Genomic DNA, 144,179 nt, shown 5'->3' on the forward strand with positions numbered 1-144,179 from the left:
TTCATGTGTAACCAGACTGCTCATTCTGTTGTTACTTCTATTTTTCCTGGATATAACTGACATTCTAGAAAAAGGATGAACTTTAGCTAAGAGTTGAGTTCTGATCTTGACTGTGCAACTTATTAGATGTGTGATCTTGGGCAAGCTACTTATCTCTCTGGGATCCCATCTTTACCTGTGAAATTGAACTATGTTCAATTCAGTTATTTCTTCTGATATTAGCAAATAAGGCATGTTACTGCCTAACTCAGGGGCTGGCATTTAGTAGGTGATCCACAAATTCTAATTATCCCTGTTTTCATGCCAGATCATATTTATCATCTTTTAGTTCATTAAAATTAATGTATTTAGCTACCTGCTTACACTTACTGGAGTAATTACAGATTGTATATAGGCCTCTCTACTTAGATAAAGATATATGTTAATACATCATGGATATAAATTCCAGTGTTTTAGCTTCCACTATGGGGTCTTTCTTATTTACTATCCATAGTAAATACTCTTTTTTTGTTGGTCTTTCAGGAAGATTAAAAACTTTGGATTAGGAATCTTATATTATTTTAGATTTTACGGCCATCTCATATCAAAATTCTATTTTTTGTATTTTAGTTATATAATTTTTAAGTGAAATTTGAGTCTCTTTTTTATTAAATTGTACCCTAAATTCTGCTTTCTATGTATGGTTTTAATAATTACAGTTTTTACTGTGATTGATTTTAAGCAGGTTGCTGCTCTCTGCAAATGATACTTGAGCTTTTTGGTCCATTTCTATATAATTGGTCTCCTGTAATTGGTATTTGCAGCTTGTTTTTCTTCCTCTTTTGGACTAATTTACACTTGACCTCACTTTGCTTGCACTTTACTCTTGTTTGTGTTTGGCTGTCTTCAGTTTGCCAAGGTCATTGTAACTTCTGAATCAGCTCTCTCAGGCATTGTCCACTCTGTTCTTCTCCTCCCACAAATACATAACAAGCTTGGTTAGCTGACTGACTAATTCATTATGTCCTCTTATATTCATATATATTTTTAGCAAATGTGTATGTACCTAGTAATAATCGAGGCTTATAAATGCAATGCCCATGAATTAAAATGTATGGCATCTAACACTTCCATTTAGTCTAGAAGTGATGTCTCTTTTTTAAAGGCAGAAATTATATGACAAGATTTATTTTTTTATAAATACATGCTGCTTATACTGACTGGCCTGTTTGCTTTAAGGTGTTTTCAAGGCGGCAGGGGGTGGGCGGGGGGTGTCTTCTAAATGATAGCTTTTTTTATTGCCCTAGCATATAAGTCACATATACCTTGGATTTTTAGATGTGAAACCAAAAACATTTTTGCAAAATGTTTTTTCCAGCTTCATTTTTCACCTTCCTTTGTATCACTTCCTAACATTATCAATGTTAGAGTTATAAGCCCATTCATGAAAATTCGTTCCTCACTTTCTAGCCCACAAAATATCAATTGAATCTTAATCTATGTGTCTCACTTGATTGGGTTTACAAGACATTTGTTTTTTTAATCCCCCCTCCCCTGCCCCCCCCTGCCCACCATCATCCCACAACCTAACATCTGTCTGTTGTCATTTTTGGTGTATCTTTTACTGGTCAAACTTTATTTGAGGTATTCATCTACCAGTTTGTTCTAGTTTCTTCTGTGATGGGAGAAAGTATATGCTTCCTATATGGTAAAGCTCCACATCCTTCAAAAGGTAGCCTTTTTGTCTATGCCTTTACTTGTGACAGTGTTCCTTGTTATGTTACTTACTAAAATACAAAAATAAGAGTTGAATTATAATAATCATTTCTAATTTATGTATTTTATTTTCAAGCATTCTTTTTCAAGCAAAATAGAACTTTCTTTTTTGGTGGACTTTTATTCTAAATTTACTTGCTCTCTATACATATATTTCTTATTTTAAACTTATCTCTTTAAAATAGCCTTTTGTAGAATTCTTAATTGACAGTTCTTTTTCTATTACTAACCATCTTTATTTCCTCTTATATTAATCTAACACGGTTTTGTTTCTTTCTACTTAAATAAGCATCAATGATCAGTCAGGAAAGTCAGGAATACATTCATTCATTCAATTATTTCCAGAAACATCTTTTGCACTAAAGGTTAAAGACTTTGTGATAGACACATCACTTTCTTAGAGTTGACTCTGATTCATCATATAGCAAGAAACACTTCAAAGAGGCAGTGGGCACTTTCTGTACATTTTAAGAAGGAATCACTAGCACCATTATTTTCTCTTTTATTTCTAAACTCAAGACCTGTGTATTCCAGGATGAGCTGGTTTCATTTTTCTCATTTTGTTGCAGGTTTCCCCTTGCTTGTGCCAATGTTTCATCCAAATGAAGAGCATACTTTAAATGGAGACAAATACAGACTGTCATCTGTGTTGCTTTATGTTTAGTCTTCCATCCAAGTACTAGCCAGGCCTAATCCTACATAGCTTCTGAAATAAGATGTGATCCAGCATGTACCGGGTGATTGGGCCATAGACACTTTATGTTTATTCTTAAGAGGTTTTCTTTGTTATAGTATGAAATAAGCATTAATGGGAACAAAAAGATGTAAAAGAAGAAAATAGTACTAATTAAGTGGTTTAGGAGGCATAATTTGACCTCACTACTACTTTAAAATTTAAATGAAAACAAAATACCATTTTCTGTGTCAAATAATAAAATATGATACCTAGTGTTGCTTGGTGAGCATGTATTGAAAGTATATCTATATTAAAATTAGTGTGAGATGGGTTCAATCTCTTTGAAAAGAAGTTTGTCAATATCAATCAAAAATGGTGATACTGGCAATCATTAGAAGCAATGAAAATGGGAATATTTTGTAACCATTACAAGTAAAGTTTTAAATAAACATGTAATAACAGCAAACATACTTTTAATATACTATTATCTCATGAAGATGTAATGAAAGTCGATTAGTTTTTCAAACTATGATCTATGCCTAGAAATAGATGCTACAAAAATACACTAAAATATTAGCAAAGTTTATGTTGGGGAGGTATACTATTATCTATTTTTCTGTATTTTCCAAATTTCTCTTAAGTATCAAATAAAAATAAATACTACTTATTACATGATATAGTACCATTTTTAATATCAAAAATTCCAAAAATAAATTTATCAAATTAATTGTTCTTAGGGGTTTAAAAGACCGAATAATGCTCGCATTCTCTTAAGAAATGATAAATATGGGCCTCCTCGGTGGCGCAGCTGTTGAGCGCTGGGTTGCGAAGCTGCCCGCAGCCTCTGCAGTGCCGGTTCGATCCCCAGCTGCTCCCCGGCCACCAGAGGAGGGTCCCACATGGCGCCCTGCCGCCCGCTGCTCCCCTCAGCAGTGTATTTCGGTCCATCTGCCTGCTCTGCTCCCCGCTCTGGCTCTGGTGAATTCTCTCACCCTCCTGCGCTTCTGACTGTACCCAGTGCTTGTATAAATAAAAATAAATAAATCTTTAAAAAAAAATAAAAAAAAGATAAATGTTTATATTAGTTAAGGATACAAGAATACTTCACTTTCTTACTCTATATTTATATGTATATATAGTCAATCTCTATGTATATACACACTTATAATATATATTCATGTATGTATCTATATATTCAAGGCATTTTCCAATTTATGGGAGAAATAAGATAATTCCTCAGCAAAATTAAAAAGTATTAGTTGTTATTTAATAAAAATTGACAAGTGTTTAGTTTTAATTCCCACATGAACAGATACAGAGGAAAGTATCCCAGTGCTGTGAATAGTATAAATATATAAATAGAAAGGTAAATTCATATAAATATTTGGCTTTAAGAGTGAGTGACTTATAAGATTAGACTAAGGACCTCTTGTGACATATCAAATACATTTCAAATGCACAGACTCCCCCATTTTCCTGTACATGCCAACATCCATGCCTGCCATCCTGTTTAGCTGTGTGCAGACAACCATGTGAAGTAGGAATCCTGTAAATCAGACAAAAAGAATAATTCAAACCAAGAACACTTTTTGTTAAAATATTTTGAAAAAAATGTCTGTCATGAAAGTATAGTATTTCCACTAAAATTTTCATATCTCATTTTAATATTTGTTACCAATCAAAATTTATCACTTCAACCCTTTGATCTGTTCTGAGTAAACATCTCACTAATATAAGAATATTTTTCCAGCATGACTATAGATTTTAATTTATCTTGAATGCTCAAACCTGAAGCAACTCATTATTTTTTTTAATGGCTTTTCTAAGTCCCAAGATGATTGTGGTATCAATACAGATGAATTTTATAGGTCTCTAATTCAGAACATTCAACCAGATGTTCCAAATCTTCTGCCCTTCTCATTTTGTTCTAGTGACTAGAAATCACAGCCTATATCTAGGACCTTTTACTGGCAAAAATAAAAGTCCATTACAACCCTCAGGCTTACATTTCTCTTTAGGTTCTAAAATCATAAAATCACGTTCTAGAGTATTGATATCTCTCCAGATAGCCACACATCTTCCTCCCTTGCTTCCCTGCTCTCTTCATTCCTTCTTTCCCATTTTCTTATTTATTTTCATTTTTTGTATTTGAGCCCACTGTAACATTACTTATTTTATTAATTACTTGCACACACTAGATTGAGAATGTTTTCTAGTTTTCTGTAGGCTAGCTGAGTTCATGTATTTATGCATGAATATTAAGAAGAAGATTGAACTTAAACTTTGTTCCTTTCTTGCTAAATTTCCAACATCTATACTTCCTCTTTCCTACCCCTACCCTCTTACTTCCCAATTCTAACATTCATCTTAGGTCAACAAAGTTTACAATCTCTGTGCTATTCTATATGATTTTTTCTTTAATGGAAAGTCCTAGGAGGGAGTCTTTATTTCGTGGTCCCTTTTCCAAGGATACCAAGGGATAATGCTGTGTGCTTCCCATCTACATAGACACATGACTTCAGTGAGTGTTTCCACCAGCCAATGACACCCTTTGCCTGCCTGAAGGCATGGGGTTGAAAGGCTAAGTGAATCATGGGATTGAAAGGCTCAGTGAATCAATTTTAAGTCTGGTTGAAAACGAATGCTCAAGTTTTAAGAATTTTCTATGTAATCTTTTGATGAATAAAATAATAGTAGTTGACTTAATAATAGTAGTTGTAATAAAACCTGTGCTTGCCATTGTTTTATATGCTTGTCACAAATATAATGCATAAGAGAGATAGAAATAAGGCTATTTTACTCCAGTTGTTTTACTTATTATTAATTGCTTTAAAATTTGGAACATAGAACAATGCAACAAAAAGAATGTAATACACTGCTTTATTAAGGGAAAAAAGCCAATGAAAAATAGATTTACTCTATATTTGTGGAAAAATGTTTATTCTTATGTCCTTTTCAGTACATGTAGCTTCTATTACCTTTGCCCAAGCAGAAAATGACAAGTTTTCAGGTTTCTTTAGGAATCCAAAATATCAGATATTAAATCTAACATGATAAAAAGGCTTTGATCTTTAACATCATTAGGAAGTTACTACTCTAAAGTAAATTATATCCCTAAAATTGTCGTCTGTGTCTAGGTCATTCTATTCAGCTGCATAAGCAATTCCTTTGATGGATGACTAGTTTTCTACAACACTAGCATTATTTCAGCAGAGAAAGGTAGTGTTTGATGTGTTGCAATTTGTATTACATGTCCATGGAACATCTATGGACATTACCTTAGGAGGAGGGGTTAAGGGAAGGAGGAGCTGTGGCTGAAGCCATTTAATGACTGAATGGAAATTCAAAGATCGCTGTGCAGTCAGTCTTAAACATCGACTGCACCCCCGCAGCTTTCTTTCACCTTAATTATAAATTCTTACAACAAAATTCTCACAAAATATATGTAATTTCATTTAACTGTAGTCACAAGTCAACATCTACAAAATGACGAGGATTTTGACAGCTTGCAAAGTGGTGAAGACCCTGAAGACTGGCCTTGGCTTTACCAATGTGACTGCCCAGCATCAATGGAAAATCTCAAAACCTGGCATCAGGCTCCTGTCTGTCAAGGTAACATTCCTTCATTTGCTGTCTCTGATAACATTGTCTGGAGTGTGGTATAGCATGGAGCGAAGGTGTCACAAAGCAAATATAGATGTGAATGTAGTTCTGAGGTGCTAATTTATAAATATTTGTTTTACTCTAGGGCATACTGATTTAGCAAATGGTCATTTTTTTCTGTTCTAAGTAAAATTACACCAATTTTCACCCAACATAAAGAATAATCACAATTCCTGTGAACATGTAAATGTTCTGTTTAGAATACAAAAATTTAAAAAGTCATCTGGGTGTTGGGCCTACATAGTATTGGTCTCAGTTTGGGTTCAGAAATGGAGTGTGTGTGAGGCACATCACAAGAGGTAGTGTGTAAAGCACTGACTTTGTGCTGGTCCACTGTAAAACTTTCTCTTTTGAGATATCACTTTTTTTTTGGTTGGGGGAAGATCTTTGGAAGAAAAATATCTAAATAACTGGTGTTTGTAGATTTTCATGTAGACACTGTCCTTGCATGTTAGCCTTAGCCCTTTTTTAGAAAGCCAAATTTAGTATTTTTATTTTGCATATTATAATACTGAGGCAATTATCACCTGATAATTCTGTACCTCCAAGTGTTTACAACTGAGGAGCAGGTCCAGAAGGAGACATTAAGAAATCATCCTTCAGCCCCTACCATTGAATTATAAAATTCCAGTAGGAACTTCTGTTCTTTTCTATAATTTTATGAAGACATTTATTACCAGCAAAGTTTGAAATTACTCAATGGGAACTTTGCCAATGAAAATCATCTTTAGTGAATATAAAGTTTAAGTAATCACAGTAGCTTTAAATACATTACTTCTGTAGTGGCAAGAGCTATAAAAAGTGAAGTGGAAAAAACTCCCAAACAACCTCTGTCTGTTGATATGAAAATAGACTGAGGGTTTTGAGTATTCTGCTTCTACTTTGCATGCTCACTAAATCTCTTCCAAATGTTTCTACAGCTTCCATGGCTAATGTTGCTCATATCACGATTCAGTGTGATTTTAGCACTGAGTGATGTTGGCAGGCTAAGCAATGTCCGTAGATTCTCGTGGCTTTCACTGGTGGGGGAGGGGAAGAAATAGGAGTATAAGGAGAGAGGGAGACTGAAAGGATGAGGGATGAGGGGTGTGTTTGTTTGTGTGTGGGTGGGGAGAGAGAGAGCAAGCAGGAGCTCAAGTTCCAAGAATCAAAGACCTCAGTAAGAAACAACCAAACTACCATTTTAAATTAAGAAACCCAGGAACAACCATTTTCTTAGATTCAATTTATTGTAATAAAAGAACTGGCAAGGAGATGTTCTAAACAGCCATCGAAGACAGTGACTAGGTTTAAGTCATGAGAGTGTGAGGGTCAATATTTGGGTACAGTTTAATGTTAGTAATACTTCAAGGGTACCCATATATATCCTCAGAGAGAATAAATACTAATGAAAATAATATTACCTAGAGCTTGATATGTTTTCTAAGAATTCAGTGTTGGGTCCCTTGGAAATAACTTCTTGCAAAAATGGGTGCATAGGGAAAAGTGTTATCTCCATCAGACACCGGAAACTGAGAAATTGAGTGATTATTTAAAGTGGCTTAAATGTGAATGAAATTAAGAGCCAGTTCTCCAGGATCTTAATATGTGCTCTGTACAACCACAATAAGTTTAATTAGTAGATGGACTACTGTGAAAACACTTCTAGCTCCTGGTGGAAGATCTATTTTAAGGATCTGCCAAAGTTCACAGCTAAGAATGACAAATTTGTAGGAGGAATAAGCCATCATTTTATGGTGTAAAAGCCATTACTCACACTCAATCATTGCTGGCCAAAGTTTTGGAGGAATGCCAGGCATGAAAAATAGAAGTTCTTGAACTTCACAATAGTGAATTAAAATCTGTACAGCAATCCAAGGGGACTAGTGTTATTACTCACTCATTTTGAAATGGTTCTCTACCTATTTTTCTTTCCACCTTCACTTTTAAAATTCAACTCTCTTAGACAAATATATCCGAATTTACTCCTCTTATATGGGCATCACATTTTAAAGATAGTTAAAAAAATCATTAGGATATAGTTTTATAATAGTGAGAATAAATGAATCATGGAAGATACTCTACAATCAGATCTACATATACTTTCCTTTCCCTGTAAGCCTCTTACCTTTGCAGTCTTTGGAGATCACTTTTGACTTCTCTTGGTGTCAGGGTTAGAGTGGGTTTGACGACAGCAGTGACGTACTTGTACTTTTGTGTGTCCCTTCCTTGTGTATTTGTTTGTGGCTAATATTTGTAGCATGTACCTGGCCAATAGACACAGCTGTATTTTACTTACAGAGATGAAGAAAGAATTTCAAAGTACTCTGCATTTTAAGGGAACTTTATATGCAGGGTATACATGATCAACAACCACATTATTTTTTTTATCATATTGAAAATATTTTTTATCATATTGAAAAATTTCAATGTTTATTATTACATTCAGCCAGTTGTGGTTGTGTAGCAGACAACACACTTAACAGGGAATAAATATTTCTGATTTCTGATATCATATGCATTTACTAATGTTCTGAACTTAATGTAAGTCACATGTTCTCTCTGAACCTAAATTTTGTCGTCTGTCATATTGAAATGATTATTGATTTACTCAAAGGAGTGTGTGAATAATACACAAGATTGATGCTCAAAATCTATAGAATCTATGAATCTATAAAATACTTTAAAAGCAAAAACTAGATAATTAAAAAAATTTGGGACTTAGTAAAGAGAGCAGTTCTTTTTTGTTTTTTGAGGGACTACAAATTAGTACAATGACAAGATGTTTGAGAAAAATTCTCAAATATTTTTAATGATTTTTTTCACTTTTGCCTTCACATAAAGCCTGTCTTTATGAAGATATTGCTTATAATGATTTAAGACTCAAGGACAATGTAGCAAATAATCTTTTTTTCCACTGTAGTGAATTCAATTCTGAAAGTCAGGGTGTACATCTTAAAATCCTCATAAATTAATTAATTAGCAAATAGTTAATTAGTAAATAAACATAAAACTTCTGCCTCAGGGAGATTAATACATGGAAATACATAGATAATAAGTGGATAGTTTTGGACTTCATGAAACTTACAATTAAAAGCTGAGTTCACAAGTCTTGGAAAGTCATTAAAACTAAATAGTTTTATTTTTACTTGCAATTGGGTTTGGAAATCAAAGATATTAAATTGAAAAGGTTAACTTCCTTATGAATGAGACAAGATTCACTAAGAACTGCCTATAACATTAATTCACTTATATTTAAACATAGTGACTCATCCTACAATTAAGCCTGGAATCTAACAGTCTTAGTGTCCTTCTCTCTGTTACTTTAGATATAAATAAGCCTCAGGAATCATTATTCCCTTTGAAAGGTTTTCATTTTGCAAGATATTATATTCTGATTCCCACACTGAATCATCTATTTAGCTCAATGGTGAGGAGTTATTGTCATTTGATAAGAAATTGGCAACTGCAAAATATCCTACAATTAAGATCATTTAGTTATATTATAGTAGCTTTAAAGATTTTCACTGGAAATTGAGTTCATTATTATATTGGAGTCTCCTCATATATATGAGTGGTAGAAGTAGGAATAGGGTTATCACACATTTTCAAGAATAACTTTTATAGTAGACTTTTACTACAAATAGATAAGTTTTTTTTTTAATTTTTTTTTTCTATAGAGGCATGTTATTTATTTATTTATTTATTTATTTATTTATTTATTTATTTTATTTGTTTGTTTTGTCTATACATGCACGGGGTACAGTCAGAAGCGTGGGAGGGTGAGAGAATTCACCAGAGCCAGAGTGGGGAGCAGAGCAGGCAGAAGGACTGAAGTACACTGCTGAGGGGAGCAGCGGGTGGCAGGAGAGTTCTGCGCGCCATGTGGGACCCTCCTCCTCCGGTGGCCGGGGAGCAGCCGGGGATCGAACTGGCGCTGCAGAGGCCGCGGGTAGCTTCGCAACCCAACGCTCAACTGCTGCGCCACCGGGGAGGCCCTACAAATAGATAAGTTTTAAGACTGAGTTTCATCCCTGATAATCCAAATTTTTTAAATACACTATATTCAAATTCCAAATGAGAGGGGATAGTATTAGTTTTGAGTGATTAGCAGCATTATGTAACGTTGGTGGACACTATTTCTTTAATTGGGTGGTAGACTCTCTTTTGAACATTTTTGCTCATATAGTTCCCTTTTTATGTCCCATCCTTCTAAATAATAGATTCATTTATTTGTCATTAACAGCCCCTTGCCAGAAATCTAGAACAGGGTCTAGACTGAGGTTAGGCACTTCGACAGGAAAAATAGGTCTTAGACCAGACAGACACCTACAGTGAAGGATTGAAGGAGGTTGTCATTAATAGGACCATTGTGTGCCTCCTTCAGTGTGTCTTAGACAATTCACTCCCTCAACTTTGCCCCAGTCCTGCATCTGGCTGGAAAAATGCCCAAGTACTGACACAAGTATTGACCTCAGGCTCCCCCTATGATGGTACCTTGAGTTTCTATTTGACTATGCTTAGCCTAGATTACTGATGCTGGGAGGGTGAAATTAGGTCCTATTGCTGCATAAATACAGAGCACTCTTCTGCCCTCACATCTTTCTTAGAACTTTATATTTTCAACTTGTACCAAAAGTTGGAAGTGTAGTGGTATCTCTTAGGCAATGGTCATGTCAAAGCTCACTTCAACACTGCAGGAGTTTGCTGTGCAGGCTCAATACTCTTGATGTGACCAGTATTCTTGAGGGTCTTTATAAGGGCTGTGGGCTGAAGAAAGTTACATGGGTCAGGATCAGACTTGGTGCTTGACTCAGTCTCAGTAAGCTCTAGTTTACACTTGACTTCCTCTGCACTAAATGATGTTGACGCATAGAAATCTTTTTATTGTCCCTCTAGTCTTTTCCTTTTTTCCAGCTTAATAAATGCCATATTTTGATCTTTTAAGTTTCATAGGGAGATGGTGGCTATTGTGAAATTCTTTTAAAAAATCAGTAGGGTTGTTGTATCACTAAGAATTTTGCTGTTAAGTTTCTTCTAGAATATATCGATAAATATAAGACCACATTAATTTATTACCATAAAGTAAAAATTAGCTTATGTGTTGGAGAGCACACCCAGATTAAGAACAATTTGCCACATAGCAGATACTCACTCAGTGCTTGTTCATCAACCTACATTTTATGAACATGCTTTGTAATGGAATTTTTCTAAATGCTATATTTATTTATAATGAGAAACATAACTGGAGTAAAAATTACTTAGGAATCTGACTAATTTATTTATAAATGTCCAGAACATAAAAGTATTTAAGTAAATTAAAATTGTAATTTCCCCTTCTCCCCCTATATTGGCTTATGTTTAACCAAAGGCAGATGACTTAATATTACCCTAGGATGTTGTAAGGCTATTAACTTGGGATGTTGTAAGGTTTAATTGATTACTGCTGTTACAGTACTTTGAAATCCTGAAGTATTAGGCATTTTAACTGCAATGAAGTCTCATTAAATATTCTAGACATTGTACAGTAATTCTGAATTTTAAATATTCATATTTTATAGTATAACTCCAAGGATGGAAAATAAGATTTCATTTACCAATAAAGAATACTTCAAGATTTTAACTTTTTACCATATTATCTATGCAATAATAAACTGAAATAAATTCTGACTTTAAGCTTCTTACTGTTCAAAGCTTGGTTCAGATTTATTTTATTTCTTAGGAGGATGAGTACTGATGTGAACTAATAGCTAAGAAACATCAGGTAAGCCAGAAAATAAATATGTGATGTAGCTTTAGGCCTTGGTGAGAATAAAAATAAACACATGGGACTTCTGCTTTTTCCAATATGCAAATAATTTACATAGACAAATGATTTTACACCAATACAGTCATATTCCCAGAGTAATTTTCATTTCCAGTACTAGCTTAAGGGGATTATTGTAGATATAATATTTTATATTCAAATCTTTTATGGAATTTATTGCTAAGTTAGTTTTAGCTTTTACATCCAGAATATTTATGGGAGAATTCTCACAGCCAGGGAAGAAAGAATGCTGTTTTTCCCATTTCACAGATGTGTAAGTGCTATAGTGAAGACAAGGACAGAGGGGTGTCTATTTTTGTTCATAAAAGTGAAAATATATGTGGCAAATTTGGTTTTAAAATGAATTAATCCCCAAACACCACACAATCTTTTCCCTTTGTCACTTCGTTTCTCTATCTGAGGGTTGTTATTTCTAGGATTGAAGAAAACAACATAGGCCAGGGTCAAATGTGGCATCAGAATGCTCCAAATCCTTTCTCCAGCTGTAATTTTATTGCTTACTCAAGAGCCCATTTATTTACTGAATAAATATAAAACAAATTAGATTTTTTCTTTTCCTTCCCTTCTTTTTTGCTGTATTTTGAAAACAGCCTAAAAGCATCAGCAAAGGTTTTTGCTTTTTATGACTGCTAGTAATTCTGTAAGTAGCAGACTTCAGGACAATGCCATTTATACCTGACAAATTTCTTCTACTTTAACCAAAATATTGTCATGTGTTAGTAATAAAATATGCCGTGTTTCAATTTTCTATTTGTTTCTTTCTCCTATGGCCTTGTAAGCTCTGTGAATGCAAAAGCCTAGTGTAGATGTTTTAGACTAAGGAAAAGATTCAAAGAAAACAGGTTTAGAAGATCATCATCATCAAAGTTAGCCCAGAATGATGCTAAAATGTGGAATAATAAATGCACAACAAATGGATGATTTTTAAAACATAATAATGAATGGCAAGGAAAAACTAACAGCAATAATAAACAGTTGGCTGGCTATCTCAGAACTTTCATAATTTATAAATTATGTTTGAATTTTGACTGTTACTTCCTAAACCCAAGCCTTCTAGATTAGCTGATAGTAATAACACCAGGGACAATTTTTGAGCTTTTGGAAGGAGAATTTAACTGTATGACTTCCATTATTAGTTGTTGCATTGTTCTCACCTTGGTGAATGCTTTGAAACATCTACCCTTTTAAACTTGATTTCAAACGTTCCAAACTGAAAGCATTAAAGTCCTGGTCATTTATTTGTGGTCTAATGAAGCTGATCAATCATCTTACTAGGAAATTAAATTAGACCCATGAATATAGGGTTACAATGAATTTTAAGGAAAAATAAAAAGTGTTTATAGTATCACATTTTTATAGTTTATAGTATCACTTACAGTATCACATTTTTGCATGTCATTAAAAAGATAAAATATTATATAATATGGTAAACAACAAAATCAATACCCATAGCAAACCAGCCAACAGAGAGAGAATTTATTTGAATTTCTGTTTACATGAAACCTTCCTCACAAAATGTATTTTCAACAAAAATTACTTACAGTTTATGAAAGAATCCTCAGGTTTTACAAATATTAGAAAGTACAGCAATCCCTCCCCTACATTTCCACCTGAAGAATCAAAAAACACTAATTCAAAAGGATATATGTACATATATGCTCACTGCATCCCTGTTTATAATAGCTAAATTGTGGAAATAGCTAACGTGCCCAAGAAGAGAAAATCAGGAAAATGTGGTACATAGACTGGAATACTACTCAGTTGTAAAAAAGGATGAACTCTTACCATTTGCAACAATGTGACTGGAACTGGATAGGATAATACTAAGCAAAATAAGTCAGAAAGAGACCAATATCAGATAGCCTCACTTACATGTGGAATATAGAGAAACATAACAAAGGGTCAAAAATCAAACCAATAATAAACTTTGAACATATGACTACAAAATTGAGGCAACCAGAGGAAGAAAGTGGTTTGATCAGAGTATGGGAGAAGAGGGTCCAGTGGAACATGGTGGCAGATTGTTGGGGCACTGTTGATAGACAGATTGTGACATTGTACTTTGTAGAGGTTTGAGTATAACCTCTGGAGCAGGTATAGTGATATAAATCTACTTTACCTCAATAAACATAATTTGGAAAAAAAGTACAGCATCTAAAGATTGCTCAGTTTAATAAAATGCCCATTTAAAAACTAATATAAGAATCAAGATTTTTTAAAGATTTATTTATTTATACAAGACCTGGGGTACAGGCCAGAGGTGCGGGAGGGTGAGAGAATTCACCAGAGTCAGAGCAGGGAGCAGAACAGGTAGATGGACCAAAACACTGCTGAGGGGAGCAGTGGGCGAGACAGGAGAGGTCTGCTGTGCCATGTGGTTATCTCCCCGGCCGGCTAGGAATCCAACCGGTGCTGCAGAGGCTGCGGACAGCTTCACGGCCCTGTGCTCAACCTGCTACACCACCGGGGAGGCCCAAGAATTGAGATCTTATAGAAATATATGTAATTCAGTTTAATTTAGAGAAAAATAAAATTGTAAAATGAAATATTAAAAATGGGTTAATTATACGGCTATCCCCTACTTTTAAAAGTTTATACTAAGTTTTATGAAAGACGTACATTAATATGCATATTCACTAATGTGAAAGACATCCGAAGGGGATGTTTGCATTTATGACCAAAGGGCAACAGTGAAAGTAGAGGTCAGCAAGCATCAAGAGCAGCCACTTTGTAAAGATGTGTGTTTACCGAATCATTCCTGCTTTTACTATATGTTAGTGTTATTTTAGGTTTTATGTGTAATTTGGTATATTATTTTTAGATTTAAGAATGCTTAGGTATTTTCTAACATAAATTAATTCTAATTGCCTCTCTGTTTTATGCTATTTTGGTTTATGAAAGATTTCCTAGAAACACTCTCTGATAGCTGTGGAAACCTGTATGCAGGAAATTTTCACTTTATCCCATTCAAATATATGTGTGAAAAAAATTTATAATCGTGGACATATCCTCCTCCTACAAAATTGCAGATTAGTGTAACATTTAGTATTAGCTAGACATGGAAACTATTAATTTAAATATTTAATCCTTAAAAATCATCTCAACGTGGGGACCTCCCTGGTGGTCAAGGAGTTAAGTCTCAGCACTATGAAGCAATCGACAGCCACTGCAGTATGAGTTCTATCCCAAGCCAGGGAGCTAGCTCACACAGAGTGCAGCAGACCTCTCCTGTCTCACCCGTAGCTCTCCTCAGTAGTGTATTTCAGACAGTGTGCCTGTTTTGGTCCCCACTCTGTCTCTGGTGAATCCTCACATCCTCCTCCCCTGCACCTCTGGCCTACACCCCAGCTCTTGTATGCATAAATAAATAAATATTGAAAAAGTCATTGCAACTCATAAGAAATTACACTTTTGACCATTTTGAAATTTAACTGGCTACCAGATCTACACATCTGCATGCTCCAGGGTTAAAGGAAGCAAACTATGAGCTAAACTAGTTTTATTGTATTTTCTTTATTATCTTTATTTTTTTTAAAATAAATTTTATTTTTATATTCCCCATACAATTGCAACCCCCTTATTTTGACCCCAATCCCTCCCCTCCCCGCCCCCCACCCCCCATAGAGTGTCTCTGGTTCATAGTTTTTTGTTGATTTTGATTTTCACTTTCTTATAGTTATTCATTTTCCTGGTCCCTTATTTAAGTTTTCTAGACTCCTGCTATGAGTGAGACCATCCGGTATTTTTCTTTTTCTGTCTGGCTTATTTCGCTGAGCATGATCCCTTCCATCGCCATCCATGTTGCTGCAAATTGCATGTGTTTAACTTTTTTGAATGCTGAGTAATATTCCATGGTGTATATGTACCACATCTTCTTGATCCAGTCATTTATTTTTGGGCATTTGGGTTGTTTCCAAAGCTTAGCTATTGTAAACAGTGCTGCTATAAACATAGGGGTGCAGGTGCTCTTTGGAATTGAGGTTTCTGTGTCCTTTGGGTAAATACCTAGGAGTGGAATTGCTGGATCATATGGAAGCTCCAGAAATCTCCACACAGCTCTCCATAGTGGTTGGACCAGTTTGCACTCCCGCCAACAGTGCAGGAAAGTTCCTTTTTCTCCACATCCTCACCAACATTTGTTGTTGCTAGTTTTTTTAATATGTGCCATCCTCACTGGTGTAAGATGGTACCTCATGGTAGTTTTGATTTGCATTTCCCTGATTACAGGTGATGTTGAACATTTTTTCATATGCCTGTTGGCCATTTGCATTTCCTCTTCAGAGAAGTTTCTTTTTAGCTCTTCTGCCCATTTTTTGACTGGATTATTTTCTTTGTTTTTAATGGTTACAAACCCTTGGATTGTTTTTTTAATTTTTTTTTTTTTTTTTGGTGGGGAGGCAGAGAGCAAACAGGGTTGTTTGTGTGCTTTGTAAACATCATTACATGGATGAGAGAAAAATATAAATCCTGAAGAGGTGGAGATAATGTTATTAAATACAGATACAAGTTAAACACTTGCTTAAGCTGAATTTTTTAGAAGGTAAAGTGAAATCTCTCTCTCTCTCTGAATTTTATTTTGTTCTGTTGCCTGCTGAAATTGTGCTTACTAGTCTCCTCAAATTCAAAGTCCCTCTGTGGCCTTCAGTACTAACACTGACTTTGATTCAGGCACCTAAGTGTCTCTCATGAGTTAGCTTCCATGGAAGCAAACACTGAGTTGCATTTGGGGAGCTAGATATCTATTAGGAGTCAACTTAGATGAAGGGAAGCTTCTGGATGCAGGTTTGGGTAGAGAAGAAGTAAATTGTGATGCAAGTTGACAAAACCTTAGTTAACCTGTTGTAAACTCTTGCTCATCTTGCTCCCACGAGGACACTTGTACCCCAGAGCTGTATAGCATGGGTCTTTATGTCCCTGGATGGCTTGGTCACCAGGGTGGGCGTGGGACACTGCAGAAAAGGTATGGGGCAAGACAGTTCTCTGCAGCCAAGGTGGACCCTAAAGGAGTCTGACAGCTAGGGATGGTGCCATGACCTCCCTTCTTACAGCGGGTAGCATCCTTCCTTGAGGGAGACAGAGGGGCGTCTCCATGTCTGCAGCATCTATTAACAGTCTTCAGAAATTGGAACTTGGAATTAGTATGCTTAGTTTACGAAGCCAACTGCTTCTTCTCAGACTATAGGATATTATTAATGACTCGACATTTCACTCTAACAAATTACAGATTTACAGAAAGGTAATTCTTGATTCACCTAGGCATTGTAGTTTACCCACGATAGTTTTGAATTAAAGTTCTTTATAAATAAATTTAAGCAGAGTTCATGATTGAATTGCCTTTTATCTCCTATTTAAAAATTGGAAAGCAAAAACAGATGTACATTTAGAAAAAAGAAAAGGGATAAAACATAGCCCAAATTAGGCTGAAATTTTCTACCTGTTTGCTCTAAAGGAAGTGGAAGGTTGTACTTGCCAAGTCACACTAATTGCTACTCCTCCATTTCCTAGTGTAATGACCTTGCCTTTCCTAAGCTTCACTGTAAAATGGATGGCTTAATATTACCTACCTCTGTTTTTTTTTTTTTTTTTTGGTGAGGAGTAGATGAGAAAATGATGTCTTAAGGAGGGGAGCAGGGTGAAGTTCTCAATGAGGGCAATGTGCTCCCAAATTATATATTTACAGCATAGTTTCATAATTCTATTTGAAATCAGATACCTTTCTTATAACAATAGAAATTTATCATTGTGTAATTGTATATGGACTATGATAAGCATAGATAACTACATATGCAATCTGGTTTATGTCTTCATGGATCTCATTAAAACAATGCCAAAGGGTAGAAATAAAACAATGACAGGTCAGTCTACTTCTCTAAGGCATGCTTAAGAAATGGTGACATTTATTTTGTTTCAAATAAAATATTATTCCAGAATTTAAACAATGAAACAAATTGGGAGGTTATTTAATAGGTGGATTAAAATGAAACAAAATTTGAAGTATGCGTGTTATCTTTAGTTACTATTTTCAAAATTAATTATATGAATATTCATTGAGTGCCAAGCATGCATAGTATTAGCACTATGTGCTGCCTCAGCAATAGTAACAGCCTTAATTATTTTGGAGGGGGATAAAAATGAAATAAGTACTAAATCTGTCTTTTAGGAAAGAGTTCAACTGAAAATAAGATAAGTCAGGAACTTGAAAAGAATTTGAAATATGAACAAAATTAAAAATTCTGTTTAGTTTAAAATAAAAATGTATAATTTTTTAAAATATTAAAATAGATAATGGGAAAGGTGAGTGTCAGGATGAGAGCATGTACGCTTATACTCTTTTCTCTTGTAGCTTTTTCTCTTTCATTGAATTCATTATTTAATCATTATTTAATCATTAGTGGGATTTTGCTAAACACTTAGCAGATTATCAGACTAAGGTAATTTTACCAAAGTGTGAATAAAGCTTAATTATGATGTAATGACTTTAAAAGGAATTGCAGCACCACTTACATCTTTATTTAGAAGAATACTTTTAGAAATAGGGGTTCTTTATTTCCTTACTTAGTTCTCTCAGGAAATAAATCACACGGAGTTAAATACAACTATAAATTGCTTCTCACTTTTGTGAGCAGGGCCTAAAAAGAAATAGTCAAAATATGATTAGAGCAAATCAGGAGTGCAAATTGCAAGGTAGTTTGTATCTCAGAAAAATGAAGGTATAATTATGTAGTTACTTTGAAGCCCAATGGTCATTCATTCATTTTTTTCAACCAATCAGTGTTTGTTAGGTATTACTAATGGCAGAATTTTAGGGTTGATAATGAGTCACACCTTCTCCTCAACCTCTAAGTTTGGAATCAATTGAGAAATAAGGAAATGGTATTCAAAGAGATCTAAATACCAATTTCTTAATCCCACCATGCAGGCATCAGATTAAACTCATCTTCCTTAGAATTTGTTGCTTGTTTGTGTCACTCTGTAATAATTGACAAAAAGACAGGCAGCAGCAAGTTAAACCCAAATTTCAAACTGAGCAAGGTGAAAAATAATACGTTGTTTTTCCCACTGTGCTCAGTGATTCAAAACTGAATAGCTCTCAGTGTTCAAATAACTTTTGATATCTGAATTTGACTTAGTTGTTTCACTTGAATTGGATAAGGCAAAAATACATAAGGATAATGTAAAAAATACAAAATAATTACTCGTCAAGATTCTTTTGTATAAATTATTCCAAAACAAAATAGAAGAATATAGGAATTTCTTCCTATACCCCTATATATTTTAGAAAATATTCGATAAGGCGAGTCTCCTCTTTCATTCTCCATTAGCAGAATGAATTAGGGAATTAAACATACCTAATTAAATGAATTAGGTAAATTATGTTATGTAATTTAAGCATGTCAGCCTCTTTCACATAAAATAACTATTCAGTTGATATAAATGATATTTTTGTTTTGAATTATGACAATTGTCTTAACTCTACACAATATGTATACAGTGTGCACTCACACACACAACACATTCAGTATTTGCATCCTGGGGTAGCCATCCACTGGCCTTTCCCTTCTACATCCCTTTCTCCTTCGATGTCACTCACATCTCTTTCCCACCATAATATCTCCAAATTATGAGACTACATTTAAGATAGTATAGAGGCACTGCTATTTACATACAATGAAAAAGCAAATCAAAAAACAAGTGTTGGGGCCTCCCTGATGGCGCAGCGGGTTGAGTGCCGCACTGTGGAGCTGTCTGCAGCCTCTGTAGTGCTGGTTCAATCCCACCGGCTGGGGAGAATCCCACATAGCGCAGCAGACCTCTCCTGTTGCACCCGCTGCTCCCCTCAGCAGTGTATTTCGTCAGTCTGCCTGTTCTGCGCCTTGCTCTGTCTTTGGTGAATCCTGCGCCTGGGCAATACCCCAGTTCTTGTATAAAAATAAATAAAAAATAAAAAGAATGAATTTTAATATTAAAAAAAACCCAGGTGTTGGCTTATTTTCAGATTCTTCTCTAGGACAAAGTAAACACTGAATATACCATTTTTTTTTCAGTATTTTTATCCTTTTTTTTTCCAGATTGATACTCAATGGTTCTTTATTCAGCCAACAAAATTGAATGATTATTTGCTCTGTGTCAGGCACTAATGTAGGTGGAAACAAAGCAGACCCAACACTCTGTTTATGTGAAGTTTACTTTAATAGTGGGATGATAGGATAATAAGTAAGACATTGGTTGACATATCAAGAGGCACTGGATGCTATGAAGAACGAGAAGAATAAGGAGATAGAGTCCTAGGCAGGCATATTGTTGTCATCCTAAATAAGGTCAAGGTAGATCTCACCATGGAGGTAGATTGCATTTGAGCAAAGACTTGAAGGAAATATTTAACTTTTGAAATTTAGATTAAAAATTCCACTTGTTTGCTTCTGAAAACTTTATTTTTTATTATTTAAAGTATAGATGGAAAAGAAAAGGTAAATTATTTTATGAAAGAGAACTCTCCCAAAGAAAAGTATGGTATTATATTTATCTTTGTATCTCTGGGTTAGATACTCCTTTTGAGATTTTTTTCTGGGTTATTATTCATGCAGATAGCCCTTTTGCTAAATATAGGAGCAATCATCCCTATATTACCAGAGCTGAGCATGGCACTTGGCACATAGTACCAAGGGAGCCTAATGATATTTTGATTTAAATGTTTAAACTGTTTTATTGTATATACACATAGAGAGCAGGTTATGAGAGAAGTGATTGTTTGTAGAACTCAAAATTACGTATCCTTTGGTTATTTTCCATAGCATTTTATGAGTGTACAGATTTCTCTTTCTTAAGGTTTCTTTGGTTCTTTCAGCTTTCAAAGTACTAAAGTGCTTTGGCAATAGCAATTTAAATTATAACTTAATTTTACAGTCTAATTCCTAGGCCACAGACATCTTTCTACTTGGACTGAGGCCACTAAAATATCTTACTATGGTCATAAGGTGATTTCTTTTGGACTTGTTGGGATGAAATAGTGTTTGGGGAATGGTTAGCTAGAAGAGGGGATTCCAAATAATAGCTCTTTGTTCAGAGTTGCTCCATCAATTCATAGATAAGTCAATTGGCACTCATCATTTTAAACTCATTGGAGGCCAATGTTGTTAAGTGGAATATAACAGGAACTATAAGCAATAAACAGAAGTCTTGGAACAATATAATGTGTAGTGGGAAATAGGATTGGAGGATCTATAAAAGCTGCCAAGAAGAACAAAAAATATCATTAAAGGAACAAAAAGACATATTGAACACAATCTCAGGGACTATTTCAGGCAACAGTAAATGTCTCTTCAAATATATCTTTAAAAGACGGAAAGCAAAGTAGGAAACTGGTCCCATGGAGAAAGGAATAAAAATACCAAATAGAATTGTAGGGACAGAATAACAAGAGTTGGATTTGCTTACGTTAATTTTTACCTTTCTCTGATATAATTAGTGTCTCATCCAGGGATAAGATAATTTGAAATTCTTAGAAGAGGATAGAGTGGCTACGCTGGTATATAGAAAACAATTAAAATTTGGAGTTCACACCTAATTTTTTGCCAAATGAAATAAAGTTATTTTAGGTTTTATCAAAGTTATGTATTATTTAGAAAAGTATTCCCTTCCTTCCTTCCATTTTGTGAAAGCATGTAGGTTACACATTACTTCCTCAAGAACAGAAAATAATACATTTGGTAGAAAATATTTTTTGACGATGAATTTCTATTATTTGGGCCAAAGAATTTCACCAGGTGAAACATGTCAGAGTTATCTGGGGACTTTTCCCAGATAACTCTTGTCTTGTCATTACTCAGATTGCATCCCTTAATTATTGTGGTTTCCTTTGTGCTGAGTAATTCCAAAATTTTTTGCTTTAGTTTAGTGGTTGAGATGATAAACTGTAACTATTTAAAGATAAAGTTTAATCTTGAGATCTCAGACTGTTTCCATGGTTATAGTTGAAAGTTTACCTTGAAGATAAACTATGTTAGAAAGAGCAATTTTTTTTTTTGCCCATGGACACACACATACACACTCATACATACAGCACATATAAAATGTGGGGTGCAGCACTTGTCCAATATATCACAGAAATGTAAACTTGAATTCCATGCATTATACCTTTGATTAAAAAGCAATAAACTTCTCTGTTGAGAGGAATATTTAAAATGTCATTTTTTTTTAAATAGAGGCATGTTTTATTTATTTGTTTGTTTGTTTTGTTTTGTTTATACATGCACTGGGTACAGTCAGAAGCATGGGAGGGTGAGAGAATTCACCAGAGCCAGAGCGGGGAGCAGAGCAGGCAGAAGGACCGAAGTACACTGCTGAGGGGAGCAGCGGGCGGCAGGAGAGGTCTGCGTGCCATGTGGGACCCTCCTCAGGTGGCCGGGGAGCAGCCGGGGATAGAACTGGCGCCGCAGAGGCCGCGTGCAGCTTCGCAACCCAGTGCTCAACCGCTGTGCCACCAGGGAGGCCCTAAAATGTCATTTTTAATGGGAAATACTAATGTAGATTTTTGTTTAAGTAAGTTTAAGTTAATGTATATACACACTCACATATAAACCATATTTAGGAACAGTGTGTGTTACTTTAAAGATAATAATAAAATACTACTTTACATTGAAAAGCAAACTTTTCAATGTTAACAGAATTTTGTACTTTGGACCTTAAAGTCACATCATATTTTATAGAGAAGGTAATTATCAAAAAATAATAAGGTTTTTCTGTTTCAACATGTGAAAATCTGACTACATGTTATAAAGCTTGAGAAGCATAGAAACAAAGGTCTAGAAATCTTTCCTTTAATTAATTCCTGTTGCATACCAAGGTGTGTGTGTGTGTGTGTGTGGTGTGTGTCTAGGGTGGCAGGATACAAAAGCATTAGATACCATGTGTCCAATTTTAACAATGTAAAAGAAGGAAAATAGAGAATTAGTATGTTTCTATCTTTTATGGTCACATTTAACCCTTGCACAATAATCTCTCTTATTTCAACAATTCATCTCATGGTCAAGCTGTTTCATCTATTTTCCTATTCCTTTCTGTCTAGTTCCTGATAATTTGAAGCAAATCTCAAATATCTTATTATAGTGTTCTTAAGTATTTCAGTAGATAGCTTTAAAAGAAAGACTCAAAATTATAACCACAGTACCATCTTCAATTCTAAAAAAAAAATGTTGAATATATAAATCACGTATTATTTAAATGCCCTTCATTGTTGCAGACTTTTTTTTTTTATAGTTTATCCTTTTAAACCATGTTCTCATTATTTGGTGTTTGAGATTGTCTTATGGCATGGAGAATTTGCATCCCCCAAACAGTGGTTTAACATTTCTCTCCCCTGAATTTTATGGAAATTGAGAGTTAGATCTAAATTGTTTCAATGATAGACTTTATTTTTGAGAAGTGGATGATGCCTACCTTTTAGATAAGTTTCTCTTTTTGTCAAGAATTTTATAGAAGCTGGCTCAAAGATTAGTATGGTGAAGTAATCAAATCAGGATGCCTTGTAGTCTGGCGGAGAACTAGAGATGGTGTATTAACTCTAATAAAAGAAAATATAATATATTTTTAGATGCTTCATAGTGCTTGCTTTTGTATAAGTACTAATAGAGTGGTAAAATTTCAGCTTCTTTATGACCATAAAGCTGGAGGAGAAGGGCAGCCCTTGGGACAGCTCCATCAAACACAAGAGCTCTGTGGAACACAATTTGATAGATAGGCTTGGCGATTCCTTCTAGCTCTAAACCTCAGAGTGATGATGAGCTATCTGGTACAATTCACAATGTTTTTGCAAACTCATGAACTTCCCTTCAAGCTATACTTGAGCAAAGCTAGAGAATATTAGGAGGAAAAAGATAGACACATAGCATTTCAGCTAAATTGAAGTATTTCTGGATTGTCAATAACTCTACAAGTAGACTTCAAATAGACAATGTACTGACATGCTTCAGTTCCTCTTTCAAGCAAAACAAAATAAAACACCTGACAAGAATGATTCATTTGAAAAAGTGACACCAGGAAGGCAACTCCAAATGTAGGCAGTGAGGTTTCACTAAATATACTGTGCATGTATTTAATAAATTTGTGTTTTGTGCTTTTGGATTTTTCAATTGTCTGTGCTTCTGATTTTGTATTCTGCTAAGATCCATGCATCTATTTCTCTAGGCACAGACAGCACACATTGTCCTGGAAGATGGAACTAGGATGAAAGGCTACTCCTTTGGTCATCCATCCTCTGTTGCTGGTGAAGTGGTCTTTAATACTGGTCTGGGAGGGTGAGTAATAGTTTGATCCTTTTATGTAGAGGAAAAACTGGATGATCTTATTCACAGTGGATGCTTGAAATCATTGCATCATGTGAAGACGACATACTGTTCAAAAACTGCATTGAGCATGTACAAGGCCTGCTGCAGCCACCTCTGAAAAGAGACAGAGACACAAATTCTTGTCACTCTAAATCATGGAGTAAGCACAGTGGTGATCCCTTGAAAAAAAATTAATTTTAGAAACCTAAGGTGCCAGGACACAGGTTATATGAGACTGCCAAATAGTTTCTCTAAGGAGAGGTATGGATCCAATTAAGGTGAAAATTTTAGGAGGGAAAAGGATGAATAACATGCTCTAGTGCCATCCATTAATGAAGTTAGGAATAGATTTTGCACATATAATATGAACTACAATAGGAGTTAAGATGGCTTGGGGTGTTTTGCATAATTTTTGATTACAATATGAAAAATGACAATAGCAGATGCATTTACTGTCTTAACATACTCAGTAGAGGAACAGATGCATAGAAATTATATTTTGAAAAAAATATCAATTGATACCCAACTTAGTAATTAACACCTGCTAATAGGAAGGTGTGGTCCATGTATATGGCTCAGCATAAGAAAAGATGAAATCTTGCCATTTGCTAGAACATTGGGAACTAGAGGTGGTTATACTAAGCAAAACATCAGAAGGAGAAAGGCAAATACCAGATGATCCCACTCACGTGGAAAAAAAGAGAAACAAAGGAATAGATAAAAGAAAATTAAAACAAATCCTAGAAATCTGACAGAATTGAGGCTACTGAAAGGAGAGGGTGGGGGGGGGGGAGCAATGGAGGAGGGACCCAGTGAACAAAGATGAAGGATTATTGGTGCTTTGGGTGTGGTGTGGTAACACACACCTGGAGAGGTGTGAACCTGTATCTCTGAATCATATTACAGTGTTGTAAACCAGTGTTAAGCCAATAAAAAAGTAATGCAATAAAAAATCTGTTAATAGATATATATCAACAGAGATAAGTGATACTACAGAGATCACATAACTTTTCTTAACCCGCCAACAAATGTTTGTTCATCTGGGAGTCAGGAAGCTGCAGTTCTGGTCTCAGTTTTATTGATAACAGATTATGTGATATTAAGAAAATCACTTTAAATTTCTGAATCCTAGTCTTCACATATACAAAGTGAGGGCACTAGATTAGAAATTTACTGCTGGGGATTTGAAAAATATATGAACCTTCAAGAAAATGGTTTCAAGAGGTTTTATATGATAGACTAAATGTCTGTACAATATTTGATAAATTCTTTGGGAAAATTCAGTTGGCATTGTAAAAATAAGGAAACATTGGGTTAACTGATATTGAAAGTATTGATTGATCAAAGGACTATTACATTATTAATTCACATTCTTCTCTAAACTCTTGGCTCTCTGTTTGAAATGAGACTATTAGATGGTTTTTAAAACAGTTCCAGCGGTGAGAACATTAAATTACAGTGTATGAAACCTGTTTGTAAAGTTTTGCTTCACCAGGCAATTATTTAAGCTTTTCGACAGCACTAATTACTAGCTATGTTAATATACCTGCCAACAAACAACTGTTTAATATAGATCAGAATGATGGAGGGCACCAGAGTTTTCTTTTCTGTGATAGATTACGGGTAATAAATCTTGTCACATCACAAAAGTCAAGCAGGACCTGATGGATTAATTTGCTTCCAACACCCAGTTATCCAGGACAAACTGTATTTATTCATTTACTGGTGAGAATACTGTAAGTGTATGTTTAAAGGGAATGACCAGTTCTTTTATGGAGAGAAAAGAGAAAGGGAAGTAAAATTAAATTAAAGATTTTTTTGATGTAGAAAAAGACATTCATTAATAGATTAATCTATAAACCCTATTTTCCAATCCAAAAATTGCTATTCTGCATTACATGACTCCATCAGTAAGGTGACTGATAATTAAAGAGGTTATTTTGTTTTTCATCTTCAAGAAATGCATTTATATTGTGTGGAAACCTTGGTTAAAAAATTATCAGTTCCTGACAGGTGGGAAGGCAGCTAAGAAATTAGCTGATGGAGGTGTGGATAAATATTACAGCACTTTCCTCACCTTGGGTGTTGTGGAACTGAAAGACTAAGTGTTCTGTTGACAAAGGTAGTTCTGGTAGGAGTGAGTCTAGATGGGATTGAAGAATTTATGTTGACTACTGCGGGAGCTGAATTTTATTGGTTTCAAGTTTGTCAGTTCTAGTTCCTCTCAGCACCTAAATCCGCTTTCAGTAGTAAGCCACAAGAAAGATTTGGTTTAACATTTTCTTCAGAATGAAGAAAGAAAGAATGTTCTTTGGAATGAAAATAGAAGAGGGGAAAAATTCTCAGCTGTAGTGAATTCCAATACATGGAATAGCTATAGATGGGTCCTGCTGTTATGGGACTAATATTTCTTATTAAAAATAGAGTAATAAATATATATGTATCTATATATATAAATATGGAGTGATATATATGTGTGTATATATATCTATATACAAATATGGAGCAATATGTATCAGTATAACTTTATGTGTATATATTTATGAAGAATATATATATCTGCATTTTTCTCTTCTTTAACCCAAACTTTCAAAAACAAAAAAACTCTCTCACATTCCTCCCTAATTCTATATTAGTATTTTAAAGTAGTTATTTGGAATCTTTTTTTTAAATTTTTAAAAAATATTTACTCATTTATGAATACAAGAATGGGGGGCATAGGCCAGAGGTGCGGAGGTGAGAGGATTCACCAGAGACAGAGGGGACCAGAACAGGCAGACTGACTGAAATACACTGCTGAGGGGAGCAGCGGGCAAGTCAGAAGAGGTCTGCTTCACCATGTGGGTTGATCCCTGGCCAAGGATTGAACTAGTGCTGCAGTGGCTGTGGTCAGCTCCATAGGTTGTGTCTTAACCCCTTGCACCACCAGGGAGGCCCCAGTTATTTGGAATTTTTTAATTTAGAATTCAGAAATACTTTGAATTAATTTTTGTGGGACTGATTTTTTTCTAATTTGATAAAAACTCAAATTTATATACCTCATTCTAAAGCTAAGCTTTGAAAAATCACCTTTATTGAGCATTCTTGCATAGAAATTACCTCAGTTGTTTCGAATGTTCAGTGAATGCAGTGAATGTTAATATATACATACACCCCTATGCATCTATTGCTGGAACATTCAGGATTCTCTTTGGCATCATAAAAGACTTTAAAACATCTTTTCAATTTTTCACAGTTAATGCTTTGGTGAATCTGGCAGCCCTCGAATATCAGTTTGGATTTGCTTCTTGTCTGGTAGGCTAGGGGACTCTTCAGGATATCTGCAAACTTTCCTTTTTATCTTTACCAGTTATAAAGGATGCAAATGAACAGCCAGGTGGAGAGGGGCACAAGGAGAGGTAGGGAAGAACCCCATGGACAAGAACTTTTCTGCTTTCATCAAGTTGGGGTGAAGCCCTCCCAGCACTGGTTTGTGTTTGCCAACTCCAAAAACTCTGCTGCACACTTCAATAGAGCAATATATAACAAATTAAGAGCCAGTTAAAGAATTGTTTTTAGGAGTTAAAAATTTAGAAGTGGAGGGAATGAAAATTGTCTTAGAATATGCCTTAGTATATAGGAGCCAGTTTTTCATATCAGTCAATCATGGAACAAATATGCCATCATAAAATTTCCCTACCTGTGCTAAAATTTGAAGACAGACTTGTAGGATTTTAATACCATGTTTTCTCATTTTCAATGGTTCAATAATTAAGAGCATGTATGTAGATTATATATTTTTTACATTATTTCTTGTGTACTTTTTGTGACTATTTTTTTGTCATCTTTACCCAGATACCCAGAAGCTATTACTGACCCTGCTTATAAGGGGCAGATTCTTACCATGGTTAATCCTATTGTTGGGAATGGTGGAGGCCCTGACACTGCAGCCCTGGATGAACTTGGACTGAAAAAAAATATGGAGTCTGATGGAATTAAGGTAGTACTGGGATGGCTGTTTAGAAAAGTCTCAAATTGAAAGGATTATAATTGGCTTATTTTAAAGACTCTAGAATGGGTGAAGTTTCTCCCTCATTTCTGTGATACAAACTATAAAATTCATGTTATCAGCCTTATTCCTAGGTCTGTAGAACAAATTTTAATATGATATTATTTTGAGTTTTGTTACTCAGGGAGGGCACTTTGGATTTGTTCTTAATGCCTTGAATGAAACTTTACTTGGAAAAAAATGTGTTATAAGTTCTTCTAATACAGAATTAGTAGTGAGTCTCCTTTTAAAAGGATTTTGGTAATCAAGTCCATATTAACTTTTTGTCTTGTAATCTTATATTCTTTAGATGAATAAAAGATAGCCTACAGATCAGTCTAAAAGTAAACACATTAAAATTTCCTAGTCAAGGTAAATCTGAATATCTGGAATGTGGGCTATAAAAACAAAAAACATACAATTCAAATTCATCACTCTATTTTTGAATGAGTTGGACTGATCATTTCAGTTAGCTTTGTTTCTCATAATTTTCTCTGTATTTCTCAATTTCTTTTAAATGACAATTAAAAATTATTTTATTCTTTATATACATTAAATATATAATTATTGATTAGATTATTGATAAATGCCGTGGGAGATAAATACAGAGAGTTGGAAAGGTAGACCTAGCTTAGTCTCAGGATTTGGCAAGCCGGGTAAGAATCTTTCCCAAACACAATAATTAAGGCAACAATTTTATGTTTAAGAGAAAAATCATCTTTCTTTTTGTTCCAGTCTCCAAAATTTTAAGCTTCATGTCAGAAAATAATGCTTTCTCTTTGAAAAGATAATATCAGCTGACTCATGAGACAAGTCACAAGAGTTGGATAGTATTTTGTGATTATTTCTGAGAAATGACTGCCTCTCTTTCTAGGTTTCAGGTTTGCTGGTGCTGAGTTACAGCAATGAGTACCACCACTGGGGTGCTACCAAGAGTCTTGGGCAGTGGCTTCAGGAAGAAAAGGTGAAGAATATGAGTAGACAGCACAAACTTAAGGATGTTTGGTGGGGTCCATAGAAAATTGGAAAAGGGATGTCACTGAAAAGGCCAAAGTGGCAAACTGGATCTTGGGATCTTTTTATTTTAGAGTATAGTTCCTTCTGCTACTATATGCCCAAATGTACTATTCTCTTCTAAACACTGAGGACACTGTATTTTCAGTTTATCCACTAGGTGGCACTCATACACGCTGGTTGCATTTCATCCACAAAAGGCTAGATAAAATTTTTAGAATTTCCTATTCTCTGGAGCAACTGAACCATCCTCTCTCCTTTAATTCAGTATCTAGATATGTAACTTGCTTCATGGGATCTAGTACCAGCTCTTCTATGAACTAATTCACTTTGTTTAGGTCACTCAGCCATCCTTTTTCTTTTTAAATTGTACTACTCTTTGTTAATATAATGTTGGTATACAACACATATGATTCAGAGAAATAAGTTCACACTTCTTCAGATGTAATTATATTATGCTTTCTTCAATTTATGTTTTATGAGTATAAACAGATTGACATTGTCTTTGGGGCTAAAACTATGACATCATTATATATCTCATTTGAAGTAATAAATGATGAAAGGTATAAAGCTTATTTTATTCATTTCCTACTTTAATTATTATTTTCTAATCAAATACAGATGGTTTTTTGGGTCTGGATGTCAGACACACTTAAAGATAATGGGTCTTCTACATTTAGCTTCTCTAGTGTTGTAGCTACTTTGTCTTGAGTTGTTGCTGGACCTATAATTGACAAAATGTTATCTTAAGAAACCTCGGCTTTTCCAAAATCTACCTATTTTGGCTAAATGCTTCCTCTTTCTGAAAAATGAAAAAATCTTGATCTTGGCGTCCTGGGTCTCCTTTCTAAATTTTAATAGGGGGATGAAAGTATTTATATCATCTCCAGAGTTGTTAATATTTTCTTCTCAGCTATTATCTGAATTTATTTCTTTTATCCAGACAGCTAATTTTTATAATGGTCATTCACTAACCTACTTCCTCTGCCACCTTTTAATGTGTTATTTAAGACACCCGCTATTTAGAGCACAGCTTCTCTATGCACAGCTAAGAGTCTTAGTGTAAGTCTAATCCACCGCTTGTTATTTTATTTTTAAAAAATGTCCTTTGAGTTTTCTTCCATAATCACAGACACATAGAGGGGAATAATATAATAACTTGTTCATCTCCTTCTATGTACAGGTACAGAAAAACACTTTGCTTAGACATCACTCCGATCATTGGTGGCAGAAAAGAAATCAGAACTTGTTTTCTTGTTCCTAATTCTCTTGCTGCCCTTTTATTATTCCACATCTGTCTATATCCAACATAGTGAAAAACAAAACAAATTGTGGGGTTACTTGACTTACTAACAGGGTGGGCAAATTTTATTGTAGCATGAAAACTTAACAAGGATCTTTAGATAAATGTGTAAAGTGCCTGCTATGTACCCAAGGACAGTTAGCTCAAAAATGGTTTTGCATATTATTCATGTATCGTAACTTATGAATTTTGCAAATTCTGTTATAAACACACACACACATACACACCAACACATGACATTACTTATTTAAAATCCTGGGTTAAACACAACAACACTGTAGCAGAAGATTGATGTTCAGAATTTTTCATTTTTTATTCTGAGGAAGAGCCTGCGTTTTAAGAGTCCTGTGCCCAACTGGAACAGCAATTTACCGTGTTCTGACAACACGGTCACCCTGGGTCAGAGAAAAGAAGGAGTAGGGAAATTATTTACTGCTCAAGAAGATAGATGATGTTAAGTTTGTAACCTGAAAACAATATGCTGGATCTAATTTCCTCCAATTTCACTGTCACTACAATTTTTCTTACAGGTTCCTGCAATTTATGGAGTGGATACAAGAATGCTGACTAAAATAATTCGGGATAAGGTATGACCAACATCTTTAGCCAAATCTACACACACACACGCGCACACACACTCTCTCACACACACTCATTTTTTTTCTTCATGTCCAAGAAATCCATTAGTATGCAAAAGAATGAATCTTGCAATGTTCTGTCATATGGAGCTTTGTCATCTTGTTTTACTACTTCTGATACAATTTTCAAGGCTTAATACTTAACTGGGATATTCATTACTGAATGGACTTGAGATTAATTCACTTGAAAGGAACTTACTGAGTATTCACTGTCTTCGCTACCCCTGTGAGTCAAGGTCTTTATAATTCAAGTCACACGACAGGACTAGTGAAACAAATGGAGAATGTTACTTACAAGTGCATAAAATTTTTGCCTAAATCGAATGTCTACATGCCAGAAAATGCAAAGCAGGAAGTATAGAGCATTGGTGCTGATATTTCTTTAGCCTTCTTGGAGAAGTTTCCAATGAAATTAAGGTGCTATATTTCCTGAGTGTACCAAATTAGCCCTGTATGCATTATCTCAATTATCTAGTCTCTGCTGGAACTAAACCAATGACCAAGGTGATAAAAGGCATCTGCCGAAATATCTGACCTGTTCTCTGAGAATATTTCTTCACCATCTGCTTATTTCTTCTTGTTATAAAAGGTGAACACCATTTTATTTTCTACATGAACTCTTATACCCCAGACTGGATGCAAACTTTACATCACTGTAATGTTAACAGTGATGTTAACAAATACCACTAATGATTTTTCATTGAATTATATTACATAAAAAAGGGAAAAAGGTAAATGGCACAATTTCAGAATGAAATGAGTTTTTCAAAAAAATCTCTTAAATTTTCTTTGTTACATGATATAATATATTGGTAAAGGATCCCTATTAGCAGAAAGGAAAAAACAGCTTTGGAAATAAGAATATGGCTCTGTACCCATGACCCGAAGGATGACAAAGTTTATGTAATCCTCTGATTCTATTTCCCTCTTCCCTGATTTTCCTGAGAATAGATTTTAGATTATATATCCCAAGTAGATTCATATGTTTTCTTAGCCCATCATTATCTTGTGAGAGCAGTAAACAGTGATGAGGTTATAAGTAACAGTGAGGAGGATGAGAATAAAATTGGGAAATCCAACTTGGGCTGCAGAATTGGCAGGTTGAATACAACAAATTCAGACTTAATAACTTGGGAAAACACGTTCCAAGCTTATACTGTGTTCTTCATGTGACTAGGTTTTAGAGGAACCCTCTTTTTTTATCAAAGGCAGTTAGTCTTTCAAAATTTGGCTGAATAGTTATAACACATTAGTATGCAACAGAATGAATCTTGCAGTGTTTTGTCATTTGGATCTTTGTCATCTTGTTTTACTACTTCTGATACAATGTTGAAAGTAAGGTTGTATTTCATTCAGCACACTTTAAGAACTGAAAACCAAATTTTAAGATTAGGTATCCATAAATGTATTAAGGAATTCTGTGATTTGGATTATAAAAGTAAGTAGAGACTAGCATGAAATTTAATCATTCGGTGTAGAAGTAAAAGGTGTTTTTATTTATTTTTCCCGGAGGGTGAAGTAGCACTCCAGTTTTAATAATGGCACTGAAATGAGCATCATATCTGAGTGGTATGCTGGCCCTTTCTACCCTCACCTCATCCCAGGTGACTTCTTCCCAAATGTTCAAAGGGAAATAAAAGCTTCCTTCTATTTTCTTTAAGCAATCACTTCCTTGAAGAAAGGCAAATTAATGAATTGTTTTAACTATTCACCCCTCAATAAAGTCTTGGTTGCTATATAAAACATGCCATTTTTTCTAAGTAGTTCAAACTAGAATTACTAACAAATTAGTAAATCTCAAGGCACAGCTAATAATAAGAAGAAATAATTTTGCCACATTCAACCTAGCAAGATTAGTTTGTGAGAACTTCACAGAGGGTTAAACTTTCTTAAAGCCAGGCCCTTAGGGACATCTGGACATTAGCATGTCTAAAGCAGTGAATATTTTCATTGACATTTCTCAGAGTTTATGACTCATACTCTATTTTCCTTTTCTACCATCTGATATTATCATAAATTCTCATTCTTTTCAATTTTCTGCAGTTTTTGTATCTTTTTTTCTTCTCCATAGATTGTTTTGTCCCTTTTCCCATGAAATGTCTTTAGATAACATAAATTAATAGGTACCCTTAATACTCCAATTTTACCAGCCTAGAATCTGGAGAGCTGGATTCTGTCACCTTTTGACTTTTGTCCCCTGGGTGACTGTCTCAGCCTTAATGAACTAATTGTTCTTCCAAAGTGTTTCCAAAATGTACTGTGCAAATTGTTTCATCTTTCCACTTTGAGAAGATGAAGATCTTCTGCTGATGGTTATGAGTAGTTACAAAGACATCTAAATCTTGGAGCAGCTGTTTAAGTCCCTGGAATTTATTCTGCCAGCACCTTAATTGTTGCTCCCTTTTAACTGTCTGTTTCTTAATTTGATAGGGTACCATGCTTGGGAAGATTGAATTTGACGGTCAGCCTGTGGATTTTGTGGACCCCAACAAGCAGAATTTGATTGCTGAAGTTTCAACCAAGGTGAGATTTTACCTTCGTAGTTTGTAACTTTATTTTATTTCCTTTAGACCTTTCTTGAAATATCAAAATCTTCATTTAGGCAGAGGGCATATTCCAGAAGTACCAGAGGTGAGAGGGAAAAAGGGTCTCACAGTAGCTAAAATATATATTACAAAGTTTACTTACAGGAAAGCATTCATGTGCTGACTTAGATCCTGTTTTAGTGCTTTGAATGAAAGGCTTCCATACAGCTGCATATCTAGGATCTTGCTATATAAATTTAAGATGTTTGCTCAAGTCTTCCCGTGAACTTACTTTCTTCTTGACCCATATTTTACAGGGTCAGAATATATTTGCAAATTCTTTTCCTCTGCCTAGGGTCCCTCTTTAGCCTCCCCTCTTGGCTTTCTGGAAGTCACTTTCAAAAGTCAGATCATTGTTCCCCCATGAAGTTTCTCCTTCATTGTTCCCCTATGAAGTTTGTATTTCATGTCATTTTATAAAGTTCCATCCATCCATCCATCCATTTTCAAAGTGTATTTAACTCTTAGAAGGATTGTCTGTCTCACATGCCAGTGACTAATTCTTTGAGAGGAACAGTCATGATTTACTTCCCTCAATCCCCACCACTAGCCAGAGTGATGCTCAATGATAAATACTGAATGAATGAATAAGAACATGGGCAAAGCCAGTAAATAGCACTCAAAGTTGGTGGTAAAGATGTAACGCATTTTGTTTCTCTTCAAGTCCTGATTGCTTTAGTCAGTGCTTCTGATGGTTTGATTTATCTCCAGTACTATTATAAAATTATTATTACTCTTAACTATTATGGCTTTCATTAATAAATTGATAATAGACAAGATTGTATTGAGTACCTATTATATATCAGGCTTTCTTTAGACACTTTACACTAACCAATTTATTCAATCATCAGAGCAATCTAGAATCTTATTAGAATCTAATTTACCAAAGAAGAAATTGGGATATAGAGATTTAATTCCATTCTCAGGGTAAGCAGCTACTGCTAGGTAAGATTTACCCCTAGAAAGGCTTGCTTCAACATCACTCACTTAAACATTATATCATATGCCTCTAATATTTTATAAATAGTAAGCATTAGTAACTATGATTATGCTATCATATAATAATATTCAAATAAGCTTAGATAGTTTTATTCAGATCCGTTTACATTTGGAGAGATAGAGGGAAAATGCATTAGAAATCCCCCTCTGGTTGTAAGCAGCACTCAACCCCCTACTGTGACAAAATACCTGTTCATTTGTGGAATGATTCATGTGACCTAGCACCGATCAGGTGAGTATGAGAATATTTCTGAGGAAGAGCTGCAGCTGTAAGAATATTGTTGCCTCAGAGGTTTTTTTTTTTTTAAATTAATTTATTTATTTATACAAGCACTGGGTACAGTCAGAAGTGCGGGAGGGTGAGAGAATTCACCAGAGCCAGAGCGGGAACAGAACAGGCAGAAGGACCGAAGTACACTGCTAAGGGGAGCAGTGGCAGGAGAGATCTGTCGCGCCATGTGGTACCCTCGCCGGTGGTGGGGGATCAAACCCGTGCTGCAGAGGCTGCAGGCAGCTTCGCAGCCCTGCACTCAACTGCTGCGCCAACAGGGGAGGCCCACCTCAGAGAATTTTTAACAGAAAGGTTTATTAAACATGTAAAAAGCCTGGCTAGCGGTATGCCAGACGTAGAGAAAAAACATGTTCATCTGACAAGTATTGCTATACTTGTCACATGGAAATGGGGGACGAGGTTTTGGGGTTCCCTGAAATCAGTAGTGAGTCTTGAAGTACTTATCAGTCCTGGGCATGCATTTTACATTATGCTGAATTGTAATGAAAAGGAGTTGTTAAAGAAAGTGAATTTTAACTAAATATGTAATTGCTAATGTATTTGGAATTTAATCATTCTATATGTGATGTTCCCATGTTCTAATTCAAACAATTGTCTATTGAAATAACATGGAACTGTTTTCTCCCTGCTTGTTGCCTTACATTTCTCATTGAAGTGATTGTCATTTGAGACACAGCATGCATGAGGCTGTTTTTCCTTTTTGAAAGATAGAATTTTAGGATTGAGAATGACTGTGGATCTAGTCTGGTTCTTACCAAATATGAGGAATATTGGTCTGAAGATATTCACCCTAAAATAATTCTGTGGTCAAATTATGCTGAAAAGCACTGCATAACATAGTCCTCTCTGGGAGAGACCTAATGCATGTCTGTAGTCTTGTATTTGTGAGTCTTGCTTATCTTCTCTGATTCTGCTGGAGAGTATATCGTGTCTTTGTGCAGAGGCCAGCAAAAAGGGACCTATTTCTGTTTTTACCTCTGTCAAATCAAGAGAGAGATCGCAATGATCAAAGCTGTCTCTGTTTCTTAATTCAAGCTCAACTAAATCATTTTATTATAGCTATGATGAAGTGTATATTTGTATCAGGAGATTCTATTTATTCTGTGAGTTTTGTTTGGATGTGGCTGATAATTTAATTCATTGTATTGTGATTGCAATTTAATGTAGCAACCAGTTTGTAATATTCCCTTATTTTGTAACAGAAACCTAACGTTAGGAATAAATCTATACTTTTCAGACTATCTCATTAGAAAGACGATCTGTAGCAGTCATGGATGAATTCAGTAATAATCCCCCCAGATCATGGAAGGACTGGTGTTTTGTTTTTTTCTAGAATGGTTAGCAGGAGAAAAAGTAAAATCCTTTTTATATTTTTCCCTGAACTAAGTCTAAGGAAAGACTTCACATTAAATAGACCTGTGGAGAAGTAGACATCTCAGTTAAAGTAAAATACTCTTTCAAACACCCAGTTTGCAGCTTTTATCTAAAACCTTTTGCAAATGTAGAAATCATTCTAAATTCAGAATTTGCTAGCTAACTCTCAAGGCTGGAACCAGATTGGGGACTCAGCCCTCTAGGCTTCTCTGTCTATATTTCTATTATTTCTCTTTTTATGACTTTGGGGAACTGCTTCTTTGGTAAATGCCTGTGAAAATGGATCTAACTCCAAGCAGTGTTTAAGACGTAGGTAGTGGTTATGATATGCTCCGGGATTCTTTTATGAAGTGTACCATTTAATGCAAACAATTACACAGTAACCTAAAGGGACCAGTGGTCTATAAGACTTATCAATTCCTCCGACTCTTATTAATTTTATCCATTAGCCCCATTGCATAAACCTAGCCCCAATAATAATCCTACTCCAACCAGAGCTTTACTGTAAGTTGAGGCTCAAGTGGTATTTAAAGCATGATGTATCTATAACCACATCTGTGTATAGCTGAATCAGGCAAAGATACTTGAAAATTCCAGTGCAACTGGTTGTTACTGAGGCAAAACATGGGAAAGATGGTTGTTAACCATGGAAGCAATCAATTTGTTAGGAATCATTGTTATTCTTGTAATTAACACTTTATATAAAACAGCAAAGTACTTTTTATCTCATAAAAAAAGATACCGCCTATGATGCTCATTTGTGCCTATCTTACAAATTGATTAACTGCCAGTCACTCCCTAGTAGTTGCCAATCAATCTGTTACCAGCCTAAGTACAAAGCACACTCAGATGTTTTTAAGAAACTGGTGTATTGCTTATAACTAGAACTTTCCTCTCATGCTCTGGTTTTTCAAATGGCAGGATGTCAAGGTGTTCGGCAAAGGAAATCCCACAAAAGTGGTAGCTGTGGACTGTGGCATAAAAAACAATGTAATCCGTCTTCTAGTAAAGGTAAGTAATTTGTTCCATCTTTCCGGTGAGGGTTTGTAATATTGATCGTTAGTGTTACGCTGATTTCCTCTATCTGTTTCAGAGAAAGCTTGTGCATTTTCTCAGAATGTCAGGGGATCTACTTTCTTCTTGTTGCCTTTGATCTACAAAATAACACATTTATCCCTGTTCAAATTAGAGATATAGGCTACTATGTTAAAAGAAAAAAAGGTGCAAAGGCCACAAAAACACAGAAGAAAATAATGACTTTTCTTATTGCTTACTGACTGACATTCTGAGACATGCCATATTCACTTTCTTGGGGTTTTGAGATGATCAGAAAGTTTGTTAGTCAGAGAGTTCCTCCACTGAGATACCTTTATTATGTACCACATGTTTTCAGGGGTGATGCCTAACACAGTACAAACTTTCCCATTGCTTTATACCCACTCTTAGACAACAAGTTAAAATTAACTGTTAAAAATGGGTAAGGAGCATTTAGCAATTATGATAATGTTTTCTTAAATGTTGTTTTGTCTGTATTTGTCCTGTTCCCCCCTTTTCTTGTAACCTGGTCTAAGTCTCTCTCTCTCCTTCCCTCCCTCTCTCTGTGATATTTGCACAACACCAAATTAGCATGGTTATAAGAGAAATATTCAATTTACCTTTTCTTTTTTAGAAAATAGCAGCAATATCCAAATCATGATTACAAATCCTTATCAGTTTCATTAACAAAAATTTGAAAGGACTTTTCAGTAGCAGATACTGTGGATGGTCTTTCCACATCTATGTCTTTTTTGTTGTTGGTTTTTTTAAAGGCTATTTTAAGGCATTTTGCTTTTCTTATAATTGCAAGCATCTGCATCTCATTGCCTGAGGGCTCATTTTGGTTGGCTGGAACCTACTGGCAGGCAGGAAATGCCATAAAATTAAAGGTTCTTGGAACAGCCCCAAACGAAGGTTAGGAAAGGCTTAGTACATAAATATCCCAGCTCCTTTGCCCCATGACTGACTGTCCTTAAGGTGGATATTCTGCATTGGGTCACAGACTTCCCCAATGGCTTTAACTCCAGTTGGCCATGGAGGTAACTGCTTCATAATGCATTTATTGAGGTGTCTTAGGGTGTCCTTTCCATTCATATTTCTGGGAAACCCTTCCAAGTAAACTTCTATTTCAAATACTTCCTCTCAAATACTTTTTTCAAGAAATGCTTCTAAAGAAACTATCAAAGATATTTTCCTGTGCACGTTTCTATAGAAAATTCTAGTTTTTTTTTTTTTAAATTAGAATTTCATTATAGATGATGTGAGAAAGCACTGGAAAGAAGGCTGATTGAAATTTAGTTGACAAAAAAGATAAAATTGAAAAGGTGAAAGGTAAACCAACTGAAATCTTGTAGAAGATGGATTCATCTCCTTCTGCAGCTCTTTATCGCACAATGAAGTTAACCTGTATTCCTGGGACCCTAGTCACAAGCCCTTAGGCTCTGAAACCTCCTAAAATACAGGAAACACATTGCCTGTTTTTTCAGGATCAAAGTTTTAATGACTTTTTTTTATCCACTTTCTGTTGACCATTGCTCCATATGCCCCACACAAAATACAATGAGCCACCAAAGAATTTTTTGATCAACATTATGTTTTCTGAATCATGTGCTGTTTACTCCTTTCCTTTAGGGAGTAGTTAGTCAAGAAAAGGTCTAGAAAAACTACACTTTGGCACAGAAAACTGTTATTAAGTTGATCATTCTTGTGTTCTTTTCCAGCGAGGAGCTGAAGTGCATTTAGTTCCCTGGAATCATGATTTCACCAAGATGGAGTATGATGGGCTTTTAATTGCCGGAGGACCTGGGAACCCAGCCCTTGCACAACCACTAATTCAGAATGTCAAAAAGGTGCAGTGAACATGGGGCTAGTGTGTATATCTGTGTGTGAGGTAGAGGGGAGGCTGCTCTGCTCTGTACTATTGAAAAGACTGCAATACATTTTATTTACTCAGGAATGTTTTAGTGCTCCCATTTGTGACCTCTGAGGCTATGTCAGCAAGATATTATATAAAGAAATAAGAGAAGAGAGAGGCAGAGGACAAAGAACCTTCCTTCAGACAAAGGAATGGGGACTGTGTCCTCTGGGCACACACACACTGGAGTGTAATCTCCAGAGGTGTCTTTCCATACAATTGTGAAACGATACTTGCATTCCTCACGAGGACCTTGGGACCTAAAAGAGCTCCATGTTCTTAAAGGCCATTAGATTTAAATTAGATTTAGGTTCACCTGAATGTTAAGCGCATTTCTTGAATTCTAATGCTTCCTATTTATCAGTCATGTCTTATTTATATTCCAACTTTTAATTCAATAACTAGTCTCTTTTCCTTGTTAACTAAGGAAAAAAAAAAGTAAGTTTTATTTTATCCTTTCTGAGGCAGCATTTTTGGGAACTGTACTTCTGGCTTAAAAAACATTCTCCCTGATTTAGATTTTGGAAAGTGATCGCAAGGAACCATTGTTTGGAATCAGCACAGGAAATTTAATAACAGGACTGGCAGCTGGTGCCAAGACCTACAAAATGCCCATGGCCAACAGGTAAGGCAGAAATGGTTTTATTTACAGGTTCTGAACCAACTCTTCGATACTGTTAGTAACTAAACCCTAAAAGACTTGGAGAACTTACATACCTTTTCCTTCAGAAAAATTGATAGCCAGACTGCTCTGTGGTTCACTGTTGTCTGAGTACCTGATACCACTTTTATAGAATTCTTGGAAGGAAGCCTTCTGTCGGGATAACTATAATAGTTTAAGCTACTTTCCTTACCTTGGCATAAATTGAGGTTATAATAATCAAATGACATTCCAAGGGAAATTGTTCAGATATCAAGCTTGATTTCAGAGCATAGATAACATCATGAGACTCTACAGTGACTTGGTAACTGAGAAATCTTCAGGTTCTCTGCATTTTACTTTTATCTCCCAAAGGATTTTAACTTGTCCATCTTGGAACTCTCTGCTCCCCCTTTACCCCCCAACTCCCCCCTCTGTTGCCACACACACACCATGGCCCAACCTCCAACCTCCACATAAAGTAGAATTAAAAATGATTCAGGACTGAGCAGTCATATCTTTCCTCTAGCTTTAAAAATGCTGTTGCTCCCTTGAAATAAGTTGCTTATATGTCTGTCTCTGTTAAAGCTAGTGGGCAACTCTTTATTTGTTATGAGTGCAGTTCCCCTTTTTCTAAAACTGATTATAGAAGTTTAATAGACCTGATATTTAACACACAACAAAGCTTCCTGAATTGATTCTTGTTGCTAAAATTATGGGTTTAACAATCTGTGACTTTTCTCACAGAGTAATTTTCACTAAGCAATTGAAACTTTTGAATTTTAATAGGCTTTTCTTATTCACTGTTTTACCTCAAACATGCTTATATTCTTCTCTTGACTTTTCCTTTTTCCTATTCTTTTTCTCCTTTTCTCTCCAGAGGGCAGAATCAGCCTGTTTTGAATGTCACAAACAGACAGGCTTTCATTACTGCTCAGAACCATGGCTATGCCTTGGACAACACCCTCCCTGCTGGCTGGAAACCACTTTTTGTGAATGTCAATGATCAGACAAATGAGGTAAGTGCTCTCAGTAAACTTGTTTAGTCTGTGATAAAAAATGCAGGGTTTTTAATACTCTGTTATACAGACACCTTTCCCTTTATTACGAGGGCTTCTTTGGTGAGTGTGTATGGAAGGAATCTTTTTGTAGGTTATTTTGTAGATTATTTCTGCTTTTAAAAAGTCTTTTCTGTCTGTTTTATTCTCTCATCAGTTGACTCACTAAAATCCATTCTTTTTTTTTTTTTTCAAAGATTGATTTATTTATGCATACAAGAACTGGGATACAGGCAGATGTGTGAGGGGTGGGGTGAGAGGATTCACCAGAGACAGAGTGGGGAACAGAACAGGCAGACTGACTGAAATACACTGCTGAGGGGAGCAGCAGGTGAGACGGGAGAGGTCTGCTGCACCATGTGGGTAGCTCCCTGGCCAGTCGGGGATTACACTCATGCTGCAGTGGCTGCAGATAGCTTCACAGTGCTGTGCTTAACCCCTTGTGCAACCAAGAAGGCCTGAAATAACCTTTAAGAATACCATGGGAGGGCCTCCCCAGTGGTGCAGTGGTTTAGTGCTGGGTTGCAAAGCTGCCCACAGCCTCTACAGCGCCAGTTCATCCCCGGCTGCCGGGCGAGGGTCCCACATGGTGTGCAGACCTCTCCTGCCACCCGCTGCTCCCCTCAGCAGTGTACTTCGTTGGTCTGCCTGTTCTGCTCTCTGCTCTGCTCTGCTCTGGTGAATTCTCTCACCCTCCCACGCTTCTGACTATACCCAGTGCTTGTATAAATAAATAAATAAATCTTAAAAAAAAAAAAAGAATACCATGGGAGAAGCAATTTAGAAGTCAGATTAAAGAAGTGGATTTGAATCTGTTTTCAACAGAGCCTAAAGGGTTCCACAGGCTTTTGTCCATATCAGTTGTTTTTATTGAGGGAACCATATTAGGTTGAGTCTTTGTTGATCTATTCTTATTAGTACTGTTAGTTTTTAGAATACTCTTAAGGTTTTAATAATTTTTTTACTTGAATTTTATTGTCCCCTGACTTGTACATAGAATTTGACACTCATTGTTACAGACGGACTTTCTTCTTTCTTACTCCTTTAGGGGATCATGCATGAGAGCAAACCTTTCTTTGGGGTGCAGTTCCACCCAGAGGTCAGCCCAGGACCAACAGACACTGAGGTATGTCAGAAAGAGGAAGCCTATTATCCACTTCATTTTTGTTTTAATCAGAAATGTGCTTAGGTGAAAATTCAAGAAATCAAAATAATTACCATAGATGATGTTGGTGAGGGACATCCTCAACACAAGTGTTTTGAAAACACATATTTTTGTGTTAAAATTTCTCCATGAATATCATGAAGGAAAAGTCTATCTTTATAAAAAATGAAAGTAGGAAAGCCCTTAAGAAACCCAATGTGATGCTATTTTTATTTAAATCATTGTAATATATTTAGTTCTGAAATTTACAATTGTTGTATTATGCAAATGAATTCCCTCTTGCTCTCCGGTTCTCATAATGGAAATGAAATTTTAATCCCCCATCTGTGACTTCACAAAAATCCCTATGGCAACTGGTTGTGTAGTCATGAAGGGAGAGTAAACAGTAGCAAGAGATAGAAGAGGGCAGGTTGTGGGGGAGGGGACAGGGCATGCTTGCACATACATATGAGTCGGTGGCTTCAGAAAAGAATGATGAGGAGTGCTTAGAAGAATTTTGTTCTTAACTTAAACATTTTTACTTTTTTAAGTGAGTTATTGGTTCAGTATTTAAGGCTATCCTTCCAAACAAGTCTGACACAGAACAATCTGGGAGGTGTGGAGTGACTTCCTTTTCCCACCCTAGGGCCTCCAGTAGTAATGCTGACAATTCTTCCTTGTCAGGGGAGACTCAGAAAAGCTACCTACATATAATAGGGAGGAAATAAGAAATTTCCTCTGTGAAGTCTGCTTCCTCATCCTTGAGTTGCCTTTTCAGATATTTGTATTTGGTCCTTATTTTAATATTATTAGGAAATAATGGTTTTAAATAAAGTCAGTATAACATTACTGACCTAAAATGAAAATCATAAATAACATTTAGCTTCATACGTATATCATTTAATGAATGCTGAATACTTTTTATAAATTTAAAATCTAAATTATTTGCCTCTATCAATTCTTCAGAATAGGAATGTGGAAATTAAGATACACAATGGAGTGAATGTCACTTAACCCTTTTCTTGTTCAGTCAAATAGTTACAAGACAAAAAATGTGTATCTTTGTTGATATGTATCGTGTTTAGTGTGACAATGAAAGTAAAATCATTGGTAAAGCTTAAGGATACTCTTTAGCAATATTTTTAGAGTTGATAGAATTTTTTTTAATGCCACTCTATACTTAGAATGCCTAAGTGGCATAGACTGAACATTTTTTGAATAATTTGAATTTTATTTAGAAGAAGAAAAAGATTGATAATTATAAGGCCAAAAATATGACTCTCAAAATGCTTATCTTAAATGTTCATTGCCTGCTGAAAGCTTTCTTTTGGTAGTTTTGAAGTGAGTAGTTAGAAGTATTTATTTCATCTAATAATCATATAAAACATAAGTAAATGTGTAGTCTTGCCAGATTTGGCAAAAAAGAAAAACAAATATTGCAGAGGAATACCTATGCGAAGAAATCATATGTTGTTTAGTTTCAAATTTAACTGACATATTGTATCAGACGAACTAATGGATTTTGAAGTTTCTAGTTAATTGTTTATAATTTTTTTCCTAGTACCTGTTTGATTCCTTTTTGTCATTAATAAAAAAAGGAAAAGGCACCACCGTTACATCAGTTCTACCAAAGCCAGCGCTAGTTGCATCTCGAATTGAGGTCAGTATAGGTGGTTTGATTTTATCTATTTTGGATTTTCTCTATAGTGTGATGGGTTTTTTAAAGGGAATGATTTAAGTCATTTTAATGTCTGTGAAAAATGATTTTTAATATTGTAATTATCTTAGCAGCTACTTATGTTCTGTTCTTGATGATATTCATTGGAGTCTTCATGTTTTGATTTAAAGTTATACATGTCAAAGTTTACTTTTTCTAGAATATTTGTAATTAGTTTAGTAAAGACTAATGTTTAGTTTAGAATTTGATATAATTTAGAATTTGCAACATCTTCCATTACTTAATACACTCTAGCCCTATATATGCTTGAGATAAAGCTCAGACTATGTAAGATTGGATTTTTTTGTTTCAACTACAAGAGTTATTATTGGCTGTCATGTGTCAAATAATACTATTTTACCTCTCAAGAGCAAATGGATGAGGATTAATATAGTGTAAGACTTAAATCCTTATTTGTTTGAATGTGTATGCTAATGTAAGATTTCTACCCATTTCCTTCCTAGTTAAAACCATTTACATATTCACACCATTATTATGTAAATTTTACAAAAATGTATGTGCTTTCAAGTATATACCCGTATATACTTTATATTTTTATAAATAAAAGTGAGAGTTGATTGATATGTTTACAAGAAGCAATAAGGTAGGTTAGACAGTCTGTTTCAAGGATTTCCATGACAGTTTCTTTTCGTGAGACAGAGAGATTGGTGCTAATACAGCCATTTGATGGGGAATCAAAATGTGGAGGCTCAGTAGCTAAGTAAGCTGTGTACTTACGTGTAGTGTTTTTCTCAGAATATTAACGCATGTACCTCAGGTGCTTTTCTTTTGTCCACGGTGAGGTGAGGAAAATGTTATAGTTTGGTATTCCACAGTGTTTTGTATGTGAAAAGACTATGTTTTGCATAGTAGTTTCCCTCTAAATACTTGTTGATGGGAACCAAGTTTTCCAAGTCCTTGTTTCTTGCAGTGGCCAAGAACCTCTTTTTCTACTGAAGGGCTTGGCAGTTGTGAGTAAACAATAGGCAGTGTGTTTATTTGTGGATTTTTAATATGCTACCAACACACATCTTTTTTTTTTGTTATTGAGTTTTCCATAAATATTTCTAGTATTGAACTGTAAAGTAAAGGTGAAAGGTAAATATGAAGGTATCGCCTCACCAGCTATGCTTGGTCCTTCTTGGGTAAGGAAGAAGGCACTGAGGCTGGTTTGTATTTATGCTGATTCTTTGTCCAAAGAAACCTATGGACTATTGAGTGTATTACTTTTAGTCAATTAAATTTCAAGGAGATCCTTATCTAAATATATATATATATATACACATACACATAATATATATAGTTACATATATATTTTCATAATTACTTTTAGATATTTATATGTTTAACTGAAATGTAGAGCTTCTGAAAAAATTTTAAAGTGAAAAAATTTTATGAACTTTGGGAATTGCTTGAAAATTAGAGATTTTTAAATGTGTCAGTTTTTTCTGCCCACTTATTATATGTATTTCAAAACACTGTACTTTAAATCACCACATAAATCCAGGCAATCTAATTTGTCCTCCTCACTCTTGAAAATGCCTTATTGTCACCATGCTTGTAATGAAAATAATGTTATTTTCTTATTGCTTACAGGTTTCCAAAGTCCTTATCCTAGGATCAGGAGGCCTGTCTATTGGTCAGGCAGGTGAATTTGATTACTCAGGATCTCAAGCTGTAAAAGCCATGAAGGTGAGAGAATATGATCTTTGCTAGAATTAAATACTCCCTTTAATGAGTCTAATTAGTATTTTATAATTTAGATTTATGACACTACCTCTTTTCAAAGTCACTATAATTAATTTCCCAAACTATTCCTCACACATCTTATGTTAAATAAAGTTTGATCACAGAGAAGGTTTTTAAATTTCTCAAATGTTCCTGTCTATAAATTAAGAAGGTTAGCTTGGCCTCCAAAATTATCTGTCATCACGTGTCTGTGTTGAAAACATATAAGGCCACATTTATAGAGACTTTTGGGCCAGTGGGCTTTTAAAATACACTGGTCATTTGTGTGAAAGAGGGAATTTGGACTTCTTTGGTGCTCTAAAGCCCTTCAGATGTTCTACAGGATGCTTCAGGCATCTCTGCTAGAGCAAAATGGGAAGATTCAGTTGGAGAGCAAAGGCAGTAATGTCTTTTTTGTTCAAGCTTTGCAAGTTGTTACCTGTCACTAAGAGACTCCTATCTATAACTTGAAGTGGATGACCTATCTGAATGGCTTGGCTGGATTGTCAAGTGGAAAAGAGATTTCATACCCAAGTTGAGAAGTTGTTTCTTCACTTTCTCTGGAGCTTTCCCTAACCATTCACATAGTAAAACAAACATTTAGAAAAATTCCATTGTATTTGTGAGGTATTTCTCCTGAAGAGCTAACTGGCTTCTCTCTCGTATCCTTACCTGTCTGCCTAGTGTCCAATTTGGTGCTAATCAGACCATCCAGAGGCAATGGAGTTCTCCCTGGCCTTGCCTCAGGCTTTGCAGTATAAAGATGTTCACCAGGGACCTGAGTGGGAGAGAGAAAAGCAGGGAAGTGTCTAGAGAATAGGACAACACATGAAGAGATCAGTTGGCCAAAAATTTTCTTTTCTTTCTATTCAGTATTCTACATAGATTTTCACATGATAGATGTCTGTTAAAAAAGGTAGAACACAGCCCCCAATTACCTTATTCTTCTTCCATTTTTTAAAAATACCCTTTGCATGTATGCTCAGGTATGTATGCACACAAGCTCACAATTTTCTTGCACATTTTCAAGGTCATTTTACTTCATTGTGTTATGATTCTTCTTCTCTTTAGGTAGATAGTTTTATAAAGAATATTTCTATAGCTTATACTTTTTTAAATGTGCTTTTATTAGGAATAGAAACTATTAGATGTGTTATTGTGATTAGATATTACTAGATATTAATTAAATATTTAAAAAGAATTAGGTGGTACATGTATTGTGGAAAGAACTATATTAGAAAAATGATACAAAGTTCCCTGAAATGGTCACTCATCATATATGTGTGTGAGACTTTTCCCTATGTAATTATTTTTATGAAAATAGATAATTAAGTTGTATTGCACATTTAGGAAAAAAACTTACTATTATACTTAAGTCTGTCCCTGGTACAAGACTTCCTGTAACTTTTTTTTTTTTTTTAAAGATTTATTTATTTATTTATACAAGTACTGGGTACAGTCAGAGGCAAGGGAGGGTGAGAGAATTCACCAGAGTCAGGGCGAGTAACAGAACAGGCAGACTGATGAAATACACTGCTGAGGGGAGCAGCGGGCGCTGCAGGAGAGGTCTGTCGCGCCATGTGGGACCCTCACTGGCAGCCGGGGATTGAACCGGCGCTGCAGAGGCTGTGGGCAGCTTCGCAGCCCAGCACTCAACCGCTGCGCCACCAGGGGAGGCCCCAAGACTTCCTGTAACTTTTGTTGATGATGTATTCTTAGATGGAACTCAATTATTTAAATTCCAATTCATATTTTAAGTACATTTGCTTATCTCTATCCATTCATATTTTGTTAATTATTTCTGTTTAAAACAATTCTTTAGAATCTCGAGAGACTCATATTATGAAAGGAAATAGGAGATAAGTCATAAGACTTGAATTAGAGTACTAATTTTACCACTTCTCTGTTATATTGAATCTAATTTCTTCATCTTGTTGGTGGAAATTTCTCTCATCACTTTGGCGTACAAATCAAATAAATCAAAAAATGGTACATAGTTTTAAGGCACAATTTGAATTTAATATAGCATGAAACACATTACAATTTTTACTTAGAGCCTCCCCCTAAGGTATGTAAGACTCTGAGGATGGTACCTATACTGTCATCTGAATATTTTGTTGACTTTTTAGAAGAGTTTAAATTTGACAGGCTAATAGGTAAGAACCATCTGCTCATATTTCATAATAATTATTTTGCTAAGTCACCCTCTTCCTGGTTTATAAAGCTATTATCTTAGTAGCTAACATGAAGAATTATTGTGAGGTTCTCTCCAGATGTCAGGAGATTGGGGTATGAATCCCTTCACACACACTCTCTCTCTCTCTCTCTCTCTTGCTCTGTCTCTCTCTCTCTCACACACATTTTTATTTTATTTTTTGCCATATGGTCATTTTCTTTTTATATATTATGTTTAAACAGTTGTGTAGTATTCTTTGTTAAAGCACTACAGCAGGCATGAAAATCTTTAAAAAAAAAAAAAAAGTGGAACCCAGCAGAAGACTGTCAGTGCTTCCAGCAAGAGGGAAGGCATTAGGCTGTATTTTAAATGAACAACCAATGTTGTCCTCAGTCAAAGGGAAGCAGCTTTGGTGGTGCTTCTAGTTTCATTTGAAATATTTTACTCTTTTAAGGTTGATTGAGCTGTAAAACTCAGTCATATTTGTGGGTGTCTAGTCACTCTATAGGCATTGTCTGTAGTGGTATGGAATTCAGAGTGACTCTCATGAAGCGGCCTGTTCTTTTTATGTGGTTTTATTTCAAATGATTTCATCCTTCCATTCACCAAGCATTTGTCTTCTTTTAACTTTCAGTCATTACTCCTATGACTGATCTCTACAGCCCACAAAATAATCAAAAGTTTTGCTACCCAATAGCAACCTTCATGTGGATATGGTTATTCTCTTCTTTTGATCATGTATTCAGATCCTGGATTCCTTTACATTTTTTTTTTTCAGGAAGAAAATGTCAAAACTGTCCTGATGAACCCAAACATTGCATCGGTGCAGACCAATGAGGTGGGTCTGAAGCAAGCAGATACTGTCTATTTCCTTCCCATCACCCCTCAGTTTGTCACAGAAGTCATCAAGGCAGAACGGCCAGATGGGCTGATTCTAGGCATGGGAGGCCAGACAGCTCTCAACTGCGGTGAGTTCTTTTGCAAATGCAGTTTTGGCCTGTGTTCTTATATATAATAATGTTTTCTTTGAACCTACCTAATAATTATGCTCCTTGTGCTCACAAAAGCTTTCTTTCTAATATGTGGGGAGGTAGTTAGCAAATAGTCATCTGTAAATGTCATGTAACAAATATTACTGGCTTATTTCAAGAAACAGCTAAGGCATAAAAAGACACATTTTACTTTCATGCTCAGGGAGAACCAAGTGGTTTTCTTATGTTTCCCTCCTTATCCAAAGATACTGCTTTTCTCTTTTATCAGTGAAGTCCTGAGAACTATTATGAATGAAAAATGAGAATTAACATGGATTTAGTGCTTTAATGGATCAGGCTTGTGGCATTTTGTGTATATTTTTGTGACCACAGCATCAGTCTCTCTACCATCCCTTTTTGTGTCTGCTGAGGCCCATGCTCTGTCCTCTTCAAAATTGGTCAAATCTTAGATCATGAATGAGTTTCTGGTTAGTTGGTGTAAGCAAGTTGGTGATGCAATCTCTGTATCAAATATGGAAGACTTAGCCAAAATCAGATAGCAAGTTAGTTAAAACACACAATTTTGGTGATTCAAACCCAGATAGATATCCTTGTCACTGAGATTATTTAAATAAGAGAAACTCTTTTGAAAATGTAGCTCAGAAAGACCTTTAGAATATACTAAGATCTTAAGATTCTCTGTATTCCTAAGATTTTTTATTATTGTGAATTTTATTATGGAGAATTTCACTTTTATTATGGAGAATTTCACCTTGCACCTGAGGTGGTTATATAAGTGACAGAGTTATCAGCAAAAAAATTTTTCAGAATGGGTTCTGAATTTTAACTTAAAAAACATTTTTTTACATCCTATATGCAGTTCTATTGTGGATGGTGATGGCTTCTTGAGGCTAATTTTAAGATTTAAAAAATTCTGTATTATATTCAGATAGCTGTTAAAAAATTCCATAAGAGTTTGAGATTTTAAAAACTGATTATTTCCATTCTTCTGTAGGAGTGGAACTATTCAAGAGAGGTGTGCTCAAGGAGTATAACGTGAAAGTCCTGGGGACTTCAGTTGAATCCATTATGTTCACGGAAGACAGGCAACTGTTCTCAGACAAGCTAAATGAGATTAATGAAAAAATTGCCCCAAGCTTTGCTGTGGAATCGGTAAGGAATCTTTGCTCTAGAGAAGCAGTACCATTATTTGTCCTGTATTCTAGGGACAATGATTTGTCATACCCATAAATAATAGTTAAAGTTATACTTGCATAGATTTTCTTCTAGCAATGTGCTAGCACCTGAGAGACATTGAATGTGAACTGCTGAGATGTTAGGGATTGGCATTCATAATGTCTTTTATTAAAAGAAAACATAAACCCAGAGACAAAGTGGTTCATCAATAGTTGAAGTGCCTCCAATCTCATAACTTCTAAATTAAAATTAAGAATTGTAATAACTTGCTGTGCCAAAGTGATTTTTACCTTCTTCCTGTGACCCATTCACACATCTTATATGTTAGAACAACCTGTAGATGGGAAGTGATTGGATTTCCATGTTCTTGTTAGAATGGACTAAATGTTTAAAAATAAAATTACCTAGAAAAAAAGTCATTGACTTTATTCACTAAGGTCTATGACTGAGAAACCTGTTGCATAGATGTTAAGGACAGATGGTTTTGCGTTTCTATTAATCATCTTCTATTTTATTCCATCCATCTTCCATTCTATGCCTATTGGCAAGCCATTATCAGGTGCCAGGAAAAAGTTTGCTCCTGATTTCAGGCACATAGTTAGTGGAATAGGGGTACTGGAAGCAGTTTTTGATGCAATTTTCCCCATTGTACAAATAGGAAGCTCCTTAGGGAGAAGGCAAGTATTGCTGGAACAACTAAAAATGGACCATGTATGTTTCAGAAAAGAATGCTATCAAGTATATGGCATGTTACAAAGCTGTCAATCAGGAATAATCCCAGGATAGCTCTGCTGAACATTTGGAAAGCTCCTGCCATACATTTATTCTTTCATTGCCAGATTTAATTATGTCCTTGCTTCCTCAGGATGAGAAGCAGGCATATGGGAAAGGTGTAATTACATTCCCATTGGTAGTGTAATAATACTCGATGACAGGAAAATATAGCCACCATATGTTGTATTCTGTAAGCTAAAAAAAAACAACAAAAAACCCAAGCTTCTGGGACTACTTTCTGACGGGACTTGAAAAATGAAAAATCTCTTTCTATATAGTGTTCCTAATGGCTAACTGCAGTAACACTAATTTAGTTTTAGTAGTAGAAGACCTTGTTTCATTATGAGATGAAAATGTTTAAAATGAATTTAAAAATTCAACATGCTTCCCATTCTCAAATTACTGATGATTATTTCTGCTTGGACCATGGCTTCATTTCTCTATATGGCAAAATAAAATTCACCACAAAGAGGTAAACAAACAAACCAAAAAAACCCTTGTTGCTTATTTTTTCAATTCTAGAATTTTACTTAAAATTTGTAAGATAACATCTGTTTTCAGAAGGAGTAGAGGGAATCATATAACATTTCCATTCTCATTTTTCCCAAATAAATTGCTTTATATGAATTGCCCAATTCTCTTGGGGTGGTCTTTTCTGTGAGTGTAGCCTGCTTAAATTGTTGAATCCTTGTTCTTGTTGACAGATTGAGGATGCGCTGAAGGCTGCAGACACCATTGGCTACCCAGTGATGATTCGTTCTGCCTATGCCCTGGGTGGGTTAGGCTCAGGCATTTGTCCTAACAAGGAGACCTTAGTCGATCTCAGCACAAAGGTATGTATTTTCACAGATGCAGTTCTGCACAACCAAGAAAAGTGACTTAATATACCTTTTCAACTAATAAAGTTTAATAGACAAGAAATAGTGTTTTCTCATGTGGCATATAAAGAAACAAAGCAAAGGGACAGAAAAAACTAAACCAGAACAACCCCTAGAAATCTGATTATAGATTTGAGGTTACCAGAAGGCGAGTGTGAGGGAATGGGGAGTAAGGGAGAAGAAGGTTTGATGGAATGTGGTAGAGGTCTATGGGTGTTTTAATGGGGGGCTTGTATGGTAACATACATCTGACTGGAGGTGAACCTATACCTTTAATTAGATAGTGTTACAAACCAGTATCAGTCCAAAAAAAATACTGTTAAATAATAATGATAATAAAAAGAAATAACATTTTCTCCATTTATTAAATCACTGCTATGTTCTCTGAAAGTGTTTTTTTTTTTAAAGATTTATTTATTTATATAAGCACTGGGGTACAGGCCAGAGGCACAGGAGAGTGAGAGAATTCACCAGTGACAGAGCAGGGAGAAGAACAGGCAGAAGGATCAAAGTACAGTGCTGAGGGGAGTAGCGGGTGAGACAGGAGAGGTCTGCCTCGCCATGTGGGTAGCTCCCTGGCTGGCTGGGAATCAACCCAGCACTGCAGATGCTGCAGACAGCTTCACAGTGTTGCACTCAACCTGCTGCACCACCAGGGAGACCCTGAAAGTTTTGTTTAAAAGATGATACCTTTGAAAGTGAAATGCAGTGCAATTATTTACATGCAGACAGTGTTAACCCGGGTGGTCCTTGGTAAACTGGTGATCACTCTGCCTTCATCTTTGTTGTCCTCACTGTTGATATCAGTGCCATGAATTTAATCCATTTTCATTTTTCTGAGCTTCACAATCTGCTACAAAATACCTATAATGCTAAAATGTATTTTAGTAATAAAAAGTAGACTGTAATATCCTATTTTCCATTATGTTTTGAAATGATGGGACATGAATGACATCTAGTATGTGAAACAAAACACATTAAGTAGGTGTTTAACATATTAAAAATGAGTGAGCTCTCTGCCACTTACCACACACAGATAAACAAAAGTGATATTTGAGTGCTTACAACTTCTTTTCCATCAAAATCACTTTTCTATATTACTAGATTTTATTTTGTTAAGTATAAGGGGACAAATTGAGAAAATTGATATTTTCTAAAGCAAAAATTAGAGATTAACGTAGAAAATCTGTTCTATGAAGCAGTGGGTTTTGCCCACACTCATTGCTCAGAGGATGGAATAGCGGTGCTGGTGGCTCAGTGCTTATTTGTTGAATGAATACATGTGCAGCCAGGAGCCTGTGTAACTTACATAGCAGACATGGCAGTGAATCTGACAGAATTCTTGTGAGGGTTGTTTTGGGAAGTGCTGAATAAATAGTTTAAGCATAGCTTATAGCTTTATGATGATTTCCTCTTAGAGTGAAAGAAAACCAAGTCCTTGAATTGCTGACAAGGGATTTTGAGGACAAATAAAATAAAATAAAATAAAATATATTCAAATAACAATGATGGCAAACTTACACATTGACTAATTGAATTTACTTTTTCTAAAGTTGCCAAAACAAAAACAATGAGGGGAAATATAGCTAATATAAATGTTTCTTGTTTGCATTATAAACACTTGAATCATGTATTTAAAGAAAAAAACATGTTTATGGAGGTACACATCTTTTTCCCTCTAGCCTCTTAGAGGTCCCTGGTGTTTTCAATATTAGCAATCTCTTCCTTACTACCAATTGTGATGATATGTTCTCTATTTCTCTATTAGAAATGTATTTATCACAGTGTGGATAGCTAACACTAACTTTTTTCTCTAAAAAAATTTACAATGAAGGCAATTTTGGAATAGGATAGTTTAGTTTTTAATTATTTATATTCCTTAAATAGTCAATAAGCCTTTCAATGATTCTCTTTGTTGAAAATCTAACTTTCCCTGTGGGAATAATTACTTGCATTGTTCTATTCTATGCTACCCCTTCATCTTCATGAGATGATGTTTCATACCATACCTTTAAAAGCTGTATGAACTCACCTCGGTCTCTAAATTAACCTTAAATATAAAATCTGAGGCTTGAGAGAAAAAGAAGTGAGATTAAATGTGAAGATAATTTCAGTTGTCCTTGTGTTCAAATATCTAGTCTACTTTGTTAGCACGCAGAAAGGTTTCCCTGAGTTCATACACATTTTTCCTTAGAATTCTTCTTTTAGCAGACACTCCTACTGACAAATTAGTCATTATTCAGTTGTTAACACTGGTTACAGAGTTTCCTAACCATTTAAAAAACTTCATCATGGACAGTTATGAGACAAATGTGTTACATTTGCAGCTGCACATGCTGGAGCCTGTCCTGTTGACCAAGGTTAAAAATAATAGTGTTGATTTTTTTTCATTGTCTTTTTTAATATTTTATTTTATATAATTCTTACATCATTTTTCATTTTTGCATAATGTATGCATTTTCATTTTGGTTATATTCCCCATACAATTGTACCCCTCCTTATTTTGACCCTAATCCTTCCTCTCCCTGCCCCCCCCCACCACCGTAGTGTGTCTCTAATTTATAGTTGCTTGTTGATTTTGATTTTTACTTTGTATTAATTAGTCTTTTTCCTGGTCCCTTATTTAGGTTTTCTAAATTCCTGCTATGAGTGAAACCATCAGTATTTTTCTTTTTCTAAAAATAATAATAATAATAATAATAATAATAATAATGTGTTGAGACACATTACAGAAGAACTTATATTGCAATATTATTTCATTATATGTCCTCCTAGTAACTTAAAAACATTTGAACGCCTTTCTCCAGTTCCTTTCTCTTCCTTTCATTGCTGTAGTAAATCAAAAATATATGAGACAAAAGGACACTACTGTCTTGGATTTGCAGACACTAAATATCCTGAGGTCAGAGATTACCTCTTTGTATTTTGGGTTCAATGTTCTACCCACCAGTGGCTGCTCAGTAAATATGAAATGAAAATTATACTAACTCATATCTGTTTAATCAGGCATACATGATATATGACTCAGTATTTAAGCACCAAGGCAGTGATTAACCATGATAATAGTTGCATATGATTCTTCTAATTCCCAAGTTTCATATGCCATCTTGGCTACTGTTTACAACCATCATCAGCTTCTTTCTTCTCCTCATCAACATCAACTGACTTTTATTGTGTATGTCACTATACAAAACACCCTCAGCTATTTTAGAGAAAGCCAGAGTCTTTAGACTTATTTTTCCATATTTATTCGTACTTATCACATTTTCTAGTTTCACAGAAGCCTAGCTGCTGAAATAATTTCATTTCCCTCTGCCTGATTGCTCAATTATTTTCTCTTTTTCCTAAATTAGTTTGATTTAATGTCATATCAGCACTTTGAATGGCAAGCCTCAATAATGTAAATCAAGCATATTCACTGCTGGATGCTATTCCTACCACCTCACTGATTTTCTGACACATTGTGTCTTGGAGCAGACGGGGGGGGGGGGGGGGATGCAGACTGGGCTTGAGAATTTGGGTCTGACCAAGGTGTAAGCTAGAGCATTTTGCCAATTTCCCATGTTTAAACCATTGCTTTTTCTTACTCTTGAATATCCTTTGTCACCAATTTCCAGGCCTTTGCTATGACCAACCAGGTTCTGGTGGAGAGGTCAGTGACTGGTTGGAAAGAAATCGAATATGAGGTTGTGCGAGATGCTGATGACAATTGTGTAACTGTCTGTAACATGGAAAATGTTGATGCCATGGGTGTTCACACAGGTAGGCAGAGAATCATCAAGAATTATTGTCATGCCTTCAGTTCATGTCTTTGATGGTGCATGGCTATCTTCACTAAGTTCTTTTTTAAATACTATTATTCCTAATTGACAGACTAGTGATAAAATTTACACATAACAGTATTTCTCAGTACTGGAAATACATTAAATTTGTCATCACAAAAACCCTATCAAGTAAAGCAGGTATTACTATCCTGATTTTTTTTTTTGAGAAAAGGGTCAAATGTAGGCAATGTAGTGAAGGCAAGACTTAGTGTTGAGAAGTAAGATTGCAAAGACTTAAATTAGTCTGGGCTGTTAGTCACCAAGCGAGGGAGGAAACAGCCACACCCCCATAGTGTTGAGATCATATGGCAGTGTGGGAGAGGGTCTTGCTGAGTCAGTAGAGACTTGAATATATTTGTAGGCTGAAGGGATGGTGACTGAAAGTTAAGAGATTGAAGCTATTAACGTTGTGGTTGGAGAGGAGTGAAGAATGGGAAGGGATAAGATAGAGAAAACATTGTGCCTTGGAGCAGACGGGGGGATGCACAATGTGTTACCCAGCCTGTCTGGGTAACACACAATGTGTTACCCAGCCTTTCTGGGTAAAGAAGAGCTCATATTTTATGGAAGGATTTGAACAGAGAGAATTTGAAATAAAGAGTAACAAAACTGATAAAGTTAATGTCAATCTGGTAAACAGATGACTGAAATCTTCAGAGCTAAATGAGCTTGGGAAAGTGGTTTCTATGAGGCATGTGTCAGAGTGAATAGGTGAAACAAGAATCTAGGGATATAATAGCTGACATGCCTTACTACACAGTACCATGACTTAATTCTTTTCCTAACAAACCTGTGTACAGTAGTATCTTGTATTGTGAAATAGATTAATTCACTAAAGTTGCCACCAAATAGTAAGTGCTGCTTGTATGTACAGGTGATTCCGTTGTTGTGGCCCCAGCCCAGACACTCTCCAATGTGGAGTTTCAGATGCTGAGACAGACGTCAATCAATGTGGTCCGCCACTTGGGCATTGTGGGTGAATGCAACATTCAGTTTGCCCTTCATCCTACTACCATGGAATACTGCATCATTGAAGTGAATGCCCGGCTCTCCCGAAGCTCCGCCCTGGCCTCAAAGGCCACTGGGTAAGGCCAGAATGATTGACCCTGGTTTGCAATTTCTTTCCTGGTAGGATTGGAAAATTGACAGCTAGTGGAAGACTGTGCAGCATTTATAAACTATAGTCTCCATTTCTGTTTGCTGCCTTCAAATCACTTAGGACCCTAAGGACATGATTATTAATGAGCTTGCCGCCAGATTGATGCAAATGGTATTGCTAGCTGACTGTGTTTGCTGGCTAATCATAAACTAATCAAAAGCTAGGTGGTCAAAGCAGGCTGTGAAAAATCTGCTTCTTAATTGCACTTTGCAGATGTTGTTAAAAAGTGCAAATTAATCCTTAATTTTAGTCTTCAACTGGCATCTTAGGTATACAGCAAATGGTAGACAAATGATACAGTTCTCTCAACTTAAGCATTCAGTCCACCTTATTTTAACAAAACTTCACAAGACTAAACTATGTTGGTTTTTCCATGGGTAAATACTGCAGTCACGTAAATAAGTTTGCTGTCTGTATAAAAACTGCTAACAAGAATAATTGGGAAAATTTATTAATAACTTCTGTTTCTATTAGAGTATTTAACATCTGACATTTAAATTGTGTGGCATTTAAATGAACAAATGTCTACTCCTAAGATTTTTTTTTTTTAATGTAGCTACATAGTGTTCCATGGGCTGGTAGAAGGCACATTGTGTTAAGAGTCAGCAGACCTGAGTTTTTCTGGTTCTTCCACTGAAACATCACATTGTTTCTATAGGTTTCCTTATCTGTTAGGGGAGAGTTATACTGCAGGGTTCATATGCAATTCTATAATGTTCTGAATTATTTTCTCAAACACAATTACCAAAACTGACTTTCCAGAGGATAGTCAAGTTTCCAGAATGTTAGTTCTGCAAAGAACCCAGAGATAGTGGCTTAAAGATAATTTAGAAACAGAGCAAGGACCCAAATTTGCAAATACATATTTTCTCTCCATTCCATATCCAGTAGTACCAGTTAGCTACACTGTTTTTCTAGGTACAGTCATGTAATATATTTTTTAGAAAAATATATTGCAGATTCTTATCTTAGTAGATGCTACATACAAGTGAATACTTTGTCAAGGAAGCTATTGATTTTAGATTGAGGAGGGGAGGGTTGGGAGTTGTAGTACTGCATGTCAGATGCACTGAGAATTCTTTTGTGATCTCTGTCTCTGTGCTTGATCATAAAGCACATTATTTTGTAAGTGGCTGTTAAATATTTGTACAGAGCAGAGATCACTTATGTTTTATACCCCGTTGTTTAATAAAGCTAGAATTTCTAAGACTAATTTATGTTTTGAGTTATTTTGCATGCTTACTGCTGAAAGAAAATAAAGATGAAATTGTCTCTTCCTGTATAGCTACCCATTGGCATTCATTGCTGCAAAGATTGCCCTAGGAATCCCACTTCCAGAAATCAAGAATGTTGTATCAGGGAAGACATCAGCCTGCTTTGAACCTAGCTTGGATTACATGGTTACCAAGGTTCCTCGCTGGGATCTCGATCGTTTTCATGGAACAACCACACGAATTGGTAGCTCAATGAAAAGTGTGGGAGAGGTGAGTCCTTGGTTTCTTCCTCTTTTGCTCTTAGATGTTTTGTCAAATCTTTGACATTAAAAGTCTTAAAGTTGTCCGGGTATTGGGTTCTTGATTAGAGGGTATATATGAATTTCATATCCTTCCTAGTGTTTCAATATCTGTTCATTATTCTGTTAAGATAAGGCATTTGTCACTTGATTATTTAATAGATTCTACAACCTTCTATTCAAAAGGAAAGATAATGTATGTGAGCATGTAATCTGTACATACACATGAGAACATGTATCATATATGTTTTATATGTGTATGTGTGTTTTATAACCACAACCAAACCAAGAAAATAAAGTGATATAAAAGACAATATTGTATACCAAAAAGATTACTGAATGGAGGTTAAGAGTTCAACTTTAGTCCATTCACACAGTTTGTTACTTCACCCTCCTTAGTCCTCATTTTCCTTGTCTATTAAAGAAAAGTAATGGACTAAAAGAACTCTCATGGTTTTTTTTTTTAATTCCAAATTGAGAATAACAGTGGAATATTAAATTTCCTTTTATTGTTCTGAAATGTTCTAAACTTTTAGCACTCTTAATTTTTCATAATGTTTTCTTTTATACTATTTAAAATTAAATTTAGCTTTGGATTATTCCATCTTCAGAGACCTTGTTCCTCTGTGTGGGAGGAAAGAATGGAATCAGATCACTGCCTCTGAGTTTCACTTCATTGCCTGCCCCCACCCCTCAATCTAGAGATGTATTTCTTTTTGCATTCAGAAGACTTCGCTTAATGGAGAGAAGATGAGACTGGAACTAGATTAACTTGGGTTTTACTCTTGGCATTGACACTTGCTTGCTAGACACTCATCAGGACACTGACCCTAAGGTTCTCCATCTGAAAAACGGAGATGATCTTATAAGGTTTAAGGTTAATTCATGTAAAGTGTTTAGTGATCTCTTCTAAGGCACATTTATATAGCATACCCCCTGTATATACTCCATCACCATTATTATTACTATTTATGGGTAGAGTTTTTGGGTATCAGCAGTATGGATGAATCTCAATCTTTATATGTCTGTCTGTCTGTCTATCCACCCACCAACCCACCCTCCTACTTGTCTATCATTTTTCATCAGGTATCAGCCATCTATCATAATTATTCCTCTCATATTGTCAATGTAACTGCTCTTAGTCTGTGTCTAGATAGCCATGCTGATTAGATTACAGAGCCGGAATCTATTTATGATATGTTGTTATATATTGGCCTTCATTTGTCCCACATTATAACCTAATTTAAACTAGCCATTTTAGAAATCCATGCCACTTATAAGAGGTAACACAGCTTAAACATATCACCAATGTAGAGAAAAAGAAAAAAAATGCATTTTTACTGATTAATCATATTTACACATGAAAGGCAGAATTATTACTATTTTGGTTTTCTTAATTTCCAAGATATTAAGGGAAAATTGTGAAGTAATGACAGATAAAGAACAATTTAACATTTTAAATTAAAATGTCTTACTTGTTATAAAACACCATCAATTAATTTTTTCTCCTTATAGTTTTTTCAACCTTAGTTTTTCTATTAACTTCTTTAGTATACAATACAATTAGAATTCAGATGTCATGAGAAAGTTTATTAATTGTGTTTCTGCCAAATAAATAGATGTTTAGTTTACATTTCATGGGATCAGTCTTTTTTTTTTTTATAATGTTCAAAAGTAAAATTTGTAGGACAAAGAATACAAGATAATTTTATAATCTTTTCACTTGGGGCTTATTATCTAAGAAATTTTTGTTGACAACAAATATTTAGCACCTTACATTTAGTTCAACTCAGGTTAGAAAACATTCCTCACATTCTTGCTGTGAGCAAGATACTTGAGTATAAAACAGCGAAAAAAAATGTAGTTAATTGGAACACATTATTTCTTATGGTAAATTCAGAGAATATAAACAGAACCAAGTGTAATATTAATTAAAATATGGTAAAAATTAAAATATGTAGTTTACTTACATGTGCTATGAAAATATAGTAGAATAGAATCAGGGCTGGTCATGGTAGTTATTCCACTAAAACAGCATTCCCACTAAAAAATTATGAAATTTTTACTTAATGAATGTAAATTTTAATAACATGAGGTATTAAAAAGCACAAAGTTTGGAAAGCATAGTTTTCTTTTATTATTATATAGGTGTGTTTATTTCTTTTTTATTGAATGTAAAGTGTACTTAAAAACAATAAAATGTTTTTTATGAAATTAAAGTTATAATTTATAATTTATTTTTATAAAAATCTACTTACTCTATAGTAAAATTTTAAACATCTAATTGTTATAAGTTTTATTGAGTATTCCAGGAATATTATAAAATTATAAAATTCCTTAATTCTCTGGTGCCATGAAATACCTTATTTCTGGCATTTTTTTCCATGCCCAGCAAATCCATAAACTCATCATGTAATTTTCTAATATCACTACACCTCAGAAACTGCACATCTGAATGGGACTACCATCTTGAGAATCTTTCCTTATTTTTAATTAAATTTGAAACAGTCCAAAAGTTTACCTTTTGGGTTTTAGTGAGTTTTGAATATGCATCTTGTGATAGTTGCCACAAAGATTTACTAAAATGACATTAATGGGAATTTAGATCTATTTGAGGAGTCACAGAAGTTCACTGAAGGCAACATTATGACTGTTATTATTTTAAATTGGAGACCAAAAATGCATAGCAATCTATTATTCCATGGAAAGATTCAAAGACAGTGTTTATCCACTGAAAATAACTAGGTAGGCTTCAAGGTCAATTTAAGTTTAGTTCTGACTTGTAACTTGTCCAACTAAATCACCACATGGTTTTTCTAATTGATTAGTGTACAATCAGCTGTAAAGATTGTGGGAAGACATGCTGGATTTGTCAGGGGGAATTTAGTATCCACTTACCTTCAAGATCTGAATCTGTCAGTATTTGTTATGACACTCAAGCTTCTGTGATGAATATTAATGCTTAGCTATAAAGAAAGTCAACCTGTCTTAGGTACTTACTTATACCCATTTAGAACTAATTCTGTTTTTTAATATATGTTAATATTTGTTGGTTTCTCTTCATTTGCTTTATTGTTAAGAACATCTGTACCAAGGCAAGAGCTTATTAATGGGTCTGTATGGTCTGACTGCAGAGTTCCTACTTTAATACTGTTGGAACAGTTGATTCGTTTCTACTTTAATACTGTTGGATCAGTTGATTTGTTCATTGGTCTCAGCACTTACAGGTAAATTCCCTAAGTGGTAAAAGACTGACCTAGTGATAAAGGCTCATTACATCAAAACCACATAGAAAAAGAGAGGAAGAAAAATAATACCTAAAATGTGAATTGTTTTCTTTTGATAAATGGTTTTGTTCCTGTGTTTTGAAAGCTGTTCTAGTTCTGTTATAAATTAAAAAAATATAAGGTCTTTCTTTAAATATGATCTCTATAAATGTGTACGACAGGTGATGGGTATTGGACGCACTTTTGAGGAGAGTTTCCAGAAGGCTTTACGTATGTGCCACCCATCTATCGATGGCTTCACTGCCAATCTCCCAATGAACAAAGAATGGCCATCTAACCTTGATATCAAGAAAGAACTGGCTGAACCCTCCAGTACTCGCATCTACGCCCTTGCTAAGGTAAACGGTGACAAGAAGTGTGCACACACACACACACTTTTATTCAGAACATAGCTTTCACTGTAAAAGTAAGACTCACAAAGTGGCTTTGCTTTCAGGGATTTCTGGAAAAATTGTAATTCTCTTCATTGGTCCTAAACTGGAGACTTCCATGGATTTCATATTATTCTATAGTTCATGAAAATTTGCCCTTTTTTTATTTGACTTTATGCTTGGACTTAGGACACATTGTGGTTTTAAAGGATCATCATATATGTAAAATATTGTTCCCTTTAATTAATTGAACTATTGGTAAATTTTAAAAAACATAACGTATTAAGGCCCTCCCCGGTGGCGCAGCGCGGTTGAGCGCTGGCTGGGTTGCGAAGTTGCCTGCAGACTCTGCAGCGCCGGTTCGATCCTCGGCTGCTCCCCGGCCACCGAAGGAGGGTCCCACATGGCGCGCAGACCTCTCCTGCCGCCCGCTGCTCCCCTCAGCAGTGTACTTTGGTCCTTCTGCCTGCTCTGCTTCCCGCTCTGACTCTGGTGAATTCTCTCACCCCCCCCCCTGTGCTTCTGACTGTACCCAGTGCATGTATAAACAAACAAACAAACAAACAAACAAATAAATAAATAAATAAACATGCCTCTATTAAAAAAAAAAAACATAAGGTATTAAAAAGCACAAATTTTGGAAAGCACAGTTTTTCTTTTATTATTATATAGGTATGTTTATTTCTTTTTTATTGAATGTATTCTAAATACTGTATGTAAAGTATACTTAAAAACAATAAAATGTTTTCTTTATGAAATTAAAATTATAATTTATAATTTGAACTATCGGTACTCTTAAGTAGATTTGATAACATTGATTTGTCACTTCCTATCCCCTTCACTTGTTCCTTGATATTGTATAAAACTGAATTTTAGAAAGATGCAGAAAAGAGTATCATTTAATATGTGCTAAGACCCTAGAATAATCTTTTTTTATTAGCTTTGTGAATGTGTGTGTTTAAACAATATCAACAGAACATAAAGAATTTCTATGGCTATAGGCTTTTCTATATAATTATTTTATTGGTCCTATCTCTCCTATCCTGCATTTCTTATTTATGCCCACTAGTTCCCTTTTATGCAAATTAAATACTTTATTAATCTCCTTTCATGTTTACTATACTTAGAGTTGTGAAATTTCGGCCCATGTGATTTTATAAAAGGTGACTTGGGCAGCTGGGATATGTCTGGTCAGAAATCCCTGAATGGCTTTTTGACATTTAGGGAAGCTTAGACATTAATCCTCCAGCAGTATCAAACAACACTGGAACCCCAATCCTTCCTGACCATTTTGTGTGTGTGTGTACATGAGGGATGAGTTGATGAAACTATGAATTTTATCTTTCAAAAAGGAATCCATCTTTGTAATTTGCCCTTTTAGCAACAGAAAAAAAGCTATAAATGATTTTGAACTCACTGTAACTTTTATATCCATGTATTGAAAATCCTAGAGAGACAGGAAGGAGGAAAGATTTGCTTCATTGCATGTAATGTGTACTCTCTTCACCTTCATGGTTTCTAAATGCAGAATATTTAAATCTCATTAAAATTCTGGGACATACTGGTATCTTTTGATGAATGTTTCTCAATGTTAAGTTTCAAAGTAATAGAGAATTAACATTTTTCATGGTGGGGAGGGTAGTAGTATCTTTGATAAGAGGTTATTTTAGAAAGCCATTTCATTATTTCACCCTATTTATTCTTCTTATTACAGTTTTGTTTAAAAAGCAATGTACCACAGTCATGTGTGTTACATGTATGTGAATATATATGTGTACGTATATACAAACACAAACACACACATATTTTCTAAAACAGTAACTGGACTGTTTTCCTACATCTAGTTAAAACATTTCTGCCATTTTGCGGCAAATGAAAAAAAGATGTCTTTCCAAACTTCCATCTAGGTTGTAAAACCAAGCGTATTTCTTATTCTTTTCTATCAGACTTAAAAAGGATGCGAATTCAGGGAAAAAATATGTGGAGATTATTTCTTGTGCACAGAACCCTGGTATGAGCAAGAAGGGCAGGATCTGAGGGATAAATTATTGTCTGCCTGAGTGCTGGGAGAAGGAACTGATTTCTGTTTGTTAGAGGTCATCATTACTGTTCATTTCCACAGCAACCAGGGGCTTGGTGATTTTGACAGAGTGTAAGGACTTTAGAGGGTTGGAGGGGGAAAAAGAATGAAGGGAGTGTGTAAATCTTCCCTCGCTTTCATGACTTTTAGAAAAGGGCACCTGGCTCTTAGGTCCAATTTTTTTTTTACAGCAGTTTTATTTTGGGATGACTGAATCACCTTTTGATTTGGGGTGAATACAGGGCACTATTTTGATTTTGGGAACATTAGAATAACCTCACACTTGTGTGACATGCAAAGCTTCCATGCTGTAGGATGAAGTCCTAAACTGGCAGAATCTCCCTTTCTGCTTGAAACTGTGGAGGTGACCGTAGTTGTCCTTTTCACAGTGAATGACCACAGGATTCTAGGTCCTTCCATTGCACTGTATTGACTGTATTTGATTGCATGAAAGCTTCCTTTGGTCTGTCAAATTGTACTAACTTAAGGCTCTATCCCCCTCACAATTCTGATGCCAACAGCAAAATGTGCCTGTAGTCACTTGGAAAATAAGACAGAATATTAACTTCCTGGGAATTTGGTTATAATTACAGGGAGAATTAGACAAGAAACATAGACTTAGGAACTATACATGCTGTTGAGTGCTCCTATTAGTGCCATCTTACTCTACTCAACAGAATTATGAGCTATGCTATATCTCAGCACTTACAAACATGGCCTTTATGATACTAGAACAATAAAGGCTCTAAGAAAATTTAGCTCCCTGAATTGTAATATATCAGCAGTTACTATACACACACACACACACACACATACTTCTTAATAGGATATAAAAATATTTTGTGTCAGCTTATTATATGTTGTTTTGGAATATTATTATTTTTACCAGGTATAAATTTATGTTTAACAGAAATAAAGAATAACAGTGAATTTATATATTTTGAATAGCATGGTTTTGAAAGTCTCATTTTTTAGTCGCCTTTTCTATTCAATTTAGTGAACCATAGTTTTGAGAAATTGCTAAAATAAACTTGAGAGAAGGGCTGAACAGAAGTCATCACTACATTGTTTTTAGAATATACCAGGATTTGGTAAAATGTCTGTCTCAGTACAAAGGTCACAGTAATTGACATCCTCTCAGAGGACACATTCTAGAGAAAGATCACCAAGCCAGATTTGATCCATAAATTCTCATTTACTAGTTTGTGGGCATGTGGAATGAGGTGATAAAATATTTGCTATTTGCTGAAGGATAATTATCTAAAATACAAGTTAAAGGATCATTATGTTGATTCTAGATTTTCTATCGTTTCAAGCGATTCTCTTTATGCTAAAGAGATGTACCAAACTGAGGATCTAGTTGTTTTACATCATCATATAAAAAGCCAGAAGACAGAGCCCGTTATGGGGCTTTTCTGTGCACAGACCAGGACACCTCTGTTTACCATTACAGAGTTGGCAGCATCTTTAGGTTTATTGAGAGGAACATCTGTCATATATTAGTTTCATATCTAAGTCTGTATATCCTCAGCCTCTAAATACAATAACGTGGAGAAGGATGACTGCTTTAAGTTTTCAACCAAATAAGACATTTAAAAAATATTTGCCAAAGAAAGTATCTTTTCTCCTTTTGGCAGGCCTTGGAGGATAACATGTCCCTGGATGAGATTATGAAGCTCTCCTCCATTGACAAGTGGTTTTTGTATAAGATGCGTGACATCATAAACATGGAAAAGAATCTGAAAGGCCTTAAAGGGTAAGACAGTATCACTTTCATCATTTGATATATCTTCTGTGCATATTTTGAATTGTCTTTCTCTTACCTGGAAGCATTTGGCTGAAATGCTGCATTAGTGAAGTAAATAGTGCCAAGGTTAGAAAGCAGAAATGAAGTTTTGCATGTTTACCTTTTGAAAAGTATCTATTAATGTTTCAAAATCTCTTCTACTCCCATCCTTGGCATCAAACATAGTGGTGATTTTATGTCATGAAATTATGAAAATCAGTAACATTTATGAGTGAACTATTTACTTACCAAGTATTACTTAGGTTGAAAGTTTATTAATCAATGATTAAATGAATATTATTCCCATTTTCCATAAATTTTCTAAGTTTGAAATCTTTCTCTTTAAAATCTACCTGCACATTAATGAACAATTGTATTCCTCTTGTATTCTACTGATACTTTTAACATGCAAATTTCCAGTTCAGCATAAGTTTCAAGTTTCTGTTAGTAGACTCTTTATCTCTCACTAATTTACATTTTCATCTCCTTCATGGCCAATTGTTTTTAAAATTTCATTTCATATTCAGAATATTCTCATAATGTCAGTGCTTTAAAATCTGCTTTTTTTATTTTTCATGGAAAAACCATTTTCTGTGTCACCTTAGGTGTATGAAATCACAGAGAGGTTTTAAGCATGTATCTTTGATTAAGAGGAATATTTATCACCAATTAAAGAAGACAGTATAATCTATCTCTAAGTTCTCTTTAAGAGGACTCTGAAATACACTACTATTAGAAAGAAGTCTCATTTAGAAGCCTAAATGTATGAAAAATTTTGTTTGTGTAAATTATCCTCAAATGATTTGTGAAAAATATAAAAAAATTAATAACTTAAATTGTTGCTGAGGACAGTGGAATAATTCAAAGCCTGGATTTCTTAACTATTTAGCATTTGCAGCATGTTAACTTGGTTACTGTCTTTACCTAATCAAGATGCACAAAAACTGGGCATTAAAAGCACTTTTCTTTTTGAGCAAAATGAGGTTCTTTTTCATCTATTCAACAATTGCCCACAACAATGATTGATTTCAAAAATTGGGGAGTTCCTATCTGGCAAAATAAAACTACCAATAGTTGCTCATAACTCATCCTTTCTAGTGACCATGTAAAATGAACAATAGATAGAAAGTAAGCAAAGAATTGAGTCTACACATTCATCTTAGAATTTTGCTGACTTGAGGTTTCCTTTTTTGGTTTATGATGCCAGCAGATCTTGCATGTTGAATTATAGTCTGTCCCACTGTTTTCAGTTTCCCATAACTGATTTCAAATGCCTAGGAAACCACTCCAATTAAACCACATGAGGGTGCTAGAAACTTGCAGTATACCAGTTAGAACAATGAAGAGACCTGGGTGAAAAATAGCAGATGTTATTGTGATTTAAATTTCCACTTGATACATTCTGAGTTTTTGACAATTTTTTAATTAAACAGTTTTTTCTACAATCAGAAAACAGGTTGAGTCTAACTAAGCAAAAATCAGTATATATTGGTAGTGGTATAGGTCCTTGAAGAATTCTAACGACTTACTGTCACAGACACTTATTTTTCTGACTTCCACATTCTGTTGCATTTATTGGTTGATCATTTAACATTTTCAGTCTCCATTTTTTTGGAGACTGAAGTCTATTGTAAATAGAGATGCTTTCTACTATTCATAATGATCTGTGTTAAAAACTTTTAATAATATAAGAGTTTATCAAGTTATAATTATCTCTTGTTCCCAAAACTCAACAGATAATTCATGGCACTAGTAAATCCAAATCCTGAACTCATTATCTTACAATACTTTACTGTTTAATTCCTTTCTTTTTGACGTGTCATAGGTACATACATAGCAATTTGGTAATGATTGTATTTAGAGGCATTTCACAAACTGTGTCATTTTGTGACACATAGGGGATCCATCACTGCTGATGGAATATAAGCATGTAATGTTTGAGTTTCCTGTCCTATTTTGATTATTTTCATCCTTAGCCTGAATTATGATGTCTTCTACTATTTTTTTTTTTACAGCCTGTAAATATCTAGGGAGGCTCAGTCATCAAGGTATATACTGTTCCAACAGTAATAACAATTCTCTATTAACAGTTGGTATTATGTGGCTGAATTATGTATTGACAGGTAGGGGAAAGGTTAAGAGGATAAGTTGTTGTCCTTCATTTGCATTTATTTGTTTCACTTTGTTTCAAGAGCTCAACTCCTCCAATATGGGAAAGAGTAGCTTTTGATATAGGATCAGGAGATAGCTATTTATTTGGTATGATTTTAGAGGACCTCAGAATGCTCTTGCCACACCATATCTCTTGGGCCAATGTGCCCTAGACCCTTTGCATTTACATGTCTCCAAGAAAATAGGCAGTCTCAATTGAGAGACAAATGGAAGCTTGATGTGTGTAACCAGAGAGATTGATGATAATCCTACTAACTGTGGAATTATGGGTATATCAACCCCTCACTTCTGTAGCCTCATATTTTCCTGTTAATGTCTACTTTATAATTCTGTTGTGAAGCTTTAAATGCTATCAGCATAGAAGACATATGGCACATGAGTAGTGCCCACAAAACACTCTTCCTTCAAAATAAAAATGCTACTTGTAATAATGAAGGGCATTTTATGTTTTTAGATATGTGCATTTAAAGACACATTTTTCATTGTCACAATTTGCTTTTGCTTATAATTTTTGCAATGTGTCATTTCTTAATTTTCTTTATGATGCATTATCATTTATTTTAATACCAAACCTATTTTTTTAAGGAAACAATAATAACTAGTGATAGGAATGCTATTCTTATGGAAAAATCAATAGCATTCCATTATGCTAATGGGAAAAAATTCCCACTCTGTAGTTGTTAATCATGCTAAAATTCTTCTAAAATGCAATAAACACATTCACTAGTAGAAGATGAGAATATCACTCAAATTGATGGTCAGTCTGTGACTTACGTTTACATATGGTCATATGAAATAAAATGCAGAATCTGATTCCCAAATGGAATATATACCCTCTCTATGTGTGTGTGTGAATGCCAACAGATTGGAGTGAGGAAAACAAAGCAATGATTGTAACAAGGTTGGCATTATGGAAATAACTGATGAATTTCCCCTGTCTGTGAGAAAGTAGAATTTATAGTTTAGAAATCACTTCCCTTGAAGGCTTGAGATAAACATCTGTCATGCTGAGGATGATGTATGAAATCCCAGCCTTCTTCAGGGTGATGAGATAAGGTGGGCAGGTATTAGAACAGTTGACCCAGCCTTTCAGCTCTGAATCCTCACTTCCACCAGAACTCGGTTGCCATGTCCAATATCGAACATAGCAGGGGCGACCCTGAAAGACTTCTAGCACAGCAGCCCTTCTTACCAGCTTAGGAGATAACCCCTACTCAGACAGATTCAGCAAAAATATTTCTTTTTCCCACTTGAGTTCATTGTCTTTTCGCTTAAATTGTTTATTGCTGTCCAAGGGCATGCTAGGAAAGTTGGCAGTTCCCCAAATTTCTAAACTGGTATAGCAGCATTCATCAACCTAGATGATAACATATTTACAGTGGATTTCCTTAGGTTCTGAAAAGTTTCTCAGTGTGAGGTGTGCTGTATCCTATAGATCCCAAAGCCTCTTTCAGATATGCATTGGGATTTAGATGTTTCACAGTGACCAAAGATCTATTAACTTCAGATTGCCAGATCACTACAAGGGGCTTAAGAAACGTTATCTTTCAGAATTGTTAGGAGAACTACATTTGTATCAGCTTTACCCATTGGCCTTTAGTATTGAGCCTTTCAGACATTAGTGTGTTCATCTTCACTTTACCAATGCTGACACTTTCACACACAATGATTCTCCCATCAGGCATTTTCATAAATACCCATTAGAAGAAAAAACATGCCTATTTTGGACTACTAAAATGATCAAAATCTTACCTATAGTCCTTTCCTCCATTAAATTAAATTTTGGTAATGCAAATAAATCTGGCCTGGAGGACAGAAGTACAGATACCATAAACCAAAAAACGTGTGTCTTCATCAACTCGGTAGAGCTAATTCCCTAAATTACAACAAAATGTATTTAGAACTCTGTTAATATAGAATCTTGCATTTTGATTCAATTAAACAATTCTGCATGCCTACTAAGTGTAAGGTAATGCTCACCGAATTTATTAACTCCGTATCAGGCACTGTTCTAAGCTCATCATGTAGCTTAATTCTTGCTTCAATTTAAGGAAATTGGTAATTATCCTGATTTACTAGATTGTAAGCTGAACCACTACGATATTTAGCAACTTCCTTGATACCACATGCTAATCAGTGACAGAATTAAGATAAAACCTGAATAGACTCAGAGCCTAGGGTATTTAATATTTACCCAATATGCTTTATCTGGTGGAAATAAGAATACATAAAATACATGCTTTCAGTATAGTAACAGGCCTCACCAAGTGCACACTAGTCCTAGCACTGTAGAAACAGCACAGATGACAAAAAGTTTTGACTATGTTAGTAATTAATGGACAAATACAGACGCAATGATCTCTCCTTGTGGAACCCTTTTTACCATAAGTAAATCAACTATAATGACACTTGTTTGTGAGTAGAAACTTTGAACAGACATACCTCAAACATTTGTATTTGTATCATGATGGATTAGCAATTTTGGATTCAAAGTGTAAGGGCCGGACTGGCCACAGTGCAGGTTTTCTGATCCCATGCAGACCGGGTAAAGGAGGAGTCAGAGTCCTCAGCGGTTTTGCAGGTTTTTTATTTGGGGTTCACCAGGCATATGGCAAGCAGGGGTGCTGGCTGGGGGGCTGGGGGGCCTGGCAGGCCTTCACTCTATCTGGGCTCTCTAGCGTTCGTTCTGCTGCTTCTCGGCTTCTCTTTCAGCTTCGGCTTCAGCTTCTATTGCTTCTATTGCTGCTACTGCTGCTACTGCTGCTGCTGGCGTCCCCGTGACGCCGCCCTTAAAAAGCACAGTCTTAACTCAGCTGAATCCCATCTACCTATGCCCACACCCTATTCCAGGTGCCCGCCATCAGGCATGCATTCAGGACAAGGATCCATCATCTATCCTGATGGCGGAAGGGCAGAAAAGCCTGATATTTTCTTTACCCTACAAAAGACAATCATTATACTTAAAAAAATATCTAACATGAACTGGCAATAAAAATAGTGCAAGTACTGATAACCAGCTTTGAACCTCTGCTTATCTTCTCCTGTAACTCTGTAATTTTTGAAATTTCTTTACTTTGATTTTTTTGGGGTTCTTTAGCTCATTCTTCATGATGTATCTAGTTCAACAATTTTGGTAGACCTGCACAGAGTGTGTAGTTTTGCTCCTTTACTGGCTAAAACTAATTTGAATTAAGTTTTGAATTCTTCCTTCACGTGATTGGCTTAAAGAAGACAGCTGGCTTCTGCTTGTGCTGTACTATGTTTAGTGACCAAATGGAAGGTTTCCGTCATTTATGGTTTTTTTTTTTTTCATTCAATTTGGACAATTTTCCTGCAATGGTTTATTTTGTTCTATGATTTTTTTTTTTGGCACAATACTGGTATTTATGTTAGCAGCATTGTGGATAACTATTTAAAAAAGGAATCTGTTTTCATTCACTTTTGATGTTCAATGAGAGGGGATCTGACCATGGTGGTATAGTTTACACCATTCAATAGAGAAAGCTGAGATTTTGATTTTTTTTAATAATTGTTGCTGTAAGTTTAATTTACTATGGATTAATGTGCAAATCATCCAGAAATTGCCTTTGTCCAATATTCTATAGGAGTCCTATTTTAGACAATTTTCATTCTGAAGTATTAATGTTCTCTTCTCCCTCCACTGCCACTTACTGCTATAGCTGATGTAGTAAAAAAAGAGTAAAGTGCAATTTTGAAGGTCCCAATTTCCATCTGAACATCACTGTGTTCTATGTGATAAACTATGCCCATTGGTGAGTGCTGAAAAATCATAGGTGTGCCTACTGCTTAGGAAAACAATCTAGGGCAGGCTGGTGAGTTCCACTTGGGCATTCAAGTGCTAAATTGAGCTCAGTAAAGTTGGCCATTTCCCTGCAGCCACAAACTTCTGGCAGATGTAATAATGCAGGTGTCACCTTAGCTGGAACACTCCCTTTGAATGTCCTCTCCTACACATGTTAGTTTCTATTGACTTTTTATTTAACTTGCTCACAAGGCATGACAAAACCAGGCAAGCACACTTTGTGCTTATATTTGATTGCAGTTTTGGGGGGAGGGGAAGTGTCACCTAAAAATTGTTAAAACTTAAATATGAGAAAGAGAAGGGTCAGTACTTTATTTTAGGTTGATAATTTATGCTTTCTGGTAGAGAAAAATAATAATTTTAGCCTTAAAATATATTAAATGTAGAACTAATATGGGAAAAGAAATATATATATTTTCCTTTTTATAACCTGTAGCATGTTTTTGTATTTTACACTTTTTGTGATACTGTATCGTGATATATGGTAATGATACCATTTATTATTTTCTCTACTTCAGTCTTTGGACATTCATGTGTTTACTGAATATGTGGGTCTTTATTTTATTGACTACAGAGTGGGAATGGAGGTAGTTGGACACTTAGGTAGAACAAAACTTATTTTTTTAATTAATTAAAAATTTTTTTTTACATCATTGTTCATTTTTAAACAATGTTTGCTTCCTCCCATACCCTCAGGTGTAGTCCCCATAGAGTTTCCTTCACCAGTGCACCCGAGCACCATCACCTCAGTCCCTTGTGCTCCTCCCTCCCTCCCTTTGATCCCTCTCTATCCTCCCCTGCAGGATGTCTCTGATTTATAATTGTCTGTTTTTGTTTTGCTGTGTTTTGTACTGTTATTTTTTTACTCTGATGTCTTATTTGGTTCCCCTATATTCCTCCTATATTACTTTGATTTGCAGAAAATGGCTGGGGTACTTAGTATATACAAGGCATGGCACTAAGTTCAGTACTATTTGTTAATAAGTAATTGTTGGTCATGAACCCTCTTCAAAAGGCTTGTAATCTATTTTCGAAGATTAAATATACACATGGCTATACAAAAAGACAAGATGCTTTTAATGACTTTTAATGGAGACATACAAGTGGCAGAAATGCAAAGTCATGAAAATTTAGTGGAGGTTAAAAAAGAAAGACCTTTGCATGTGCTATCTTACATAGGTCTCAATTTAAGAAGTCCTAGGAGGCATGCATACCTCCCCGATATTTTATAGAAAAAAAAATGATAGCGCTGAACACTTAAGTAAACTTTTAAAGTTTTCAGAGGTAGTGCATGTTGGAGCAGGGATTTGAGTTTAGGACTTTTGGAGTCTGAGAACAATGTTTTTTCTTTAGTATATCCCAATATTATGGCAGTCAAGAGAAAAGAAGATTTAAAGCAAAATAGGTATATACCTTCTGAATAATACTATTGCATGGTCTAGGGAGAACAGAGAGTGAGACCAAAAAAGCAATGTTTCCTTTATTTTTGTTGTATTTTTGCTATGTTTCATAAAAAAGACAATTTTACTATAAAGAAATTAAGTCTATGAATTAAGGTGGGTATTTTGTACCTGTTTTTTGAGTGTATATAATAGCTGGAGCCACAGTTTCACTTCATTGATCTGTAATTATTACATGTATACTAACGATGACCTCCATTAAATTGTAAATGCCATTAGAGCAAATTCCAAATGCCATCGTGCTTGAATATGCTTTTATGATATCTGCTTTTTAAGTGCTTTTGCTGCTTTGTGTGACTGCAGAATAGAGTTCACAAGACTTAGTTATAGTGTCAGTTCTGAAGCAGATATGAATGGATTCCAATACTTTATGTACCATATATTTTCTTGGGAATTGGCATGAAGTTCCTTGCATAGACTGAGCAGTCAACAATATTTATATGATAATATGGACATTAAAAGAATGACTAAAATATTCTTGGTAGATAGTGAAAATCACAATTTCTTATTCATGGGAAAGAAGAGAAATTGGAGTGAAGGAAAATGTATCATAATTCCTGATTGCTCAAAAGGTTCCATAAAATTTTTAAAAAATAAATAGTTTGAGATAAAAGCTCACTCTGTGTTGGAATCAGCAGCTCCATGTTTTATTTGTTCAAGTGATCATGTATCTGCTAATTAGCTAGGAAGCCTTTGAAAAAACTGTTTTTTAATAAAAGAGGATTTATCCAAATATTTTATATTGTCAAATAGAGATTATGTACACAGTAAGGATTACAATACTTAGACGGATATTTTCAATTCCCTATTGTCTGTTGAGAACAAACCAAAACATGTATAGTTTTGAGTTAAATAATAATTAACCATGCTTTCTTACTCATAAGTTTAAGGCATTATCCCAGTTTTCAAAACTGCAAAATTTCTGAAATTTTTTATGAGAACTACTCATAAATATTTATAATTGTGAAAGATCAGATTTTATTAACCAACAAAGATGGACAAAAATTATTTACTTATAGTATTGATAGTACAGTGTTCTAAATTTCCTTGTGACTTAAAGTTAGTTCTATTATAATGCAGATGAGAAATATCACTATTTTTGTGGGTGGTGAAACTGAGTCACACTGAGGTGTGTGTCATACTTCATATCATATCAGTCAGAGAAAAGTGAGGAATCTAGCCCAGGGTTTCTGCCTTCCATTCTAGAAACTAACCCTTTTCAAAAGCTTCCTTTTAGACATATGACTTTTAAATCAGACAGCTGGAGATCAGTTCCTCCTTAGCTGTCAAGTTGTGAGCTACGTGTTTTTCTGCCTGAATTGTTGACCCCACTTAGAGCAGAAGCATTGTAAAAGATTTGCCCTTTGCTAGAACTCTTATGGGGAAAACATGGAGCCTGGCAGGGAGAAGTCCCTGGCAAGTCACCTTTACAAGATGTAAACAAAATTTTCAAGGGTACAGAGAGCTAGGACAAGAATTTTCATTTTAGATTTTGCTCTATGTATAATAAAGGACTGCATTCATACATACATAATACATATATATGTATATATAAATAACATGCAAATGCCTAATCTTCCATGTTAATGCAAAGGTGGGCCGAAAACTCTTGAGCTATAGAATGGAAATTAAATTTAGACAAAATAGACGGTGTGACCTGTGATTGCAGAAACTAAATAAATCCTCATTAACACCCAGAATTTGTTCACTTCTAATTCATATCCGAGATGATTTTATGGAGCACAGCACCTCCCCTTTGCCCTTGGAGGTGAAGTGTGGGATGTTGACCTGAGAAGCATCAGCCTGTGGTCGTGACTCCTGATGGTGGAGTAAATGCCTGAGTGCACATTCTCTCCAGAAGATCAAGTTTAATTTGCAGGGAGTACAGAGAATGGCGGCCCTCAACACATCAATGTAAAGAGACAGGAATGCAAGGGAGGAGGGGGAAGCAACCTGTGAAGAGCTGATATATGGAGCCAAATTGAGTGTCTTATCAGTTTCATCCTGCCTAACTCCTCTTCCTGATTCTCCTTGTTCCCCACCCCTCTCTCTTCTCCTATGCCTGACCCTCCTCTTCTTCCTCTTCCTCTGTCATTTGGATTTATGAGGAAGCCTATATTATCTGCTTGGCATTGTGATGACCACAATACACACTTAATATTTCATCTGATTGATGTTCTCAGCACAATTAGAAGCAGACTGAATTTTGGACAGTGATATTTTTCTGTCTAATATTGAAATGGTTAGGAACTATTAAATATAATAATGACAGTGTAGTGGCCACCACATCAATATCAACATGGAATTTTTGATGCTGTACCCTACTGCTTCCTACTTTACCACCTACTCTAGCCAATGGACTGATTTAATTGCTCATCCTTTGCTCCAGGCAGCTTGAAGAATGAGATATTCAGTTTGTTCTTGAGTATATTATGGACATTAGTGTGAAGTTGATGAGAATTTTGCTTTCATGGGTATTTGTGCATTTATATGTCTTCTTCTGAAAACTCTTCATTGATAAAGATTTTTTATTCATGTGGTTAATGATCCTTAAATCAACATAGATTTATGTGACATGTCATCAGGAATTTAACCTAGAATTTCTCTATATCTTTCTAGAAATGATTTTTTTTCTTTCTAGAATATGCTTAATGTTCTTTTAGTCAAGAACTAGAATATTTTGGTCAAAATTATTCCTATATATGTTATATATAGCAAGAAAAAATACCTGTGCAGCAGTTATTGGAAATATAGTCTTCAAGTAAGTAATTTATTTAAGAAAAATAGTTTATAGAAGATAAAGAATGTAATATATTGAAAGTTATACATTTGTTGCCTAAGACAATATAGGCAAGACTTACAGGGGCAGAAAAAGGGAGGGTCACAGTAATTTCAATTAAGAATTACCGAGATACAAAATGTGATATATTAAGACTCAAACATTACAATTAACCTTTAATAGGTCATTTCCCCATTATTATTATTTGGTATTTATAGACTGTCATTATGATATTATATTCAATAGTATATAAGCAGCCTTGCCAGATTGAAAGCAATATCACAGAACTTCTGGATTATTAGGCTGACAAATAATTGGTTTAAAATGAGAATAAAATTCAAAAATTAAAAATTGTCTACTTAAAAATGTAAGGTTTTCTTCTTTGTTTTGACTTTGTTGCTGTTATTGGTAGATTTTAAGAGAAAATGCAGTTTTAAGCATGCCATCTCTTGAAAATCAACACTTATGATATACTATTATTGTAATAGTGCTGAGTGAACCCAGCTCCTAATAGGTCATTTTCCCTTTGGCATGCTTTCACATGCACACTGTATCTAAGTGTTGTTTGTCCAGTACACAAGAGAAAAGATTGAGATTATCTTTAATTCCTCAAGCACCTTATTGCTGGTGCTGGCACGGTGCTGGCAAAAAGAGAAAATAGTAGTATTTACCCAACTGCCTGGGTTTTATTCTTTGTTTTGGTAAAGACTACTGATGATTTTGAAAAATGTCTTTTGCATATTTTTTTTAAGCAAAGGGGTAACAACCTGTCTCCTAGAAAGAAAAGATGAGAAGACAAATAACTCCTCCACTGATTGCATTATTGTGATTGTGGCATGGTCTTGAACTTGTGAAATGTCAAAAATAATCAGTGATGCCGTGCAACTCTGGGGGGAGGCCAGTAAGGGGTCTGGAGACAGAGAACATATATCTTACTCAGCTCTCCTTTTTTATTAAGGCAGGTATTATTATTGAGCATCAGACCTTGAGTTTTTATCAGTTTCTGCCTTTTGGGGGCTTTTTAAGAGGATAATAATAAAATTGCAAGCCCATCCTGTAATTGTAGGCCAAGTAGAGTGCTCATTTTCACATTAGAGCTTGTGCAATCTGGAGGGAAATTTGTTTAGTATTGCTTGTGAGTTGGTGGATCAGATAAAAGCCAGTCAAGTGGAAGAGAGGACTCTGAAGTACGACGGCTCCCCTGGTAATTGCCAGGCTGCAGGCGTTCCTCCAGTCGGTTAATAGATTTCCCCAGTTCCTCTATGCCAGGTGAAAATTTCCTCATTAAGTAGAATTTATTCCATTTCCTTTTATCATTTATTATTGAAGACTAAGTGTGAGTGGAGGAAGTTGCCGGGATGACAGGGTAGAATTTTAAACAACAAAATCTACATTGGAAGTCGAAGAATGAGAGGAGAAAGGCTTGTATTGTTTATAAACCAGAGAACACAGAGAGACTTCCTGAGGGAGAAGCTGAGTCGTGCTGTTCGACTGTTAAAAGATTATGGCAGAATGTGTAAAAGTCTGATTGTTTGTTTATAAGATGTTCTCCCCCAGCCCCTAAATTTCCAGAATGTCATTTTTGCTGCTAAGTAGAGAGAAACTGAAGATTATGAAAAGGCCAACATCACAACTATTTGGTGTTTCTTTGTTTTATTGTTTAGATTCTGTTATGTGGTGATGAAAGAGTAACCTTTGAAGAGTTTGCCCTTGAACTCTGAAAGCCAGTCAGGCTGGGAGGGGAAGGGAAAGTTGTGCAGATAGCATATTTTAGAAGCTATAGTTCTGAGAGGTGGATTTAATGAGTACCTATTCAGAGAAGGAAAGATAAACATAAGCATACTGGAGCACACAAATACACATCAAATAACTGAACTTTATTTAGTGATTATACATATTTAAAAACTGTGCTATAGTACAACATGCTTCATTCAGCTGCTCACATTTGTCCTTTGGTTTAACGCTTCCTTGACTTACAGTATAATATCAATGGAGAATTCCCTATTGACAATCAAAAAGCAGTTTTGAATTACAAATCCAGCATTTACATTTCTTTTAGGAATTATTCTGCTTTGAGTTTGTTCCAAATTAAGATTTTCATTTTCCCTTGGAAAAATTGAAAAATTATAGCTCGGTCTCTAAAATAGCTTTTACCTAGCCTGATTATAAAGAAAACAACTCACTAATGAGATTCATTTTAGTAGACAAAATGGAGGGCAGCCTGATGTGGGCAGATAAGATGAGGCACATGTCTCTGAATCTCTACCTTGTTAAGTGAGATTTATCCTCAGTAAAGATTACTCATCTTGTATTTGACTCTGAAGAGGTTTAACCTTATCCAAATCACTGGCCCAATCCTAATGAATGTGTCTTCAAACAGTCTCTTCTTTTATTTTATTATAATGTGACACACAATGAAATTTTGCATCAGAACAAGTTGGGAATAAAGTCAGCTTCCTTTTGTGTGTATGACATGCTGGGCCAGCTGTGTGTTATGCAGAAACAGCAGAGAGAATGAACCAGGGAAATAAAGAGGCAACCTGTGCTCTGTCTTACAATTGGGGGTATCCGATGTAATTAGGGCAGTACTAAATGTGGGGAGACCAACTTGTCTGTGTCTTTGTATTTGCTACAGTGAGTCAGAATGAGCATCTATTTCTTCAGTGAGGAGGGTTTTAAAGTGCTTTGCTCTATTTCATGAACATGTCTAAAGCGTAGATTAGTAACCTGAGAGCTCATGAACAAAGTGCTTTAGAAGATATGTCACTTTAAATATATGAATACAACAGCCCAATATTTGCATTCAATTTAAAGTAGGTGAAGATAAATATATCATTATGTACCATTCTGATTCAATGGACCCCAATTTTCAAGATGTTTAAAAATATCATACAGTGCAATTGATCTGGTTATTCAAAATCAGGCAAAAATTAAGGTAATTTCTGACTCAACAAGAAAATATTCTGTAATCTTAAAAATGCCCTCTGTGGGTTCAACTTGGTGCATCTGTTTCAGAACTCTCACACCTGGTATGATTTGAGAGGGCACCTATGGAGAAATAGCTTCACTCCCATCTGAAATTCTAGCACTCATGACTCATTATTTTGTGTGACTATAGTTCTTCTTAGGCATCCCCTTTAAATAATGAAAACTCTGAGGTGGGGACGCACTGGGAAGCAGCAATGATTGAGTCAGTCTTAGTGAAAGCTGTTTTTGTCACCAGAGCAGAGCACAAAATTAATTCACTCCACGTTTTTGCACACAAGGCCAATTCTATCAATCAGTCTTTTTTAAATTTTTAATTTGTTTGTTGGGAAGAGTCCAATTTGATATGATGGGTGGAGAAGACAGACTTTGTATATTTGCTGGGGATGTCTTTAAATGCTCTATTGGATGCTTCTGGTGGGAAAGAATAAAGAGGAATTATACATATTTCAGCAACAGAAAAGACTGCATTTATTTCTGCACCTGACTGAAGCTTCATGCCCATGTTCTTAATAAAATTGCATGTCATGCAGAAAATGTGTGGCTCTTCCCCACACATATAAACACTAATGTGATTTTAGATCATCCATGAAACTCATAATTAAGGAGATTTAAAAAGAATATCTTCCCAAATTCTAAGTTAGAATAATAGCTTACTTACTAAGGCAATTCCACTTTAAGGTTGAATGCACACTTGCACATTACGAAAGAGCAATGGCTTTAAGAACATAGTCTTTGTGGAAAGAAAGTAGAAATATCTTTCTAAAACAAATAGTAGCTACAATAACAACAACAAAAAAAATTCCACCTCTGCTTTTCTCTCTCCCTATTTTTTTGAATACCAAAGGTTATCATAAACCCAATACCTTAGTAGTTCAGCAGTTCATCAGCCATGACCTCTAGAAAGCCTTTCTGGACTTCCTCTTGTTCCATTGCTTTCATAGTACTGCTTACAGTGCAGACACAGCTATGGCTATTATTTACCAATATATTCTGATCCCCTTGAATGTAGAATTCCATATTTTATCGCTATCATTAAATTGTGTAGCATAGAGCTTGACACACAGTATTTGTTCACTAACTGTTAAGAACTAATGGAAGAATGAAAGAGAATGTGCCCCACCCTCACCATCCAAGATTTCCTGCTCTTTCACACAACAACAAATCCTTGGCATATTTTTTATATTTAAATGCCCATGGCTGCCCTCTGATATTGCCAATGCATTTGCCCTTGCCTATAGTCCATCTGTCAACTTCATCTATAAAAACTGAACTTTTTTATGACTCTGTTCTCATCCCTCTACTACCATAGTATTTCTCAACTATAGCCACTCACATTGTTATTGCTTTTCTCTCACCTTACATGGTACCACATAGCTTATTGCTCCATAAAATGTTTTGAATCACTTTCATTCCATTACCTCAAATATTGTTTTGTATCTTCTTGAGTAGGACTATCCAGAAATTTCTGTGATAATAAAATATGTTATAATCAACTCTATCCAGTATAATAATCACCAGCCATATGTGACTACTGAGTACTTGATATGTGGCCAATATGACTGTGGATCTGAAATTTCAATTTTTAATTAAAAATTCAGTTAAAATGTTAATTAAAAGTTAATTAACATTTAAACTTAAATAGCTATATATTTCTAGTGGCTACCATATTGGATAGCATAGTTCTAGAACATGTAGCAACTATTTGGCATACATACCATATGACTAAAAAAGACTTAATAGATTATGTTCAAGAATTTGATGGGAAAATATTGTTGCTCTGAGAGAGTGCTTATAAAATACTTGGGAAGGTTAAAAATTCAAGATGGAAATAAAAAGAATTTAAATTCATTGGAGAACTCATGAATGAAACTCTTGATTAAGAGACAGAAAGGAATTTAGACAAAAGTGAATTCACTATAAAGAACTGTTGCTGCAAAAATCCAAACTACTACTGATGTTAAAAAAAAAGAGAGAAGTAATTATTAAATATACTAGCTTTATTCTCTCTTTTTTAAACTTAGAATATGAATTAAGAAGATAGAAGATTAGACTGAACAAATATAATAGGTTTAGTTAACTACATTCTATTAGAATTTCAATGAAAATGTTTTATTTATTATTCGCTCTTCTGACAACACAATGCTATAGTTTCATTTCACTGTATTGGTTATCAATCTGTTATAATTGAATTTTATTGTATTGACTATAGCTTTAAATAGATGGCCCACAGGTATTTGGTTAAGATGCTTTTACAAGTAGTATTATATTCGTCTGTTTCTTGGTCCTTTAGGAATTACTTTGGTATGCATTTTGAATTCTCATTATGAGCTGATTTTAATAACTTCTTTGTCTCTACTATAAAATAAAAAGTAACTATAGAGGTACAATTTCCTTTATTCATTTAATTAATATTTATTGAATGCTGTTTATGGGACAAATGTGCTAGTCTTTGGGAATGATCTGGCAAATGAACCAAATGTATTTTTGCCCCCATGGAATTTAAATCCAGCAGGTGAAAAGCCTGGTTAGTGAATAGAAAATAATAGCCATAAGAAATATTAGGTGATAATGACGTGCTAGACAGTATGGTTTTAACTATGCCCTGACTCCAAATCAAAAAGTCCTTTAAAAGACCAGTCCTCTCATTTTCAGATTTAGAGGATAGATCGGAAGACATCCTGGGTAAGAGTTAGCTTTGGTTGACCTTTGAAGGGTTACTGGAGTTGGGGAGATGTTGGGTAGGTAACATAAATGCCAGTGGCATTCAAAGTCAGAGGAAAAAACACAAATACTGTCTCTACAATGGAAATAAGCATAGGGAAATTGAGGAGATAAATCTGGCTCGAGTGGAAAATAATGATAAAACTACAGAACTATCTTCTCAACATAATGTAATACTAACAAATAGAAACCATTTATGGAGAGAATACCCTTTGATGCAATGCTTGGATGCCCAGTGAAGGTGGTCCTCAGATTCCGAATGTAATAAAAACCTGGGGCACAGGTGAGACCAGGGGGAACGGTCTATGGATTTAGGAACATTAATCTTTTCTACTGTGTTCCATCTCAACTTGAACCTCTCATTTTCTTTTTTTTTTTTTTTTTTTTGAACCTCTCATTTTCATTCAATCCTAGTGACTCCATTACAGAAGAAACCCTGAAAAAAGCTAAGGAGATTGGGTTCTCAGACAAGAAGATTTCAAAATGCCTTGGGTTGACTGAGGCTCAGATAAGGGAGCTAAGGTTAAAGAAAAACATCCACCCTTGGGTTAAACAGGTAAATGAATTTCCCTTTCTTCCCACATGTCCTCTGGTGAAATGTAGATACCAACTTACAGAATCATTGTCAATAAAAAAGGAAGGTGGAATTAGAAAGTGACTCTGCTTGTCTAATTGATGCCATGATGCTACCGAATTGATTTGCTTAAAAGGGAAGGGATGAAGGTGCAATTAGTCCTAAAGTTAAGAGTAAGTGTATAATTTATTTGGTCTACATAAAAAAAAAATCAAAATGACCTCTTCTCTATTTTGTGACCCATGTGCAAATATATCTAGTAGTGTAATAGAAGCACTTGGAATATCCCAGCATGGTGGCTGACCCTCCTGAAAAGAATAGTTATCTATTTGGCACTAACCCTTTACAGGGTAATATTTTCTTTTAAGTGCACCATCATTATAGTTCATTTAGTATTCATTGTGATAGGGTTGGGTATAATAAGCTCATCACCTATTCATGACAATCACACAAGAATGTTCATAGGTGTCATAGGTATAGTACTGTGAATTTCTTTTTGGGCAGGGCCCTTAGTAGAAGGGATGCTTTGACTTAAAGTACTACAGGCTGGATTTTGTCCTTTAAAATCATTGACTTTTTTCTATGTGCTCACAGGGCACATGTATACTCTTAAGTCTTAGTACTCATGCTGAATATTTTCTATTCAGCAATTATTATCTTTCTTCCTTCTCAACTGCCTTATGCTGTCTTGCCCTATTGGCCACAAAATCTTGCTCACCAAGCTGAGTTCCTGGCCCTTGAGAGCTGAATTGATTTACTTGCTCCTGTACTTTGTGGTATTTGCATCATTCCATAGCTCACTGCCATTGGTAACTTAAATCCTAGACATTAATTTGCAAACCAAAGACATTCTTACATATGGGTCATTTTGCTTTGATTTTAAAGTTTTATACATGCCTGCCTTAGAATTGAATAAATCTTCTTCATAACCAGTTGTCTATATTTGACCATTTTTTCATGAGCGGTACAACTGTAATGATTAGTGATACTCTGGAGTTTGAATTGTCATACACTGCTGAAGTGATAACTAGATTGTATTATCCTTTTAATTTCTTTCTCTCATTTTCAGACTTAGAAAGCAATTGTAACATCTATACCTATTGATTGTTTTAATATTTGACAATCAAAGACATTAAAGAAATAGGCCACAACACAGCATTTCATAATCATTCTTGACAAAAAATATAGCAAAGGAAGTAAAATCCCTAATTAAGCAATTAATTAATTAATTTTCTCTTGCAGATTGATACACTGGCTGCAGAATATCCATCAGTAACAAACTACCTCTATGTTACCTACAATGGTCAGGTAGGAACTGCCAGGCTGTCATATGAGAAGTCTCTTGATTTAATAAGTCATTCACATGGGTGTATATATATATTTTTGTCTCTGGTTATCTAGTGATATTGGTGATGGGGGTCAAATGTGATGATGTCTTTCTGTACTCAGTGTTTAAAGAACTGTCTTGTTGACAAATCAAGCAAATAAAAGATGATAAAAGACAGTGTTTATATGAACACACAATTGTGTTATATTTTAATCACGATGTAATAGTGAAGTTTTTTTTTCTTAAAAACAAGTCAAAAAAAAAAGTCAAGCTTGTATAACACTTTATATTCGTGCGTCCCTTGAGACAAATAGAGAATGCACGTAGGCAAGAAGAATGAGACAGACACACTGGAAGACAGAAAGAAGTTTAATAGAGGGAAAAATAATGTCATATTTTCCACATGTTCCATTCTTTCTCCCTCAGGAGCATGATATCAGTTTTGATGACCATGGAATGATGGTGCTGGGTTGCGGTCCATACCACATTGGTAAAGTGAAAACTTATATTTATATAGGGCTTTTCAGTACTTTTCCCTATTACTTTTCACACATGTTAATTCCATTATTCCAAGAACTAGGTAAAACTGATGCTGTTAAAATAATTATTTTTCAAATTAGGAAACTGAAATTCAGAGAGATGAAGCCCAAACTTATAGTGGTTAAAGTGGCAAGGGTGGGATTCAAATGTGGATTTTTTTTTTATACAATAGCTGGGGTACAGGCCAGAGGCATGGGAGGGTGAGAGGATTCACCAGAACAAGCAGACAGACTGAAAGCACTGCTGAGGGGAGCTGCAGGTGCGACAGGAGAGGTCTGCTACGCCATGTGGGAATCTCTCTGGCTGGCCAGGAATCAAACCCGCACTGCAGAGGCTGCGGACAGCTTCACAGCGCTACGCTCAACCTGCTGCGCCACCAGGGAGGCCCTCAAATGTGGATCTTAACTACAAATTCTAGCTCCTTTAATATCATCATGTTACCTCTTTGTCGATTTCATCCTCATGAATTAAATTGAGCCTCTCACTGGTGTTGGCAAATTCTTTATGCTTTGACTTTTTTCTTCTAGCATAGTTTTTCACTAAGGCTTATTTTTGCTCAAGAACTTTATAAATTAAGCAGAAATTACATTTGCAGATACAATCTTGACCTAATTTATGACTTCTGTTGACATCAGATTTAAAGAGCTTTTCTAATTGGTTCATAGGAAGAGTATTATATCATCTAATTTAAATATTCTTTCCAGAAATTATTACATTCCCCCTATTCCCTTAAAATTAGGCTTTTGATGATGGTTCAAGATCTATTACAGTAACAAAGTACTTAAACAGACAGTGGTTATTTTTCAAATGATATCTTTAACATTTAGATTTTGCAAGGCATTCTACTATGGAAATGATGAAATATATGATTTAAATATATATAGCCTTACTCTGTTACATTAAGCATATTGACTTCATTTGTATTTTTTACAATTATCTAAGTGCTTTGGCCAAACTTTCGCCAAATCTTGAAGTAGGCTGAAAGTATTTAACCTATTACCACTTATTATCGTTTAGCTAAATGTCCTAACACCTTCACTAGGACCTATACTTCCCTTTAGATCTTTCTTCCTTTTCAAATTTCGCCTAATTTATATAACAATTCTGCATTGTTTTTGGGCTCACAGAAGACTAGCCAAGCTAATAATCAAATATATACTTAATTGATAATGAGTTACCCTATTAGGGTATATGGATAACTAGTTATTCTAACAAGAATTTTTAGGAGACAAAGTCTTAATGCAAGGATTAGTTTAAATTCCAGAACTTTCAGTTTTATGCTTTTCCAGTAGAGGGGATATTTTGAGACACTTAGATCATTCTTATCATCAAATTAATTTCCTAGAAGATCACTCACTCAGCATGGGGTGACCACTCCAAACTTAAAAGAATAAACTTGGAAAGGACAAGACTCTCTAGTCAATCATATGTCTGAGCTACAAGGTATCTCATGGTTCAGACAGCAGGGTAAGAGGAAGGACTCGAGCATTATGATCACCGACTTTATTTTTGTGTACCGTGGTCAAATATGTTAATTTTGAGGTTTATTTTTCAGTAAATGAGATTTTTTAAATCATTATATTTATTCCCTATTAATTGAGGTTTTAAATGATTCAAATATGGAGATTACTTACTATAAAACAGATGTAAGATAAGCCAATGTGTCATTGTTTAATTAGTTCCTGTTTTTCTTACTAATAATGTAATGTGCACAATGGATCAGAAACATATTTTGGAGTCTTAAAAATTGAATTGAAAAGGCGTTAGCTTCCTTAGCCTGGACTGAGTGGCATTATATTTATGCTTTTCTTTGTGTTGTAACTTCATGCCTCCCTTACCCTTTCCTCAATCTCGTTGTCTCTGCAGGCAGCAGTGTGGAGTTTGATTGGTGTGCTGTCTCCAGTATCCGCACACTGACTCAACTTGGCAAGAAGACAGTGGTGGTGAATTGCAACCCTGAGACCGTGAGCACAGACTTTGATGAGTGTGACAAACTGTACTTTGAAGAGTTGTCTTTGGAGAGAATCCTAGACATCTACCATCAGGAGGTAAAGGAAGAAAAAAATGAAAAGGAAAGAAATAAGTGGAAAAATAATAGCAGTGCACACTTTATAGCATTCTTGTATGTAGATTTATACTTAAGTCCCCTTAGGAGAAATAGTTACCAGTGTCTGCCATTGTCTAATTTTGTAGGAAACTGAAAAAAATTATCCCAGCCTTGTATTCTTGAGACCCTGGCACATAGTGACTATTTTTGTATAAAATTCACTTTTTTCTTTTGAAGCATTCCAGCTAATTGAAAATTCTTCTCAGTAATAGGTGCCAAATGCATATTAACTAGTACAAGACAAACCCAGTAAATATTTCGCAAAATCATTTAACTGGTTTCTAAATCAAATAGGCAGCTTTTCTCTGGTTCTTGTGTTGTTGTGCTTTAATGATGGACACTTCCCAGGGGAGGGAAGTCAGTTGTTCACAAAGGATCAGTTCATTCTTTGTGCTGTGATACGAAGCCATTAGTCCTGAATTTAAGATCGATGAGTTCATTCTGCGTGATTCTGATTCCTCTATTGCCTTTTCCTACAGTTGCTCTTCCACCTCTATTCCAATATTATTGACTGTGGATTCATTTGCTCATAGGTTACTGCAAGTCTGTAGAACACGTTAAATTACCTTACAATGAGAAGAGTCACTACCGGAAAATTTTGGAAAGATATCTATTAGTTGTGACTTTTGATGTCATTCCAGTTAATTCCTAACACAGAGATTTGTCCCTATGTCTAAAATATGGTAACTTAGAGGGAAAAAAAAATGCTGAATTGGAGTCACTTTATTTAAATTCTAGTTTTAACTCAAAACTCATTTACTCTTACAGTTACTTAAATTCTTTGTGCTTCAGTTTTTATATTTTGGTTAATGAATCATATGAATGTAAAAAAGTGTTAAATTCAAGTGCTATGAAGATAAAGTGAGATTTGTGGTTGAAATCTCATTGTAAAGTGCTAGAGCAGTGGATGAAAAGAAAAATAGACAAATTTAGCATAGATATATCACCATACTTGTTTTTTTAAGTCTAGCCTGCTTATCTTTTGATATAATAAAATAAAACCATTAGGTAGAATATACACAATTTTTAGTTCTCCCTCTGACATGTCTTTTCTAATGATTCCTTAATATTCATTTCAGACATATAGGTGGGGCTCCAAACAAGAGCATACTACAAATATTTCTGAGCACCTTGTAAATACAAAGGGTTAGTAGGAAAGAGAGATATAAAACCAGGTCCTACACTCAAGGCATTAATGATAAGGTGGGCCCCATGACAAAAATAAGTGAAAAATTATGTAATTATTTAAAAATGTTAACATTTACAGGTAATAGCTGTAAGCATTTTATATATAATTAATCATTTCCCCATGGAATGATTAAAGAAAAGATAAACCATCTCTGACTGCCTTTCTATGAAGTTACACGTGGATATTAATGAGATCCTTTTACTCTAACTGAATTCAGGATGATAGAAATAAAGTTGGCCCTTTGAAGTTAATTGGCATTTGAAGTATGTATGGTACTACTGTATATTTTAAGGGCATTTTAATTGTTTTGTTGAAGAACATAAGAACAATAATCTGTTGATGTATTTTTTAGAGTATGCCATAGGAAATGGCATATATCACATATATGTATGGTGTGTATGTTTCCTTTTACCCTGTGTACCCTCACAACAGGCTTCACAGGCTCTGTTGTCTCCCATAATAGGTGCATCACAACCTTCAGAAGACTGCTCTGATCTGACCTTGGGTAGCCCTAGTAATGCTGAAGGCACTGAGATGTTCAGTAGTAAACTTGCAGAAAATTGGAAGCACATCTCAACTTATTCTAAAGCACACCTCTGAGTCCCTTGGAAGGACAACAGGGTTTTCCAAGGATACAAAACTACAGGGGGTGAAAGAAAACATGATGAGTCTCCTGGTCTAGACCTCTCTGCCTAGTTCAGGAATAAGGCTATTACCAGAGCATCACAGAAGCACCTCTAAAGATAACATTAAGAGTGAGTCGGAAGGGATCAGGCTCAGTGAAATAAGCCAGAAAGAAAAAGAAAAATACCGGATAGTCTTACTCATAGTAGGAATTTAGAAAACCTAAATAAGGGACCAGAAAAAACCCTAATTATAATAAAGTAAAAATCAAAATCAACAAGCAACTATAAACCAGAGACACACTATGGGGGGGGTGGAGGGGGCGGGGAGGGAGTAGGAGCAAAATAGGGGGGTGGGAATTGTATGGGGGACTACAACCAAGATGAAAATGCTGCATACATTGTACAAAAATGAAAAATGATGTAAAAAATATATAAAATAAAATTTTTTAAAATGTAAAAAAAAAAAAAAACAAGAGTGAGTCAAAAAAGCAACATGCCCTGTGAGAGATGCAAGCTTTTTGGAGGGAGGTCTTTATCACAGGTTGAGTGAGAGGTGATGCTAGGAGTGCTGAGATCTCACACTTGTTCTTAATTATTTCATACAAAAGGTCATAGTGACATGTTCCTTTGGCTGCAGATAATTTTTGACTTTATAAAGCATGATCCATTAAACTTAGGTAATTTATTTCTTGTTATTGTTTTCATGGGTTCTTTTTTCTGAGAAGAGATCTGCATTTTTATTTTTTTTTTTGTTTGGTGTGTGAGTGTAGGAAAGGGTTAAAAGAGTTGAGAAGTGGGTGTCTGCCACCCACAAAGCTTTGATAGGTGATATTTTGCTTAGGTCACAATTTAGCTTAAGATGTTCCTTATAAGGGAAAAGATTTTTCAAATTATTTGGTGAAGAAATTGAAAATTATTGCTTTGCTTATTGAAGTTGCAACACTGAGCTTCTTTTTCACTAGATCTGTTATGCATTATGCAATAATTTTTGCGTGGTATACCAGTGAAAAACAAGCACACAAATCTGTTCTTAACATCACATTTTCTCTTTTTTTGGAGACTAATTGTTTTGAAAAGTTATATAACTAAAAATATTAATATTCTTCTGTATCCAGATCTTCTTTAAGACCCATTATTCAATTCTTTTTGTATTTGTTAAGAAATTGAGTCTAAAATTTCTAGGTAACATATTTAATACCTTATGATGTTAATATCAAATTTGAATCCTTTTTTTTTATGATGAATGCTTTACTGGATAACATGCCATAAAAATGTACTCTGATTAATGATTTAATTATCTTACATTATGATCCAGTATTATGTGTATGTATAGAAAATGGCACCTATGTGGCACAGATTAATGATTGAATAAATGACAAACATTAATTATTAATGGGAAAACCCACTAGGAAATGCGTAACTCTAAACTCAAATTGAGGTTTATTTGTGATATTTGGTTTAATTGTAGTTAAATATCTTAAGATTCTACCTAAACTACTTAATGTATTTTACTAAAATATTCATTTCTAAAATGTAAAGCATCATCATTCTCATTGACAAATGTATAAACAGTAGAATTTTGTAAATTGGAAATAATACCTGAAATGGCAAAAATCAAGGCCATTTTTTTGTAAAGAAGATAAAGGTATTTCTATTAGCAAGACCAGTTTCCTCACATGATGTTCTTTTATAATGCAGCATTAAATTTTTCCTAAAAGTGAAGGCAGACCAAATTGACTAATGTCTAAGAGTAATTATGATTTTCTCTTAAACAAACAGGAAATATATTCTTTAAATTCCTTAATTTGTGGTGTAATTACATCTTGAATATTGTTTCAGAAATATCCTCATGTGCTGCTAGCTTAGTGATAACAGGTTAAAATACAGTAGGAAACTAAGCTGGCTAAAAAAAAACACAAACAAATCTAGATAAGTTAATGGGACTTGGAGAGTCTAAAGAAATTACTTGAAGCCTAAAGATTTTAGAAATCTGTGAAACAATGTCTGAACTCAGAATATTTTATTTCAATAAATAAATTGAAACTATTTAAGTAAAAGTGATTTGATAACTTTCTTGTGTGGGATACCAAATCCTTTTCTGTAAGACCCTATAAAGTTCTATAGGAGACAGAGGCAATTAAAGGTAGATTTATTCTACTCTGTCTCATACTAATGTCATCCTACTAGTATGTTTTCTTCTACTCGTTTCACTGCTATATGAACAAAAACTGTACTATACATCAAGGCGTTACACTGTAATATTTCTGAGGAAGTGATTTATCCTCCTAATGATTTTTATTTTTGGAGGACAATGATGAGAATTTGGCTTTGCAGTAGACCTTTTCTAGCTACTTCTTCTCAAGAATTTTTTAGAAATAGCTCTTCTCATATGTTCTAAAATTAACTACCTTTGAAACCAACCAGATAAAGAGTTTGCTTAAAATTAAAAATTTTGGTGACTTAGTTAAGTGCAACTGCCTCATAATAGTAGATTTAAGTTCAAGTACTGAGTCCGTATTTGCTAGTTAAGAAATATGGGCAAGTCATTTCACCTTCACCAAATCTCAATTTCTTTAGCTATAAAATGGGGATGTTAATAATTGCCTCAGAGGAATACTACAGAGGTCAAAGTAGATAGTCTAGGGTGTACAGTAATATGCTTAACAAATAGTACTTTGTTTTTATTGCTCTGAAAGTTGCTAATTTCTACAACAGTAAAAATTGATTGCACAGAGCTATTTTGAAAAATGTTGATGTATTTATTAACTAAGGCCTTTTAATTCAACTTCAAGCTCCATTTATTTCAGTTGTCTCCAGTTTTTTCTCACAGATCACTATTTCTTCCTTAATTTTAGAAAGTCTTGAAATATTTCACATAAGAGACTTGGTATACATTTAACTGAGTAATTAGTTTTTGAGTCTCTAAAATATTAACATTGCTAATAAACTAAAGGTAAGAAGCAAATAAAACTGCTAATAAACTAAAAAATAATAAGCAAATAAAAATGTATTACAAGGAAAATAATTCTTCTTATAGGTTTTACAAAAATGTGTATTGAACATAAAAATGATGATAAAAGTAGCTTAAGTGCACTTATAAATATGTAGAACTGTGGATTATTCTTTTTAATGCTGTTTACAATGCATTTAAGCATTCAATAGCAGAGTGTTTGTTTAGGCAGTACATAAATTCTCTCATCATAGCTAAATTAGCTTCATTCCTTTTTAAGATATTTCAGAATGATTTCAAATAATGATAAAATAAATTTGGCACATACATCTTATTTCAATCATTCTAATATTCACTATTAAGACAAATTATACCAAGGTCAATGGTCTACTAGATTTTATAATATTTTCTAGTAGTAATAATAATATCTTACCTTTTTTTTTAATCCTGAATAAGATTCTTCCTGTTTATTATCTTACTGAATCTACATAGCAACCTTGTGAAGTAGGCAGGTATTATTATCCTCATTTTACAGATAAGACTGAACCTCGGTGGGAGCTCTGGAGTAGAAACAAAGATCGGAAGGGGTGTCTAATCCCAAATGCAATTCTTCAGTATCCCACATTGACTCACCCTCACTCCATTGAACTTGAGAAAATTTGAGAATTAATGGGCTTTTTTTTCAGTCTTGAAGTTTTAACTAATATGAAGAGATTAAGGTTAAAGATTCGGGGACTGGTTATAAGACAAATAGTAAAGAAATTGGAATTAACTTCACTTGTTGTGTACTGTAGATATGTGCCTTAGTAGCAGCTTAAAAGGGAGGTTGTCAAAGCCAGAGGTAGGATTTAGACTGTGAATAGAGGTGTCTTCTTGAGGAGTCGTGAGTGCTAAGACTGGAAAATCTTGATTGCCTTGATAGTAGTGAGTTTGCAATTCATCTTTTGGGCTACAGGAAACTTTGGAGAACTCTGAGAACTGGAGTAGTGTTGCAGCAACTCTATAGAATGATTACTTGGAATGTGAAGTGCTATGGTGGAGGAGGACAGGAGAGGTGAGGGTTGGGAGAGAATTTTATCCAGTTAGAAAATTGCAACAGTAGTTAAAGTTAATTTATTATAGTTGAGGTTAATTGATGATGATATTCATTGGCTTAGTTTTCTTTCTCTAATGCCACACATGTCAATGTCACACTTCCATGTTTTGTGAAGTCTTACATGGGAATTATGTAGTTGTGTGGAATCTTACACAGATTTTAGTATGTCAGTGCCTGGAAAATCAGAACTAAGTTTGTTTATCTCTTTGTGGTCTTGTGAAATAGTATCCATTAATGGGAAAAATAAAATACCACAATCATAAGAAGTATTTTCAGTTAAAAAATGGAGGCAATATTAACACAGTTGTTCATCAAGGTGAAGTTATTCTAGTGGCTGATATCATGAACATCTTTTCCAGGCATGTAGTGGCTGCATCATATCAGTTGGGGGCCAAATTCCAAACAACCTGGCAGTGCCTCTCCACAAGAATGGTGTCAAGATCATGGGCACAAGCCCTATGCAGATTGACAGGGCTGAGGATCGCTCCATCTTCTCAGCCATCTTGGATGAGATAAAGGTGGCACAGGCACCATGGAAAGCAGTTAACACTTTGGTAAGGAGAAAAATGTGTCTTTTTTATATTCTCTTTTGGATATTCATAACCTGAAAGCTAACTCCTACAGATTAGTAACTATAGGGCAGATAAAATGCTGTGTGCTTAGTGAATTTACTTTTAAGTTACTTTATTTCTATGATTGCTTTTAAATGCTCGTTATAAATTGAAATGAATATTCTCATTAAGATTCAGACAATGAAAAGAAGATCAAATTAGTAGATCTAGATTTGATATTTAGAATTAGAAATTAGGGTTTTGTATATTTCGATGTCCAATTTACATTTTAATGGCCTTTTGAGAGAAAGAATAAAAAAGAGTTGGTTACCACTTGATCTAAAGATACCTTTCTGCATTTTTTGCATTTTTAAATCTATCCATACATTTTTTCTGTTGTTTCTATTAATTAGAATGACGCATTGGAATTTGCGAAGTCTGTTGGGTACCCCTGCTTGTTGAGACCTTCCTATGTCTTGAGGTAACATATTGTTTTCCAAAAACAATGATTTAAATATTGGGAGATACAGAAATTCCTGTTGGATACTAATAGCACTAGCCTTTGATTTGAACTAATTTGTAAATCCTTTATTAATCCCCAAGCCAGCGCAGTCAGAGTGAAGACCTGTGCATGATTCTTCAGCTTCATGCATTTTCTTCTGGGAGCACAAATACAAAGAATCTAAAGTTCTGTATTTTAGTAACATGGTTTAGGACATCTCCTCACTAAATTGAGGAAGGACAGTTTTACATTGGAGAAGAGGACATTTAAAAAAATCCAAAAGGCAATACCTAAACAGAGAAAATTCTGGATATCTCTCCCTACCATCTACTTTCAACTACCCAGAAAGGACAATTTATTTTTGACTGTTGTCAGCACCTTCTGATGGTGCTTCCGATTTGAATTTTTAAATTTCTGAGATAACAATTTTGTAATAGATGGATTATAATGGACAGGGACATGAGGATCTTTTATATTAAACTTTGAAACTAAGTTCTATCATCAAAGGAGTTGTGAATTATCACTTATTCTCTTCAGATGTTGCCACATGTAAGGAACTACTTCACTGAACAGGGGCTAATAAGAGAAACACAATTTGCTGTGCACAATTTGAAAGTGTAAATGGAATTTGAGATGGGATCCTTTAAAATAATGAAAAATTTCAAATGAGGTGGAAAACTTTCCTTTTTACTTAAATGACTTTATGTGTAAACCACAATTTAATAATACTACTTCTTCTAGGTATTAATGTAAGTTAATTTAAACAATAAACACATATTTAAGGGAGGATTGTAGAAAGCAGCTTGTGACGACTGCAGTTCTGTTCTCATTTATACAATCTATATCTTTGTGAATTATCAACTCTATTGCCTTAGCCTTTCTGTCTTAAATAAAGAAATTGAAAGCTTGTTATGCATAAGTTTTTAATAGAGTTGAGAAGGTTAAAAAATACTATGTTTTAAAAGGAAGTGGAAAATGATATTTTTTTTATTTTATGTCATCTTACTCCTCCTTTCTCCCTCCCATCCCACCTCACTTTGAAAATGTCACAATTCACGTAGCATTCTTTTTCAAAGGCTTATAAAGAAGGCTGTAATTGAGTAGGTTTCATTCAGAGACTGAACCTTATATTTGCAAATGTTCCTGAAAAATGATTCTTTTATAACCGGGTTGAGGTAGTAGAATGAATGACCTGCTTTGACTATGTACCTGTGCATTCACATCAGCCATTGGTAATGAACTCTGAAGAAACAGGGATAGAGAAACTAGGATCTGGGCTATATCTTATTATAGTTTAATAACTACATGGAACTGGTGGAGTTAAAACAGTAAGTCAGACCGAGAAAGCTTGGGGAGTGTGCCATCATTATAGCTACCATGGTTCTTTAGGGCATTCTCACACCCACTGGAGGTGACTTTTTATTTTGGTTGGTTGTCCTGGTGAATAAATGGAGTAAAATCTCAATTTAGGAGAAGGAACCTTCTTACTTGGCCCAGCCCAGAACTGTCAGTAGCCTGGAACTGTTTTTGAAAATTTGTCATTACATTAGCTTGGTTACTTTGAGTGATTAAGAAACTGACCTGCTTTTCTTTTTTCCTCTCCTTTCCTAGTGGGTCTGCTATGAATGTGGTTTACTCTGAAGCTGAAATGAAAAAATTCCTGGAGGAGGCCACTAGAGTGTCTCAGGTAGTGTCCACTTTTCTCCTAGTGACTTTTACTACTTTTGTTAACTGCTACCTTATTTTATATGTTACTTTCTTTTCACATGATCTTGTAAGGACAGTTTTATTCTTCTTTTATTCTTCTCCCCACTGCTTTCCTATATATGGAGATGAGAAAGCACGAATGCATTTGATTATATTTAAATCCTTAGGGTTAGCCAAGAAGAGTAGACCAATGCAAATTTGAACAAAACAGAGATATCTGTTTTTAGATCCCAGGAGCAACACTGGACCAGCATCTGTGTCTGTTCACAAGTCTGATGCTGGTGAAGTTACCTCTAGGGTTGCAAAGCAAACTCATCATGACCCAGTGAAGGCTTTCCTGATTTTCTGTTCTCACACCCGAAGAGACATTGCCTCAGTTGACTCTATAACTTTAACTGTATATCTAGCACCCACCCCCTCACCTATTGATTTATTTTCATTTTGTTTCATTCCATTTGTCAGCTAATAAAAAATGTTTATAATTTTGTGGTCATCCCACTACCTACCTCCACATGACTCATTTTAGATTTATCCAGTGGGGTTATTGATATGCACACCTTGTGCAAATCCTGTAGAGGATGAAAGGAATGTTTTGTTCTTAAAAATTTTCAAAAGCTAGTTGAGAGAGAGAGAGAGAGAGAGAGAGAGAGAGAGAGAGAGAGAGAGAGAGAGATTTATAAAGAGCTTGACATTAGGCAAGTGGAATTTGGAGGGAGCTTGCTGAAGAGTTAAATTGGGGGCATTTACAGGAGGAGGAATAAACATGGATTGTCCCAGCACACATAAAACTGAGCCTCACATCTGTGTGGTAGTTGCTTCTTGAGGACATTTGGACAGTGAAAAGAGTAGATAAGAAATGAAAAGAAGAAAACAGTGAAAACAGATAAAGCCAAGTGGATTTTAAAGTTTTTGTGTGAACATGAGATAATTGAGGAAGGAACATCTCCAAGAGGCCAGTTTTCATTAATATGCATTTAGATATTCATTCATATTTAGAATCTGCTATATGGCATTGTCAGATTCCAGTATCTTCTTCATGGAACCATAGATGTAGTCTCTGCTATTAGAGACAATATCAAGTGTCAAATAATTACAAATAAGTATGATGAGAATTACAATAGAGAAAAAAGCAGGATGCTGAGGAGGTGTGTAAAAGTATTAGATCCAGTACTATTGGGAATTTTAAAATAATTTAAAATGGTTGATTCAGAGTTAATTGGATGAAAGGTTTATATTGCAAGTGTAGGAAAAAAGAACAGCATATATAAAGGCCTACAGGTAAGAGAGAACATGGAGTTTCTAGAAACTAGGACTAGGCCACCATAATGTTGATTATGGTGGAGAAGTAGATAGACATGGAGCAGGGGAGGAAGACTTTGGATTTTAGTCATATGTTCTGTGTTAAAAAACATCACTCTGCATAGTGTACAGAGAGAATTGTGGGGCAAGAATGAATTCATGGAAAGAGATTGGGCAGGTATTACTGTAGCTCAAGGTGAATGTGACAATGCCTTGTGGCAGAGTAATGGTGGTGAAGATGAAGAGAGTGACATGCATTCTGAAATACTGAGGATAGACACTGAAAAAATTAGTGAGTAGAGGAGATGGAGGTTTTAAGAGGATCAAGGTTGTCTCCTGAGTGTTTTCCTTGGACAACTAGACAGATGATGGCACCATTCATTGAAATATGGGGCACTGGAGGAGAAGATTTAGAGGAGGAAATCATAGATTTAATTTTTTACCATTTGAATATGGGGGACCTTTTAGTAGTTCAAGTGAAGATGCTTTAAAAGCAGAAGGTGATACAGATTTGGAATTGAGCATCAAGGTTGTGGCTAGATACAGAGATGTAGATATGGATTTGGGGATAAATAACCTATCAGTTTAATCAAGGTGTTGAGAGTAGATGCAATCACTGAGTATTGAGTGTAGAGGAAAAGGAACAGTTCAGATAGAGACAAGAGGAGTATTGGCATTTAAAGGCTGACTAGAGAGAGAAAAACCATGAAGGATCCTGAGAAAGAAACATGAAAATGTGGTTCAGAGATATTAAAGAAGGAATGTGTTCACAGAAGACCAACAATGTGTACTGCTGCTGTAAGGCAGAAATTTATTAAGAACTAATTTTTCGGGCCTCCCCAGTGGCGCAGCGGTTGAGCGCTGGGTTGCGAAGCTGCCCACAGCCTCTGCAGCGCCGGTTCGATCCCCAGCTGCTCCCCGGCCACAAGAGGAGGGTCCCACATGGTGCGCAGACCTCTCCTGCCACCCGCTGCTCCCCTCAGCAGTGTACTTCGGTCCTTCTGCCTGCTCTGCTCCCCACTCTGGCTCTGGTGAATTCTCTCACCCTCCCGCACTTCTGACTGTACCCAGTGCTTGTATAAATAAAAATAAATAAATCTTTAAAAAAAAAAAAGAACTAATTTTTCTTCAACAGAGAAAGGGCTAGTTCATAGATTGGTTCAGTTGACGGGGATGGTGGACACATTTGTCTCCTCACTCAGATCCCTTTACCTGTGGGCTAACATCCGCCAACTGCTGTGATAGCTGACAACTCCTCCCCCTCAAAGCCTTAGGTTATGATTGACCTTTGTCTTAGGATGGGGCTTATCTGTGCTGCAATTCATGTTGCAGAATCCCTGTGGGATGAGGGTAAATCCAGTTTCCACCAAGACCACAGATTTACTAGCTTTTACCTGATAGCCCATCTTGCTTTTCTGACTCGCTGAATAAGTCACTTGAACAGGAATCCATGTCTTAAGCTTGCCAAGTGAAGCTGACAAAGACAATTGGTAGACTTTCATCTCGGTTTTGAAGTTATACTGTTGTTATTATAATACTTTACTAGTGGCTCAAGTCATATTAATTCCAGGTAAAGGGTTCAATCTTTGGCCTAATACAATTAAAACAAAATGCTACTCTCCTAAGATTTTTTACAATTCTTTTTTTTATTATTTAAATTTTATTTTTATATTCCCCTTACAATTACAACCCCCATATTTTGACTCCAAGCCCTCCCCTCCCCGCCCCCCACCCCCCATAGAGTGTCTCTGGTTCGTAGTTGTTTGTCAGTTTTGATATTTTCTTATAGCTATTCTTTTTCCTGGTCCCTTATTTAGGTTTTCTAGATTCCTGCTATGAGTGAGACCATCTGGTATTTTTCTTTTTCTTTTTGGCTTATTTCACCCAGCATGATCCCTTCCAGCTCCATTCATGTTGCTGCAAATTGCATGTGTTTATCTTTTTTGAATGCTGAGTAATATTCCATGTGTATATGTACCACATCTTCTTGATCCAGTCATCCATTTTGGGGCATTTGGGTTGTTTCCATAGCTTAGCTATTGTAAATTGTGCTGCTATAAACATAGGCGTGCAGGTGCCCTTTGGAATTACTATTTCTGTATCCTTTGGGTAAATACCTAGGAGTGGAATTGCTGGATCATATGGAAGCTCTGTTTAGTAGGTCAAGAAATCTCCACACAGCTCTCCATGGTAGTTGGACCTTTTTACAATTCTTATGTAGAACTGGTTGAAGAAATTGCTCTTGGAGAAGATGAGCATATCAGGAGAGAAAGAAACTGAACTGATAATATATATAATTACAGATAAAGTAGAAGGCTTGTCGTGATTCTGGAAATAGAGAAGACACCACATTCTGCCCCTTTGTAAGCCCCCTCTTATATTTGAAATGTCAAAACTTGTGGTCAGTTCACTTAATACTCAAGGCCGGAGAAAGATCCTTGGCCTCAATGGAAGCAGAGAATGAACTTGTTCCCACTAAACAATTTAGTTAATGCATTTGTACAGGTAGGGTGTTTAGCATGAAGGTTTTGAAAAATATTGTCCAGGTATTTGCTTAAGGTATGTGATTTACTTGCTACTATACAAATGATTTCAGCTAAAAGTTCTGCCTTCCTGTTTTCCTTGGTGACAGGAACACCCAGTGGTGCTGACGAAATTTATTGAGGGTGCCCGGGAAGTAGAAATGGATGCTGTTGGCAAGGAGGGAAGAGTAAGTGTTGTATCCCTATATCCCTACCCTTGCCTTACTGTCAAATTGTTTTTCTTGGGAATTTTGAAACCTAACATAGATTAGAGTTCATGATTTCTACAAAACAGGTATTTAATAATAATAATGGATAAGCTGCTCAGTTAAAAAAAATCAAATTTACTGACAATTCAGTTGATGTGTCATGGGTACCACATTTCCTGTGTTCCATACCATTAGAATTTCTCTTTGATTTTATTCAAAATTAATTATCATCCTGTAATCATTCTTTTTGAATAGATTTTCTTCCTCGCTTTCTTTTGTCTGCGGGTTTCCTTTTATGTTTAGATGGACATTATAAGAACATCCAACACTTTTCTTTCTGAAGTTCCTAATTGAATCCCTAGGTTTTTCTTCTTTCTTAATTTCTCACCCTCCACCCTTTTTTTATTGGGTTAATAAAGCAAAACTAAATAGAGTGGGGCAGATGAAGATAATAACATGAAATTGGCATACATATCACACACACCTTGTAGTACTAATGCTATGAATGCCTCCGGCTTCAGGGAAAAATGAAAATGTAAAGAATCCCTCCCTTTAGCTTTGCTAGTTGTGCTAATAAGGCATCTGTGATTTATCTTGAAATATAGAAAGTTATGTTTTAGGGAATTAATGTCATTTTTTTTGCTATAAGGAAAAATAAAAAGTTGGACTTCTTTTACTTTTCAGATACTTCAAAACACTACTGAAAATGTTAAGCCTTGTTTATTTATTCTGGCCTTGCAGATTAGCTGTTCAAAGTAGGGTTGTGTTATTACATACATATGAGTAATAATGGCTTCTTGCCACAGAATCTCATAATCCTGATTTAAATATCCTCAGACAATCATTTTTCAACTCTTTATCCCCCCAAAGATGAGAATTTTCTTCATGGTTTTCCCTGATGTGGTCATATGTTTTCTTTTTAACTTTTTTGGATATGTATAATGCACAAGACACTATAAGATTATCTATCCATATATCTACTATCTTCACATATAATGTCTAACTATCTACCTGTCTGTCTGTCTAGAGCATATCATAGATTCATTCTCTTGAACTAAGGATCTGCCTCCCTGGAATTCCTGTCCATGACCTCCTGGCCTTCAGAGTGGTAGAGCAGATCCTTAGTTTCCCCTCTTTTCAACATTTCAAGTATTTGAAACTGAGATTAAAATAAGAGGACTATGATCCTAACAGCATAGAAGTAAAGAATGTCAGAAGACTAGTCTCGAGATGTTACTAGCTTTTCAGATATTGTACTGGTAAAGCAATGCTGTTCTGCTAGTCAGACTCCAAGATGCAAGGGTATGCTCTTGATAGAAGCTTCTCTCAGACATGGGCCATTACTTATCATTCTGGAATCCCTCTTTTTGAAATGTACCAGGTTTGTCATATAATTTTTAAACAGTCATAGTCATAAGTGGACACAGTACTTAAGGTATGCTTTTCTCAGAATTTGGTGGGACTATTGCCTCTCCATTTCTGGACACTATGAAAGTATGAGTATTTACTGTGCACTAAATATCATGCCATCTACTGTACGTGTTCTCTTTTATCCTTACAAACAGTCTATATGACAGATGCCCTGATTTTCCCATTGTATTAGAAGCCAAAGTTAAGCAGATAAAACACAATGTCCAAGGCTCAGAGCTCAAAAGTGATAACAGGACATGTGAGATTCGAATTTTACTCTGCTCATAAATCTGATAAGCAAATCTCTGTAATTTATTTGTCTTTTGCAATCGTCTGTCATTCTTCCTCACTCTCAGCTTTATCATTTCTCAAAGACACACGTATTACTTAGCATTCAGTTTCTAGTAACTGAAACTACAAACTTTGGAATCTGACAGATAAGTCTTCAAAATCCTGACTGGGCATTGTAGCAGTTGCATATACTTTAGTTATTTATCCTTATATTGCTTTAGTCTCTTGACCACCGAAGGAGGACATGAGTATTTTCTTCTTGCTCTCTGCATCTCTTAAATTTCAGATTAAAGATCTCATGGTTTTTAGATTGCAATTCTCCTTCTGGTCCATGTAAATTATTAGATTTATCAACTAGATGATATTCACCTCTTCCATCTTTTTTCTCTTCCAGTGTCTAAACAATCTGATAATATCTAGCACACTTTCCAAATGCTTCAGTTTCCTATTGGTTCTTAAAAGTCAATTTAAGTTAACTTAGTTTTCTTTTTTCCTAATATTTGAATCCATGCTAATCAATGGAAGAGGAAGATATGCTCAGTTGCCCTCGGCTGTCCCTAGAAACAATCTGTCCTTATACAGGGAGGCTTGGAAAGTCTACAAGTATCACTCTTTCACTCCTCTCGCCAGAGACTTAGCAAAGCAACTGGTCAATGCTGGAGCCATCTTTCAGAATCAAAGGGGTGGGCAAGACAGTAGTGTCATTGAAGTAGGTGCCTGACTACTCTTTCTAAAACCTTCTTTTGGCCAGGTGATCTCTCATGCCATCTCTGAACACGTGGAAGATGCAGGAGTCCACTCAGGAGATGCTACTCTGATGTTGCCCACACAAACCATCAGCCAAGGAGCCCTTGAAAAGGTCATCATTTTTCATTGAAAGTGGGAGGGGGAAAAAGTGGGGGACGTGATCAAAAGAGGGGGACTTGATCAAAAAGTCCATCCCCACTTTCAGATTCCGTAAGTTCTAGGCTGAGTCCCATAATTTGCGTTTTTAATAACCCCCCCATGTGAGGCTACTGCTGTTGTTCTGGGGACCATATTTGGCTAACTACTGTTAGCTGTTTCTAATGTTTAAGAGCCACATGTAGGTGAGCAACTATAAATCCATGTTTGTCAGGTAGAAGAAAGTGTGCAGCAGTCTCGTGAGAATTTCTTGAATCAGTGCTGTCACTGTCCCCGTTCATCCTCACCTTAAACCAGCCCTTTCTGATATGTCTTTTTTTGACATTTCTTTTAGAACCACTGCTTTAAAGACCCAGAATGATAACTCTGCCTCAGTACTCAATATGAACACATAGCTGTATTAGGGACCATCTTTGTAAATGACCCTGCAGGTGTTCCTTAAGTTGTCAGGGACTTTACTCAGGCTTAGTATTGTGAGTGAGTCTTCGCAATAATCCTGCCACCAGAATCCAAGCAGGCCCATCTAACTGTACGTTAGCCAAAACCCTTGGCTTTTGCCTCTTGCAATGAGTTACCCATCTGGGCATGGGGATGTACAGGTTCTGATAGGATACAGGAATTCCTATATATGACATGCAGGGCCTCCCTGTAGGGAAACATCATTTCATTCTGACCATAATATCTACCCCTGTGCAGTCCAGGGCAACAGAAATGTAACATAAATGAAGTCTCTCTGGTCTCTTTACAGTACCATGTAATTTCAGGGCCTCTACCTCACAGCAGGCAGGTCATTCGATTGATACAGAGTTTGGACTATGATTCTTGTGCTGAGCAAGAAGATTGCAAGGATTCCAGTTCACCCTCAAAGTAAAGCAGGAGTCTATCCAGAGAGTATCATTGCATGGAGATAAGGATATTTGGCAGAGAGAGACTCCTATAAAATTAATATGTACTATTGTTTTGTTAATAGGGGCCTAATAATGGTTTCTATTGGATTATTATTTTTGTTACTACTATCAATATTATGATGGAGATGTAGTTCTCTGTAAAGAGAAATTAAATAAGTCTAAATTTAGGATGCTGTATCTTTTCTACATTTTTAACTAAGATGGAATCTGTAACACTGTATCCCTGTCCTTCTGATCTAGGTGAAGGATGCAACACGAAAGATCGCAAAGGCTTTTGCCATCTCTGGTCCATTCAACGTCCAGTTCCTTGTCAGAGGAAATGAAGTCTTGGTAAGATGTGCCAAGGGGTTTAAGAGAACGCCTCTGCTGTGTTAGGTCATGTTGGTCTGTGTCCCTCTGGCAGTCTTCTCTGTGAACACAGCCATAGAGCAACCGAGACCCCTATGGCTGTTTGTGTCGGACTATAAGAATGAATGCAGCACAGAATGCCTGACTTGGTTGAAAGCACAGGCTCTTGGTGCACTGATATGTCAGTCACAGATTTGAAAAGCACTCTGATTCACAGGAAAGAAGATCTTTGCATGCCATCTGCAGTTTAATATAGATGGATGCAGCGACCATCATAAAGAAATCTGAAGTTACATGCACTGTAGTCTTGCTTCATTCCTTTCCCAGAGAAGGAAGCTGTTGTGGATACTATTTACATATATATATATATATATATATATAAAACATTAAGTCAACTAGATTACTTGTTAGTGGATTTAGCCAATATCAATTCAATACCAACTCTGCACCATTATGTGGTAGCTACAGAGATGTATAAAACTCAGCGTCCACTCACATAAATCTTTAATTCAGTGAGGACCAGGAAGAAGGTGAATAGGTAGAGAACTATAACATAGAGTGGAGAGTAATAGCTGGAGGAGGAATGTACCTAAAATGATACTGTAGTCACAGAACAAAGAGAACATATCTGCCCACATGTGTGTCTCTGTGTGTGCACATGTTTGCATGAGCATCTGTGTTTTTAAGTGTCATGTGCCTGGTAGAGGTAGGTCATAAGTGATTTCAAGGAAAGATTTTGTAGTTTGAATCAAATCTTAAAGAATGGTTAGGATTTGGACAAATTTCAGATGGTAGTGGAGACATTACAAGTAGAATCTTTTTGGAAAAATAATCACATTTGAGGAGATAAAGTCTAATATTCATTCTAAAGAACTATCGGAAAGTGTTATATGATAAGATAGAGAGGTATATAGAAGCAAGAGGAGGAAAGGCCTTCAAAGACTAGGCTTTAATCAGTGGCCTGTGGAAACCCAATGAAGGCTGTTCAGTGGGAATGCAGTATTATCTGAGCTCTGTATTAAAATGAATCTATCACCAATGTAGGGGGTGGGTTGGAACTTGGGAAGAGGATGGACAAAGATCATAGCTACAAATACTGACTGAAAGGAAATCAGTTAACAAAAGTACAACACTAGGGAGAAGGGGGTAGGATGAGCAGAATAAGACCTAGTTACTAGCTTCTGGACCCTAAGTGACAGGGAGACTATTAATACTGTTGTTACTGGAACGCATCAGCTTTTCTCTCCTTTGGAATTTTGTTTTCTCTACAGGTGATTGAGTGTAACCTGAGAGCTTCTCGATCCTTCCCATTTGTTTCCAAGACTCTTGGGGTAGACTTCATTGATGTGGCTACCAGGGTGATGATTGGCGAGAAGATTGATGAGAAACCTCTTCCAACATTGGAGCATCCGATTATTCCTGCTGACTATGTTGCAATTAAGGTATCATCTAAAAAATCTACTAGTCATATTTTAAATTCCAAGGAAATTAAAGAAATAATTTTTCACCAAAAATAACTCTGATACTTTAGGAACCTTCTAACTAAAGTGCATCACAGAGGATTTATGATATTTCCTTTCAAAGTAGCAATTCTGTTTCACTGTAGGCAACTAGATACACTATTGGGCATTCCAAAATGTCATATAGCATTGCAAAATCTTGAAACTGACTAGGTGAGTGAATTATAAACTGTTTTTATGTGGCTGATGCATATAGTGTCAGCTTAGGTGTGGAACAAAAATTCTGGATGTATTTTGTTAGGCTAAGACTTAATTATGCCACTTTTGAAGTGTGCCAAAACTTCAGGGACTCATGAATTCTGTTAAAATGGTTATCGTGTGTTGTTTAGATCTTACCACCTTGGCCACCTTTACTTAGTTTCTGCTTTCTTCAATGGTACTGATGTCCTACTTGAATAGTTGAGACAGCAGTTGCTCTTAACAGTGGTGCCATGAGGGCAATGAAAAATGGCAGCATCTGGGCCTCTCCTGGTGGCGCAGTGGTTGAACACTGAGCTGCGAAGCTGCCCGCAGCCTCTGCAGCACCAGTTCCATCCCCAGCCGCCGGCGAGGGTCCCACATGGCGTGCAGACCTCTCCTGCCGCGCCCAGTGCTCCCCTCAGCAGTGTATTTCATCAGTCTGCCTGTTCTGTTCCCTGCTCTGGCTCTGGTGAATTCTCTCACCCTCCCACGCTTCTGACAGTACCCAGTGCTTGTATAAATAAATAAATAAATCTTAAAAAAAAAAAAAAAGAAAAGAAAATGGCAGCATCTCTATGAAGAGGGACCAGGACTAACTTCTAATATATATTATATTTTAATAATACCTGAGTTAGGAATTCACGGTGCCCCTCTAGTTGCCTCAGTGTGCCCATGCATAGAGTATTTATGATGTGAATTTTAACTATTTTGAAGGATAGGTATAAGGATAATTGAGTTATTATCTAAATATATTAGAATTTTTAGATAAAGCACACAATGAAATTAATTTATATTGTGTGATGTATTTATGTGGCATTTACATATTTGGATGCCTTCAAAAGGTTATAGACTAGCAACCTCAACAGTAATTGGGTTATAGCTGAAACTAGCTTCTAACTTACAGTGGAAGCTACACATCAAAAATTTTTATTAATCTTACTTAAGTTAATAATTTAAGGATGTCTTGGATTTTATAGTGCATTGAGATGAAATGTCACTTTTTATGTTGGGGGAGGGTGGCATTTTATTTCTGGAGACTATGAAACAACATAAATTATTGAAGCTTTCAGTGGGAATACATACACATAGAAATTTTTTGTTTGAGACCAACAAGTAGAAGTCCCTGAAAAAATATTTTTCCACTGGAGAGTCTATATATGAATTTCAAATTCATGTTTCTTTATTTATAGATGCAGAAATATACACACATATGTGCATATGATAGTTTCTGACTTAAACAATATTGATGGATAGATATGTATTTTTCAAAATGTACTGTAGCTTCCAGTCTGCTTCCTTCCTAGTAATCATTATATATGAATCTTTACTTGTTTTTCAAGTTACTTATTCATACCCAGTCCTAATATAGCCCTAGTAAGGTGGGCAGATATCAACATATAAAAGCAGAAAAAGCTCAAGTGCAGGAACATATGATTACTTGTTTAAGATAACCCAGTAAAATGACCCAAAGCAAGAATTTCCATGATAACTTAGAATGGTGCCATAAACAATGGAGGATAGTCTAGACTAGATAAATGGATACAAGCAAGAAACATTAATTTGGTTCTTATTAAATTACACTGATAAAATAAATGAAAAGGAAGCACTACTATCTATTTTTCAGTTCATATGAAAGTTCTGGGCAAAAGTATTTCCAAGCAGAATGGTTTTCAAAGCCTTTTAAGAGGTGTCAACAACAGTTTAATGTCTCAGAAGTCAGCTTACAGACAGCCATTTCTGGCAAGGTGGCTTTGTTGCAAGTTCAAATGATCAGAACAAGAAGAGGAATGTTTCAAAAGCCTATGAAGGAAAAAAAAAAAAGTGTTTGAACTCTGTGTTTGGGGAGACTGGTGCCCAGGAGACTTACTTTGAAATTGCTCCAATAAGAATATGTGTAGGCCAGATTAGACACATTGGCCTAGACTGGTCACAGGGGCCCTATTTACAGAAATAATTAGTGATTATTTAACCCAAGTTTTTGGCCAAGAGCACAAGAAATTCTTGGAACAGAGTTTCAAAGCTATTTTTCAAGACAGTTGCTTGGACCAAAGAGATTTTTTATGTGTCTACCATAGCCTAAATGAATCCTGTGAGAGATGATTCACTAGTATATTTATCTTCTCTTCTTTCTTTTATACCTTTCACTCACATATTTTTCCTTCCTCTTATTTCTGACAGGCTCCCATGTTTTCCTGGCCCCGGTTGAGGGATGCTGACCCCATTCTGAGATGTGAGATGACTTCCACTGGAGAGGTAACTAGTTAATGATCCATTAACACTTTAATTAAACTACTTTGGCATTATGGTTTTATGATTTGAATATAGTGAAATAAATAAGCTGGTAAGTGCTAAGGGGGGGTAGCATGGACTTTTGCTGTAAGTCTGAAAGTGCTTTAGAATTTGAACTAAAGAGAAATATATTACATATTTAGATTACATATTTAAACTCCCACATATTTCAACATGTGACTATAGTACTTCTGTTCTTATTTCCACATTATACATTGAGAACATCTTTCTAAATAATTGTCTCTGGTTCTTTCTTCTTATTTTAAGGTGCTCAAGCCTCTCTGTAAGATCAGCACCCCCAAGCCCACACTACTGTGAAATTAAATCATTTGATTTTATCTAGCAATATGTAGAGTGAGTGTTCAGTATTGGAAAGATCATTGACCTAAGTACCAGGGAATCCGTAGATATATGCAAAATCTCAGAACCACTTGCAAAACAACTTGCACCTCCCAGGGATTCTCTAAAAACTATAAAGTGACTGGCCACTGGATGTCCCTCTTCACTTGTGTTGGTTCTCTGTCAGTTGAAGGTTTCTTTAATAATGTAAAATGTGTTTCTTGTAGAGAGCTGTCAGCTTCTAGAAAGTTCTCTACATGTCAGTGTCAGGACATTTTATGAATCACCTAGCCCTTGACAGACTTACTAGATACAACCTTCAGATTCTCATCAGTGCACATTGGAGTGGCAACATCAGACTGAGGCATCATTGTTTTCTCTTGGTATTAAGGAAAGTCTGAAAGGGGAAAATATTTAATTGCAACAAATACGTGATGTTTTATATGGTTGCCTGGCTACAAGCAAAATCTGTGATGAGAAGCCAAGTGAGACGGGAAGGCGGGCAGTGAGAAATAAATGGCTATCTTGTTTGTATTTGGTCTGATGATTGCCTTCTCTTAGCCCCTTTCCTGCTTCTTTTAAATTAATAGGTAAGAAAATCCATGTTTAAAATGAGGGACCTACATTATGTTTCCTGACTTTTTAAGGAGATTCTTTTCAAGTTCCTCTTGATCCCATGGCCACTCAGGAGAGGGGATGTTTTAGCCAGTTCAGGGTTAGGATCAGGAACAGATGTTTTCTTTCATGGAAATTCTATTTTCAATGCCTATGGCCATTCAGTTTCCAGACATATATTATTGGAGTTGTTAAAATATGGAAATATAAAAAAATTAGAAATTCAGCTTCCCCTTTCTTGTATTTGTTTCAAAAGTGTGGAAAGAAATTCTTTCATCAGTGGAATCATTTTTTGAAGTGTCACTAGTGTGATATTATGAGGCCTATTTTATAACTCAAATCAGTATAATAATTCTAACTTAATGAAATCTCAATTATGCTTCAGAGATATTTTCAGTGTTCAGATGGTTTATTTGGGACTGAATGAACCTTTAGCTCCTGATCTACATAATGGGCATTTTATCTTCCCTAGCAATGAAGTGGGAATTGTTAGTAATAATCTCATAACATAATCAATTCTTGCAACTCAACTTTCTATGTTTTTTGCAGAAAACTGCTGAAACAGCTTATGTTTCATTGTATCTACACTTACAATTGTTACCCAGTTCATTTTAGTAGAATTCAGGCTCTATTAAATTAGGCTGACATTAGTTAGTTGGCCAGTACTTGACTAATGCAAATATTCACTATGGAGCAAAAAGCAACATGTTCTGGTGGGCAACTGAAGGTCATAATCACAAGAACTTCCTTTCACAGTGAAGGAGTCATTTGCTCAAAGAATGAAGTTAGCTGTCAGTGTTATTTACTCTAATGGTGGTTCTGAACCTGTGCCAAATGATGTTATACATCACAGAATCTACTCCCATCGTACTCAGATACACCACTATTCCATAGTCAGGTGTCCATTTGACTTGAGTTATATTGCAGCACAATTAACCTATTAGAAGCTTTTGTATATCCTCACATTGTATGTTGGTTTGGAATTGTTTGTTACATATGAATGAGGTATACAGGATTAGTAACTGGGTGTTTTGCCTCATTTATGAAAATGAGTTTTTGAAAAAGGATAAGCTCCTTTGAGATTTTCATGGATTTATTGAATTTCTCAGATGTGTTTCTCATAATCTGTATGAAATGACTCCTAACCAATTGAACAGCAGTTATATATTTCACTACTGATCCATGAATTCACGCATTGCTGCAGAGTGTACACGACATATACTGTTATTTAAACATTAAGTCATATTAACATTTGGTAACTCACCACATTATGGAGCAGAAGCTGTGATTTGTATCCAAATAACTCACAGTAGAATCCAGTTATGTTGCTCCATGGAGTGTTGTTGGATAGAGAAAGAATTGCTTATTCATTCATTATGCTTAATTAAAAACATAAGATACATCTGCCCTGGCCAGCCTTGTAATCCCAGGTTGTATGTTTTTTTGTGCAACTCGATAAAATCTAGCAAAGGCGTATACACGGCAAGCGCTTTTCATTTGTATTTGTTTCTGCTTTTGTTTTTCTAGTAGGGGTAGATGACTGTTATTAACTTCCTTTCATTTTATTTTCCATTTATCCTTAACCAGGTGGCTTGCTTCGGTGAAGGTATCCATTCAGCTTTCCTAAAGGCAATGCTTTCCACAGGATTTAAGATGCCCCAGAAAGGCATCCTGATTGGAATCCAGGTAGGTGGTGTGTGATGTCTTGCGTACCCATAGGTGAACACCTGCTGGGGTAGCTGGGGGCAGGAATCTTAATTATGCTATAGGAGAGGCCAGATTTATTTTAAGTTCCGCTGAAGAAGACAACAGTCTATAGAAAGAATGTTCATTTGGTCTCAATAGATTCCTGAATTTTGCCTTTTTCTGTTGCAGTAGCCAACAAAAATAAATGAATACATAAAGACAGAAAGAAAAAGTCTCCACTTAAGGGGTAGTTGTTCTGAAAGGGATGTAGGACATATTAAAAAGGATATCTTCTATTATTTCATTATATCTTTTCCACATGTTTTACTCTGAGTTTTTCCTCCTTAGTCCCTGAAAGTAGGCTTTCCAAAAGACAGGGCATACCTCCTCTTTTTCTTTTTATGTCTATGTCTGTCTTTGATTTTTCCCTTTGTGAACTCATCCATCTCAAAAGTATCCACTCTCTTTTCTATAACTGTCTGCCTTTAAATCTTCATCTTTAGTCATCTCATGTTTACAGCAATCTGCTGGAGTCTTCTGTCAGGATGTCTCAAACTCAACATGTCCCCAACTGAAGTCATACTAGCCACCTCTTTGCCTCTGTTTCTTCCTCTCATTCATTCACTTGTTCATTCATTCACATTTCAATTTCTACTAAATGTCAAAGATTCAAAGTTAAAAAAGTCAAGGGCATTATTTCAGAAATTTTCTATACATGATCCTCCACAAAGAATTGCAATTTCTTTAAGGACAGAGGCTTAATGTATTTAAGAAAGTAGAATATCCCAGAGCACACTATGGAGGATCTTGAAATATTATTATTTAGTAACATTTCTAGGTCAAAGCAGGATGAAATAATTATATGTGAATATGTTCATACAATGAAAAAGGCAATACTGATTAATTATTGCAAGTCAAATTTAAATCTTGAGGCAAAGTGGAAGCCAGGAAATTTCTGTTACTCCTGGTAATAATTATTGAGAAAATGTGCAAACTGTTCTGTTCATAAGTTTCCTTAAAAAATGCTAGGTGCTCCCCAAATGGTCACTCAATTTCTTTTGGGAATAGTAATTCTTGGATATTATAAAAACTGTAGATGGTCATATATATATATATATATATATATATCTCACCCCTGCTATTCTTTTAATAAGCTCAAACCCTTCATGGTTACCTAAAAATCAATAAAAATATAATTAAAGTAGTACCTGGTATTCTCAAACCAGTAGGTGATTATTATACATGCCATTTTATTAGGGTGTCTTAATATCAGTAAATTAGACTCTGGAGACTAGATGGGTAGTGACTTTGGAGAAGTTTCTGCGAAGAATAACTTGAGATTTTGTGCCCTAAAGGTGCCAGAAGGGCGATGGTGAACAGTTAGAGCAGAGGCTAACAAGATGACTTGTAATTGCAAAGCTTGATGGCAGTTTAGAGACAAATCACTCCATATGAGAGACTCATCACATTATAAATGGGTATTAAGCATTATTAAGTCACAAGTATGAGAGTATTTGCCCACCTTCCAGTTATGGCCTAAAGTTTAATGTGAGACCTGGGGGCATTCAGAGGAGACTGTGCCCTTAGTCCCCATCTTCATAACTAATCATAATAGTGCTAACATTTTAAAATACCAGTTTAAGAAGGCAGTGATGTATAAAATTGTGCCTTGTTTGGTTCCAGTGCTGCAGGGAAATGTGAGGCAAAAATTAATTTGATTCCTCGGAAGTATTTGTGTGAGTTTGGCATCAGTTTAACAGAAATTTTGCTTTGCAAGAAAAAAGGGTTTTGTAGAGAAAAAAAAAAACAGTTTTCATAAAATAACTCTGGTTATGTCTATTGAAGTTCTATTACTCAATGCATTATTTTTAAAGAAATGAATGTTCCAGCAGCTACATGAGTCTCCCTGTGCATGAGTGTATAATGTTCAGCTTTTAAATATATATAAACATATTTAATTGAAATTGATATTTTTAAATATACTTTTAACTTTAATTTAATCTGTATTTAATTACCATTAATATATGCACAGAGTAACTATAAAGTTAAAATGTATATTTAATGAAATATAATAAAATTATATTTCATAAAATATGTACAGCTGTGGTAAAATTGATTAGCAGGCCCCTAAACCTCTGGAAATGGATAAGAATCTTTCTCTGACTTACTTTATATGAAGGCAAGGAAAAGTTACTCTCACCAACAGTTAATGTATAGTCTCTCCATTATTCTATGAGGATTTTTATTCATAGTGATATTTTAAAAAATGTGTACCCTTATTTATTAATCTAACAACATGACAGATATTACTAATTAGATAGTTAATAGCTACACAATTCATGTGGGCATCTCGGTTAAAACAGGAACAAATATAATCTCAACTTTTTAATCCAAGTTTCATAGAAACTGAATAAAGTGATTTAAAACATGAAACATATTTCAGGGTACATTATGTATTTTTATCACTTTATTGTACATGATTCCACTTGGTCAGAAGACTTCATATAAACTCAGTTGAATATGTCAAAACTGGCATATAGTACTATTAATGTAAGAATGGTCGTTAGGTACAGAAAATACATTGGAAGATATTTAGTCATGTAACAAAGTTCTTAGACCATACATTTTAGATTTTTTTAAATCAGTTACATTCTGATTCTTAATATAATCATTCAGTTAGTAGGATGCTGTGTAGAATTCACTTACAGAAGAGCATTGCTAACCAGTACTGCACAGTTAATTTTCTTTATTATTTCTTTGTGTCTAAACTGGGAGGATGGTGAATAACTATCCTATTTATTTGAGGTAAGGATCTTTTTTGGTTTTTCCTCCCAACTTTACCTAACTGCCTGCTATGAATAGAAGGATTAATGAAGATATCTTGTTTTTAAAGATTTATTTATTTATGCATACAAGAACTGGAGTATAGGCCAGAGGTATGGGAGGTGAGAGGATTTACCAGAGACACAATGGGGAACAGAACAGGCGGATTTACTGAAATACACTGCTGAGTGGAGCAGCGGGCGAGTCAGGAGAGGTCTGCTGCACCATGTGGGTAGCTCTCTGGCCGGGGATTGAACTCGTGCTGCAGTGGCTGCAAATAGCTTCATAGTTGCATCTCAACCCCTTGCGCCACCAGTGAGGTCCAATGAAGATATCTTGATTCATTAATTTTTCAAACAGATTGAATGAGAAAAATGGAGGAAAATAGAAATATGGAAGAGAGGTAAAAGTGTTTGAACCAGGAAACATTTTTTCTTATTGTTGATAGTTTAGAACATATTTAAGTAGTAATGTCTTCCTAGCATATACCAGTCACTTTGTAACATTTAGTGAGTAAATTGTGTGTGTGTGTGTAGGGTCAGGAATGGCCACAGTGCAGGTTTTCTGATCCCATGACCGGGTAAAGGAGGAGTCAGAGTCCTCGGTGGATTTTTGCAGGCTTTTATTGAAATTTACCCGGTACACAGCAGGCAGGAGTGTTGGGGGGCCGGTAGGCTGGCAGGCCTCCCAGCCCCCAGCAGGTCTTCTCTCTGGGCTCTCCGGCCTTCTTTCGGCTTCTGCTTCTCTTGCTTCTCTCTCGGTTTCTGCTACTTCTTTCTCGGCTTCTCTTTCAGCTTCTGCTCTTCTTGGCTTCTACTGGCGTCCCCGTGACGCTGCCCTTAAAAGCACAGTCTCAGCCCAGGTGAATCCCATCTACCTATGCCCACACCCTACTCCAGGTGCCCTCCATCAGGCATGCATTCGGGACCGCAAGGATCCATCATCTATGCCTGATGGCGGGAGGGCAGAAAAGCCTGACATTTTTCCTTACCCTACAGTGTGCAAGCATGCATGTGTGTGCACACACACACTAACTATATGGCAATCTTCTTAACTTTTTATCTCTCTTCTCTTTCCCATCTTACTCCTGTACACATACAGATCCCCTATTTCTGCTTTCTCAAAGTTAAATCCTATGGGTCAAATTACCTGGGAAGATTGAAAAAATCATAACATCAATCCTGTGTAACTAGGACTCAGGGGAAAAAGTATCAAGATTTACATCTCGTCAAAGGATCTTTGTCAGCTTGACAGTTACAGTCGTTGTGTCACTACCACACACCCTCCATATACCAAGTTGGAGCTAATATAAGAAAGGCTTAGTGCAGGTTTATATGGCAACAAAATTGCCCTATTTTCCTTGTCCCATCAGAATTTATTTTTAGTTGCTATGAGTCGACATTCTGCCTTGTTTTGAAGTTTTCTGCAACACCCTTTAACAATAAATGATTTGCTCTGGAGTAGATCAAGAGCACTGGCTGTTTTCCCCTCTGATTGGACTACTCACTGGTGCTTGTGGCGTGCGAGCGCCATCTTGACGTGAGTGCTTCAGCATCACTCAGAAACACAAAGCAAGCATTTATTTGAAAAAGACAACTCCAAGTGACATGAATAATCCTTTATCTTCCATTTGGAATCACTAGGAACAACCACAGAGTTGTCAGTCCAGTCATCCCCAGAGTTTACCCGCATCCTACAATATAACTTGGCTCTCTTTTCTGCAGCCAGAAGGTGAAAATTAAAATTGGGAGAAGTATATATATATATATATATATGTGTGTGTGTGTGTGTGTGTGTGTGTGTGTGTGTATGTATGTATGTATATATATATGTATGTATATATATATGTGTATATATATATGTTGTAAAGACTTTCTTATAAACACTTTTTAAGAAAATAAATCAGCTTGTACTTTTCACCTTTAGTAACAAATGGTTTCTTACCCAGGTATTTTCAATCAGCTATTAAATCTGGGGCTACTCAGATGCAAGCTGACAGCTGTAATTTCTTTTTGTAGAGAGGCTGTTTTATGTGTCACAAGTGTTCAATACATGTTTGATAGAAGTTTATAATGTGGCTATGAAAGCCAACACCCAGACCAGAAGGCAGAGTGGTTCCCTGGCTGGGAACTGCCAATACTGTCATGTCAGATATTTATCTTTTCCACATGGGGGACAGCACTGAAACAGCTCCATAATGAGGTTCTGACTGGTGTCTGCAGGTCTTAGGGAACTTTCTAACTTATTTTACTTTAAAATGGCAAAGAAAAAAATTACATACTAGTACTCCTCCCTGAACATTTTTCTTTGTGACATTGACCAAGGTTGGTCCTCTTATCGCTTTTTCCCATTCTTAAATTTAAATGTATATCAGAATCACCTGGAGCGTTTGTTAAACTACAGATTACTAGGATCAACTCCCAGAGTCACTGATTCTATATATCTGTAGTGGGATCCAAATTTTCATGCTTTAATCAAATCCCAGGTGATGCTAGTGCCTAGTGGATCATGTTTTGAGAACCATTGTACTTGTAAAGTAGGGGCAGGAAGGGCAGGAAGGGACACGGTGCAGGTTTTCTATGATCCAGCAGACCCGGTAAAGGAGGGGTCAGAGTCCTCAGTGGCTTCAGCAGGTCTTTTATTGGGATTTACCAGGCATCCAGGCATATGGCAGGCAGGGGTGCTGGGGGCCGGGAGCCTGGCAGGCCTCCCGGCCCCCAGCAAGTCTTCACTCTATCTGGGCTCTCCGGCGTTCTCTGCTTCTCTCTTGGCTTCTGCTACTTCTTTCTCGGCTTCTCTTCCGGCTTCTGCTGGCGTCCCTGTGACGCCGCCCTTAAAAGCCCGGTCTCAGCCCAGGTGAATCCCACTTATTCCCTATGCCCATGCCCTATTCCAGGTGCCCGCCATCAGGCATGCATTCAGGACTGCAAGGATCCATCATCTATCCTGATGGTGGGAGGGCAGAAAAGCCTGACATTTTTCCTTACCCTACAGATTACCTATGGTTTTTGCTAAGTGAAAATTTAAGAGATTGATAATAGTTCAGTGCATATTAGTTCAATTAGTCCATATGTGTTTGTGGGACAACTTTGTATTGAGTCTTTTAATGTGAACTGGTGCCTGTTTAAGTGTGTTCTGTGTTAAGCAGATAATTATGATGCAATGTTACATGTTAGGGGGGCTTAACTAGATTCAGAAATGCATCTTTATTACAGGGCAGAGAGAGGGGCAGCCCAAAGCCCGCAAACCTGCCTATTCTAAATGGGTTCTGTCATCTGCTGCATCAACACAAAACATGAGACTTTAATGGGAAGGGACTTTAATACAATTTGGAAACAATACAGGAAAGGCAAAGAATCTAGTTTCTAAATCAAGAACCCAAAGTTACCCGTCCCTTCATGGGTAAAACTCCATCCAAATGGGATTGGCCCAGAGCAAGGCCGCAAAGCCTGCCCCAAGTCTAAAGCATCTTCCAGTGGGGACCCACAGAAAAGGGTCAGAAACAACCAGACAAGCCCGGAGGAAAAGAGCAAAATCAACATCAAGATAAAAGCTGCCATTGTCACCTCCCCACGGGTCTCACCCACATCTGTGTCACCCAGTCCATGACCAAAAGACAAGCGCAGTTTCTTCACGTGTCTCTAGGCTCCATGCGCCTCCTCCAGGTCTCCTGGCTCCATCCTGCTTCCTTCCTCAGTCTCTCCTGCAGCTTCTCTCCCTGCTCAGCTCCACCCTCCCTTGGGTGGGGCAGGAAACCTGGAACCTCCCCCTTTCTTGGGGACCACCCTGTTACATCTTGAATGTTCCATGTATATTTGCTATCTTTCAAGGAACTTTAAGCATGTGATATACATCTGAAGAGGTGTGGTCTTATATCTCTCAGTCATTTACAGTGTTGTAATCATATACAGTTTTGTACATAAACAAATGAATATTACCTAAAATGTCACCTAATTCAGTCCCTTGCATTCTAAGCTGGATCTAACTTGAGCAAATGATTGTCCTAGTCTTTTGCCTAACATATTCTTAAAGAGACTGTCACATACCTCATTATATTGTTCTAGAATCACTAAGAATTACTCTCTTTATATTTATTATTTTATTTTTAATGTCTAGTCATAAATTTTTTGCATGCCAACCCATTTTTTCCTAGTTGGTCCGAAACAGAAATGGAAAGCAACTATCCAGAGCATGGTTACAATTCATGTTCTAGACGACTGTCATGAATAACCCCGGAGCATGCCTTAGCTGAGATTCATCCAGATGCATTTATCTTTTCTATTTGCCAATAGTTGTCTCTCATAAAACTGCAGTTGTGGGATCGAGAGGGCCAGGATCTGAAAGAATTTTATATTTGAACATAGTCTTTGGGGTCTTTTCCTAGGACTTAGATCTGTTCTCAGAAAGTCTCTGCAAGTAAATATTAGGAGTTTTTATGGGTCGCACATTATCAAAATTGTGCAACAATCTTTATATGTTTTGTTAGCACAGTTCTTAGCTTCTCTGAATCTCTGAATGAGATCATATCCATGATATACTTTTTAAACCATCATTAATATGACTGCTAAGTAGATTACAAAACATTTACTAAAGTAACCAGAATATGCCATCTGTTTATAAATGTTTTACAAGGGAAAACAGTCAAAATGCTCTTATTTGAAGCAGGATGAATGTATTTTTAACTGTGTGCAATTTTTGCATACTCTCTATCTCTGTTATTCAGACACTCATGTTAATGAGATCAAAGTCAGGGTTTGATCTTTGTGTAGATCATTTAGCTCTATTTTCTTTTCACTCATACCACTGTCTTGCAAATACTAGTTTTTCATGACAGGAAGGTGGTATGTTCAGGGACATACTAGAGAACACTGGTGGTGATGGGCAGGGGTCCAGGAAGGACAGGAACTGGAACTAGATGGATTCAGCTGGGGCCCTAGGAAGGTCACAGTGATGGACTGTGAGAAAATATCTGAACAGGGTCATGGAATATAAGGTTCACTCATCTAATATTAAATATATATGAAAAGAAGTTGGTTTGTGTTTTAAGTGTGACAGCCAGGCTTGAATGGAGGGTACAGGTGCAGGTGCAGGAATCTAATCTGTAGGAGGCTGAAAAATATTTTTAATAATAATAGCTAATATGTAAAAAAACTCATTAATAGGTCAGTAAGAAGCGACTGTGCTATAGCTTAAGTAGTGCTTGAAATCAGAACATTGAATGCTCACAACCCTGTGATATGAGTACTGTTACTATCCCCATTTAACAGATAAGAAAAGTCCATCCACAGGGGTTAAGTTGCTTGAGGTTACAGTTTATTGTGGATACCAATAAAAAGTAAATATAAAAATTAAGTACTAGAAAAATTAAGTACTAGAAGCTCGAAGACACGAACTTTTCTAAGTACACGCACACTACTAGTGAAAGGTAAAGCCAGGAATTGAAATGCAGTTTGTTGAATCCAGAGCCCAGTCTTCTAACTATAAGCATTTACTGTCTTAGAGAAAATGTAAAACTGAGCTCTAAATGATTGCCTTCTTGTAGGGAGGCTCCTGTAGGTACTAGAATGGGATCTATTATTGAATGGCAATACAATACAAAGTTAGAACTCAGCAGTTAGATCACATCCAACACATGGCGCATCTGACAAGACTGCCTGGGCACTGAGCTTCTAACCCCGGTGTCTTTAAATTCCCGCTGACCAGGAGAAGGATTTGTGCAGAACTGGAGTGGATCTGAAACTACAGACGGAGACTAAGTGGATTAAGTTGGGAGTGAAGGAATTTGAGCATAAGATAGTAATAGAGGGCAAGAAAATGTGGGTGGAATTTCATATATGTTGGAATTAAGAACTCATATTCACCATAGGAGGATACAAGGAAAAAACTTGTCATCGTGGAATATAAAGGAGCTAGTGATATTTGCCATTGCTTTTCATGATGGTCTGAAGAAATAGCACATTGTTTATGACTAAAAAGCATGTATATTGTATATCTACAAAGTGGATTTTGTTGAATTCTTTTATTTTCAGCAATCATTCCGTCCCAGATTCCTTGGTGTGGCTGAACAGTTACACAATGAAGGTTTCAAGGTATGTGATACTAATTTTTTACATGTTGCCTTCTGTCAACACTGAAATCTAGCCACCAAAGAGAACATTGAAGAATCTTCAGGAATGAAATAGTTAAAAATAAGTCCTTTCAACCTGAAAGGTATAACTCATTTGGTGGTTTCAAAACATCAATGGAATAAAATGATTAGAAAGACTAGTTAAGTTTTTACAAAATTGCTACAAACTTAAAGGTTGAGAGGTAAAAACTTAGATTACACAGATATGAGACAAAGTCCTAATGCATTTCCATGTATTTTCCCTTTTCCTGTTGTCATATGAAATCAGTTTCCAGCTGTTATAGTTACAAGTAAAACTTCTTTGCCATGAACACCTTCACATAAGGCCTGATTCAGTCAGTGAAACAAAATTATTCCCGAGGCTCAGGGTGGGGCTGTGGTCATGAAACTGTTGACTTGCTGACAGTGAGCTCTTAGTCATGAATAATTTTGTATATTTCTCCCTTATTAAAGCAGTACAATTGAGTTTCTTAAATTTTTCCTCATTAAAACATTCTTACAATTAAGTGCCTCTGCCTCCAGTTTCTGAGTCCAGGTCTCTATTCATGACACTGTATTGCTTTGCATGCTCACTAGTTTTTTCTACTTTATCTTTTAAATGGTGCCTGTGTATCACTAAGCATCTTTCCTCTATGAAAGACTGCCCCATTGTATAGTAACCAATTTTTCCATTTTAAATGCAGCTCTTTGCCACAGAAGCCACATCAGACTGGCTCAATGCCAACAACGTCCCTGCCACCCCAGTGGCCTGGCCGTCTCAGGAAGGAAAGAATCCTAGCCTCTCTTCCATCAGAAAGTAAGAACTGGGCAGACTGTTTTCTGAGATGGTAACATAGAAAGATTAATCTTGGGAAATGGTATGATGCAAAAACCTCAATTTAGTCTATTATATGTCTTAGTGAGCCAATTTAAACTTGTGGATGATAAACTTGTGGATGATAGTAAACTTGTGGATGATAGTAAACTTTTACTCTTGACAATTTTGCTGTTCTAATAAAGCTTAAAATACCATATGTATACTTGGTGATATGTATCAACTTTCAGAATGATTTCTAGTAGGGTTCTTTCCTTGATAGACACCAAGATCTGATGGACACCAATAAGTGAAGACATGAAAAATATAATACTGTCCTTTACATTTCATGTCAGATTACATTGTGCATCTGTGTATATCAAAAGTAACATTGCTTAGTTGTAGTTCCCTGAGTTGAATCATCAAAGAATCAGTTTATTGAGCAATTTCTATATGCAAAAGACAATGACATATGCTATGATGTAATCCATTGGTTTACCTAATTTGTCTCTCTTTGATTGATTGCTTATTTTGACTTAATCTGTGTCATCAGTAGATTGGTAAGTCATATTACTTCAGCACACTGTGTGAGCCTTCTAGGACATTGTGACATCAATACTTTCAAAACTATGTGGCGTAGGTGTATAGCAGATGATTCTGGGTTGCTCCAGGATATTACAGCCTTTTAAATGATTAAGTCATACCAAATTCTATTAAATATACTGTTTTTTGGGGCTTTTAATAAGGTAACCTATAAATCATTATGAAATTTGTAAAAGAAGGGCAAATTGTTTGAACCTTAGGAGACGTCCAGTGATGCTCTAAGTCAGTTGTGTGGAGCGCAGTAAAACAATAATTAGCACTACTTCATGCTTTTGACTTTTAATGTTTCCTAGTGTGTGTAACAAGCATCCCAGAAACAAAATGTGAAATGGTTTAATTCAGAATCAGTTGACCTGTGTTCTCATACCTTCAACTGAGAGACACTGGGAAGAAGATGGAGGAAAACTGTCAATATGGGAGAGAAGAAGGGGGTGAAATATCTTTCCTGCTAGAGAAATCACCTCCTTGTAAAATAAGAGAGTATCTATCAAGTTGCTAATTCTGATGATGGACAGATGGCGTTTCTATTCCTCTACTTAGGCTTTTACCAGTTTCCTTTCAAGAACACAATAAAACATTACAACTCACAAATGAGTGTAATTTGAGCGTGTACCTGGGCATAGAGGAGGGAAAGTGGCAGTCGGCTCCACGTGGCATTGACTTAGTGACTGATGCTGATTTATTTTAGCATATTTAAAAACTTATTTTCAAATCTACACTCTTTGGTTTTCTTTGTTTATTCTCATAGATTGATTCGAGATGGCAGCATTGACCTGGTGATTAACCTTCCCAATAACAACACTAAGTTTGTCCATGATAATTATGTGATTCGGAGGACAGCTGTTGACAGTGGAATTGCTCTCCTCACTAATTTCCAGGTATGTTCTTTTACTCAAATACAGACCGCATGAGGGTCGTGTTTTTGTCACTTTCTTAAGAGTCTTCTACAATATATGCACATCTCTCTTCTCATGACATTCAGAATTTCTAAAAAGAAGCTGAAATAATCTTAAATAATGTTGCCATTATGACAGGTCATGACTTAACTGGGGCATTTGGTGATGAAGCAGTTGAGATAATCAAAAGCCAGTGATAGCCATATCTTTCTTAATTTTCCATATAATTAACCTTTAAATAAAAAAAAAGTGTAGCATGTATGGAATAAAGATACAGGAGTTTATTTAATTATTTTTAAAAGAAAGTGACCACATAAAAGCAACACTTTATTTATGACTGAAGACCAAGATATAGTGCAAGCTCTTGTCTCATTCTCAGAAAATGATCATGTGGTGTTTAGACCCACCCAGTTTATTGCATCTGCCCATCGTATTTTTTTTTTTCTGAGTCATTTTCAGAGTCATTTTCTGAGTCATTCTCAGGTGGGGTGGGGTGGGGGAAAGGCTTATTTACAGTGGGATCTGAGATACAGGAGAAAGTTTCCATTAAATAAAAATTGTGTCTTTTATCCTGTACCCCTTTGAAAATTGGGAACAGAAACTGTGACTTGTCACTTTTGCTTCATTAAACATTCACTTTCATGTAATGTTGGTTGATTAAAATTCCTATTCTTATATTTTCAGGTGACCAAACTTTTTGCTGAAGCTGTGCAGAAATCTCGCCATGTGGACTCCAAGAGTCTTTTCCACTACAGGAAGTACAGTGCTGGAAAAGCAGTATAAAGCAGTAGCTGCCATTCTGAAATCAACCCACCATATTTGATCTAAAGGAACTGATTCCCCACTTTCTCTCCCAGAGACAAATATGGATTCCAGCTTCATTTCAGTTTACTTAGTTATGCCTTAGTATTCTTTCCTTTCACGATTGAATTGTTAGTCACTTTTTAAGAACCTTATTCAGAGAGTCCTTCCTAAGTAACTTTTTCTTCATGAGACTTCACCCATTGACTAATTCCTTATTTTTCATGGACAAAACTTACCTATGTGCTTATTTGCAGCTAACATTTTATGGTGCTGATTAATGATGATCAAGGTAGACAAGTGTCTGCTCTCTATCTACTTTAAAAACATTATTGAACTTCCTATATATACTTTAAAAACTGTCATTGTTTTAAAACAGCATCTTCCACACTTAGGACACTTTAACAATGCAGAATATCATGAAAACTTGTTAAAGTGAAATACGGATTTAATTTACGAACTCCTCCATCATGATGTTTGTGTATTGCATTTTTTCATAATAATTCTCACCTCTCTGGCTCATTGAGGAACATCCCTTCCCACAGCACTGAACTTGAAAAGTATGACAGAGGGCTTTAAAGTATGGATTTCTTTAAAAAACACTGGTCTGCAGTTTTGTGTTATGAAGTATGTCAGCAGATGGTAGATACTGCTGAGGTGGTTTTATTCTTGTTTTTCTTGGGATTTTTAACCTAAGCCTAGTGAAATCTTCAGATTTATACCATCTCCTCCTCATCCCCCGCCAGTTTTGAAATAACTCAAAAGTTAGGCTCATTCCCTTCAGATTATAGACTCTGATCTACCAAGTCTCTCACTGCACTATGAATTCCACCCATTTTAAGCACAAGGTCCCTATTCTTTCTACATTCCAAAAAAGTCCTTTCTACAGGGCAAACTTTGTTGCTTTTAAACTTTTTGTGTTATTACAAGTGCTCTAATTGTGAACTTTTAAATAAAATAATATTAAGAAGCATCACCATTGTATCTTACGTTTATTTGTTTTAATGTTTATATGCAAAGTCAGTTTGTTTCTCTTATGAAATAAGATCTGAGGCTTTTTATTTCATTTGATACAATCTTATTGATTTACCACTGGTTTATAAAGCCGTTTAAATTTTGAGATTACAGGTTCACATATCAATATGTGTGTATGTCTCAACCACACAGATCATTGGGCTTTCCCCCCCCCCCAAGCACAAAACCATATACAGTATGAGAAAATGAATATTAAAAATTATAAAGGCTAGGGCTTTCCCGGTGGTGCAGCGGTTGAGCGCTGGGTTGTGAAGCTGCCCGCAGCCTCTGCAGCGCCGGTTCGATCCCCGCTGCTCCCCCGGCCACTGGAGGAGGGTCTCACATGGCACACAGAACTCTCCTGCCGCCCGCTGCTCCCCTCAGCAGTGTACTTCGGTCCTTCTGCCTGCTCTGCTCCCCGCTCTGGCTCTGGTGAATTCTCTCACCCTCCCGCGCTTCTGACTGTACCCAGTGCTTGTATAAATAAACAAACAAACAAACAAACAAACAAATAAATAAATAAATAAATCTTTAAAAAAAATTATAAAGGTTAAATTTTTTCTTTTGTCTTCTCCTTGCTTAAAAGTCTTATTAAATTTTTTGTCATGTGGTTTTGTGGTTAAAGACTGCCTTTGAGCTGGATCTTCAAATACATTAAGTCCTCACTTGCTGTCATTAAGAGGTTCTTGGCAACTGTGACTTTTAAGAGAAACCATGTATAATGAAACAAGGGCCTTGAATGACATCATTTTATTCCACATCCTTCAGATATAACTTTGAGCATAAAACATGTTTTGGCCTATGTTTAGTGAAACATTATCAGAGAACCTACCTTTGTATACATTGTTTTTTGCTTGATTGACATCCCAAGGACCTATTGACCACACTAAGTGAGTACTTACTGTATAGATATAACTTCTCACTGAAAACTGTCACATATGTATGAATAAGTAAACTTTTATTTATTTTATTTTTATTTTATTTTTTTTAAGATTTATTTATTTATACAAGCACTGGGTACAGTCAGAAGCATGGGAAGGCGAGGGAATTCACCAGAGCCAGAGCGGGGAGCAGAGCAGGCAGAAGGACCGAAGTACACTGCTGAGGGGAGCAGCGGGTGGCAGGAGAGGTCTGCATGCCATGCGGGACCCTCACCCGGCGGCCAGGGATCCAACTGGCGTTGCAGAGGCTACAGGCAGCCTCGCAACCCAGCGCTCAACCACTGCGCCACCGGTGAGGCCCAATAAGTAAACTTTTAAACAAAGAAATAACATACAAATGTTTTGCACAACACAGGGAAAAGTTCTTGCATCTAATCAGAGATTGATCCATACTGCCTAATGGAGATAATACCAATGACCATAACCCAGAAATAGAGCTAAAAATGTAACTTTGTGAGAATCCTAAGATAATAAAGATATAATAGTTTTTATCCCTTCCATCTCGCCCCACAATCAAGAAATTACCATGTGATGCAGCTCTACATTAAGCCTTTTCAAATTTATTTTCTCCTTGCTCCCACTGTGGTTGAGACAGTCATTACTTTTCCCTCAATATTATCATAATATACTTCCTGATCATCCATTCATTCACCTGAAAATATTTAATGAGTGTCTTCTATATTTGGTGTACATTATGCCATGATCCCTTCAGCTCCTGTAATTCCAGTTCATCCAGTTCATCTCTGATATTTATCACTATCACACCATCAACACCACCATAATAAATATCGTTATGGAAAACCTGATATTCCTCAGGCAGTTCTAAGTACTTTGCATGAATTAATCCTGTTAATCTTCAAAATCTTATTATGAGTAGGTGCTGTTATGTCCATATTGTAAATAAATTGAAGCATATGGAAGTTAAGTAACATGTCCAAGCTCACACAAGTGCAAACCCATTTTTAATGTCATATTTAAATGAAGATAGGCATGTGCAAAAAAATCATTTCTCATAGTGAAGAAGGTACTTATGTTGCTACTAAGATCAGGGAACAGTTTTTCTGGGGAGATGACCCTGTGTTACCTTGTGCAGTGTCTGATGTTCCTCTGACAGACTAGAGGTTAAGAACATTCATCTGAGGAAATGACAAATGACGGGTTCCAGATATGTGTGGAAAAAAAGGGGGCAGAAATTGACTGGACATTAATTATGCATTTTTAAATCACATGAATGTTTCAAAACTTTTTATTTGGTAATCATTTTTTACTAAAATTGTAAAAATAAAAATAGTAACTCTACCCGGATTTACTTATTGGCAATATTTTACCCCATTTACTTTATTATTATTGTTCTCTCAATTTGTGTCTCTCTCCCTCATCTCTTTATCTAAATATTCATGCACACAAAGAGAGAAGAGAAAAAGTACACTCTAGCCAAAAGCAAGTGGACTTCTAGTGACCAATTTTTTTTTATATTTTGTTTACTGGTATATTGAAATACCTTTGTTTTACATCCTCGCTAGTGTTTTAAATGCATAGGATTGCACCCCTGAGGTGTAGTCACCATTTCATCCTTATGACTGAAGCACCCTGAGTCCTCCAGCACAGCCTGTTGTGCTCCCTCCACTGCCTGTCACACAATTCTCACTCCTACTTCTGCCCTAACCCCTTAAAATCTGCAGGGTTTTTTTTTTTTGGTGGGACCTTCGCCGGCGGCTGGGGAACCAACCAGCGCTGCAGAGCCTGTGGGCAGCCTCGCAGCCCAGCGCTCAACCGCGACGCCACCAGCGGAGGCCCAAAAGCCGCAGGTTTTGTGGTAAGCAAATGGTCAGGCTTTTTCGCCATTGGCATCTGTAGCTATCACCTGCGGCCTTGTAATGCAGAAGGCGCTTGGGAGTGTGGGCACAGGGCTCATATGCCTGATTGTGGACACCTGGAGTATGACGTGGGCATGAGTAAGTGTGCACACCTGTGCATAGAGGCGGAGGCTACAAGGGCAGCATCACTCAGAGATAGGAGCGGCTACAGGCTTGGAGAGGATGCGGACTGCTATGAGAGAAAGAGACCATAAAAGAACGCCAGAGAGAGCCCAAAGAAAAAGAGTAAATATTCTCTGGGGGTTGGGTGGCCTACCAGACTCCAATCCCCTCACCCCTACCCACCCCCCTCCACCCCACCCTCCTTGCCAGCCTGTCGGGGCTTGCTTCATAACAATTGGTTTAGAAAGAGCATTAAAGCCTGAAAAAGGCACCGAGGTCTTCAGGATTCTCCTTTATCCATCTACCCAAATCAATAGAGAACCTGCCCTGTGCTTGCTGGCACTACACGGGTCCACTTTCAAGGCTTTGTTTTAAAGGTTTTCTGTCTGATTCTTTGTTTTTCCTCTGAGCAATGTAGGAATGTAACTAATAAGCTAAAACAAATAGAATCGCTTGCCAAAAACTACCAGAAGTTTCAAGCAATAGGTTGTTTGTTTTCTGGGAATTTAATAATATTTCTCAATATTTACATCAATTTGGAAAGACCACTTATAAAATATAGTAAGATGGGAAGAGTAATAATCAAGCAGCACTGATTCTAAATAAAACCTATATTTTTATGGATGAAATAAGGATCTTTGGAAAACAGACCTCTCTCCATGGTTCTGAACATGTAATTTACATTTTTTCTTTTAGTTTGTGTTACCTTTTTAATGTTTCAAACTTTAAGATGATTCAAACACAAATAATGCACAAAAGAACTTTCGTGGGAGGAGAGAAATGTTAGCAGATTCATGTTCAGAGTTGGCAAGACTGTCCTTTCAGAGCATTTATTTTCTTTCATACAAACAGTTTAACACCTTTTTAAATGTCTGAATCTGTTATACATCACAAGTGCAGACAACACAAGAGCTATGTCTGTAGAGCCAAATAGAAAAATCAAAGAAGTTTTTTCCATACTGAGAAATTAATAGCTTGCAAGGGGAACTGGTTCCACTGGGTGGAAGAAAAGGAGCTCAGCCAGCTTGTGGAATGAAGAAGAGAAATAAAGAATGACCCATTAATAGTTTTAGGAATTTATGGTTTGGGAAAGGGAAGTAGAATATTTTAACTATACTTCTGTCAAACTTTACTCTTAAACAGCATTTCTACTGGAAACTTTTTTAAAACAGCTACAACGCTCATTTATCTCAACAGCTGCAGGTACTTGAACCTCAGCTTCTACAGTGTCCACAGTCTCTTGAACAATGAAAGTGGAAATTATCAGAGAAACAAACCATAGCTGAATGCAGTTAAGTGCTCTGTAATTACATACCAGTATTACCATTTGGCTGCTGGTGCAACCCCCTGCAGGCACAGGTGCCATAAATGCTCACACACACCCAATCAAATCCACAAAGACCTTTTATTATATATCATTTGAGGAACCCTTAGCTTGAAAAACACTAGCTCAGCTTTATTTCTTCCCCTTCTTTCTCTTGCCATTTCTTTCCCCTTTGTTATATATAAAAATTCTATTTTTCCTAATGAACATTACTGTGCTATTTTATGAGAAGCTGTTGCAGTTGGTGAGTGTTAGGTAATGTTTCAGGAGGAAGAATGTCTATCCTCCTGAGTGGCTCCCTGGGCTCTGTGGAAAAATGTAATAATTATCCCTACTTCTTTTCTTGTGCATAATGTGGGGTGCAAGTGTTTCAGCAATAGAGTTTAAGTATCTACAGCTGTTGAGATCAATGCCGTAATGCGGGGGAAAGTCTCAACCAGTCAAAAGTAGCACCATTTGTGCATGCTGCTTGTTGCTTAAAGATCATTTTTGAAGCCTTATAACTTTCATTTTATGAAGGACTTGTACCCACAAAGAAAACTATCGATTGTTGACCAAAACAAAAAATAGACTTTGGGCCTAGTGGCGCAGGTGGTTGGGCGCTGCACTGTGAAGCTGTCTGCAGCCTCTGCAGCACCAGTTTGATCCTGGCCAGCCAGTGAGGGTCCCACATGGTGAAGCAGACCTCTCCTGCCTCGCCCACTGCTCCCCTCAGCAGTGTATTTCATCAGTTTGCCTGTTCTGCTTCCTGCTCTGTCTCTGGTAAATCCTCTCACCCTCCCGTCCATCTGGCCTATACCCCGGTTCTTGTATAAATAAATAAATAAATCTTAAAAAAACAAAAAAAGACTTTTCTGGTAGCAGTACGGATCCACTTTCTCTCTCCTGAAACTACCAGCCTGGCTAATTACTTCTTTAAGGTGTTTTCTAGAAGGAACGTACAAACAACAGAGAAATGCTTTTGTTTATTAAAGGAAGCAACACCAGTATTCTTACAAAATAGTCAAAGATATTTGTGTTCCCAAATGACAACTTCCCACACAAAGGTTAGTGGCATTGGCAGTCATAATGAAGACAGAAAAGATATCAACATGCAAAAAGAGGAAAGAATCAGAAACTTCAAAATGTATTTATTTTATTAATAAAAATACCTTCTAATATTTAATGCCTAGATGACTATATTTTCTTTTTGGAATTTAGGACATTTAGCAACTTTTTTCATAGACTCTTTTCTACCTATGTAAGATCCTGAAGGATGAAATATGGTGGGGCTTTGAAGTCTTTAGCATAATAGAAACATTCTGCTAAGTGTTTTCCATAACTCCTTACAAATTTCCACATAGAATGCTGCAAGTGAAATTTATATGGAATAATTTAATTAGACTCCAACATTTATTTTAATCTCTCCATTGAAAAGGATTTACATATGGATCATTTTTAAAAAATGTTTTCTAATTAAATTGAGGATATAATGTCATATAATTTGCCAGGTTTGATATACTTTCTTTCTACCTATAATTAAAATATATAGAAAGCTGGAGGGGGAAAATGGTATTGTTGCAGTTAAAATGTGAGTGAGTAGGAGTTTTAAGAGATTTTTTTAAAACCATGAGACATAAGTATTTGATATAAATGAGGCTCATACTTTATTCATTGTATCAGAATAAGATGAAGTAACACTGAATTGACTTCCCCAACACTGAGGGCCTCCAGAGCAAAAAAAAAAAAAAAAAGAAAAAAAAGAAAAAGGAAAAAGAAAATCACCCTGTGCTAAAATCTATCATTACCTGCCTTGGGGTGCTGGGTAAAGTCCTGTTTGCTTCAGAAACAATTCAGTAACTCTAGTTCCTAGTTCTGTTGAAATCTGTGGTTCTGTGAGGCCCGAGGGAATTCTGAATGCAAACAGATGGTACTTTGTAAATAGACTCACCAGGGAATAGCCCCTGGCTTACTCTATTTGAGTTTTGCCTTGATAATCTATCTGAAATACTGATTTTAAACTGATATTCTTAGAAGCACAAGAATAGGTACTTTGGTTACTATACAAACATGTACATACTGTATGTATATATGTCTTAATGTCATGATGTACACGTCTTAATCAATGATGATTTCTTCTGATACATTAAGGTGGCCCCAGCATATAATTCCAGATCATCTCAGCATGCTTTTCTTCAACCTGAATCTTAGAATTGAGACCCAATCATGAGTCTCTGGTACCTACACACGTCAATGGATGGTACGGACATTATTGTCTTATTGGTTCTTGTATTCCCAGACCTAAATTTTTGTAGGTGCTCACATATATCAAACCCATAAAAATTTGATTATAAAAATTGATTGTGTTAAAAAGTGTTTGATCAAAATGACAGATCATTTAGTTTTAAGTCCTTATATCCTCTCTTGGCAACAGGGAAATTAATCTACTTTACACTGGGCTTCCAGTCTAACTTTGCTCTTCATGTATTCAGAAGTTTATAAAGGAAAGGTTGATAAGCATTATTTTTTCTAAATTTTCAATCTACTTTCCCTTTGAAACTATCATAGATCAATCTAATCACTTTCAATCTTTGTTATTATTGCAGTAATCATGTGAATGTTTGTGTGTACCTCTATGCCCATGATATTAAATAAGCATGTATTTATTAACCTCTGAAAGTGATATTTTGTCTATACCTTCCTTCGTTTTTTTCCTCCATTGTCGTTTTCTCATGTCCAAACCACAATTCATTTTACTTTTTTTAAATATCCTATTATAGAATATTTCACATAGAATATATTTCCAAATATATTTCTCTGGGGGCATGTATTTTTTTGTATATAATTTTTCTGTATCATTTTTCTTTAACCCTTTTGGGATTTAAACTTAATTCATCAATTTCACAAATATGTATTGGGTAGTTAGTTTAAACAAAATAGAGTAGCTTGGGATGTACGAAACTTACAGTCTAGTGGTGAATAAAGAGACTACTTAAGTGTATATTACAATGATCCAGGAGAAAGGGAAGGAGAAGGGAAAATAGCATCGACAAGAGTAGGAAAGAGAAACCAAATTGAGGAATGTTGCATCCAGGAAAAAGAACTGTCATAATGTGTTTGGATGAAGTAGTGGGTGTATTCAGATTCTGAGCTCCATGTTCTAGCCTAGGTAAATATATCAGAGGTCATATGAATTTTTTTTTTTTTTTGGCAAATCAGGAATTAGAGTAGAATATGTGGTTGAAAATGGTAAATTGTGTTTTAGGAACTTGAGCTTCAGGTGTCCATGAAAGGCTGAATGAAAATGGCATGAGGTCAGTGGTTAGAAGCTAAATTCTGGAGCTAGTCTTCTGCATTTGAGTCTCATCTCTGACTCTCAGTAGCAATGAGATCTTGAGCAGTTCATTTAAATTTTTCATATATCAGTTTCCTCCATAATGTGAGAATAGTAGTATCTACTCATAGGGTTGCTGTGACAGTTAGATTTTAAAAATGTAAATTGGGCTCTTAAAATAGTACTGGACGCAGATAAAGTACTCTGGCAAACATTGCCATGATTGCTGTTGTTCTTATTGTTATGGAACATCCAAAGAGTTGTGTCCAGTTGGCAGCTGGATATTCAGCTGTATAGACTGTAGAGTTCTGTTATCAGTAAGTACCTAACTTATTAGAATCTACTACATTCTGGTGGAAAACAAACCCTGAAAGGGAAGTTCTGATAGTTATTTTTGACTGCTTAGCAGTGTAAAAATGAAACTGATGCATTGTCAAGGTGGTTAGAGAGACCTGAATAATAAATTAAAAAAAAAAAACCTTTGATGTCTCTTGGTTGATACATAAGAAAAGATGTCAGTATCACATTGTACTACTTGCTCTAGGAGAGTCAGTTTTACTCTTCTACAAGAGCAGATTAACTTAATTTGTAATAACTTCAATATGGGCATTAGAGATTGTATATTTTTATTGATCAAAATCATAAAATTATTTTAATTTAAATTTCTGGAATGGCCTCAGTAGCAGTTGGCAATTTCTCAAATGGTGATGGGGTTGGTCATTGTACTTCTTCACACCATGGCAAGCTGTGATTTTTCTGGGCAGTGTGATTATTTTGATCTGAATGTTTTGATTAAGGTTGAAGTGGTCCTGAGTGACCCCAGCAATTGCTATTTTTATGGGAAGGTGTGATGTCATGCTGTAGTTGGTAGTCAGGCAGGTTTTTATTGGCATAAGTTGACTAGCAGAGTCACTGTTGCTCTAATCTGAAGAAAAACAGTAATGTTAATAATGGTGAACATATTTTGAGCTCTTTGCTAGTGTTTAATTTATGTGATCTCCTTTTAATGCTCACAGAATTTCTGACTTGCAGATGTAAATAGGGATAAAGTGACTGCCCAAGGTCACAGACAGGAAAAAGTAGAAAATATAGAGAAGCAGTGATTTGGAAGTGAGATGGAAATATAGAGAGAAAAGAAACAAGAACAAGGGGATATCAATAAATTTGAGGGAATGTGGAAGGACAAATAGATAAAGGAAAAGTTGGCTGTTCTCTGAATTCTTTTGAGCTACAGCAACTGATTTTTGTGTTCTTGTGATGACACTAATGAAGACATGAGCTATATTCAGAAGCTGTGTAGCTCATAGCCTTTCAGTGGACCCCAGAGGACAGACATGTTAGTCTGCTTGTATGAACGCCTTCCTAAACACAATGGAGGTGATTTATGAGTGGCCAGTTGAAGGGAAAGTCCAGGGTTACTTAAGTGGATTCCAGTATGGAAATGAAATCTGCCCATGACCTGTCTGTAAAAGTGAGATATTAGGACCTGGGGACTTCAGGGCTTGCAATCAGAGAATCAGAACATCAGGTTGGATTCCCTGTAGCAAAATCACAGATGAGGTTTTGTTGTGCTATCCACTGCTGCATAACTACTTCAAGACTTAGTTGCTTAAAACAACTATTTTATTGTTACATAGGTGAGATATTTGAACCAGATTTGACTATATAATTCTTGGGCTTTTGTGTACTCAGTTCAGATTGTCTTGAGGTCAAGATGGCTTCACAAATATGCATCAGACCTTAAGAAGCCATAGACCCAGCTGAGGCTGTTGGTAAAAATACCTACGTTCCAACACGGTAGTCTCAGGGTAGCTGGACTTCTTATAAGAAAGTTGGTTTCTCCAAGTATTTCAAAGATCTAATAGGAAGCTGTCAGGCTCTTGTGATCTCTCCATGAAATTCCCAGAATATCACCTCCTTCGCATTACAATTGGTGAAATACATTACTGAGGTCAGATTCAAGGAAAGAAAAATGAAAGTTTATATCTCAATAGGAGGAGTAACAATGAAATTGCCGATATATCTAATTAATCACACACTTTTAAATCACATGTGATAACTTGTAAATAATTTCAATTGATCCAAGTGTCCGGAGTTCATTTTTCACAGTTACCATAACAAAAACAAACACCATTCACAGTGCAGATCTCATCAGCAGTGTATGAACAGAATTTTCTTATTTAAAGATGCACATGGCTCTCCCACAGCACAAAGTATTATTTTGGATAGGTGGCACTTGAAAGGCAACAGGGACCATGATCTGTAATAATAGTAATTTTGTCTGGCTCAAAAGCAAAACAGAGAATCATTGTCGGAAAGATCTCTTTGGATGAGGTTTAGAAAAGAAAAAGTGAGCTCTGGAGCAGTCGTATAGTTAGAATTGGAAACAGACTATGTCTACTGGGCAATAATTATTACTTTGAACATTCTCCTCTAAAAAGACACATACATGTAGTATACATGCATATGAGACTGTATGGTCTTCATCCTGGGGCTTTACTATGGTGCTTACATGGTAGACTTCAAATATAAGAGTGCATGTATCTGTGCACACACTCTTCCACCCTCTAGAGTCCACACTCTTGCACCCTCTAGAGTCTACACTCTTCCTCCCTCTAAGAGTCCTAGAGTAATCTGAATTCAATGTATGTATTTGATCTACCACTACGTTACAATGTTATACAAATCTATGTAAATGAGAAATAAAATATTTAAAAAATGAACTGTTGGAAAAACAGCCTAAATAAATTTAACTCACTAGCTACAATCATGAAAAAGCCTATTAACAATAATTGGTAGATTCTTAGTTTTTAAGAATCCATAATTAAATTTTATTGTCTTATAAATGATTTGGATTAATTACATCCACAATAGATTGATGCTGGTTCTCTATTTTAACAGAGAAGATGGCAGGTTCATAGAACCCAGTTATTTGCTGCAATCCTCAAGCATTTTGTTTCCTGCCAAAGCAAATCTGTTACAAAGCCCCAGTTCCTCTTAGGATTTACTGAAAAGTGACAGGTGTTGATTTGCTGGTATCTTTCTCAACAGATCCGAATGAGCTAAACAAAATGACTTCTCTACCCATTTAGGCAGAAAAATAAATGGGGACACCAGCTAATGAGGGAATGTAGAGTAAGCTGGACTCAAAGCATTCCAAGCTGTTGGCAGCTGGAATCAAAAGAGGAATCATGCAGACAGTCGCTCATGTTTATTGCTGAACATGAAATTAGAAAGATGCTTCGTCTTCCCCACAGGTGCAAGAACATATAGCTATTAATTACAGCAAAACACATTTATTGACAACCCAAGCCTACAGAATCCCACACTCAGCAAATGGCTTTCAAAGTTCATCCAAAAAGCACTTTAGAATCAATACAAAAGCACTGCACAGTAGACGAATCTGTGTCCAGTGAAATGCTTTATCCTAAAATCATGGCATATTCTGTCTCTTACTATTTATATAGTTAAACATCATTAATGCTTTCTTTGTTCTTACAGAAAACCTGTTAGACAAAATAATTCCTTAATTTCCATTTCTTTGATAGGTATGATTACACAATATTAAGAAGATAACACTAATTGTTTTCATTATAGAGATATTACAATGTTACCCCTTCATAAAATTATTTGCTCTTTGATTAATTTAATAACATCCTATTGAATGCCTATTATATGCCAAGTTCTATAGTTCTATTCTAGGACTGTGGAGGACATATACAAATGATCTCAAGTATAAATATAAAAGAAGGACTTAAAATATTATGGGACCTATGTTATAAAACACCTATACATACTAGAGACAATATTTGATCAAATGCTGAATTGTAACTAATGGGTTTTAAGAGTCATCTTTGAGGAGGGTAGATACTTGAAGGATTTGCAGAGGAGGGGATTATGAGCTAGGCTGTCCATGGACATTGGGTGGACATGCATATTATGTATATACAAATATATATATTTGTTATTTTACATATATATTTGTTATTTTTTAACTATCTCATTCCAAATAGGATTTGAAACAACTTACAGAAATGCATACAGTAGATACAAGATATCTACTATATATCTACGACAAGATACAATAAAGAGATAGATTAAAAACAAGACTCTCCAATGACTCTAAGGGTGAGTTCAGGACTTCAAATATCCGTTCTTGGGGATGGGTCTCGGATTTGATGTTGTATTTCTTAACAGCCAGGAACAAAACATGATAGAGTCCAAGAGTCATAAGATTTCAGATCAGAACATACAAGTTAATTGTTTTTATATATAATTCTGCAAGATGACTATCTCCTTAAATGCTATAGTTAAATACTATTGGATATTGTGGATTAAACTCAAAATTGCTTATATAATATAATAACTAGATTTTATGGCTGTTTGTTCCTTAGTACATGTCACTACTTTGATAATCTAGTTATCTTTACCCTTCCTCTTTCATCCCTCTCTCCCTGCCTCCATCCTTCTCTCTCTCTCACTCTCTCTCTCTCTTCCTCTCTCTCCATCCCTTCTACCCTTTCTCTTTTCCTCCCTTCCTTTCTTCTTCCCTTCTTTCTTCAGTTATGTTCTAGACGCTGCTCCATCACTGGAGACAGACTGATGAATAAGACAGATAAGATCAAACATCTCTGAAATGTAACTATTGGTTCAAGAAGGAACTGGTCATTTGAGATTTGGAGAAAAGATATTACAGCATAGGAAACAACCATTCTGATGTTCCCAGAGGCAGAAACAATCTTGGCGAGTCTGAGAAATAACAGGAAAGCTGGTGTGATTGGATCCTACTGAATGGAAGGAAGAAGAGTTGAGATGAAATTAGAAATAGGCATAGTATGTCTCTGATTTATAATTGTCTGTTTTTGCTTTGTTGTGTTTGTACTATTATTTTTTTTTACACTGATGTCTCATTTTGTTCCTCTATATCCTGCTATAAGTGAAACCATCCGATATTTTTCCTTTTCCTTCTGGCTTATTTCACTGAGGGAGAGGGATCAGAGGGAGGGAGGGAGGAGCACAGGAGACTGAGGTGAGGTGATGGTGCACGGGTGCATCGGTGAAGGAAACTATGGGGACTACACCTAAGGAGGTGGGGGGGGCAAGTATTGTTTAAAAATGAACAATGATGTAAGAAATAAAAAAAGTTATAAAAAATAAAGATGTGGGGAAGTTCATGAAAAAAAAAAGAAGTAGGCACAGCACATGTGGAAAGACATGAAGTTTTTGTTCTAAGGCAATGAGAAATAGGTTATATGATTTGGAATACCTAGAAAAATAGGTAATTGAAATTCTCTGAGTTTTAGTACTTGTCATACAATTAATTGGTGATGGGAATTTTATGGGGAATAAACAATAATGTAAAGTATATAAATAATAATTAAAAAATAAATATAAGAAAAGTTAAAAAAGTAAAGTTAATTTCTATGTCAAATTAAAAAATTGAATATCAGATGATTGAAAATAATCAGTCATTCAGTTAAGGTCAAACTATTCCTCACTTCTGTTTGAATTTGGGTAGAATATTTGACAAACCATATGATTCCAAAGTATTTTTTTAGTGTAAGGTCTACTCCAACAAATGAGTAAAGAGGAAGCCAAGTTTGTAAATTCTATGCCAGAAGACACTATAACATGGTTGTAACAATTTTATTCAGAACCTATGCTTAAAGCAGGTGTCCCCAAATTGTCCATGGTAGCCATAAAAATATCAATAAGGCAACAACAATGCCTGATATTAATCAAACATTTTTTGGTACATCCTAAAATATACTGGTTACAAAAATATACCTCCAGGTAACTAAATGAATTGATCTATGATATGAAGTTGTTAATGATAAGCCAATTAAACTTTGGAAGTCTGCCAAATAATTATTAAAGCTTTCTAGTAGGTATTATTAAGCCATGCTTTCTGACAGTTATTAGGTGAGAAGATCAGTTATCCACTGAGTCTGTTCTTAGTTAATGACAATAAAAGACATGATCAGCACATCCATTTCCCCCTGCCCCCCAACTCCAACTTTGGTCTCTACCTTAGGATAAGAAAAGACTGATTTTTCAAACCAGTTAAAGCAACAAGTAGAGAAGCCTGTTTTCTATAATATGAGTCCTTGGGCCTTGAGAATAAGCTTTTAGGACTAAGTTAGATAATAATTCTTACGTAGATTAAGGTTTTAATAAATAAAAGAATTCAAGCTACTGGACAGCTTCACTAAGCCAGTTGAGAGGAAAATTAGATCAGGCAACAAGAATTTTAGACTATATCTCAAGAGCAATAGGAAAACATTGAATTGTTTCAAGCAACAAAATATCACATATTTAAAAAAATGGATTAATATACTTTTAGGAGAGGTAATTTCTCATATGATGCAAAATTCAAAATGTAAGCAGAGCATACAATGAAAAAGTACATCATCTTCTACAACAGTGCTCCAAATAGTCATTTCTCTTGTGCAGAACAGCTAGCTTTATGAAAATATTCAGACATACCTATACCCTAACACACTTTATAAACTCCAATTAAAACATACAGACCACACAATGACAATAGTTAACAACACCAAATTGTGTATTTGAAAGCTGCTGAGAGAGTAATGACATCTTAAAAGTTCTCACCACAAGAAAAATGTTTATGACTTGGTGTGGTGAGGAATGGTAACTAGATCTACTGTAGAGATCATTTCAAGATGCTCATGTAATGAATCATTACATTGTACGCCCAAACAGATAGAATGCCTGTGTCAGTTATATCTCAATTAAAAATAATTTAAGAAGGGATGGGAGGAAGAGGGGGTGAGAAGAGGGGCAGGTGGGTTGGTGGGGGTAGTGACTGGACATTGGTTGGAGGGAGTGGTAAAAAAAAAAGCAAAACGGGCCTCCCCGGTGGCGCAGCGGTTGAGCGCTGGCTTGCGAAGCTGCCCGCGGCCTCTGCGGCGCCGGTTCGATCCCCGGCTGCTCCCTGGCCACCGGAGGAGGGTCCCGCATGGCGCGCAGACCTCTCCTGCCGCCCGCTGCTCCCCTCAGCAGTGTCCTTCGGTCCTTCTGCCTGCTCTGCTCCCCGCTCTGGCTCTGGTGAATTCTCTCACCCTCCCGTGCTTCTGACTGTACCCAGTGCTTGTATAAATAAATAAATAAATCTTTAAAAAAAAAAAAAAAAAAAAAAAGCAAAACAACAACAACAACAAAACCCTAAAAATACTCTCCTGTTCCTCACTTTTTTCATTTATGAATATATTGTAATATTGTTCCATATATGTACCTCAGGTATTGCTCCATTCTTTTTACTGGTTTTATGAAATAACATAGTATAAATAAGCCATATCATGTTGAATTATTGTTATAATAGGCACTGGTATGGTATTTTCAATATTTTGCTCTTACGAACACTGTAATAATGATCCTTGTACTTGCTTTCTTTGTCTATTGTGAATCACGCTGCAATGAGCATCCTCGTTCCTGTCTTTTGGTAAACATATTTGTTTATGTCAAGCATTTCTCTGGAAGGAGAATTGCTGAGTCAGAGCGTGTGATATATGCTCACCTTAGTGATGACTGCCACACTGTTTTTTCAAGGTTGTTCTAGCAATTGACATTCTGCTATCCATTTAGCATTTTGATTTTTAATCAAGAGATCAAAGTAAGTTTAAGTGTTAAAAGATAGGACCTAGCAGAGGGAGATCTTCAGCATAGAGACCAAGGAAGGTAATCTCGAGTTATAGAATTTTGAGGAGACAGGCAAAGCTTTTTTAATGAGGAGGCATATTTTCTCCATTTTCAAAATAGAGAAAAAGATTAAACTGGGTGCCTAAGTGAGCAGATCTGCCCATTTAGTTGTAGAAGTTCTCTTAATGATGTTTCTAATTTATTGGCAAAAATAAAGAGAATCATTCCACTGAAATTCCTAAGGATAGAGGAAGGGTCAGGATTTAAAGAGAATGCAGAAGGCTTGGAATGATCATTGTGGAAAGCTAGCTAGGCATCCCTGAGGATCTTGAATAGCTTGGAGACCACACATGTGTCCCATTGTATTATTTTCTTGAGCAATTTGAAGCTATCTGGAAAAGAAAGATTATAGGTATGGCTCTGGCATCTCAACCTGGCAGAAAATGTCTGTCATCCATGCACTTAGCAGGTGACCACACAGAAGCTAATCTGAGCTCTGTAAAACACCTCAACTCCTTTTGCAGCTTAATTGAAGAAACTCTTCTGGCAGACATACCATGTAGGTGATTCTGTTCTCTTTAATAAAATCTCCTTTGCAAGAGGACTAGAAGGTGAATAAATGGATTTTAAAGTAAGAAATTAAAATATGCTTTTCATTGATTTATGTAATCATTCACCTGAATTCTCCATTTCCAATTCAGTATAAAGTACTTCTTATGTACTAACTTGCACCTAGTTGTGTGGAAGCTACAATAGGTAAGTAAACATAGAACACAGATCTTCCTTCAAGGATTTCATGATATATTGTAAGTTTAGTTTTAAGAGACTTTTCTTGATATTTACATGAAAATTTGTTAATGCTCCAAATTTTAAACCCATATGTACAAATCTGTTTTTAGACTAAAAACAAGTCATTTCTAGGACAATATACTTTTAACATGTTGTTTTAATAAATAATAAGATTTAGAAATTTCTGGTTTTGATGGTATGCTGGCAACACATCTCTTAAAAAGAGCTGTAAGCATGGCAGAACACAGGTAAAGGGGTTAACATGTATTTTCAAAAATTAGAGACTAAGTTTTAGCTTTTCAAAGTTTTCTTTTATCTCGATCAGAATTATCTTTCCCAGTCTTTCAAACAATGCTGAGGAATGTTACAAGGGTTAAAAATGTAAAATAATATTCTCATGAGGAGTGGAGAGCAAGCCATATTTGATTCTATTAAAGAGCAAGTAATAAGTGGAGACAGGGAAGTTAGCAGACAACTCTTCACATAAGTAAAAAATATAACTCCTTTACTGAGACTTAAGTATGCTTGAACTATTTTACTGTGTACATGCAAGCCCAAAATACAGAGAATGAAATAGCTTCTCATTTCCAGCTGCTTTAGGTGACCTATAGAGAAGTACTAAGAATGAGGGAACCCATAAGTCTTTTTGTGCAGGAATTGTTTTTGTAAAAGACATTTGTGAATAGCTTTCAATTAAGACTAAAATATTTTGACAAATCAAAGCTTCAGTGAGAACCACTATGACTAAATTTAAATCCATACATTGAGTTATAAAAGAAAAATAGCACTAATCACACGTTTCACCTGTCAAAATCCCCAGAAGAGTGGATTAATTGGGGAAAAAAGGAAGTCATAAAAGAACAAGGAAAATAAATATCTGACAGGGAAAAAAAGGTGGTTATAAATGCAATGAATGTTCTCCATAGACTCAAATGCTTTTACTAAATAAGTCAAGAAAGGATAATTTAGAATCTGTAAGAGGATTTAAAAAGTGAAAATGACATGAAAACTACTAAGTGACAATGAAAAGAATGGGAAGAAATTTCTAATAATTTTTTATCTAAGGTCCTTTAATCTTACCGAATTTGAATGTGATTCCAACTTGGAGACATTAGGAAATCTAAGATCAGATTTGTTTTTCCTATTGATATTCAACTGGATGTGTCAGTCATACATAATTTAAATGAAGAATAATAAATCCATTTGAAAGGTCTAGATCAAACTTATAGTGATATGTATTATTCTCCCAGAACTTCACAGACTCCAAAGGTAAGTGGGAGACCCTAGAGGTTGCACAGTTCATTTTTCTGTACTTAGAGCACTTGGAGAGACAGCTTTGTTTCTTATTAATTTTGCAGTCACGCAAATACTACTGATTCAATTTCCCGCATTACATTTTGGCTCAATGATTTCTATTTTTTTCTCTATCATCTTCAATCTTCCATCTATTCAACCATTACAAACACCTATAAATGTCAAATGCTGTAATAATCACTTAAAGAATCAAGGTAAGTAAGAGGGCCCTTTTTCTCCAGGAAATACAATGTACTATGTGGAATGAACGGGGTGCCCTGGGATTTGGAGAAGGGGATATAAATCAGAAGTAGTGTGCCTAAAAATATGAATTTGAACTGAATTTTGAAGGCATAAGTTAGCTAGGAAAACGAATAAAAACACAACATTTTAGAAAGAGGGAATAGCACATCAAAGAACGTGATGGATTTCAAGAGTCTCACTGTAGGTAACTAAAGTTGGTCAGGCTTTTACACCATTGGCCTCTGTGGCTGTCACCTGCAGCCTTCATCTTGTTAATGTAGAAGGCTCATGGGTGTGGGGCATGTGTGCCTGACTGTGGACACCTGAGCATGGATGTGTGCATATGTGCAAGGGTGCATATGTGCAAGTGTGTGTTATTCAGTGACAGTCATGACAGAACAGCTGCGAGAGGGCGAACAATGGCTTCAAGAGAAAGAGATCACAAGAAAACACCAGAGAAAGCCCAAAGAAATAAATGTATAGAGATTCGCAGGAGGCTCAAGTTGCTGTCACCATGCTGGCTTATTTACCTTGCTTACCATTAAAACCTGTGGAAATGATGCCAAGGACTTCAAAATTCTTCAGATTGCTAGAACCAAATGTGCACCTACCTGGCCTGGGATGGTTGCAAAACACTCACATATATGGTTAAAGACATATTAATAGGGGCATGTAGGAGGTGAGACCATAGCAACACTCTCCAGTCTCTCTCTCTCTCTCTCTCTCTCTCTCTCTCTCTCTCTCTCTCTCTCTCTCTCTCTCTTTTAAAAGATTTATTTATGTATACAAGAGCTAGGGTACAGGCCAGAGGTGTGGGGGGTGAGAGGATTCACCAGAGACAGAGTGCAGAGCAGAACAGGCAGACTGACGAAGTACAATGCTGAGGAGACCAGCGGGCAGAAACAGGAGAATTCTGCTGTACCATGTGGGTAGCTCCCTGGCCGGGGATCGAACTCATGCTGCAGTGGCTGTAGACAGCTTCATAGGTTGCATCTTAATCCCTTGCACCACCAGGGAGGCCCTCCAGTGTCTCTTTTAAGGAACATTAGTTCTTCTAGAAGCACTGCAAACAATATTTCCAGATTTAGATAATCTGGGGAAACAAAGTAAACTATATCTTTCTTCCAAGGACTCATAGAAATATCATATTATTCTTTTAAGAAACCTTGTAGTAGTGAACTTTGATATCAAACTTAATGTACCAAAGTATTTCTTGTTTTATATGACACAGTACCTAGAAGCTGTGACCCATGGGGCACTTTTTGGGAGACATGGAGCTGGCACGAAAGAAAGTCCATGAGAGTTTGTCCTGTCAATTAAACCAAACAAACTTGGTGCCCAAATACCATTTGCTGTGACACGCAAAGGTGAAGTTGACCAAGGTGTTGAAGGTGGCCATGGAAATGGCCACTTTCACCAGGAAGTAGTTGCTGACAGTCCTCAAGTGCTTGTGAGTCAGGGTGATCCAGGAAACAATGAGATTTTTGAAAATAACCATATGCCAGAGAGCAGAGGGTGATATACCAGGAATGTTGCAGGAACTGGATGATAAGTTTGGCCTGGGGCTGAGAGCCTAGAGAGGCTAATTCAGGTTCGGATGGCATTTAGCAAAAGCAGGCATGAACTAAAACAGGAACAACAAAATGGAGAGGAGAGAATAAACAAGAGGATGTTAATACAGTAGAAACTGAAGGCAGTTCCTAAGAAAAACGGGGTTTTAGAAGCTTTTAGAAGTGTTGCTTGGGAGGGCTGGCACAGGAGGAAGCATTGGAGGAAGCAAGCTTACAGTGATGTTGGGATGAAAGTTCAGGCAAAAAAGGGAAAGCAAAGGAGCTTACCTTTGGTTCAGTGGCTCCTGTACGAGGCTGAGGGTAATTACTGGGACTGTAGTTTCTATCATTGCTGGACTTTGGCACTATAATGATGCTATGATGCCTCAAGAGTGTGGTCCAGTCTGGCTTTGGCCACAGGTCATTTCCAGTAAGTCGTTCTAAGCTTTGGCTCCTCCTCAAGAGGTATGACCTGCTCCTTCTCTCCTTCCTGTGTTGGATATCTACAGTAGCCACAAACCCTCCACAAATGTCTTCCTCAAACACAGGTTAGGGCCTCAGTTCTCACCAGCCCCTTTAAAATCCTATCATCCTCATGCTCCCTTCAATTCAGGGTGAGAAATGATAATTTTGCTTTCCATACTGACCACTCTCTGAGACTATAGTTATACACTATATTCATATTCTTGCTGGTATCTGGACATAGTCTGTTAGTTTGAATGTTTTGGTAGAATGACCAATTATATTGATTTGCCTGTAGTTGACAAGTTTCTAGGATACAGGACTTTCTTTGCTAAAACCAGCACTTTGTTATAACCAGAAAAGTCCTGGATACTTAGGAAAATTGATCACCTTAAGTTATTCTTTCTGTCTTATTTACCACTATCTCCCAGCCTAATGCTTGCCACATGGAAGGTCTTTAATATTTCAAATAAATGGTAGCTGTAAGTTTCAAACATCTGTAACTTCCTAGATATATATGTGCATTGTATCATTTTATCTTGATAGGAGATAACACTATTAATTTCACATACAGTTTTCATCTACTCAGAGCTGCTTAGCCAGTAGGTGGCAGAATCATGATTTGAACCCAAATTTGATTTCACACTTTTGTTTCCAGAGTGCAGCAATGCTGTCTAACCTCTCACCATCTACCTGTTTAAGCTTTGTGTGAGTGTTGAGCTTAGGGAGCTGCCAGAGACAGACTCCCAGGGAACAAGAAATGTTAATAGAGTATTGCACTTTGTAAAGTCCCAGTAATAGCTCTACCCTGTTCTCTCTAGGGTCCTTTTCCCCAGGGTAGCTTGTTATCTACAAGAAACATGAATTCATGAGAAAGAGAAAATTCCTAACTATCAGCATGAGTTAGAAGTCAGACATTCGTAGTTACTTTTAGTTTGCGCACATATCATAAAACGTATTGCTTTAATATCCCTAAACTTTCATGTACTCTTTAAATAATAGCTTTTATAACTGAAATTAAGATGCTCTAAGAAGAAAAGGAAAGATTTCTTTTCCTTGTTTGCTTAAGGTTTTTTCACAGTAGGAATTGGTGCCTTACGCATTTTCTATTTACCATCTTCTGACAATAGTTCACGTCTAAGACCTTCAATTTTGGAACAAAATAACACTCCAATCTTTACATTTCTTTTGTAATTTAAATGCATAATGCAATGCTCAATTTTTTTAATAAGATTTTGTTATCAGATTAGTGACTGGAATGGCACCTTTTATTTTAGTATAATAAACAAATGTAGCTCATAATTGTAAATTATATTTTGATTAATGAATGTGTCACCCTTGCACAGCAGTAACATATTTGCTCTTTGTTAATCAAATTGAAAAGGAGATGGAAGAAGGAATTACGATATGATACCTACTAGAGATGAAACTGATAATGCAGCTCCAGGTCAGTGCTTCCCCTTCCTGTATATGAGCAGCTTCGCTGATCAGAATGATTTGTGTAACTTGAATTCACAGTGGACTAAAATGTACACGGGGTCACACATCCATCATTCACAACCTGGTGAGAAATGTTCCTCCCTTCTTTTTTTAATTGAGTCATGAACATGCAGTCAGGTTTTGCCTAATATTTTTTTAAAACTCTTTGAAATTGTCATTGTTTTGCTTCCCTGGTGTAGAAAGTATAGGCAATTCTATAATTCATAGATTAGTTGTTTTATCAAATTAACTTAAAGAAATACGCCTAATAGAATTGTTAGAATATTCAATAATCAGAAAAAATAGCCTAAAAACAGAAGAAAATAATTGATTATCAAAATGCTTTAGAAAATGTTTCTATGAATAATTTAAAAGTCAATATTTTATTACACCAAGTCAAAACAGAAATACTGTTACCAGTAGAAATTGGACTATTTTGTATTTTTAATTTTTGAAAAAAATGGGAAAATTCTTATTCTACCACTAAGTACAATGAAACCATTTTGGTGGTCACTGTGATAATGAGTAATCAATACAGAATGTGCTAATCAAGACCAGTATGACTGTTCATTGCGTAAAAGAGACAAACTACTTATTGGCATATTCACTACACATTATCATTTTTTTTATTTTTTGCTTTAAAAATCTTCTATTTAGTTCCCAATTATTTAACTAATATTTAAATGCTTTTGTAACAAAAGAGATTTAATATTTCCTTGTATTCTCCATAAACTCTAGCATAATAACACAA

At 35.8% G+C, this 144,179-nt stretch overlaps 1 protein-coding gene across 1 annotated transcript; it reads left to right on the forward strand.

Annotated features, from left to right (window-relative positions):
* Window positions 1-5,917: 5,917 nt before the first annotated feature.
* On the forward strand, window positions 5,918-121,424 carry CPS1 (carbamoyl-phosphate synthase 1; the record flags this gene model as incomplete). Its single annotated transcript, XM_084254864.1, has 38 exons — window positions 5,918-6,043; window positions 24,084-24,193; window positions 28,058-28,202; window positions 29,125-29,214; window positions 31,098-31,154; window positions 33,636-33,728; window positions 37,377-37,466; window positions 39,212-39,340; window positions 39,924-40,030; window positions 40,926-41,064; window positions 42,152-42,229; window positions 43,809-43,907; window positions 45,561-45,656; window positions 48,647-48,836; window positions 49,855-50,012; window positions 51,515-51,643; window positions 55,306-55,450; window positions 56,387-56,597; window positions 57,957-58,155; window positions 61,633-61,809; window positions 65,560-65,678; window positions 82,066-82,207; window positions 83,468-83,533; window positions 83,979-84,042; window positions 85,959-86,140; window positions 92,420-92,614; window positions 93,025-93,092; window positions 94,725-94,800; window positions 98,752-98,829; window positions 101,303-101,410; window positions 102,603-102,692; window positions 103,982-104,152; window positions 106,589-106,663; window positions 109,241-109,339; window positions 118,192-118,251; window positions 118,973-119,085; window positions 120,434-120,563; window positions 121,266-121,424. The coding sequence occupies 38 exons, from the start codon at window positions 5,918-5,920 to the stop codon at window positions 121,362-121,364; spliced, it is 4,503 nt and encodes a 1,500-aa protein (XP_084110990.1). The 3' UTR covers window positions 121,365-121,424.
* Window positions 121,425-144,179: the final 22,755 nt, after the last annotated feature.

This window comes from Talpa europaea (genome assembly GCF_964194135.1).
Source record: "Talpa europaea genome assembly, chromosome: 1".
Classification (NCBI taxonomy): Eukaryota; Metazoa; Chordata; class Mammalia; order Eulipotyphla; family Talpidae; genus Talpa; species Talpa europaea.